This window comes from Schistocerca piceifrons, chromosome 3, assembly GCF_021461385.2.
Source record: "Schistocerca piceifrons isolate TAMUIC-IGC-003096 chromosome 3, iqSchPice1.1, whole genome shotgun sequence".
Taxonomy (NCBI): Eukaryota; Metazoa; Arthropoda; class Insecta; order Orthoptera; family Acrididae; genus Schistocerca; species Schistocerca piceifrons.
In genome coordinates, this window is record NC_060140.1 from 887,090,777 (window position 1) to 887,234,955 (window position 144,179).

A 144,179-nucleotide genomic window follows, 5' to 3' on the forward strand; every position below is an offset into this window, starting at 1 on the left:
GCCTCTGATTCAGACCCTCCACTCAGCTCTGTACCAAAGGTCCGCAGTCAGTCCTGTCGACGATGCTGCAGATGGTGAGCTCTGCTTTCATCCTGCTAGCGAGACTGACTGTCTTCACCAAATCAGATAGCCGCCAGAAGCCAGAGAGGATTTCCTCCGATCCATAGTGACACACATCATTGGTGCCGACATGAGCGACCACCTGCAGATGGGTGCACCCTGTACCCTTCATGGCATCCGGAAGGACCCTTTCCACATCTGAAAGGACTCCCCCCGGTATGCACACGGAGTGCACATTGGTTTTCTTCCCCTCTCTTGCTGCCATATCCCTAAGGGGCCCCATTACGTGCCTGACGATGGAGCTCCCAACTACCAGTAAGCCCACCCCCTGCGACCACCCATATCTTGCAGACTGAGAGGCAACCTCTGGAACAGGACAAGCAGCCATGCCCGGCCGAAGATCAGTATCAGCCTGAGACAGAGCCTGAAACCGGTCGGCCCTCCGGAATGTCTTTGGCCCCCTGCCACACCTCGAGACGACCTCCCACTCTACCACAGGTGAGGGATCAGCCTCAATGTGGGCAGTATCCCAGCCACAGTCGTAGTCCGATCGGGGGATGCGTGGGACGAGCTGTCCATCCCCGACAAACCCTCTCTGGACCCCCACAGTGATGCCCATTGGCAACAGCCTCAAGCTGTGTGACCGAAGCCAACACTGCCTGAAGCTGGGAGCGAAGGGATGCCAACTCAGCCTGCATCCGAACACAGCAGTTGCAGACCCTATCGATGCTAAAAACTGTTGTGCAAAGAACGTCTGAACTAATCTACAGTGAGCACAAACAATTCGACACAAAATTTAAACAGGTATTAAAATACAAGATATCCTAGTAAATGCAGTAATGCTGCTACTTGCGCACTGCTGACACACAGCTCGTCGGCGGAAGGAGACTACGCGATTTTACACTATTCAGGTACTAAAACGCGATGCTACGCTCTCAAATGCTATAATACGCCCGAAATTAATGAATTAAACAATGCAAGTACCAAAAGCACGCAAAGAAATTAAGAATTAAACTATGTAACAAATAAGTGAGCTAAGAGTATACGACTTGCTGCTGGCAGCTGCTTATCCAATGGCAGCAGGGAGCACACTGTGGTGTGGTGTTTCTTGTTGGGAAAATTAGGAAGACTCCACATCAAACTGCAACAGGAAGAAGAACAAGGATTTTGCTACTGCATTACAGTGCATCTCCAAACTACATACAGATACTGCAGTCCAAAGGAGATCTGCATGCTATGGGTGCATTCATGTCTGTTACCCAAACATTCTCTGTATCATCGTTATTTTGTACCATCCAACAGAGAAAAACTATGAACTATAAAAACTCGATAAGATTTTACCACGTCTCTCTCTTCCGATATGTTGGGAAACTCATACTGTCTGCATGTTGACATTGGACATATGTGGTGATCCCATTAAAAATACATTTATTGGTCCACTGGAACAAATGGCCAGTGATTGAAGTCATTTGCATACGCCAGCATAAAGTATCATAACGTGAACTGTAGGAAAAGAGGATCATTGTGATGTTATTTGATACATTGTTTTCTGTGCTGTAAGACATCCAAGCAGTATATAACTACAGCTTTGTACACCACCATACATTTTGTTTTTCCACCACGACTTCGAGGTCTGTGCCAGGTGCTAATCAACATTAACACGTTTCAATCGATTGGCTCTCACAGAAAACTGGACATCACACAATGTTAACTATGCTGCTGCTCCCACAATACACAGGATGATTAAAATAAAAGACAGAGGTGGTGTTTCTTATTGACAAAAAATGTGGAAGACCTCGCAATATATGGAATCTGAAAGAGTTTGCAACGAGTTTCCAAACAGCTGCCTGAAGATGACGACTTCTACATTTAATCTCATCTTTCACAGTGACAGGATAGCAGATGTCTCGGTGTTCTGTTTCGATTGATTCCTCATGTTGCAATCACATAAGCAGTCAGTGTTTCAGAGCTGGCCATCCCCAGAAGTTGTTGCTACCACCAAGACTCTCTCTCCACCTCAAACAAGTGATGTCAGTCAATCATTATGTGGTAATCAACAGTCTACCAGTGGATGGATAGAATGGAAAAGACACCATCGGTATGGGACAATGTACTGTTATAAGCTCCACAGTTGATAGTGTGATCAGTTTTAGCAATCTTACCAGTTTTCCTGTAATTTCAACACCAACCAATGACACAACAGCATGCCTCCCAGTTCCTTTATCATCGCCAAACGACGCCTCCACTACTTTGCGAGTACCATATACCATGCTACGTACCAACCCTATATCAGGCAGCTGGCTGCAGAATTTCATAATTACGAGACCTCGTTAACTTTGTGTTCCTTGTGGAAGTGTCAACAAGAGCGACACGAAATGACAGCACTTCATCACGTTAGCAAGTCAGGCAGAAAGTAGGACATCACCACTTTGCGCAAACTGGGTAACTAGCATCAGCAGAAGCTTAGTAAAGCAATACAGCTGAGAAGTATCACGTCGCCTTGTTACGTGAAGTAAGAAGCCGCGTCGCTAACACAAGAAGGCATCGTTACAGACCAGCCTCTTGGTATAACAAATGTGATAAGCAAACAGGGCGTGCTATGAATCGCTGATACATTCGTATTAGGAAAGCCTATGCGATCATTAAAATTGATGTAGGGTCAACACCAGCCGATATTTCACGCCCATACTCCAGAATTTGAGTTCAAAAGAGAGTTGGTCAGAAGGATCGATGGAATACAGGACGCACGTACTCGATTCCCTGACATGGTATTAATTCTGGGATAAGTCTTTTGTAGATTTCCTGCTCGTACTCAACACCACTAACAGCTGCCGGAGAGATGTCTTCCTCTTCGTAAGCACCAGTCACGAGTTCGGCGCTCCTGACGGCTTCCAACGCAGTAGGGAAGGCCTGGGGGTCTTCTGTGTCGACTTGGGCCAGGACACCAGCATTCCAGACACTTCAGCGGAGCCACGGGGCCTACCTTCATGGCAGACCACATGCCAATTGTCATTTTGGTTCAGAGAAGAGATGAGCCACAGTTGCGAGAGAGGATCGAGGACTTCCCAGGCCAGCATGTGTAAGCCACATATACATGCATCACCTTCTTCGAATGTGGAGGATGGAGATGCAGCATCCACTTCCTGAGTAGCTGCCGGCCACTCACGGCGCACCCGGACAAGCAGCAGCAGATGACCGCCACAGCATAACTAAAGGAGAGATGTATTTTCAGAAATAAATGGTTAAATGTCACTCTTCCTTTACTGCACCCAATGGCGTACACAGGTTACAACCACCTCCTCTTCCCTGAGGAACCAGCCAGTGGCGATCTGGGCGAGTCCCTCCTGACATACCATCCATCTGCCACGCCTCCCAATAGTAGCCACCTACAACTAGATTGAGAATGTAGATAGATGACTGTGCAGTATGTCCATTCATTGTTAATTCTCAAACATTTATACCAAAGTATGCCAGACAGCGTCCTAACCAATCTCTATATTTCTAGTGCTTTGCGTTTCAATACACTGATGGAAGTCACAGAGCATTCTCACATTCTTAAGATAAAGTTGAAGATTGAAAGATCTCCCCATGAGCAACCCTCCTCCCTGCAACGCTGTCACAGATTTAGCTTGCAGCTGACCAGAAGTAGGAAGGTTCTATATGTGCTACATTCCATGTCTCATGAAGGAACAGAGTGAGCCGAGTCTGTAACTACTGTTCAGCAAAGACTGTTCTGCACCAGTCTTACTCACGGTACCCATCCAAGTGCACATGATCTCTACAGACGTCGAGGAATTTAGCACCCCTATTGGTAATGGCTCTGAGCACTATGGGACTTAACATCTGTGGTCATCAGTCGCCTAGAACATAGAACTACTTAAACCTAACTAACCTAAGGACATCACATACATCCATGCCCGAGGCAGGATTCGAACCTGCGACCGTAGCAGTCCCGCGGTTCCGGACTGAGCGCCTAGAACCGCTAAACCACCGCGGCCGGCCCCTATCGGTAAACAGTAGATACGAGAGTGTTGTGATAATATAACTGTCGATTAAGAAGAAATGTGTGGTTTATGCATGATAGAGCTCCAGATGGATGGAGTTTGAAGCGTTTTACATAAATCAGCTGCACTATCAATTGTAAAGCATTGTTCTAGTGTCTGTGGTCGGTACCAAGAAGGTTTCGGTAAGAGAGAAATGATTGTAGTACATAAACACATGCTCTCCTAAGGCTAAATGGTTCTGCACTTAAACACGCTGTGATGTTAATGCCAGGTGGTTTCCAAAATATTAGTCATGGGTAGTGCAACGCTCTTAATACTGTAATGCTGGACATGTATGTCCAACATCTGACGTACAACCACCTTGCGAGCTTTCTATCCCACTCACTATGGTTACAAACTTTAAGATGATAAAACTACTTCTATCTACTCCAAAGAAAGAAGCATCGATTCTTTATGGTACATGCACAATATAGCTTTCTGTAAGTGTATAGCGCCAACTGTTCACATCCAATCACGGTTCATATATTATACTACTCTCGCATCAGCCTTACAAAATGATCGTCACCTACAGAGAGTGCCTCTTATGAGGAAACAGACAAGTGCGTAGCGACAGTGTTTGGTGTATAAAATTACATGCCACGCTGCCACTAACTCTGTAAATAGGGCTTCTAACAAGCAGATGTGTACACAGGTATTGCAGTACCTCACAAACACCTGCCACCTACTTAGAATCACCGCAGTGAAAGTAAAGACTCTATTTACGCCCAAGATGAGGCAGGGAATGGACTACGTCGCATAAATCTTCGTTTGTCTAGAGGAGGGTGCCAAAACAGGTTGTCAATCGACGGACATGTTTCATCACACATAATTTGGAAGTCCTCTGATGATTGTGGTATGGAGATATTTGTTGTGAACGATCGTAGGTAAATAGTGTTCTAAGTCACGGTGTTTTACGTAACTCCACAGATGAAAGTCACAACATGTGAGGTCTGGACACCTGGGAGGCCACCGGCTTTGAAGCTGATCTTCTGTTCCTCCTCTTCCAATCCAACGTTTTGAAATGGTGTCATTCAGGTAACGCCAGACATGCTTAGATAATTAATCTTGAGCTTAGATCCCCTTTTTCTCCTTCCTATGCCTGACACTCTTAAAAGTCTGTGACATCGCATTGTTGAAGCTGTGAATACGATAACAAGAGACCAGCTCATGTATGCATCATGTATGGCAAGTAATGAGCCACAATTTTGATATTTCTCATGCAACACTTGATGCTTTCCAGTAACTTTGGAGTTGTGTTTCTAACTTTTCTAGTTTGGAAGCAATAAGCGTTAGAAATCTGTTCCTTCTTTTTGAGTAGCCTTGTAATACTGACAGACGTTAGTTGTTTCATATGTGACTGTAACATATGATGTTTCTTTCGGGTAATTTCAATCAAAAGCCAGAATCGATGCAAAGCAATACAGTAGATAAAAAGTATGGGTCCTAGCTCACATGGCTCAGAGTCCTATTTCAGGCCAGGACTGACACAAATTACGCAGGACCCATAGTTCTTATCTAATATACTCACACTTCTAAATCAAAATTTACATATCTTCATTTAAAAAGGTCTGTTATAGTACAATTTACTTAGAAAAATTTATAAAAATGAATATTTCTTCTTATCACTTTCACTTATTACAAAACAATTATTTTTTTCACAAAAAGTGAGTGTAAGAAAATAAATTCAATATGTTCTGAAAAAAAGATGAAGGTAAGAAAAGAGAAAAAATCTATTATTTACCTAAAAATTTTTCTAATTCTATCTCCTTGAGCAACCATAAGATTTTTATGAACTGTTGTTTGTAAACGTTTCTTGAGATATGCTTATTTACAATTCTATCACATTCGCAAATAACTTTAATTTTCGGGTAATATTTTTTATGTTCTTTAAAATTCCAACAATATCCATCTTTGCGATATTTATCTTTATGAAATTCATTAATATTCTTTTTCTCTAGACAGTTACTGCACTGCTTTAGCTGTTTGGTGTTGTCTATTTAAAGATTATAAATGTAATAGGAAAAAAGAAAATTTTTAATGAATTTTCACAGAGTGAATTCCAGATCATGAGATCTGTTATTTCTATTTTTAAGTTTCTTCATTCCTTTATATTTCAGTTTCATCTGTTCTTCTTCAGCTAATTGAAAATCACAGTCAGTAATTAAAATATAATATCTATCTGGTAAAATAATCTTAAAGTCATTATTAAGTTCCACACAATTTTTTTTTACTTATCTAGTATTTAAATATTGACATCCAGTAATATTGCATAAAACATTTTTCTCTAACTCACTTAGTTTTTTTAATCTCTTTCGAGATACTTGCATTGTTGATCTTCTTGATTAGAGTTTCCATGTACACAGAAAAATTGTATTAAATTTTTTTTTATAATTTGTAATGTCCATGTAGTAATCTACCTATTTTATTTCCCAAAACATATCTTTTGTCATCATGGGGACTCAACGCTTTCTTGTTTATTTCAGCTGTATAGACTTCATGTTTTTCACTTTGTATTATATACATTTTTTGTACTTTTCTCTATTGTTAAACAAACAATTTTCTTAATATTTAAACTTATTCCATTTTTTACAATACATTTCTTAGCTCCTTTACATTTTTCTCCGTTTTATCACCAACAAATTCTTGCATTATTTTTCCACTGCATTCATCTTCCATTTTTCCTAAAACTCTCTTTTTTACTTTGGTAATACTATAAATATTATATAGTCCATATCTTGATAACACAACACAATATGTTCTCCATATTTCTTATGTTTTCCATCGGTTTTCCAAACACTGAATTATTCATTAATTTATAGAAATCTTTTTCAAAATCATTTTTGGCTTTAGTTCTCATTTCTGTATTCAAATCTACATACTTCTTCAACCTATCCAGTTGATTGAATTTTAAGACTCAATGTATTTTTGTCATTTTTATTCCAAGAGAAAGATACTCTTTAAGATTTCTATAGTGATCTACATAATTATGTTTATCATTCAGAGTAGTCAACAATTTCCTTACTTTAGTTCCTGGTATAATTTTATTTTCAGGAGCTTATGGCAAGTCTTTAAGTAAATCATGTAATTTTTTTGGTTATTTTAAATCTACTTCAGAAATGTATCCAATTTTAGCAGTGTCTTTATTTGACCTATTTCTACACAATCAAAATTATTTGGTTCATCCCATTCAAATCCACCATATCGTAAATATTAACTCATAGGATAAACACATAAATTATTTGCATCCAAATATGCTAGATAATTTTATATTGTTTTGCTATCAAAATCCTTCATGTATTTATTGTTTGCTTTAATATATCTTTTACAACACTGTGATATTCCTCCTTTTATTCCGTTGTTTAGTGATTCTCAACATTGCATCTCAAGATAAACCACGTGCAGTAAAATACCTAGTTGGATCAAGATCATATGTTTTTATAAAAGTTTTACTGAAATTTTCAAACACATCAGCCAATGACAAAAAATAAATTTTAACATACAGATCATGATATTCACCAACATTTTTGATTAACTTTTTCCCAAACTAATTTTGCATGTTTATAATCTTCATTACTTATTTCACAGTTTCTAATTTTCATTACTTATTTCACAGTCTTTGAGCTTATTGTAAAATTCTTCCTTTGTTGGTAATTGTGTTTCTCCAATTTTTTCCAAGAATCCATCTAATCAGATGGATATACACCTTTGCTGAGCACTAGATTGAATAACTCTTCTGAGAAAAACTTTTTAATACTTTTCAATTGATCCTTTTCCCAATTTTTTGGAAATTTGTGAAGTGATAAAACCATAAATTTAAATGTGTCAGTAAATTGTATTTCCAAACTTTCTATACTCTTACCAAAACTAGTACATCTATTTTCATCATTTGCTATTAAATCTATTTCTTTTTTATCATAACCAAATTGTAACATTCCCTATGCAGGTATACCACTTTGTAACATCCCCTCTGCAGAATGACACACCGTAACTTATGACATACTGGACCCCTTGGACTGTCTGGTATGGTAAGTGGTAGATTTAGAGGGGTGTGTGGCAGATCCTCTTAGTGGCTTACCTGTGTGGTGGCAGTGTAGTGAGCTTCTGCATTCTCTCGACATGTAATCTTACCTGCCCTTACCTGCAGATCACATGCTCTTACATTATTCTGCACCCTGTGGATTCTGGACTTAGCAAGTATGTAGAACTAAGGTTTTGGAGAGAAACAGCGGTGCTACTAAGTAATGCAATGCAGCTCTGATAAAAGCAGTTATATTCTAGAGACACGCTGGCCTCAAGAACCTTTGATACAATTTATTACAGGTAAGTTGCAAAATCGTAGTTTGCATGCCAGAATCCAGCCAGATAGTAGTCAGACGGATATGGCCCTCTAAGTCGGATACCGACTGCATTTGGTTGTTGTCTCAACACGGGTCTTTTAGTGCACAAGGCCAGAATCTTGTATTACCCGATGCCACGGAACTTAGCCTTTACTTACACTTGATAATCCACATAAAAATAAGCATGACCATAACCAAATGGTAATATGAAGGCAGAAAACAAAACAGAATTGAAACAGCAGGAACAAGCACAGTATCTGACTAATGGTGTTCAACAACTGTCATGTTGTTGCATGTACTAAGCTTTGTTCAATTAACTATTTGCTTCTATGCCTCAGTAATTGTCACATATTAAGATAAACATTCATTCACAGTTAAAAGAAATTCACCACCTATGTGAATGTTACTTTGTCACAGTCTTATTTCCAGATTTAGCCAAAAAGCAAAGCTTAGTTGGTAATCTTGTGGGAACGCAACTGTCGGCCATCCATACTGCCCCTTGGTCTAACCACTAGTCCTCAACAATGGCGTGCTGTGCGCACCTTTAGCCCCACTAAGCCGCTTGTGACATCAGCCACCATCTCTTCCCTTAAAACAGACACAGTTTACCTTATACTTTACCTGTTGCTTTCTGCACATATACACTTTTGAATTACACTCTTCTGCAAATTTTACTCTGGCCCTCTGCTCTAATTTAAAGTTTTTTCTAACGAACTACTTTTTTACCGTTTAGCAGCCTCTGGTCGGACCAGCCCACCTTCTCCATCCCCAAGGGCTGTCTGCCTGAGTATGCTGTATCGCATTTCTAAGCTACCACTGGCTTTTATGTGTTCTTCCACCTTCACGTTCTTGCAAGTACCTGTGATGGCCTGCCGTGCCTGACTCACATCATAACACATTGGCATGGTACTTCTGCTCTGGCCAGTCATCTGTCTGTCATCTCACTGCCTTCTAATCAGTGCTTGCTTAATTAAAAAGGCTGGAACTTTAATGTTACTGTCCATACAACAACCGAGTTTCTTTCTGAGGCCACCTCATACTCTTAGCTAATACATGAAGTTCTTAAAACTATTGCTTATCTGAAGCATGGTCATTCATGCACAGCACATTGCCACATTTCAAAGCTCTTTCACAAACAATTGGGAATCATTTCCTAATAAGTTATTTCAATAAGCTGGTACAAAACTAGGATATTCTGAGTGTAAATTACATTTATTACATAATGTATTGATAAATTTTACAGTTCAGTTATCATAATGACGAACCTTTTCATTTTTATGTGAATAACGACAGTTACACAAAATACTTTTTTCAATTTTGCATATCTTGATTGTTCTTCATAAGTTAGTGGTCTCAATACAATTTCAGAATAAATTCTTCCAATTTCTTCAATCTCTCTTTTCATACATTCAACAAATTTGTTATGACAATTTGGCCCTCTACAAAGAACAGGTTTTTTGTAATGTCCATTTATATATTTAATATAATAACAGAAACCATTTTTCTCATGTTTTTGATATTTCATTGTATATAAATTTTCTGCATTACCATGACAATTGTCCATCTTTAATAACAAACATTCAAAATCAGCATAAATAACAAATGGAACTTCTTGTGTAGGTTAATAATTTTTAAAATGAACATATGAACCTTCCTGTGACATTTTTACTTTCAATGGTTTGTTAACTAAACAGCTTGATGTCTGATTACGTAATTTTTCTTTATTAGTGAAATTGAGCAAACATGAATAACAAATAAATTTTGCCTTTTTGTCTTTAGTAATTTGACTCAAAACAAGCTTAGATAAATTTTTTATATAACAATAACTGAATTACTTTCATCCTTGAAATAAAGGAGATTTACATGCTTCTCTCTCTTACATTTCGTAGTTTTCAATGGATACAGTTGATATTTTTCATCAGATGAATAAACATTACTAGATACATTAATCCTACTTTCAGTTTTTGGAATGTCATCAACTACTATAGGAAATTCAAATTTTCACATTTCTGAAGAGGACCAAGCCCTATTCTTCATAACTCTTTCTGTATTTTTATCCATAGGATACAATGTAGATTTTATAGCCCACTGAAAACATTTTTTTATCTTTATTTTTTACATAAATACATGCTTTTTTGCTTTTTATTTTATCTGGTAATTGAGTGTAAGATGGTCCTCTCAATGGAACATATCTGTTAGTTCCTAGTTGTAAACCAATAATTCTACTTAATGGGTATCCTGATCCAAATGCTTGAAAATTACCCATTCTTGATAAAATATTGTTTACCAATCTTACATTTTTTAATTATCTCTCTGTCATTTGTGATCCTATAGGTGTGCTTCTGGAACTGAAATTCCATAATATTTCTATTTGTCTCCATTTGTTACTCACAAAAGGTCATAAAGTTATCTTCAATCTATGATGTATTCTTAGATTGTCTATAAAATTTTCATAATTTTCTGTTGCACTGCAGTTAAGAAAGGTTAGCTTCAATTGAGTTTCTATTATTTTCAAATTTTATACTTTGTAATGTGTTTGCAAATACATTATCAACTAGATAATCATGAGTTGTTCTTCTGTCTGTTAGTTTCTCAAAGAAATCAGTACAAAAAGGAAATAATGTTTCACCATTTGTTATAGTTTTTTGTTTTGCAAACACATCGGTAGAAAATGGAAATATTTCTTTCAATGGTGTAGTTTCATTATTTTGAAAAATTTCTTTATCACTTCCAATTTTATAATAAGGCAATTGTTTCCAAACTCTTCCACCTAACATTAGATGATGGCTATTAATAAGTTTAATTCGATTAGCTTTATTTAATTTACTACAACCTCGTAAATTATTTCTTGTACAATATTCACAATGTTGAACAAGCATGAATTTCTCTATTTGGTCTTCTTATTTATAGGAAATAAAATTTACTAGGTTTGTAAAAAAATAACTTTCAAAATTTTGACTATAGGGATCCTTATTTTATAGATATTTAAATATAAAGTATGAGATAACTCCTTTTTTCTTCTTTTTCCACATATTCTAAAGTAGATTTTGAGTTTTAGTGTTATGCTTATCTTGATGTGAAGGATTTATGAAGAAACAACTAAAATCTTTAATCTCTTGACAAGCTTTACATTTCTTTGTAGATGTATTGGTTTTTTGTTTTTCATCACTATTCATCGATAATAATATTTTCGAATGTTCTTCATTCAGAATTCGTTGTAAACGATTTTTATAATGATATTTAGAAATTTTTTCCACATACACAAGGATTTCGTTTACTGTTGTACTTTTTTACATGATATCCACTTACACATTATCTACACATCGTTCTGTATCCATCATTTGCACATTTTTGTGAAGTAAAATTATCAGCTGACTTATCAGTACTACAATATTCATAAAATTTGGGTTTGACACAAGATTGCTCTGGTTTGTTTTTGAACCTGCTTCATTTAAATGGAAAAAATGTTATTAGGAAAATAAATAAATAATAATAAAATTTTCTCTTAAATGGAGTCAATCTCTGCCATCGTTAGACTGTTCATTCCATTCAGCAGATCATGTAATTCTTCTTCACTTTCACTCATGATAACAATGTCATCAGCGAATTGTATCATTGATATCATTTCACCTTGAATTTTAATCCCACTCCTGAACATTTATTTTGTTTCTATCATTGCATCTTTGATGTACAGATTGAACAGAGGAAGACTGAGATGTTTATGGGTCAATTAATTAGCAAAATATGGGGGAAGTTGATGTTAATTTGGCACCTAGTATTGTGAAGGCAATGAAAAGGGAGTCATGTTTTAAAGTTGATAAGAAAACCATAAGTACTTCGATTCAGGAAATAAACAGGGAACAGATACCTGGCCCAAATGTTAAATTAATACCATTGACTGTTACTGAAGTGAAAATAGAGCCTGCACTGGAGGAGGCTGGTGATAAGAGAGTTAGAACTGCAACAATGTTCCAAAACATTGTGAAACAGTTTAGTGGCATTAGGAGTATGAATGGAGTGAGATGAGAAATAAATGGATTAAGTAATGAAATGGAAGGACTGGACACTGACATAAGTAAAATAAATCTTGGGTCTGATGTTGATCGTAAAATAACTTGACTGGGCACAGATATAAGTAATATGAACACAAAAATAAATGAACTTGGGTCTGATGTGGATAGTAAAATAAGTGGATTAGTTTCTGAAATTAATCAGTGTTTTATAACACAGTCAGAACAGTTTGCTTATAAATTGAAAAACTTTAAAGAAGAAATGCAGAAGGAAATGAATCACAGAATTTCAGGCTTGAGTGATTCTGTAAAACACGAAATATCACAGCTTAACGAAGGTGTAAAACGGAAAATTTGTCATGCAAAACAAGAATGCAAGAATGAAACTGTAACAATAAAAGGTGAACTAACTACCCATATAAGGCAGGATGCTGAATGTAATAAACAGCTAGGTGAAGAGTTAAGTGCTGACTTGACTGAAGTACAGGCCCAAGTAGGTCATGTTGAAAAACAGTTTAATGAGGGGCATAAAACTCTGGATAGTAAAATTAAGGTGGGAAGTGACAAAGGTAAACTGTTTGGAGGGTAAGTTTGTACAAGAATAACTGATGTAGAAATTAACTTGTCAGAATTTAGCACAGCAGTAAATGGTAACCTACAAGAGCATGACATTAGACCAACAAAAGTAGAACAGAGAATTATTAACAGTAGTGGTCATGTAATAATAAATAGTGTTGCAGAATCATCTGAAATTGCCTATGCTTATACATCCTCAAGGATGTGTTGCCTAGGTCATGGAGTGACAAACAGAAAAAAGGCTTTGTGGTATCTAATCTTATGGGAGAAGCTCGTGCTTGGGTAAATTTAGCTGTAGACTACTATGACAATATGGAAAGTTTTAAACAAGCTTTCTGAGAGGAGTACTGGAGAAAAAGAAAATAGATCGAAGTATTAAACAGCTTCTGGTCAGGTGAAACATGTTACCCAAAGAAGGATACTATTAAGAGATTTGTACAAAAGTGGGTAACTGTTTCGTCTTACATTACTACCAATTTAGAAACAGAACAAATTATAATGGGGTTAGAAAGCAAGTTGCCTTTGTACTGGCGAAATAAAATAATTTCTGGAACCAGAGAGGACATTAACAAGTTCATTGGTTATGTGGAAAGGACAGAGAATCTTTTGAAAGAAAAGGAAAATAATATAAATTGCAGGCCTCCTACTAGGCAAAAAAAATGCAAGTAAACCGAATAGGTGTGCAGAGAGCTAACTATCACAGATAAGAGTTCAGAGGATAGGGGGGGGGGGCTTTTCTGGATATAGAAATTACGGCAGGAACAGGAATGACATTTATCAAAATTGGCAGTCAGCTGAGAAAGTAGAGCAGCATTGGAGACAGCCGAATGAATGGAACTCTACAGCTAATGACAGAATAGGCGATAAGTAAAACTAATAATAGTCTGTAAGGGTGCTAGTGTTTCCAGACTGAAAAAACGTAACTTAAATCCCCTAGCAAAGCCCATTGTGAGCCAGCAACCAACACAACAACATAGTAGTGGTACAGGTACTATAAATCTACCTGAATAAATGAAGAAAGCGAAAATATTTATTTTTCAGGGAAACATAGTTGGATTTTGTGAAATACTAGGTGAAAATCTCGAATCTAGGGACCAGGTTAGCAAGAAACAGGAGTTATATGATGAGATTGTGGAGAAAGATCTTAGTTTAACTGTGCACTGTTATACACTCCTGGCAATTGAAATAAGAACACCGTGAATTCATTGTCCCAGGAAGGGGAAACTTTATTGACACATTCCTGGGGTCAGATACATCACATGATCACACTGACAGAACCACAGGCACATAGACACAGGCAACAGAGCATGCACAATGTCGGCACTAGTACAGTGTATATCCACCTTTCGCAGCAATGCAGGCTGCTGTTCTCCCATGAAGACGATCGTAGAGATGCTGGATGTAGTCCTGTGGAACGGCTTGCCATGCCATTTCCACCTGGCGCCTCAGTTGGACCAGCGTTCGTGCTGGACGTGCAGACCGTGTGAGACGACGCTTCATCCAGTCCCAAACATGCTCAATGGGGGACAGATCCGGAGATCTTGCTGGCCAGGGTAGTTGACTTACACCTTCTAGAGCACGTTGGGTGGCACGGGATACATGCGGACGTGCATTGTCCTGTTGGAACAGCAAGTTCCCTTGCCGGTCTAGGAATGGTAGAACGATGGGTTCGATGACGGTTTGGATGTACCGTGCACTATTCAGTGTCCCCTCGACGATCACCAGTGGTGTACGGCCAGTGTAGGAGATCGCTCCCCACACCATGATGCCGGGTGTTGGCCCTGTGTGTCTCGGTCGTATTCAGTCCTGATTGTGGCGCTCACCTACACGGCGCCAAACACGCATACGACCATCATTGGCACCAAGGCAGAAGCGACTCTCATCGCTGAAGACGACACGTCTCCATTCGTCCCTCCATTCACGCCTGTCGCGACACCACTGGAGGCGGGCTGCACGATGTTGGGGCGTGAGCGGAAGACGGCCTAACGGTGTGCGGGACCGTAGCCCAGCTTCATGGAGACGGTTGCGAATGGTCCTCGCCGATACCCCAGGAGCAACAGTGTCCCTAATTTGCTGGGAAGTGGCGGTGCGGTCCCCTACGGCACTGCGTAGGATCCTACGGTCTTGGCGTGCATCCGTGCGTCGCTGCGGTCCGGTCCCAGGTCGACGGGCACGTGCACCTTCCGCCGACCACTGGCGACAACATCGATGTACTGTGGAGACCTCACGCCCCACGTGTTGAGCAATTCGGCGGTACGTCCACCCGGCCTCCCGCATGTCCACTATACGCCCTCGCTCAAAGTCCGTCAACTGCACATACGGTTCACGTCCACGACGTCGCGGCATGCTACCAGTGTTAAAGACTGCGATGGAGCTCCGTATGCCACGGCAAACTGGCTGACACTGACGGCGGCGGTGCACAAATGCTGCGCAGCTAGCGCCATTCGACGGCCAACACCGCGGTTCCTGGTGTGTCCGCTGTGCCGTGCGTGTGATCATTGCTTGTACAGCCCTCTCGCAGTGTCCGGAGCAAGTATGATGGGTCTGACACACCGGTGTCAATGTGTTCTTTTTTCCATTTCCAGGAGTGTATTAAAGAGGATCCTATAGAGAATGTGGAGGAAAGCGCAGTATATGGGAGAAAGTGTAACAGTGGAGGAAGATATACTGGCAGATGAAGTTTTAGTTAGAATAGAAGAGATTCAGTCTGATAGTGATGGAGCAGTTTCAGATGTCAAAGAACGTGTAAATAGAGAGAGAGCTCATTGGATAGTGATGCAGCTACAGAAGTAGATGAAGCTGGGGATTATTTTGGAAATTCTAACAACATAGAAGGAAGTGTTGCAGAATCTGAGAGGATCAGCGAAGGTGAATTTTTGGTGAAATGTCTTGACTTGTCGCTAGTAGACAGAGTAATCAATGCTGCCATAATTAAAGAGGAAGAAGACCCCATAAATATGTGTATTATTTCCACAGAGGGTACGGGACTCGACAGACACGAGGTAATGCGAGATTTATTGCAACAACTAGATCCTGAAACTGTTGAAGAACCATCAGGACAACCGATAACAGAGGTTGTAGTTTTTGATGAAAAAGTTCCTTGTTTACCTGATAGTGATTGTGATATATGTACACCGTCAGAAAAACTATATAGATGCTATTCCAAATTGGAAAGAAATAGTTATTATGCCCATCTCGGAATAAACACAGTAGTAGCCACAGGTAAACGTAAGAAAGCAGTAACTTATGAGGTCATATTACCTGTAAAGATCCATGATGAGCAACTGTACCAAAATTTCCTGGTAATTTTCGTGTTAAGTTTTAAGATGGGTTCGGCTGATTTTCTGAAACAAATACGAAACGAAGGTCGATTTTCTGAATAACAAATCTATCATTATGGTAGATTGAAAGCACTTGACAGTGCCATTCACAGGAAGAAAGTGGTATCCGGAAGGTGAACAATTCGATATACCTCTACTCTGATGCAGCAAAAAGTGGATATTGTGGTGTACAATGAATATGGGGAATGGAAGGAAAATAATATACAGAAAGACAATGGGGACAGTAGTAACTAACTGTCCTCAAGGGACGAGCATTCTTTATGATGCCAGGTGCTTGTCGAACACCAGGCATCCCAAGTTTTTGGCAATAGTATTTCCTTTTCGTATTGTCAGCCTACCTCTTCATCATTCAGAATTTTTGCTGTCGTCTGTTCCTTCTTAACTATCTTGTTTTTACAGTGTACATAGTGTTTTGTAGGAGATAAGAATTAGAGACTAACCATTTTTGAATAAATTTCAGTACTAAAAAGGTATACTAACATATTAAATAACAGATAAGGAATGAGTGAGGAAAGTATGAGAAAGTTTTGTAGAATAAGATAATGTGAAATGTAAGTGTGATGAAATGTGTTTCTACCTGTTTATGTAAAAGTTTCAAAACAGAGGCAGTACTGTTATAATCATTAACGGACAAAGCCAAAAGATTTCGAACAGAGGTAAAGGTGAACAGTATGTGTGTTTCATGACAACTGCAAATTGAGGCACTTGTAGTAAATGTCCAGTAACTTTTCATTCATTATGTATTTGTATGCATTATGTTGTTGTTGTTGTGGTCTTCAGTCCAGAGACTTGTTTGATGCAGCTCTCCATGCTACTCTATCCTCTGCAAGTTTCTTCATATCCCAGTACTTACTGCAGCCTACATCCTTCTGAACCTGCTTAGAGTATTCATCTCTTGGTCTCCCTCTACGATTTTTACCCTCCACAATGCCCTCCAATATTAAATTGGTGATCCCTCGATGTCTCAGAACATGTCCTACCAACCGATCTTTCCTTCTAGTCAAGTTGTGCCACAAACATCTCTTTTCCCCAATCCTACTCAATACTTCCTCATTAGTTATGTGATCTACTCATCTAATCTTCAGCATTCATCTGTAGCACCACATTTGGAAAGTTTCTAGTCTCTTCTTGTCTAAACTATTTATCGTCCAAGCTTCACTTCCATACATGGCTACACTCCATACAAATACATTCAGAAACGACTTCCTGACATTTATATCTATACTCGATGTTAACAAATTTTTCTTTTTCAGAAACGCTTTCCTTGCCATTGCCAGCCTACATTTTATATCCTCTCTACTTCGACCATCATCAGTTATTTTGCTCCCCAAATAGCAAAACTCTTTTACTACTTTAAGTGTCTCATTTCCTAATCTAATTGCCTCAGCATCACCTTACTTAATTCGACTAAATTCCATTATCCTCGTTTTGCTTTCGTTGATGTTCACCTTGTACCCTCCTTTCAAGACACTGTCCATTCCATTCATCTGCTCTTCCAAGTCTTTTGCTGTCTCTGACAGAATTACAATGTCATCGGCGAACCTCAAAGTTTTTATTTCTTCTCCATGAATTTTAATACCTACTCCGAAGTTTTCTTTTGTTTCCTTTATTTCTTGCTCACTACACAGATTGAATAACATCGGGGAGAGGCTACAAACCTGTCTCACTCCCTTCCCAACCACTGCTTCCCTTTCATACCCCTCAACTCTTATAACTGCCATCTGCTTTCTGTACAAATTGTAAATAGTCTTTCACTCACTATATTTTACCCCTGACACGTTCAAAAATTGAAAGAGAGTATTCCAATCAACATTGTCAAAAGCTTTCTCTAAGTCTACAAATTCTAGAAACGTAGGTTTGCCTTTCCTTAATCTTTCTTCTAAGTCGTAGGGTCAGTATTGCCTCACGTGTTCGAACATTTCCAAACTGATCTCCCCCGAGGTCAGCTTCTATCAGTTTTTCCATTCGTCTGTAAAGAATTCGCGTTAGTATTTTGCAGCCGTGACTTATTAAACTGATAGTTCGGTAATTTTCACATCTGCCAACACCTGTTTTCTTTGGGATTGGAATTATTATATTCTTCTTGAAGTCTGAGGTTATTTCGCCTGTCTCATACATCTTGCTCACCAGATGGTAGAGTTTTGTCAGGACTGGCTCTCCCAAGGCCATCAATAGTTCTAATGGAATGTTGTCTACTCCCGGGGCCTTGTTTTGACTCAGGTCTTTCAGTGCTCTGTTAAACTCTTCATGCAGTATCATATCTCCCATTTCTTCTTCATCTACATCCTCTTCCATTTCCATAATATTGTCCTCAAGTACATCGCCCTTGTATAGACCCTCTATATACTCCTTCCACCTTTCTGCTTTCCCTTCTTTGCTTAGAACTGGCTTTCCATCTGAGCTCTTGATATTCATGCAAGTGGATCTCCTTTCTCAAAAGGTCTCTTTAATTTTCCTGTAGGCAGTATCTATCTTACCCCTAGTGAGATAAGCCTCTACATCCTTACATTTGTCCTCTAGCCATCCCTGCATAGCCAATTTGCACTTCTTGTCGATCTCATTTTTGAGACGTTTGTATTCCTTTTTGCCTGCTTCATTTACTCATTTTTATATTTTCTCCTTTCATCAATTAAATTCAATATTTCTTCTGTAATCCAAGGGTTTCTACTAGTCCTCGTCTTTTTACTTATTTGATCCTCTGCTGCCTTCACTCTTTCATCCCTCAAAGCTACCCATTCTTCTTCTACTGTATTCCTTTCCCCCATTACTGTCAATTGTTCCCTTATGCTCTCCCTGAAACTCTGTACAACCTCTGGTTCTTTCAGTTTATCCAGGTCCCATCTCCTTAAATTTCCATCTTTTTGCAGTTTCTACAGTTTTAGTCTACAGTTCATAACCAGTAGATTGTGGTCAGAGTCCACATCTGCCCCTGGAAATGTCCTACAATTTAAAACCTGGTTTCTAAATCTCTGTCTTACCATTATATAATCTGTTACCTTTTAGTATCTCCAGGATTCTTCCATGTATACAACCTTCTTTTATGATTCTTGAACCAAGTGTTAGCTATGATTAAGTTATGCTCTGTGCAAAATTCTACCAGGCGGCTTCCCCTTTCATTTCTTACTCCCAATCCATATTCACCTAGTATGTTTCCTTCTCTCCCTTTTCCTACTGACAAATTCCAGTCACCCATGACTATTAAATTTTCGTCTCCTTTCACTACCTGAATAATTTCTTTTATCTCATCATACATTTCATCAATTTCTTCGTCATCTGCAGAGCTAGTTGGCATATAAACTTGTACTACTGTACTAGGCGTGGGCTTCGTATCTATCTTGGCTACAATAATGCGTTCACTTTGCTGTTTGTAGTAGCTTACCCGTACTCCTATTTTTTTATTCATTATTAAACCTACACCTGCATTACCCTTATTTGATTTTGTATTTATAACCCTGTATTCACCTGACCAAAAGTCTTGTTCCTCCTTCCACCGAACTTCACTAAGTCCCACTATATCTAACTTTAACCTATCCATTTCCCTTTTTAAATTTTCTAACCTACCTGCCCGATTAAGGGATCTGACATTCCACGCTCCGATCCGTTGAACGCCAGTTTTCTTTCTCCTGATAATGACGTCCTCTTGAGTAGTCCCCGCCTGGAGGTCCGAATGGGGGACTATTTTGCGTCGGGAATATTTTATCCAAGAGGACGCCATCATCATTTAATCATACAGTAAAGCTGCATGCCCTTGGGAAAAATTACGGCTGTAGTTTCCCCTAGTTTTCAGCCGTTCGCAGTACCAGAACAGCAAGGCCATTTTGGTTAGTGTTACAAGGCTAGATCAGTCAATCATCCAGACTGTTGCCCCTGCAACTACTGAAAAGGCTGCTGCCCCTCTTCAGGAACCACCCGTTTGTCTGACCTCTTAACAGGTACCCCTCTGTCGTGGTTGCACCTATGGTACGGCTATCTGTATTGTTGAGGCACGCAAGCCTCCCCATCAACGGCAAGGTCCATGGTTCATGGGAGGATGCATTATGTAAAGCATATAAAACAGCAGGTGTTAGCCTTTATATCTAAAGATTATCTAAAAGTTATGAAATGTGTTTACTAGTATTTGAGAGTAAAGCTGGAAAAATTTATGAGAAGAAGCCAAGAACTTGCGTAGTAAAGGGAGATCATTTTTCAGCAGGAACTTGTTTGAGTGAATTTGAGTCTAAAGTGCCTTTTACAGATTGCTGTTTTGGAATTTGATTTGGGTAACCATAGCGACAGTCACAGTGCCATTTACTTTTGATTAGTAAAGGTTAGTTCACTTTTTACTGAAAAAAATTTTCTTTCTGAAGAAGAATTTATTCTGAATAATACTTTAATGGAGTAATGTTGTTATTGGATATATAAAGTCATGAAAATTCAGAATACTGTCTTTATAAATGACAAGAAACAAATAATGTCCATAATTGGAAGAAACATGCATAATATTCTTCTTTTCAGGAAGCGGATTAATGCTTCTTGGTCTTAGATGTACTGTCTTGCAGGTACGCCCACTACGGAAACTGATTTGTGCCTGACAGATGAGGGGACATTGATGTTTATAAAGTACCCAGGTGTGGAACTGATGCAAGAATAAATGTGAAAAGAAGTTCCCATGTTGTTTCATCGAAAACTAGGTGCTGAAAGTATATCTTTTTTTTGGATAGACGCTCACCACAGTGAAAAAAAATTGTGCAGGATAGGAAATAGTTCTTACTCTCTTACTATTGTCAAACGCTTTTTGTGAGAAGTTTGTGAAAATATGCACCTAGTTAAAAGAGAGACGACCTCCATAGTACCCCTACAAATTGTAGATTGCATTATGTTCTAAAAGTTTTTTTCGGAACACTCACTATAGAGCACTTTAGGAACAGCTTATGTTTGTAATAGATACACCCCAAAGTGTCTTATGTGTAAAGATGGTGTCTGGGAAATAATTTAGTAGGTTTTTCCATTACAAAGCTTCTTTTTACACTGGAAATCAGAAAGTAAAGTCTTATTGGAGCCTGAAAAAATATTTTCAGTAATAATAAATTTCGTCAAATAGACATTTATTTTGTGCAAAAGAATCAAAAATTAGAATTTTGTAGAAAACATATTTTAGTAACAATTTTTGAAAATAATTTTAATTTATAGCTATCAAGTCCAAGCTATAAAAAGTTCTATATACTACTGTAACAGAGTTAAATGTTTCATAAATTTTCTATCAAGTCCAAGCTATGAAAAGTTCTATGTACTACTGTAACAGAGTTAAATGTTTCATAAATTTTCATGTTTAATTATGCTTCTTGACATTCAGAAATGTGTAAAGAATCAGTGGGTAATTAGTTTTCGTTTGATTAGTTAAAATTAAGGTCTAGTAATAATTTTACCATTATATGAAACATGAACCTCAATAAACTGCAAATAACTATGAGTCATCATCATCTTGCATTGAAAGCATAGCTTGCCATGGAGCTGGGAGAAGGGTGGATTATGGTTCTCATGCTCACACAGCTGACACCAGCTACTGGGTTTAGCGAGCCATTGTACTTGCTTAACGCTTTGTGCAGTAAATTACACAAACTCTTTATGAATCTGAAGAAGTACTGCTAAATATTAATCGATCTTTTTCATACTTAGTGTACCAAATTCTATGGATAACAGAACCATAGTGCTCAAATTTCAAATCAATAACTTCAGTATTTTCGGAGATATAAATTTTTACCTAATCACATAATAACCATGCTGGCAATGTGAAACTGAGTATGGATTGGAATGTATTCATCTATAGTATCAATTGAATATCATATTTAACTAATTTTCTGGAATTTTCTTTAGTTTCATTCCCGCAGATTTCAGACGTAATTTTACAATACATCGGAAAATTATTATTTCATTGTACTTCCATTGACTGAATGTTCTGGAGAGACTGAAAGGGTTACTGGAGGACATATGTAGAGTTAGAATGTGATATTTTATTAATACTATGTAAATGTAAGCATGAAAAAATTGTTGTGTAATAGGCGAAGTTGTAAAATGTGGCCAAGTGAGCTTGATTCTGTAAAGGGCAGCCAAAAGGTGCGTTGAATATTAAATTTATTAGTAATTTATGTTGTGGAAAGCAATCGAATTTTGTTTTCATTAAATTTTATCCAGTTTCAGAATTACGAGATTCTGTACAAGAAGACTACAGAATGACTGACTGTGTTAATTCGCAAATAGTTATGGGTCAGTGACTGTTCAGGACGTTTGAAATATTGGGTCAAGCTAAATATCTTCTGGCTGATTTTGGATGTGAAGTTGTTACGGAGCCAGTCAGTAACGTTACACAATTAGTATTTGGATATTAAATAATGACTTGATCGCTATTTTCTGTGTTTTAAAGACGATAAACCAGCTTACAGGAAATTTTAGACATTTTTCAAAAGAGTCATGCAAGAATCCTAAACGCCCAACATTCATCTAACATTCAAATGCTATCCGTGTACTGGAGTTATGTGGCCTTTGCATGGTAGGTATTTAGTTGACTTTTCTTCAATGCTGCTTTTATCAGCTAAACCAATATATACCATCGCAGAGTGAAGGGTCAGACAACCTGAAAGCTATCCAGGTAGGTGGACTGATTGTTTAAAAGATAGTGAGAGAGTAACCCACCACGCCGCAACACTTCATTCAGTCAATGTGCGACCTATCCCAAATTCATCATTTTTGTTAGCTGTTCCTCATCACAGCTCCAGATTTATGGTTTTCCATTGAATTGTGGCTTTTACACGTTTCACGGTGCAGCCATCTGCAATAAGAAGAAACATTAACATACTTGTAACCTGAATTAACAGTCCACAGTATGCATCAAACAACCTGTAGTGCACACAATATTCACTGTACACTCACATCACTCGTGTGGCAATCTGCACACTGTACATACATGATTAAAAGTTCCTAAACATCAGTGCACAACAAGGAAATTCATTACCATATTTCTGTTCAGATTTATAGTCCATGATATGCACTACAATGTCCATGCTTTCTACAATACAAACCGTGCACTTACATCATTCACACAGTTTGGGTATCTGTACACTGTAGTTTTATAAGATTAATGTGTCAAGTAGCAATTCTGACTAAGCAGTGTGACACATATTCTGCCATACACACCAAAATCACAAGACTTATCACTGTTCAGACAATTATTTTACGTCAGCAGCATAATGACAATGGCCTTCTTGCTTTAGCTCCTGACTCTTCGTTGACGCTTTTCTGTGTTAAAATATCGATATGTTTCTCCACTGATCAACACATATCGCTCAGCACTACACTCAGTAGCACCCCGTTTGCATGTGTCTCCCAAAACCGGATTTTGTAAACCGTTTTCCCAATGCGACTTCTGGATGGTCATGTAAACACTTCAAAATCGTTTTTGGAAATCCGCTTCTAGTTGCCAGTTTTCCAATTCCGCAATCGATTTTCACTCCTATGTTAACGCATAAGCGTTTTTCAAACATGCTTGGGTGGTCAAGTTAGGTCTTGTTCTCAAATTATTCAGCTAACATGGATGGAGTAACTTATTGTGCAGTGAAGGAGAAGCAGAAATATTAGACTGAGCATGAAGCTGTCTACCTCTAACAATCAAGCGACAAGAAATAGCGACTGTGGTGACTAAATCGGAAACTGGACAGCTGTTCTCCAGACGCCATATTTAAGTATACTACGAAATCAGCTTCAGGCTATAACATGTAAACACAACAGCGAAAAAAGCTTCCATAATTCTACTGGAAAATGTGCGGCATGTAAATGTAGTATATGACGATTTACATTTTCATTCAGAATCACAATTTTATATTATTCTGTTCACACAAATGCATTTAAACAACATGCTAATAAACATGAGAACACACAGCATCAAAATAAATTAAAAAAAGAATTACATTCATGGCAACAGCAAGAAAGAATCAGAAATATAGTTGAACAAAGAAATTTACAAAACTCGTCCTGAAATAACTATTTCAGTGTATCATGCAAATAAAGCAGAAAAAAAGAACAAGGAAAAAGAAAGCACAGGAAAAGGAAAAAGGTCGATATCATTATGTAGTGTTATCTTCACAAGGTTCATTGAAGAGGCTCATAATCCATATAAGGTACCCTGGAATCTGGTAAATGAGCACAGGAAGAAGCCTACCTCCACGTTAAATTTCTGTGGTCCTGATATCTTCAATTAGTACTTCGTTAGGATAGTGAAAATACTGGAAATCAAAGCCTGACTCAGGCTTAAATGCTGCAGCTCATATAAAAATTGTAAACTGTTGCATTATTAAAAACTGGTAAGACGTACACTCTAAGTATATTGCAAAAATACTGAATCCCTATAAGCATCCAAAGACTGCAGATATCTGCAGCATGTGCTCTACAATCCTGAAGAAAATTATTCCAGAGTTTGTTCAACCACTAGCCAAAGTAATCAACAAATGTTTCTCCATCAGCGTGTTTCCACAGTTCCTGAAACTGGCATGGATAGCACCAATCTAAAAAGTGGGAGACCCATATAGAGTGTTCAGCTTTAGACCAATTTCTGTTTTAGCTAAAGCTATGGATTTTGTCATTAAATAACAGGTACTAAGTTACTCTGAAGTCAGTAGCCTCTTCTAGAACACAGAATGGTATCTGCAAAAGAAAGGCAATGGTTGCAACCGCACTGGAATGTAATGCACGACAATTTGTTTCTCCCCTGGTATTGTAGCTGGAATGTTGAAATTTCACGACGATATAGCTTGAAGTGTGCGCTGCAGACGGTATTTTGTTTTCTTGTGCAGCTCTAGCGAGAAAAGCCTGAACTTCGAAACAAACATGGCACACATGCTACTGTCGTCAACTTGAGAAGGGCAGTGACGTGTAGTTCAATATTTATGGTCCAACCAAGTGAAATTCACAGACATGCATGATGAGTATGGGGATGAATGTATGGACAGTAGTGCGTCTCCAGGAAGTGTGCATTCTTCCAAAAGACCCATGTGAATCTTAGTGATTTGCCATACTCTGGGCAGGTGGTAACAGTTGCAACCCCACAGAATGTTGGAGTCATTGTGGCAGCAATTTTGAAGGACCAGTGTGTGCAACTGCGAACTTTATCCAAGTTTCTTTATCCAAGTAGTTCAACATTTCCTATGGTGTGGTTTACAATATTGTTCATGACATGTCGAAATTCCTTATAGTTAGTGCTCACTGTGTGCCTTAGAACCTGACAGACAACCACAAGGGTCAGGGAATGATGAGTAACTTGGATCACTTAATGCATCATGCTGCAGAAGGGCATGATTTTCGAAAAAGGAGTTGTCACTGGTGATGAGTCGTGGGCACACTCAAAACCAAGCAGGCCTCTGTGGAATGGAAACACACTGGTTCCCCAGTGCAAAAAACAATTCAAAGTACCCAATCTTCCAGGAAAGTGTTGTGTCAGTGCCTTGGGATACACATGGTGTGTTATTGGTGGACAATACTCAACGCATGACCACTGCAAATGCTACAGTCTACTTTAAAACTTTGGTTAAGTTATGTCGTTCCCTCCCTGCCAAACATCACAACATTGATGCTGATCATGTCAAAATTCTTCACCAGAATTCTCATCCCCATGTTGCTGCTCCTGTTCATGAAAAAATCGTCCAGTTTGGGCGATGCTTTGCGACAGACACAGAAGTGAAATCATCAGTTCGCAGATAGCTATATTCTAACGAGACTCCTACGAACAGGGCATTTTGAAACTGGTACAACGATGGGAGAAATGTCTTGAGAACATTGGTGGTTATGTAGAAAAATAGGTAAGCCATGCAAGTTCAGTTGTGTTTTATTGTTTTATTTTGTGTCCTATTAAATATTTTCATAATAAAATTATTGTGTGTTACTTTCCAGTCTTTTCTTCTACAAAGATAAGGTAGGGGTGTGGACAGAGAAAGTGTGGCACTGAAACCTTGTGTCCTCAGGAAGTCATTTGACTGCCTCTTGCACAAGATACTTCTCAGTAATATAATGCGTTATGTCATTGGAGGTGTTATTCTGGTAACCCATCAGTCTTATCCTGAAAACCGAAAGTTGGCAGTGTCATTCCAATGAGCAATCCCCCAAGAACAAAAATTGGAGCATGCTACATCAGGGATCTGTCATAAGACCTCTCCTATTCTTTATTTATGTCAGTGATAAAGGTTGTAGCATTCACAGCTTACAGGTTGCTGATGACATCACCCTTTTTACCAAAGGAAGAGCTGCTGCACAACCCTACTAGCAACAGACAAGTTCTCTGAAACCATTAAAGAGTGGTTCATCAAAAACAAAATAAAGACGAATGAAGAAAAAATACATTATCTGACATGCTGCCTCAGCAAAGTTCGATGCCAGGATAATATAGAGGCTATCAAACTGCTGTGATTCATGATCGACAGCAAACTATCAGTCAACGAGTTCACATTATACTTGTGCCCCAAGCTCTCCTTGTGTGGAGACCAAAGGGTGTATTAATTGACCAGTTCCTTGTAACAGTGTATTATGCAATATTTCATAGCCACATTAATTATGGACTACTGTAATGGAGACACTCTGCAGGTCGCAAGAATCTGTTAATGCTACAAAGAAAAACTCTCAGGATCATCATCTCAAGCAAAAGACTGGAGCCCTGTGAGTCTATACTGACCCAGTTTGGAATAATGACAATTTTCAGCTAGTATGTGATTTTATGTCCTATCACTGTAAAAGAAAAGCAAGGGGATTTCAGCACAAGGCAAGAAATATATAATTATACCAAGCTGATGACTGTCTGCAAGACAACATAGTTTTCCAACGGTTGTTTCGACTGCCTCAAGAAATGCAAGTCTGGTACCAGGGTTGTCCAAAAGGGCTTGAAACAGCAACCATTATACCCTACTGGAGAAATTGTCAATAGTGACTAATGCGACTGGACAAAATAAAAATTGTGTTTTCATTTGTTGTATGTCATGTGATTAGGGCCTCCCATCGAGTAGACTGTTTGCCAGGTGGAAGTTTTTCAATTTGACGCCACTTCGGCGATTAGTGCGTCGATGGGGATGAAATGATGATGATTAGGACAACACATCACCCAGTCCCAGAGTGGAGAAAATCGCCGACCCAGTTGGGAATCATATATATATATATATTGCATGCAGTTTGTGTTATAGAATGAGGACACAAACTGCATGCAACAAGTATATATATATATATATATATATATATATATATATATATATATATATATATATATATATATATATATCCTTGTTGTGTCCTCATCCTATAACACAGACTGCATGCAATTAATAACTGGGTTCTTTATTCATAAACAAGGAGCTATGTAACTTAAGTTTTCATGTGCTGTAGTACAAGATCTCTTCTGTATAGTCCACGTTGGCTCAATGCTGTTGAAGTAGAAATCCTCTATGTTCACTATAAGGTTGCTGTGTGTTGCGTGTCTCTGTGCTAGACGCTAAGTCTGCAGCTCTGTCTGGGCGACATGCTGGAACTCTCACAGCATACAGACTCGAACTAACTGACGTAATAGGCTCGAAATAACTGACTACACTGGCCCTCCAGTCCGCAGTGGCGATCCTAAGCGCTGGCAGCTGAGAGGGCGTTGGCGGCTTGTTTCCAGCGAGTCTTGTCGTTAGTCTCTATCGATACTCTCGTATCCTCTACGCCGCATGGTGTGCTGGCGCCAGCATACAACAACACAATATGAAAAACTGTAAACAACTTACATGTAGAATGATATTTTCACTCTGCAGCGGAGTGTACACTGATATGAAACTTCCTGACAGATTAAAACTTACATGCAATACGGTAAACAATGGAACCTTGATGCATTCTGATCAGTCGTAACTCGTAAGTGGTGCAGATCCAGCAACAAACTAGTAGCTAGTTAGTTGGTTACATGTACCATAGATCATTTCAACAATTCATTTATAGAAATTACGTGGAATGAACCAGTTTACAAGATATGTATACATGATTATTATTAATGTTAACGAAGGTATCATTTTTAGTCCTGCTTATAAGCTACACTTAAAACCTTTTTTTGCAGGTGACTAGTTTCTAGAGATTAATTCATAGAATAGAAGGAGTTTTCGAGCAGAAATGATTTAGGTTTAAATTTAAAATTTGCTTTGCTACCTGTCAGACATTTTATGTTACTGGTACTGAGCAAGTGATCAGAGACTTCTGTTGATATTTATTGGAATCCTTTCTGAGCCACTGATAGCTTTAATGATGAGCAGTAAAGGTCATTTTTCCCTGTAGTGTTCCAGGTATGGATCTCACAGCTCTTCTGGAATCATAATGGATTAATTATGACGAACTTCACTAGCGAATATATGTATTATGAAAGCACAGTTAAAATGTCTAGACGCTTGCAGAAGCACCTACATCACGTCCGAAGATGAACACCACATTTTATTCTCACTTCTTGCTTGTATGCCACCAATACATTCTTTCTCTAAGTGATCAGTTAGCACATAGAAGTATTCCACTAGTTGTTATTGAGCGAAAATATAATAAACATGTCGAGATATTAATTCATTTGTGTCCAAGATTAGCAATTATACAAAGAGTAAAAGTAGCTGAACTTAATTGTTTGAGAAGTTCACATTTTCATCAATATGTTATAATAAACCAAGATTTTAAACAACTTCTTCAAAAAATGGCTCTGAGCACTATGGGACTTAACATCTATGGTCATCAGTCCCCTAGAACTTAGAACTACTTAAACCTAACTAACCTAAGGACAGCACACAACACCCAGCCATCACGAGGCAGAGAAGATCCCTGACCCCGCCTGTAATCGAACCCGGGAACCCAGGCGTGGGAAGCCAGAACGCTACCGCACGACCACGAGATGTGGGCCAACTTCTTCAGATTATGGGAACTTACGATATGCTTCATTCTCTGCTATGCTTGCACATATTTTTGGATATGTAGTATCTGACTGATGTTTTTGAATATTTATATAATTTAGTAGTACTTTGAGAAAGCTTTGCCTTGCTCAAAGTTAGCTGAGTACATCCCATAATTCTGCACTCTACTGGGCTATTCTCTGAAAATTAATCTTTCTGTAAATGTCACTAAAAATATAAATTACTACTCTGGTTTTAGTTCAGTTTTATAAAATTCATTAGAGATGCCATTTATATTTGATTAACTGACCAACTTACATTAGTTGCGTTTATGACATGGCACAGCATCTGTATTTAAAAAAAAAGTTTAATCTATTCTTTTACTTTCGCAAATATCTCATATTTCCATGAATTTTCAAATCTTTTTCGTTTATAAAAAGGTATAGCCTAATTTGGATATGTGTTAAATCTTACAAGTAGAAACTTGTTCCCCACTAATTTGGTTCATCAAATGTTCTGAATGCTTCTAGAACAATATTTAATAGATATATCCACTGTAATTGGCGCTAAAGGTTTTACTTGTAGTCTCAGTTTTCACTAAACAACACTTTTTGTCATGAAGCTGGTAGAACAATGAGACACTGCATATTAAGTCTTTGTGTGAATACTGTAATATAGTAGATATGAAAATGCTTGTGAGTTACTGTTTTTTAGCTCTGTGAAGTGGGAATAGAAAGTGGTTACATTAAACTGTCATGAAATACTTCAGTCATTTTTGAATTAAAACCCACAACCAAACCTATTTCCATTAAGGTTATCAATACTGATCTACAACTGGATACTGATGCCAACTTCAAGTTAAGTAATATACAAATTGTTATAATGTTCTGCACTTAGGAGTATTATACAAGTACTGTGACATGTGTGATTTACACTAAAATGCAAGAACATTGAGACTTTAATAAGCATCAATAATAGCTCATTAGCTCAATAATAGCTGATTAGGTAGTACTGATGCTTATTAAGGCACATCCAAAAATTTGTAGCATTTTATCCTATTAACTGACTCCCACTCTATGTGCTACATCAGTTGTCAATATGATCTTATTTCTTGTAGAGACATGAATATAGTTTTTTTTTTAATTATGGAGAGTTCATTTTCTGAGAGCCACATAATAGCACTTCTAAAAATTTAATTTACAGTTTCTTCTGTTGTTTGATCTCTGATGGGATTTATTATGACACTAGTATCAATTTTGCTTGTTAAATGTTAAGTTCACACTTACTCCCTTCATGGTTTGTACTCAGTCACTAAAATTTTCTACCTTTCCAACATTGTTTGAATTTCACAACACAACTTTTTGCAGTCTGTTTGTTATGTATGATTCAGGCCATCATTGTGTAAAGCCATCATTTCCACGAAACTTTAGCTTTTCTACGACAGTAACATGATCTATATGATCAAACGCCTTGGAAAGATCGCAAAATACTAACTGGTGATAGTTAATCATTTAAAGTTTGTACTGTTTGATGAGTGAATGTATAACTAGCATTCTCAGTCTAGGAACGCTTCGGGAATCCAAGCTATCGTATGCTAAGTAAATTGTTTCTACTTAAGTATGAGGCTACTCTTGAGTACATTATTTTTTTAATATTTTGGAAAGGGATGCCAGTAAGGAAATTAAGCAATAATTATTTAAGTAATTTTGTCCCCTTTCTTAAAAAGCGGTTTAACAATTACATATTTCAAACCATCTGAAAAACTTTCCCATGCTAGTGATAATGGAGTAAGTGTTTACAGGTAATTGTAACAGCCACACTTAAATACCTATCCGAATGTTAAGAACATTTTGCTGCCTTACAAAGCATTTAGTCACTTCCAGTTCATGTTTTACTCAGTCGCTAACTTTTTTTCACGATAACAAACAAATAATTCCGAGCCCGTACTGTGGAGCGAATGAGAGCAGGCTCACCTAGTGGAAGCTGATGAAACTCTTGGCAAAGGTGAAGGAAGATGTATGAGGCTACTGAGTTAAACGACTTTAAAAGTTTCTAACTGTCAGGCCAGGTCGAATGACAGCGAGCCAGCAGGATGTTTCTGTATATCCGTTGGCTAATCGGGATAGTGGTGGGGAATGCTTATGCAAATTTTCGGTGTCTGTGAAAGATTGGCTTAAGGAAGTGCAAGTTTTCATTTCCTGTGGAAGCCGTCCAGTGTACATTTCAAAGATTTTTGTAAAAGCAGAGGTGATATTACAGGCGGGAGATATGGTTTCGGGAGTGAGGTTAGGAGGTATTCTATGGAGTTAAATTTTCGTAAATAGACAAACAGTATGACTGATATTGTGAATTTTACTTTTCATTCCGCCTTCATAAAAAGGCAATTTCGTTCTAGAACATTATTAAGATATTTACGGCCTTTATTGTGAAATAAAATGTCATGCAAAGTAGACCCCACACATGTAAATAGTGAACAGACATTTACTTTGAAACGAAGAATTAATTACTTGGAGTCGTGTCACTGTGGATCGTTTCATGAGTCACTTCCAGTTTATTCCGTTAAAAACACCAAGCGCTGGATGTGACGGAATCACCATTATTAAAAGTGACCATAAAGAGTTGTTCGCCTTGTGGCAGGGGAAGGAGTTGGTGTTGTATGATGTCAGTGCGATTGATAGTAAGGACACTACCGCAGAAGTAAGTACACACGATGGGGTTAATTTTTCGTGTATTTTCAAGATTCCATTTCCGGGTAATAATTTGGGTATTCTAACACCATGCTAGACTTACAACGTGGTTGGAAAACACCCTAAAAAGCTGTCAACTAAAGGATCCAGTACCTAACAACGCTGCTGTGTATAAGTAAATTTGTATTTCCAACAGTAAACTCTCACTGAGTGTGTTGGGGAAACCTATATATTTTCCTCAGACTCTCCTTTATACTCCTACCAAGCCACAATTCTCCAAGTCCAGCATACAAAGTCTTCTCTGCAGTATTATCTGTACTGACGTGAGCCTTTTTGATATATCACAACAGCAAATTGCAATATGTTCAAATCTTGACCAACAGTCTGTGCCACAACTATGAGCAGTAGGCATTTTAGATAACTTGCATCATATGAAAACACCTGTTTTTGAGGAACATTCCTTCGAAATTGGACCTTTAATTATATACCTTAAGAACGGTTTCCATTTTGGATGCTACTAGGGCATGTGGTGTGACAGTTTCTAAAAAAATTGAGTGCTTAGAAGTATTTCCTAGCAGAAAAAGTGACGTTCCTCATGCTGGTGACTATTTAACCTAGAATTCTCATAGGATTACTTTTCTTAGTCCAGCGAAATTATATTACTTATATTTTCATGTGGACATCACTGGGAAATAATCACCTCACTAGTGCTCCCATATGTTCATCTGTCTCACAGGAAAGCCGTTTAGGAAGTCTTCATCGTAGTAAACATGTCTCACCTAATCAATTATTTGCCTTGGCCATTCAATCAGCCTGTTATGTATACTATTTTCAATCCATTTTCCTGCTTTACAGAGTATCAATCAATGTGGACTGTCTTAATCAGATTTGTGTAACTAAAGTGTGATTGTTGGTAACAGTTACCATGTTACAGCAACACCTGGTGTGTAAGATGATAGCCACAATGCTAGCATTTTCTTATTGTGCGCACACGTGAATAGAGGCTTTTGTGTAAACAGTAATTTGTTTGAAGAGAGAAATAGACAGTATTAGGGGCAAATATTACTAATGAAAAATTGTGTACACCAATTTTTATAATTGCTACTGTTTGAAGCTATATTTTCTGTGTTGACTGTACCAGAAAATGATAGAAAAATATGTAACAAATTGACTAATTATTGACATTGGTTTCATTGTAACCCTGTTGTATATTTTCTGTAATACCCCCTTTTTTATAACTTCAATGGAGGGAATTCTCACTGTGGACTTTCACCATGGTATTTCCAGGTACTAACTTTAAAGAGTGACATTGTAAATGTGTTTCAACTGCATGGCAGTGTGTGCTGTCTAGGGAGTGATGCCTCATTATACAAGCTGTGCAAGACACACGGATCCAGCAGTCAGAAAAGGTACGTCAAAGAAACAAATAATCTTTTTTACTTCCATCATACTTCTGTATTAAGAGAAATATGACTGTAGCTGAGGTAATAATAAGTTGGACTGCTGTGAGCTTCGTTAAGAGAGATTTGGAAAAGTGTTACTTAGCAAGTATGCTAACGAAAACTTCAAGATACCTGACAAAAAAGTGATAAAGTACAATACATTGTGGAAACTTAGGTTTCTTTATTTGCAGTTGAAGCGAAGAAGCTATATGACCTTGTAGATATGTGATTCATTTTAATAACTTGTTGGTAATGGCCTGATCAAGAACTGCTCATTTTTACAATTCTGTTTAAACACACACATTTACCATATTAGCTCAGAAAATGTATGAAAGGATTGATAAATAATAGCTGAATAACTGGGTTATGAACATGCTGTGATTGGATGGTATGCTGATAAATGTTGTGATTGGATGGTATGCTGGTAAATGAAATTTGAGAACAAGCTGAGTAAAATTCTAGGCCAAGAATCAGTATTCTTTCGTAAGTGTTGTAGGGAGGTAACTGTTTACTCTAAATTTATTTTTGTTCCAAGTGAAAAAAATAAGAGTTTGAGATATAAGACTTAAGGTAAAATTATGAAAAGGATAGTTGCTACTCACCATATAGTAGAGATGCTTGGTATTGGATAGGCACAACAAAAAGACTGTCAAACAAGTAAGCTTTCGGCTGAAAAGGCCTTAATCGGAATTGGACAACATACACGAACACACCCATGCAAGCACAACTCACGCACACGTGTCCACTGTCTCTGGCTCCCGAGGCCAGATTACAAGCAGAAGCACATGGGAGAAGCAAATTGGATTGTGGGTGGAAGGAGGAGGCTGTGGCGGGCAGGGGGAGGGATTGCAGGATAGGGGTGGGGACCAGAATATGCAATGGGAAGCCTGGGTGAGGTATCAGAGGAAACCCACAGAAACTTGGCAAGAAATTGTGCTTTAACAAACTAATAAGTGACTCCATAATGGACTTCAGTTCTCCTTTAGACAGACTCTCTACTCTCACATTCAAATACGCAAACCAAAGGTATTACATTGTTTTCAGTGCCTATACACCCATAAATGAAGACAACTGAAGAAACCTGAAAAAAATTAGACATGTTCTAGGACCAACTGGAGAAATAACTAGTAGTTACTTGCCAGGGTCTCTAATGGTTGTAAATGGAGAGGTGGGAGGTGAGAACCCAAAATCCCAGTATGTAGAAGCCTAGGGTAAAATTTTTCTTTCATCAGACAGTATTTTTGTTTATTTGCAAGGCTGTGCCAAGCAATAGCTGATATCTCAAGTTCCCAGTTTCTAATGTGCCATTGATGTTCTGCACAGTTGTCGTAAAGGGAATGGATGGACTGACAGATGTAGTTCGCTTCTACACTCGGAGGGGATATTATAAATCCCAAGCACACTGTGACTGAAACTGTCCATAATTGGGCACAGTATCTTCCTGTGTTATTGGATGGTTGGAAAATAGGTCTTATTCTTCGTCTTCCCAGGACCCTGCCTATTTTGCTAGATGCAGCACCACAAAAAGGAATGAGCACAATCAGTTGGTTGTCACGTGATTGTTCAATATTTTCATGTTTCCATTTCTTAGAGAGAACCAACCTTATTATTTATATCACATATGTCAAAGCCATTCTTTCAGAATAACTACTTCAGTCTCTTAATCACAGAATCCAAGTGATCCTCTAGAGGAAAAAAAATAAAAAAAAAAAAAAAAAAACCAGATCAGACTATAGCATGGGGAGCATTCATTGCATTTTTGCATTTGACAAAAATATTGGGTCTATTGAGGTCAAAATTGAACATGGTGGTGAAGTTATGTGGTTGTGTGTAACAGGTCTAGGTGAAGCCAAGTTAATTGTGGATGTTTTTACCGGGCACCTGGGGGCAACTTTACACTACCAAGTATAGACTGGGATGTCTGTGGGCCCATTGCAGATGATACAGACTAACAGTCATGTGAAGTACTTTTGAACACATTTTCTGGAAACTGTCTTGAGCAGCAAGTTTTACCATGTAACTACAAATAGGCTGATCTTATCAACAACTGGTATTAGCGATCATGTCATTATAGCAGCTGTGCTTACAAAAGTTAACAAATCAGTTAAAAAGGCTAGGGGAGTGTTTCTGCTAGAAAGAGCAGATAAGCAGTTGTCGGCATCTCACTTTTCTTGGTCCAGAAGAGAAAGCGCAAATGACAACAGGCAAAGGTTAGTAGTGATTTGTGCACCTGTGAAAAGATCTATGGGCGAAGCATACAGCTGCTACCACCGTCATACCTTAGCAAAAGATTTGGCAGAGAGCCTGAGAAAATTCTGCTCCTATGTAAAATCACTAAGTGGGTCAAAGGCTTTCATCCAGTCATATGTTGATGAGTCTGGTGTGACAGTTGAGGATAGCAAAATGAAGGCCGAGGTTTTAAATTTCACATTCAAGAAATTATTCATGCCTGAGAATTGTACAAACATACCATCGTTTGAGCACCAAATGGGCTCCTGTGTATACAACAAGCAGTAAGCATCCCTGGCATAGAGAAACAATGGGGGGAGTTGAAAACAAATGAGTCACCAGGTCCGGATGGAATCCCAATCCAGTTTTTCAAAGAGTAACCTGCGGCAATGAACGTTACCTAGCTTACATTTATCGCAAATCTCTCACCCAGCAGAAAATCCCAAGCAACTGGAAAAAAAAGTGTGTGTGACTCCTGTATATAAGAAGGGCAAAAGAACGGACCCACAAAATTACAGACCAGTGTCCCCAATGTCGCTTTGCTGCAAATCCTTGAATATATTGTCGGCCTAAATATAATAAATTTTCTTGAGAACAAGAAGCTTAAGCCCATGAATCAGCATGGTTTTAGAAAGCATCGCTCGTGCGAAACTCAGCTTGCCCTTTCCTCACATGATATACTGTGAACTATGGATGAAGGGCAACAGGCAGATTCCATATTTCTAGATTTCTGGAAAATGTTTGATACATTGCCCCATTGCAGGCTGTTAAAGAAGGTACAGACATATGGAATAAGTTCACAGATATGTTAGTGGCTCGAAGACTTCTTAAATGATAGAACCCAGTATGTTGTCCTCAACGGCGAGAGTTCGTCAGAGACAAGGGTACAGTCAGGAGTGCCCCAGGGAAAAGTGTGAAGGACTGCTGTTATTCTCTATATACATAAATGATATGACAGAGAGAGTGGGCAGCAATCTGTGGTTGTTTGCTGTGGTGTAGGGGAAGGTGTCATTGTTGAGTGACTGCAGGAGGGTAAAAGATGAACTAGACAAGATTTCTAGATGGGTGACGAAAGGCAGCTAGCTCTAAAGGTAGAAAAATATAAATCAAGGCAGATGAGTAGAAGAAAACAAATCCATAATGTTCGGGTACGGCATTAGTAGTGTCCTGCTTGACAGTCACATTGTTTAAATGTCTGGGTGTAACATTGCAAAGGGAAATGAAATGAATGAGCAGGAATTATAGTAGCAAAGGCGACTTTGGTTTATTGCGACAGTTCTAGGAAAATGTGGTTCACCTGTAAAAGAGACCGCGTATAGAACACTAGTGTGCTCTGTTCTTGAGTTCTGCATGAATGTTTGGTATTTCCACCAGGTCAGATTAAACGAAGACATCAAAGCAACTCAGAGTCAGGCTGCTAGGTTTGTTACTGGTTGGTTTGAACAATGTGCAAGTGTTACGGAGATGCTTAAGTGGGAATCTCTGGAAGTGAGGCGACATTCTTTTTGAGGAACACTATTGAGAAAATGTAGAGAACCGGCATTTGAAACTGAATGCAGAATGATTCTGCTGCCTCCTGCATACATTGCCCATAAAGACCATGAAGATAAGATACAGGAAATTAGAGCTGATGCGGAGGCATATAGACAGCAAATTTTCCCCGTTCTATTTGTGAGTAGAACAGGAAAGGAAGTGACTAGTAGTGGTATGGGTACCCTCTGCCGCATGCTGTACAGCAGACTGCGGAGTGTTGATGTAGAAAGCTGTAGCTCTATATATCAATGTATTTAAAATGGCTCTCTTCTGGAGTGGATTGTGAAAACTGAGTACTGGGCTATAAATCAGTGTGCAGCATCTGCTTGCAGTACGCAGAGTGGCAGAGCTCTGACTTGTTGTACCAAAGCGTAAAAAAAATTACGGTATTCCTTCTCTTTCTGGTTGGACATTGAACCTGATGTTTGGGTGTATGTTCTTCATGTGCTCAAGGAATTGTTCTTCATGTGCTCAAGGAGCTGCTCAAAAGCTTAGATGCCATGACCAGATTATGAAAATTGTTAACAAAACAATAAAATTAAGATGGACAAAATGGAGCCAAACTTAATGCTTTTTCCTCGAAATATTCTATAAAGAAGTGTACTGCCACTGGAGACACTGGGAGAACCCAGAACCATTTTGGACATCTTTTCATAAAATTTTCCACCATATAAGAAGTAGCTGGTTGTGATAGCATGCCAAACCTCTGTATGTCAAGGGAAATTGAACTGCCTGAGTTTCATCACAGTGATAAATGTTTTACAAGAAATGTAATGAACAAATTTAGCTATCAATTTTTTTAGTTTGTGTCTGCTGATATTTACTTTGATGCCTTGTTCACGTAGGATTTTCATGGTAAAATAATTCAGATGAATAGGAGTTTTACAATTGATTATTTCCACATTTACATCTATATCTTCAAATCGTAAGTAGAATCTTGATCCCTTTACATGACAAGTATTTCAACAGCTAATTTTATTTCTGGTGTTCAGAAAACAGAATTTAATATTGCACTATTCAGTACTTAAGAACACTGTGTGTGTTATGAAAAGTATGCAGAATGGATACATTGTACATAAAATATTCACATATACATTACTTTTATGTGGTTCGTAGTGGTGTAGGTGGATGCTGGTTCACCAGTTGCTAAACAGAGTGAAGTGCAATAGAAAGCTAGAGATTCGGCATCTATTATTTTTCTTTTGTTTCAATGTGTGTCATTGACATTCCAATGCTTTCTTTTTCTGCAACTGCTAAGCAGAGCCTCTGCTTCTACCTTTCTTGTGATTCTATCTGTCTGTGAGTTTTGCAATTTGAATTTAATTTCCAAAAAATTGTAATTTATGTAAGTGCGTTCAATTTCTTTCTCTTTCAGCTATGAAAGAGGAGATGAAGATTTGTTTGAATCAGGAGACTCTGCTGATGAAGATGTCAGAGTATCACAATTTTATTTTGATCCCATCCTTGCCCTAAATAATGTAGCGAATATCTCCCCTCTAAGTGAAGGATTTGTTGTGGTACGAGAGACTTTCGGCAAGTTCTTCATTGAAGTGTTCAGTGTCGCAAAATGTTTCACAAAGACAGAGAGACTTCATTCAAAGGAAATATCTTATATACCTCCAAAGGTATGTACATTCACATTTCAAACTGAAAAATACAATATTGTTTGTTCTGTAGTGTTATATACTTATTTTTCATGTTTGAATAATGGATATTCACAGATTCTGAAAAAAAATGAATGCATACTGGCGGCAGTGAAGCAGAAAAGAATGGCTCGCGATTTGATGGGTATTCTTATTGGGGACATGGCAATACTAGATATAGAAATTATTTTTATTGCTTTTAAAAGTGGACAAGTCTTTTATGTCCCAAACACCAAGACATCTCAGCTTCCAAAACTGCTATACTCTTCAGTTCATCCAGTTATAGATGTAATGTTTCTGCAAGGTAAGACTGTACATACGGCAAATGGCCCAGGGATACAATTTAACTTAGTAATCACACAGATGATGTCCAGATAGTCACTTCTGTGAGTGTCCTATTTTCTTGTGCTCCTTTCTATTAATAATTTTTTCAATTTTCATTTAGGAATTATTAGAGCATGTCATTGATACCTTTCAACAAGAAAAATATTTATTTTGTTAGAGAAATAACTGTTTTTGTGAGCAGAAATAGGAAGAAAAGACCAGCAAGCAGAAATGAGATTAAGCTGGTAGTAATTCACTACACTCCAAACTTTCAGATTACAACACTCTTCTTCAGAAAAAGATCAGAAATGAAGGAAAATAAGAAAAGAACAGTGATAATTAACTTGCACTAATTTCGTTGAGTTCCATAGTTTGAAAGCATCACATTTTATGTGTGTATAGATTTAATCAAAAATATAAACATAGACCTAACTTACTTTAGAGTAGAGATGAAACAGATGTGTGGCAAGCATCCAGTATCTGGCACAATTGTACTATGTGGTTGGATAATGGATAAGAGATCAGTAACCTGTAGGTACCACTGTTCAATAAATTATGAAAATTTCATAAACCTGACTTTTATTTAGTTCTCTAAACACAGATAAAAACACAATCCCTTCCAACCAAAAGTACTCTCTACTCCATCTTCAGGCCACAACTGGCCTACCAGGACCATCCGACCGCCGTGTCATCCTCTGAGGAGGTTGTGGATAGGAGAGGCGTGGGGTCAGCACACCGCTCTCCCGGTCGTTATGATGGTATTCTTGACCGAAGCCGCTACTATTCAGTTGAGTAGCTCCTCACTTGGCATCACGAGGCTGAGTGCACCCCGAAAAATGGCAACAACACGTGGTGGCTGGATGGTCACCCATCCAAGTGCCAGCCACGCCCAACAGTGCTTAACTTCGGTGATCTCACGGGAACCGTGTATCCACTGCGGCAAGGCTGGCGCCCTTCCAGCCAAAACATTATATATTATTCATTTTAACAAAAAATAAATAATTTAGAAATACTGAACTAGATGCAAATTATGGTGAATGAACTCCCAATTTCTCTGCAGTAAGAGGTAGTAACTTGTCTTTACAAACAAGGTCATCTTCAGAGAAAAGTCGTTCACTATATACACTAGTCAAGACACTGAAACATAAATTCTGGCAAACTTGGTGAAATTCAGGCACTGTGCTGCATTAGCTGATCCTCCCCCCCCCCCCCCCCCCCCCCCCTCCCAAATATGAGGGTCATAATTCCCAAATATAAGGGTCATAATTGCAATTGATTTGAACAGTATTTAAATAAAAGTCAGTCTTACTTGCAGTCACATTTGTTTTTTGACCATCACACATTTATTATATTCATTTGTCACCATCTTAAAGCAATTCGAAAACATGACATGGACATTGCAATTCACAGTTGATTGTCTCATCTGCTTTACTTCTTTTAGTAGACACTGGAGATGAACTGCTACAAGTAGTAAATTTTTCACAGTATTCCAGTAGGATCTTCTGTTGAGCCCTTTCAGCTTAAACAATCACCAAATAGTCTTGTATTTTCTTGAAACTTGGGTCTAGAAAAGTTGCAGTCAGTGAATTTGGATCTTCGTTTAAGGAGCTGAAACAACTTTCTAATTCAGCCTTCAATGAGGCTCTCAGATGTGATAAGTCAGGGGTTCTTCGTGCTGTCTCACCTGTACCAAGATACTTATTTAATAGTGCAACATGTGGATTACTACAGATATGCAGTGGAGATCAGAACATATTTTTGTTGCTTTTTCAAAGGACATCAGATGCTTAACACACTGCTCTCTCAAACATCACTGATGAGACAGACTGTTATGTTTATCACAGTAGCTTCATACAATTTGGCCTGTTTTTGTGACTTCTTCACCACATAAAAAGCAGAAATCCACTTCATGCTGATAGCTTGCATCAACTGATGCTCTGATATATTTAGCACCTTTTGAATTGCCAACAGCAGTTCTTGAAAAAAGCTTGAATGATTGAAGTACATTACAAAACATCCGTGAGCAGCAATCATTCCTGCTACATCTATGACTCAGATATAATCCTCTGAAACAAACGAGTGAAACATATAGCACAATCGCACTCAGCTACTGAAATGCCTTTCATCTTAATAGTCCCATTGTTACGAACGAGTTAATGTATTTTGCATTGGTCAGTCTCACAGCTATCTGCAATAGTATTATGCTCCCTTGCTACGTCTTCTCCAGTGTGAACACCTAGAAAAGGCTTCATAGCAAGAACTCCGCTTTCCACTTGGAATTCAGAAGATAACCAACGAGATGAGAAACTCGGGAAGCCGGCATTGTTATGCAAACAGGTCCATATGTCAGAAAGTTACAGAAACTATGAGAACACCAGAAATGATTCTTTGATTTTTTATGTTGTTGATGTCAGGAACAATTTTTTGGGAAATGTATATACAGCTTGAAATTCTGAAGGTAGCAGGGGTAAAATACAGGGAGCAAACGGCTATTTATAACTTGTACAGAAACCAGACAGCAGTTGCAAAAGTCAAGGTGTATTAAAGGGAAGTAGTGGTTGTGAAGGGAGTGAAACAGGGTTGCAGCCTATCCTCGATGTTATTCAGTCTGAATGAGGACTGTTTAAATATTCCATAACTTTGTCCACAAAATTTTTCCATTCTTACCTTTTACTTATTGTGCATGGTCTCCTTTGAAATACTCTCCTTCACAATTGATACACCACTCCCAACGCCATTTCCACTTCCGTCAGCAGTCTTGGTACACCTTTTTCTCGACTGTGTGAAGTGCTGTCTGTGAAATTTTCTTTTATCTCATCTATTGTTGCAAATCTTCATCCTTTCAATGGGGTTTTCAACTTTGGAAATAAAAAAATGACCTCTGGGGCTAGGTCTGGAGGATGAGGCAGCACAGTGATTGTGTTTTTTGTGCAATAGTCATGCACCAACATGGCAACAGGGATAAATGTGCAGGTGCATTACTGTGATGCAAGATGTATGAATTGTCTCACCACATTTCAGCTGTTTCCTTCTCACATTTTCTCACAGGCATCACAACACATCCTGATATTACCATTTAACGATTTTTCCCCATGGCACAAATTCATAATGAACCAATCCTTAAAAGTCTTAGAAAACTATCAGTATGGCTTTGACATTTGACTGACCTGATGACCTTTTTTTGATCTTGAAGAACCTTTCCTGACCATTGTGGAGCTTCAACCTTGGTCTCAACATCGTAAATGTAGATGCACGTCTCATCATGAGTTATGATTCTCGTAAGGAACATCTTATTCTTATTTGTGCGAAGATCTTTCTGGTCTTGGCTCATGAGCCGTGGGATGAACTTGGCAGCAGCACAGAGAATTCACGATGCTGTGTCAGTGCATTCCAAGATGCTGTGTCAGGCTTTCATGACATGATCCATCTGTAATGTTACATTCTTCTGCAATCATTCAGACAGTCAGTCTTCAATTGGCACACAATTTCATTGATGTCTGACAAGAGCAGTCTCAGCAGACAGCGAAAGGTGTCCTGAATGAAGGTCATCTTTAACTTCCATCTGGCCATTTTTAAACCATGTGAACCATTTGTAACACTGAATATGGCTTAAGCACTCATCACCATAGGCTTCTTACATCATTTGCTGTCTCTCTGTAAAGGGTTTCTTGAGTTTCACGCATAATTTAAAGCAGACACATTTCTCCTCTAACTCTGCCATCTCAAAATTTGCAAACTGTGTGAAACAATGTTCTACTCAAAACAGCACTGAACAATAAGCAACAGACATACAATGATGAAACTTCCGGCAGTTACACATTAAACACAGGCACGTGCAGGGATGCCAACTGCATTTCACTCCAACAAACCATTGGCGCAAAATTATGAATGTTCCAGAATTTTTTGAACAGACCTCGTGTGTTGAACAAGCAGTAAAGGAAACAAAAGAAAAATTTGGCATAAGAATTAAAGTTCAAGGGAGGAAAATAAAAACTCAAAGGTTTGTCAATGACATAATTCTATCAGAGACAGCAAAGGACTTGGAAGAGCAGTTGAACAGAACGGACAGTGTCTTAAAGGAGGATATAAGATGAACATCAACAAAAGCAAAACAGAGATAACATAATGTAACTGAATTAAATAAGGTGATGCTGAGGGCATTAGATAGGGAAATGAAACATTAATAGTAGTAGATGAGTTTTGCCAATTGAACAGCAAAATAACTGATGGTGGCAGAAATAGAGAGGATATAAAATGTATACTGGTGATGGCACGAAAAGCAATTTTGAAGAAATTACATGGAAGTGAAACATGTACAATAAACAGTTTTGACAAGAAGAGAATAAAAGCTACAGAAGAATAATGAAGATTAGATGGGTAGATCAGGTAAATGAGGAGGTATTGAATAGAATTGATGGTAATAGAAATTTGTGTTACAACCTGACTGGAAGAAGGGATCTGTTGATACGACATTCTGAGACCTCAGGGGATCACCAATTTAGTGCTGGAGGAAGTGCGGCAGTAAAAATTGTACTAGGGGACAAAGACATGAATGCAGTTAACAGATTCAGAAGGATGTAAGTTATAGTAGTTACACGGAGATGAAGAGGCTTGCTCAGGATAGAGTAGCATTGAGAGCTGCATCAAACCAGTCTTTGAAGTAAAAACAACATATACAACTTTGGATCGTATAGTGTGGTAGACCTTGTTCAGGCAATCTTTTAAATCCAGTCCTTTTTATGACAGATAATTGCTCATTGTACCTTTATTAACTGCTCAGAATTTATCTGGTTGTTTCATTTTCAAATGATTTTTCATAGTTGAAGTACCTGTTAGATAAAAAAATATTTTGTTGAGTTCAAGGTATGGTACATATTTTTATTCATTTAAATTATGTTTTAAAAGTACAGTTCAAAAAATCATTGCGCACTCCAAAAAGTTCTGTTAAACTGAGTATTCAGTAAATAGCTACCTGCCTAATGATATTAACCATCGAATCCATGGACAAACACCTTCTTTATCAGTGTAATAGAATAAAAGATAAGCTAAGGCTTTGGTACATACTTGCTTTTTTTTTCTTCTTCGCCACAAGAAATCTGAACTCGGAACGACAAATAAACAGGAAACTTATTATTGTCACTATTTATATAAGAATATCCCCAAACGACATTTTTCCTCATTTGTGTTGCTGATTAAAAAATTATTTCCAGTGGTAATGTCAAATAACAACAGAGGAAAATGATCATAATTTGCAACAAATCAAATAATCAAGTCAATCGATCAGTGTGTCATTTGCTTGCTTCACTCGTGAACGACAATTCCTGAATTTAACCAAATCCATACGTTCGTCTGCACCTGATCTCCAAGAAATCACTCAGACCTAAATACCTAAATGTTAAGCTCCTGGTTAATGTTCAGCTAAATATCCACTTAATTCAGCTTATAGAATGGCCAGACATCTGCTGTGTGGCCAAACAGGTATCCATTTCACCCCCACTGTAGAGTCACCTTTGATATCCAAAACAGTTCATATTTGTCTAGGACAGGTGCATATAAATTTTGATTGGTAGTTAATAGAATTTTATGTCAGTACACACAAAGAAACTGTTTTTACAATATGTAAATGTACATGCAAACAAATTATTCCAATTACAGAAAAAGTGGATGATTGATTCAAATGAAAGAGCTTCACAAACTGAGCAAGTCAATAATTCATTGGTATACATCTGACCCTTACGCAAGCAGTTATTTGGCTTGTCATTGATTAATAGAGCTGTTGGATGCCCTCTTGAGGGGCATCTCCAGACACGCCTTCACTGGTCATCAGGACTCATTTCAAAGCAGGACTCATCACTGTGGACAATCCTACTCCAGTCAACGAGATTCCAGGCTGAAGACATGCCTGGAGACACCCCGGACATTGGTCGCCTGCTACATGGTCTGACACCCAGGAGTTAAGGTCAAGGATGTCATTTAATTTCATAGCAGGACCCCTTTGGTTGTCATTCACGGTGCCCTTACAGTGCAGCAGTATGTCAATAATATTCTATGCTTCATTTTGTTGCCCTTCATGGCAAGCAATCTAGGACTTACGTTTCAGCAAGATAATGACCACCCACACAAGGGAAACTTTCTACTGCTAGTTGTCGTGCTTGCCAAACCCTACCTTGGCCAGCAAGGTTGCCAGATCTCTGCCCAGTTGAGAACATTTTGAGCATTGTGAACAGGGTCCTCCAAATAACTTGGAATTTGGTGATCTAACATGCCAATTGGACAGAATCTGGCATGATAACCCTCAGGAGGACATTCAAGAACTCTTTCAGTCAATGCCAAGCTCAATAACTGCTTGCATTAGGGCTAGAGGTGAGCTAGTGCATTATTGATTTGCACAGTTTGTGAAGTTCTTTCTCTTGAATAAATCATCCAGTTTTTCTGAGGTTGTAATCATTTCCATCCCACTTGGATAACTCCTTTGTGGTGCATTTCCATTTATTTTATTTATTTATTTATTTAAGAGAAGAAAAAAGAACAGTGTACACCAGGTCTGTCTCATAAGTGTCATTGATGCATTTCTCTGGTGTTTAAGCTGATATTAGCAATTCCATTTTTGCAATGTGTAGATCAAGCCAACCCATTCAAATATTGCATATCACAAATTTCACGTTACGACCAGGGTCGAAGGAACCTGTCGGGACATTAGAGATTTTTGCTGAACAGCTTAAAAGTTATACCATACAGGGCTGTATTTAGATTGTGGCTAGAAGGTTCATTTTAGTGGATGTACATGCATGTTTCATGAAACCTACAGCTGCATGCATGAAGTGAGAAAAGTTTTCCTCTTTTTCTCAAGCTTGCTTTGCTTATAAAACTATTTTTCCATTCACCGTTAATGTCGCTTTTCTTTCCTTTCATTTTCACTTGCCCTCTGTATTTCTTTTCTGTTTCTGTGTGTTTGTTTTCTTTTTTCTATTAAAAAAAAAGCCCCTATTGGTGGTTTATCAACCATCTGTAACCTCTCTTGATAGTACTAATCTGATTACAGTATCTGGTCTGTTAGTTCATTGTTACTTCGTAATTTTTCTCTGTACCCTGCATGTCGCATGTGCACCCGTGTGTGTGTGTGTGTGTTTTGCTCCTTTTTCTTCATCATTATGAGAGAATTGTAGAGAATTTTAGTGTCTCCCTACTGTAGTGTATTCTTAATTCTTTGTGTATGTTAGCTTTGCTTCAGTTAGTTGTTCCTTTTCCAGCAGATGATAAATAGATAATATTCCTTTTTCACAAGTATTTGCAGCATTCATTTTCTGCTTTTAATTTTGAGTAGAAAGTATTTAGTCTGCTTATAATAAATCAGAATATTATTGTTGTACCCTTAAAATAAATGTTTGTGTATAAAAGACATTATAAATGAAGATATGCTATAGTGTGTTCTTTCAACAGTTTCCAGAGGACACACATTCTTGAGACTGTATAGTGCTGTGAAAATGATGTTAGACGGCAAGCTTTACGAGATGTAGAATGTTATCTTGTAGTATATGAATTCTGTCAACTGCACAAACCCGTCTATTTTTCCATTTTAAGCTATTTATTACCAGTGCAGGTAACTGATATTTTGTGTTCCTTATTTTGAAATTAAATATTTTTTGATAAATGAAAATTACAGAAGTAGCTGATCGAAGCATGATGTCGCTACTCGGGTACAGAGCGCCACGGGTTTTGAATCTGCGCCAGACGGCATGGACCTCAATTACCACCAAAGGTCTCTCCAACCGTCGCGCCGTAAGCCACGGCTGTGTGCGCGCTCCTGGCCCGCGTATAATGTGCGGGCGCCATGGTGGAGCACGTAATCCCAGTGCCAATAGTGGTGTACTCTATCATACATTTAAGCGCCTGCCTCTCGCTCAGCAGGCAGTCTGATATTCGCGTTAGTCTATCGACATCTCACCTACAGTCAGCGTGTTTACATTACTTTGTTTCCCTGTACGAGTGGACAGTGTGGATTCATGAGGTTTCTCTTGTGACCCCGTTGCGTGTTGTTGTTCGTTAGGGCTTGCTCGGTCGTCTGTCGTTGTTCATGTCCATCCTTCCCTGTTCGTTTTGTTTGTTCGCGGGCTGCTCCCTTTTGGTCCCGCCATGCTTTCGTTCTCGGCAACCTAGCGACAGTTCCAGTCGCGGTTACAACAGCTGCACAGTCATAGCTTTTGAGCTACCACTCTTTTTCCTTTATGCTCCTCTCCACACACACACACACACACACACACACACACACACACACACACACACACACACACACACAGGAACTGCTTTTTGCTTCTTCTACTTTACCTAGTTTGCATCATATGTGTTTCGTTCTGTTTCAAACAAAGTTAGAAAACATAACACCATCTGAGTACATATAGAAGAGCACTACTGCTTAAAAGGTTGCCAGCAAAGATATTGAAGCAAATAATAAGATGTGAAGAGAAATAACTAAGAAACAGTTACAAATGAAACTTGACATGAAATGAAAGAGATGAGAAAAATAAAAATAAAGAACCATCTTAAAGCATACATAGCAGCCTAAAGTTTGTTCTCGCTATATTTTTAAATCCAAATGAGAAACAGTCAGTGAAATATGAAACACTCATTCTAGTCCAAAAACAGAGTCCAACTCAAGAAAGCACAGTATCATTGCCCTCGAAGTGTTATCCCAAGGTTCACAAATCAAATATTGGAATAGAGCAAAAGAAACATACACTGATCAGCCAGAACTGTATGACCACCGACCTACTATTGATATAATCGCATCCAAGTGATACCAATGTCACCTGCCGAGGAATGACTGCTAGGCAGACACGTGCACAGTGCATGTATTATCAGTAAGCATGCTATCTGTGTGTAGAATGGGAAAGGCACACAATCTATCAGAATTTGATTGAAGGCAGATTATGATGGCCCGGAGGCTTGGCACAAGCATTTCAGAAATTGCATGACATGTTGGGTGTTCAAGGAGTGCTGCAGTGTCTTCAACATGTGACAAAACCAAGGCAAAACCATGTCCAGACACTGTAGGGTTGCATTGGCCAACCCTTGTTACTGGTGTTGGGCATTGTAGGCTAAGCGGACGGGTAAAACAGGACAGGTGGCGAACTGTAGCAGAGTAACATCAGATTGTAATGCTGGGTAGTGTACACGTCTGTCTGAACACACAGTGCACTGAACACTCGTAACAATAGGGCTCTGCAGCTGATGACCCATGCATGTGCCACTGTTCACACCATGATGTTGGCAACTGTGACTGAAACGGGCATGTTACCATCAGCGCTGGACATTGGCACAGTGGCAGAGCATTGGCTGGTCTGATAAATCCTGATATCTTCTTCTTCATGCTATTTGGAGGGGTGTGAATCCTTTGTCTTCCAGGGGTGCAGCTCCTTGACACCTGTACTGCAGGACAGAAAAAAGCTGGCGGTGGCTCCATTATGCTCGGAGAAACATTTACATGGATATCAACATGTTCAGTGGGGCTCTCGCAAGGCATTGTGAGGAGTATCATATATAGGTTGCATATCACATACATCCCTTCATGACAACCATGTTTCTCAATAGCAGTGGCATTTTTCAACAAGATAATGTGCTATGTCACACGGCCAGGAGTGTGATGTAGTGATTCGAGGAACTCAACGGCGATTTCCAATTGATGTGCTGTCCCCCCAGCTCACCCTGTCTGAACCTGATCAAACACATCTGGGATGTGACCAAATGTGGTGTCAGAGCTCATAGCCCCCCCCTCCATGGAATTATCTGACATGTGTGTAGATGTGATGCCACCTTCCTCCAGCGACCTACTAAGGTCTCATTGCTTCCATGTCTCTATGCGTCACCACTGTTGTTCGTGCCAAAGGTGGGCATACTGGCTATTAGATGTTCTGGTTGATCAGTGTACACATGCATTGCTACGTTTTCCTAGCTGGTATCATTTACCTGATGCTGCAGTGATAATAATTCTATGAGTAAAGTTAATGATTCTCTGTGTAGCTCAGTGTTTTCAGCAACAAGAACAAGACTGAAAATGTTGCCGAACTTCCGGTGTCCTCCTGCCCTGGTCCCAGCACTGTGACAATATAATCTGCAAGGGAAGGAGGATATTGATAGCTCAGAAAGATTTTCAGTCTTCTTCTTGTCCCTTTAGGTTACTGAGCTATACGGTGAGTGGTTACCTATTGCTTGCATTATTTGTGTTTTTATAGATGATTTATCAACCTGAAAGATACTATAATAAGTTCCTAATAGTCACTGTTCCTCACATGAACGAACTGAAAATCAGTCCAGAAACCCTCACACATGGATTTCCAATTGCATCTCTCAACAGAATGAATAGTTAGAAGCTTGTGGCTGATTTTTTACTAATTATCTCATTGCTACTAACTTAACATTTTTATAACAACACGTAAGCCACAGTACCTCATGTCCAGTTGACATGACACCTTTACCCATCATTGGTACAAGACAAACTGTCTAAAGTGGCCCCATGCCTAACTCAAAAAAATAACACTTTGCCATCAGCGGACAATGCTTCCACACTATATGGAAACAGCAGAAGTTACCAGTAAATGTATGAGTTTACACTCAAAAAGATATAAGATGTTGATGCCAACATCCTCATATGTGCCATGACACATTGCCCCCCATCACCAGCGTGGAAGACGATGTTACACGTAAAAAGGTAGGTGTGTCAGATTAAATTGCTCATGATTATTTCTGTCTGATAAATCTCTCCAATGCAGAGAGAAAGGAGGGTCCAAGAGAGAGAACTCATATGCAACCAACAGCATGTCATAAAATGTGTTCATATTTTGCTTGCAGTTCATAGAATGTATGTTGATACAGTGAACTGTGACGGGGATCTATGTACAAATTTCATGACTGTTCTCAAATGGTACAAGTCATATTTATTTATGAAGGTATAGTCAACAAAATTTCTCTCACAGTTCTGTAGCTCAAAGAATAGCTTGCTGTAATTCTACAATTAATATCAAGTACGGCAGTGGTTTGTAGGACCATGCCTAATGTCTTAACCATGTATTGACAGTTGACAGTACCAGCAGGGAGGAGTGGGGGGGGGGGGGGGGGGGGGGGTCTTGGTGGTTAAGACATCGAATGTGTATTTGTAATTCAAATTTCTATCTACCGACTGGGTTAATAATTTTATGTTGTTTTGATAAGTTGCCTTGATGATATTAACTAACCTCTATCCTTTTTTCTTGTCAGCACTTTAATCTGTAATATATACTTCTATATGCCTATACAGTAAGTTATTTCATTATTGTTTATTTATTTATGGCATACAACTCTTTATTGATTGTACTTCGTAAAGGTAAGGAATGTAGATGCAGTTTCTGTCCCATAACATTGAAATAAAACATTTCTGATGGATACAAGAAAGTATTTGAAAGTAAAAAAAGTGATAGTGAGCATTTAAGTTTGCACGAAGTAGAGTTGTTGCTTGTATTCCCTTGATTAAATTGTCATAAAAATCTTGGCATTTTCTTACATTTAAATAACCAAATAAAAATTACTTTAAAATTCAACTTCCTCGTAGCAATTATTATTACTTTTAAACTTGATAAGTATCATTATCTATGTCTAATAATGAAATTAATGAGGACATTAAGTAAGTGTTTAGTATCCAACAGGTGGTACGCACATGAAATTGGTCATAGCTCTGGAACCAGGCCTTCTTGTAGAAGTACGAAGCAATGAGAAACACATGGGGCAGCTAGAATATGTTACTTCCTGTCTCCCTGGCACTATTCGTGTATCGTGTGGTGTTGGCAGTCATGTTTTGGCTGGAGATGGGAGTCATCTATGGTGTTGGCAACCAGAAGCTTGCAAAACATCATATAATGATAGTCGTGGTGCTGGCAGTGGCCCTCAAATCAGAGAACTTGCAGTGAGAGGAGTGACTCACGTATGCTGCCTCCACACCAGTGGTGATGCTCTTGTCATAACTGTGAGTATATGTTTGGTATTGGCATCATTAAATGTACTTTCTATTGTTAAGCAAAGCATTCTGCCAGTCAGTGGATTTCTATCTGGAAAGTTGCAAATAATGAATCATCCACAAAGTAATGAGCACATCATCTTGTGGAATATAAAAATAATGGGCAATCCATAAAATTTGTTTGATAACTTTGGAACAACTGGACACCTTTCAAACATACTTACAACTCGCATTCAAACATTTAATGATGAATGCCTTTCTCTATACCTCTGTTCTATTTGCTAACTACCAAGTGACCAAATGAGTCAATGAATGGAGCTTTTACTGCATCCATCATTTCAAAATTGAATGCTCTGCACTAAATATTCCATTTGGAAAAGAGGTAATAGTTGCTCAGTAGCAGTTTTTTGGGGCGAGAAGGGTGTTTGAAAATGTCATGGAACTTTCTTTTTACATCCCATAGCTGTGGACTCTAACCATAAATTATTGATTATAATTGCAGAAGAGAGCAAATTAATGAGGTGAGAACTGTATAAATGGAAAGAATCAGAGATTGTTGTTGAGTTTCAAAGTGTGGTATTAAGCAACAATTGACTAAAAAGCAAAGGAAAGGAGTACAATGGAAGATGAATGGGTAGCTTTGGAGAATGAAATAATGAAGGTAATACAGAATCAACCAGGTTCAAAGGCAGTACACAGTAGAAATCCTTGGATAACACCTGATATATTGAATTTATCTGACAAAAAGAGAAAATATAAAAATGAAGCAGCACAAGAAGTGCAAAATGGTAAAGGCACAAGAAGTGCAAAATGATGAAGCAGGATTGACTAGATGACAAATACAAGGCTGAGGAAGCATTCATAACTAGGAAGAAGAAAGATGCCACCCATGGGGAAAATTAAAGAGTTGTTGGAGACAATGGGAGCATCTGTATGAATATTAAGAGTTCAGGTAACAAGCCAATAGTGAGCAAAACAGATAAAACTGACAGGAGGAGGGAATGTATAGTGTGTCTTCTCCAGGAAAGCACACTTCAAGATAATATTATAGCAAGAGAAGATGAAGATAGGATACTGTGAGAAGAATTCAACAGAGCACTGAAGGACCAAAGTCAAGACTGCCCCCCCCCCCCCCCTCCCCCAGAATGCATGACACTCCCTTGGAATTACTGATATCTTATGGAGAGCTGGCCATGACTGAATTATTTCACCTAGTATGTAAGACATATGAGACAAGTAAAATACTCTGACTTCAAGAAGAATGTAATAATTTTTGTTCAAAACAAATCACGTGCCGACAGTTGTGGATATCACCAAACCATCAGATTAATAAGTTGTGGGTGCAAAATACTGACACCAATGAAAAACTGGGCAAAGTTAATGCTGGGGAAGAAATATAGGAACATACATGGCAATAATGACCCTTTGATTTATCTTAGAAGATAATTTGAAAAAAGGCAAACCTATCTTAATAACATTAGTAGATTGAGACACCTTGTGACAGTGTTCACTGGAGTGCACACTTTGAAATTCTCTTTGAAATTCTGAGGGCAGCAGAAATAAAATAGAGAGAGTGAAATGTTATTTATAACTTGTATGAAAACCAGATTGCAGTGATGAGAGCCAGGAAACACAAAAAGGAAATAGTGGTTGAGAAAGGAGTCAGACAGCATGGTAGCCTACCCCTATGTTAATCAACCTTTACATTGAGCAAGCAGTAAAGGAAACCAAGGAGATATTTGGAAAAGGAATTTCAGTTCAGGGAGAAGAAATAAAAACCTTGAAGTCTGTCGACTACATTGTAACCCTGTCAGAGGCTGCAGAAGACCTGGAACAGCATTTAAACTGAATGGACAGTGTCTTGAAAGGTGGACATAAAATCATTAGGAACTAGAGCAAAATAAGAATAATGGAATGTAGTAGAATTAAATCAGAGTTCTGCTGTTTTTGCAGCAAAATAACTGATGGTAGCCAAAGTTGAAGAAATGTAAAATGCATACTGGCAACAGCAATAAAAGCTCATCTGAAAAAGAGAAATTCTTTAACACTGAATATAAATCTAAATGTTAGGAATTCTTTTCTGTTTGTATTTTTATGGTATGTACTTTTATATGGATATGAAACATGGATGATATAAAGTACACACAAGAAGAGAATAGGAACACTTGAATGTGGTGCTATACAATAATGCTGAATAGTAGATAGGTACATTGAGGTCAGTTCTAGTATCCAGTTCCACTCTTCGGCTTTGAGCAATGACATCATATCTAAGGCAAAGATGCTACACAGAGGTAAGCTTTGAAAGCAACTCATCATGTTCGGAAACAAAGTAGCATACAATAAAATTACAATCAGAAGTCATCTGATTAATTACTTGTCCACAAATTATATTGAAAAGAATTTAAGGTAAAAAAATAAAAACCTGAACATAAAAAGAGAAGTATACATGTCTGAAATAAATCATCATAATAATAAATGTGAGTAAGAAAAGTACAGAGAACCTCTACATCCAGTATAGTATATCACATGGTGAAGTCGTAATATTGCGAAATAGCGTTAATTTTTTATAATAACTGTTGAATCTAAAGGGGCTACCATGGGAAAGTGGGGACTTTTAACTGGAGAGAAACTAAAATGTAGCACAGCAATGGGAAAATTAAATAAATAATAACACATATGAAACATAAAAAGAACAGTAGCATGAAATGTGAGAAAACTGATACTGGAATCCTAAAAGAAAAGCCACTACACAAGAAATGGAAATTCACAGAAAGTAACAAGTACTGGAATCGGTAATTAGATTTAAGCTATATAGGTCAGTTCTAGTTACCGATTCCAACCATTCCATTGTTATATTATTTATAGTGTTTTTCAGAAAGAGATTTTCACTCTGCAGCAGAGTGTGCGCTGATATGAAACTTCCTGGCAGATTAAAACAGTGTGCTGGACCGAGACTGTAAATCGAGACCTTTGCCTTGCACGGGCAAGTGCTCTACTGACTGAGCTACCGAAGCACGACACACACCCCATTCTCCTCACAGCTTTACTTCTGCCAGTATCTCGTCTCCTACCATCCAAACTTTACAGAAGCTCTCCTGCAAACCCTGCAGACCTAGCACTCCTGAAAGAAAGGATATTGTGGAGACATGGCTTAGCCACAGCCTGGGAGATGTTTCCAGAATGAGATTTTCGGTCTGCAGTGGAGTGTGCGCTGATATGAAACTTCCTGGCAGAATGCTAGTTCTGTAAGGTTAGCAGGAGAGCTTCTGTAAAGTTTGGAAGGTAGGAGACGAGATACTGGCAGAAGTAAAGCTGTGAGGAGGACGGGGCGTGAGTCGTGCTTGGGTAGCTCAGTCATTAGAGCACTTGCCCGCAAAAGGCAAAGGTCCCAAGTTCGAGTCTCGGTCCGGCACACAGTTTTAATCTGCCAGGAAGTTTCTTATCAGTGCACACTCCGCTGCAGAGTGAAAATCTCATTCTGGAAACATCCCCCAGGCTGTGGCTAAGCCAGGTCTCCGCAATATCCTTTCTTTCAGGAGTGATAGTTCTGCAAGGTTAGCAGGAGAGCTTCTGTAAAGTTTGGAAGATAGGAGACGAGATACTGGCAGAAGTAAAGCTGTGAGGAGGATGGGTCGTGAGTCGTGCTTGGGTAGCTCAGTCGGTAGAGCACTTGCCCGCAAAAGGCAAAGGTTCTGATTTAGAGTCTCGGTCTGGCACTCAGTTTTAATTTGCCAGGAAGTTTTATAATGTTTTCTTTTTCCAAAAGGTGTGGGCACTGAAATGTAATAGGAATTCTTCTTTTGTAACTCTAAACTACTGCAAAAAGGTAACAAATATTGGAATCAGTTACTATAATTTACCTATATAGATTAATTCCGGTTAATGATTCCACTGTCCGTTATTTAGGCCATTTTTGCAACAAATGTGTGCACAATAGTGTTATAAGATTTCTACATTTGGTATCACTGTCTTCACTACTGTGAAAAAGAAAGGATCTTGGAATCAATACATACAATATTTGTTGTTTTTTGCAGTAGTTCAGACACCAATAAGAACTCTAGAAATCCTACTAAAACTGACTTCACACACTTACTGCAAACATGTCCAAAATTTTGAACCATTGAGTGCTTGGAATCAGTAACTAGAACTGACCTGATGTATAGGTCTAGTTACTGACTCCAACAATTTATGCTTCATTATTTAGAACATTTTTCAGCAGGTGTGCACACTGTTATGGGATAGGATTTCTGCATTTGTAATTCCTCTCTAAACTACTGCAAAAAAATGATAAATATTGGAATCAGTAAGTAGAATTAAGCTATATAAGACGTCAATTCTAGTTATCGCTTATTTACATCATTTTTTGCAGAAAGTGTGTGCTCTGAAATACAGTAGGTTTCCTGCACTTGTAATTGCTGTCTGAAATACTGTTAAAAGTAACTAGTATTGGAATTGGTAACTAGAATTTATTTATATAGGTCAAGTCTATTTATCAATTGCAATATTTGTTCTTTTTGTGAATTTTCATTGTTCATGTATCGTCTTATTTTAGGATATTTGCGTCTGATTCTCCACATTTCATGCTACTGTTTCATGTGCATTATTGTTTATTTTATTTTCCCATTGTTGTGTTACTTTCTAGTTTCTCCCTACCGAAAACACCCACTTTCCCGAGGTAACCCCATTAGATTCAATAACTGTTGTTATAAATTAGCATTGTTGTATAATATTAACATTTCACCATGTGCTGTCCTTTAATGGCCTTTAAAGAGTTTCTGTGCTTTTCTTACTCATAAATTATGACAATATTTTGTTTCACACACAAATAGATATATTTCTCTTTTGTTTTGTTCTTGTTTATTTCTGGTATCTGTAATTTATTTCGATGTAATTTGTGGCTAAGTAAAAAATCACATGAACTGTAATTGTGATTTTATCATATATTTATATCATCAGCTGCTTTCAAAGATTGCCTCTATGTAGCGACCTTGCCTCTTGTATGACATCATTGGTCAAACCCAGTGAGTGGAATCAGAGAGTAGAATTTATCCAGCAGATGGAATAACTATTGAAGTTGTGCTGAATTGAATGTTGTTGTGGTCTTCAGTCCGAAGACTGGTTTGATGCAGCTCTCAATGCTGCTCTGTCCTGCACAAATCTCTCTATCTCTGAATAACTACTCCGACCTACATCCTTTTGAATCTGCTTACTGTATTCATCTCTTGATCTCCCTCTATGATTTTTACCTCCCACACCTCACTCCAACACTAATTTGGTGATCCCTTGATGTCTCAGCATGTATCCTGTCAACGTATCCCTTCTTCTAGTCAAGTTGTGCCACAAATTTCTTTTCTCCCCAGTTCTACTCAGTATCTCCTCATTAGTTACATGATCTACCCAACTAATCTTCAGAATTCTTCCGTAGCAACATATTTCAAAAGCTTCTTTTCTCTTCTTATCTAAACTATTTTTCATCCATGTTTCACTTCCATATGAACACTTTCAGAGAAGACCTCCGAGCAGGCTGTTCGGGTAAAAGCATTTCAGGGTATCACCATCTACAATGTTTACCTCTCTCCCGAGGGTGATGGGTCTCAGAACATTGTCTGCATTGATTCCACAGCTCACCCCACCTTTCCAGATCTTGGGTGATTTCAATGCCCTTGACACTTTTAGGGTAGAACCACAATCACTGGCCATGGTAAAGGCCTCGAAAGCTTTCTGGCATAACTTGACTTTTGCCTCTCGAATAATAGTACCCCCACAAACTACATTATGGCGCATGGAACTTTCACAGGCACTAATCTTTCCATCTGCATCCCCTGTCTTCTCCCATCCATCCACTGGGGGGGGTCCTTGATAATCTGTATGGTAATGACCAGTTCCCGATCTTTCTGTCTCTCCCTCAGCGTCACTCCCGTGGACACCTGCCCATATTGACAGGGGTGCTTTCACCTGTGCTGTCGCCCTCGGCTCCCTGCCTTATGGAGATATAAATGAGTGAGACAGTCCAGATTACAACTACAGCCATTCTTTCGACATCTGATTTCATGATCTCCTATTTTTTGGGCCTGCCCCAACGAAAGGCAGTACATTGATGGTCATCAGAAATTGCAGAGGCCATTAAAGATTGTAGGCTAGCTCTCTAGTGACATAAGCAGCACCCATCGATGGAGCACCTTATTGTCTTTAAACGCCTCTGTGCCAACGGAAACAAGAATTCTCAGACCACGCACCTCCCCTTCATAGATTTTTGGCAAAGATCAGACATCTCTACAGATACCAGACATCTACAGGTGTATCTGGTAATACCTTCAAAAGCACTGTCTACATTGACCCAGAGTCTGTCGCCAAACATTTTGCTGCTGAAACCTCTGCCACCTGGAACCATATAATGCTCCATTCAGCGAGTGGGAATTTGTCAGTGTCATAGCTCCCTGGCCTGGTACAGCCCTAGTGCTGGACCACATTCATAGCCAAGTGATCAAGCATCTACCTTGCCATCTTTAACCACATCTGGAGTGAGGACGAGTTTCCATCACAATGGCAAGAAAGCATCATCATCCCAGTACTGAAACTGGGCAAGCACCCTCTAGAGATGGGCAGTTATCCTCCAGTTTGTCTCACCAATGTTCTCAGTAAGTTGCTTGAATGCATGGTGAGCAGGTGGATGTTTTGGCTTCTTGAATCTTGAGGACTTCTGCCTCCATCTCAGGGTGGTTTTCACCAAGCCCATTCCACTACTGATAATCTGGTTTACCTGGAGTCTGCCATCTGAACAGCTTTTGCCTGACGTCGACATCTTATAGCTGTCTTCTTAGATCTGTGTGAGGCTTATGACACAGTATGGCAACGCCACATCCTTGCTACCTTACATGAATGGAGTCTCCAGGGTCTACTCCCAATTTTTATCCAGAACTTCCTGTCACACCATAGTTTCAGGGTTCAAGTTGGTACTTCCCACAGAACCCCCATATCCAATAGCATGAGGTTTCACAGGCCTCTGTACTGTATGTCCCTCTCTTTGTAATAGCCATCAATGATCTAACAGCAGCTGTGGAGACCTCAGTATCAACCTCCTTGTATGCTGACAATTTTTGCCTCTACTATTGCTCCTCTAGTGTGGGTGTCACTGAGTGTCAACTGCAAGGCTCCACATGAAAGGTGCAGGCATGGCCCCCACCCATGGCTTTCAGGTTCTGGTCACCACGTCATGCACTTCTGCGGATGTTGTACCATTCACCCACAACCAGAACTTTACCTTGACGACCACCTACTCAATGTGGTGGTGACTTATTGCTTTTTAGGACTGATCTTTGATTTCCAGTTGATGTGGATTCCTCATGTTCACCAGTTTAAGTGAAAGTGCTGGCTGCATCTTAAAACACTTCATTTCTTGAGTAACACCCTTCTGCCACTTTACAAGGCCCTGATACAATCCTGTCTTGATTATGGAAGTCTGGCATAGGTTCAGCATCACCCTCAGCATTGCAGACACTGGATCCGATACACCACTGCAGGGTCCGACTTGCAACAGGAGTCTTTCAAACTAGCCGTGTGAACAGCTTACTCATGGAGGCTGGGGTCTATCATTGCGGATTGGGCACTAACAACAGCTTGTCAATTAAACTACCCATGTTCACAGCTCCACTAAGCATCCTAACTACTGCCTTCTCTTTCCAAACACAGAAATCCATCTCCCACAATGGCGGCCCAGATCAGGAATTACGATTGCAGTACACATCCAGTCCCTCCCCTTTAAACTCTAATTGCTTCTTTTTCTGCCTCTCCTCTCAGCCCACTCATGTGCACACCCCTGGTGTATCTCTCGGTCACAGTTTCATCTTGACATATCACAAGGCCTGAAAATCTCATTTCCTCCCAAGGCCCTCATCCACCAATTTTTCTCCATCCTTTGTGTGGTCTGAAGCTGATGGCATGATGGTTACTGGTTGCAAGGGCTTTGCTTATACTCACACAACATACTGAATTTCACTCCTTGCTGGATGGCAGTAGTGTTTTCACTGCGGAGTTGGTAGCTATCTCTCAGACTCTTGAACATATCCGTTCCTACACCAGTGAGTCCTTTCTCATTTGCAGCAACTTCTTGAGCAGTTTGCAAGCTCTCAACCAGTATTACCATCACCATCCTTTGGTCATTGCTATCTAGGATTTTCTGTACATCCTTGTATGCCGTGGATGCTCGGTGACCCTTGTCTGGACTCCGGGCCACGTCGGAATCCCAGGGAATGAACTCGCTGATAGCCTGGCTAAACTGGCTTCCAGTAAACCGACTCTGCAAGCCTCTCGCAAAGATTCTACCATTCTTTGCCGGCTCCACATCAGCCATACTTGGCTGACTTTTGGTCATCTCCTCCATTGTGAGAACCCTCACTGCTGTTATGGTTTCTGTTTGATGGTGGTCCACATTGTGCTGAACTGTTCCGACCTAGCCGCCCTGCAGTGGACTCTTAATCTCCCTGACTCGTGACTGCTGGTTTCAGGAGACAATGCCTCAGCAGTTGAAGCAGTTTTACGTTTTATTTGTGAGGGGCCTTTTACCTTTCTCTGTAAGGAAGGGCCACTTAACCTTGTTGGCCCATTGAGGGGTGGCGGAAAATACTGTTGTCTCCTCTGCCCGGACTGGGCTGTGGCTGTCTGGGCATGGTGGTCAAGCTTGGTTCTCACCCTACCTGCTCTTTTACTCTTCTTCCCCTCCCTCGCTTGGTCTGTTAAGACTTGTTTATCTTTTGTCTCTCTGTGTTGCTGTTCTTTCATAGGCAGTTTCTGAGTGAGGTACCTTTGGTAAGTGGTGGGACTGGGGGCTGTACGTCCCCTCATTGCACTTTGCTTTTGGCGGCTTCCGGCTGCTCCATACATGGGGCATCATGCCTGTCTTTCATCCTCTGATCTCTTTCTTCTTTTTGTCCCTTGCCTTTGTTGACCTTTCGTAGATCTTGGGAATTCAGTAGGCTCTTTCTTATTTATAGTCAATGTCTGTTCAAAGAAAAATGAACTGATGACCTAGTTAGTAGTTTGATCCTTTTAATCATTCAAGCAACCAACCAACCAAGACTTTGTAACACTTAAATCTATATTCGATGTTAACAAACTTCTCTTACTCAGAATCGAATAGAAGAAAAAATAATAATTTTTGGATTAGTGTAACTAAAGGAAGGGACTGGTTATGGGACACATTCCGATGCATCAAAGAGTAGTCAATTTGATAATGGAAGTAAATGTGAGGACTAAAAATAGTAAAGGGAGACAAAGGCCCAAATACAGTAAATAGGTTCATGTGGGTTTAGGTTGCAGTAGTTAGGCAGATAATTACACACAGAACAGACTAGTGTAGAGGACTGCATCAAATCAGTCTTCAGTCTGATACAACAACAGATAATTTCCAGTTTTTTTATGTTCTCTGGACCATTTCGCCAATGGCAGTTTTATCCAGAACTCTGTTCAGTTTTTGTCACGGAGCATTCAGTGTTCTACATGTACATATGTAGTCTGCAAATCTACATGTACATCTATAGTCTGCAAAGCACAGTGCAATGTATATGTGGTACCAGTATTAGACATTCCCTATCCAAGGCCATTCATGCATTGAGCAAAAGAATGTTACTGTCTGTATATCTCCTCATGCATCCTAATCTCTCTTATAATCATGATCCCTGTGTGGGATATATGACAAATTCTCTGCTGTTTTATGGCCCATCTGTGAACATGCAATGTGCCAACAGTTATTTTTTTAACCTAAATAATTGGTAACAATATTGTGAAATTTCTGAAAAACTATCATCAAATTGTTCAAAGTGAAGTGTGTGTCCAATAATTTTTTTTTCTTTTAATCATAGGATCAGAAAGGTTTGACCATATACAAAATTTAACCTTCCACCATCAAATATTATGCAGTTTCCTAATACATGTTTCATTTAGTACAGTATTAGGACAGGATCATATTATTTGACCATCAACTTGAACAAATAAAAATGCTTTCCTTCATGATAAGAATTGTGTTCTCAATAATAGTGCTTGGTGGGGCTTTGTCACAAATTTTCAAGGCATGGAAGAAACATAGATGTTCACGCTGTATTGGCACCTGGCATAATCCGAGGTAGAATGTGGCAAATGTTGTAACAGGGTAATGGTTGTGGGACAGCTATTTGAAACATTAATCACTTTCTGGATGACTCATAGATTTAAATTTACATGCCGTACTGCATACTGGATTTTGCTCCTTGTCCAGTCACATGTAAAGCAGGTGAAGACTTTGGTTCAGTAGTAGAATACTGGGGAGGTGCAATCAGTCTGCAAAATAGGTTGCAACACACTTGCACGGCCCATCCTAGAATATTGTTCATGGGACCCAAATAGGACTAACGGGGGATATTCAACATGTACAAAAAAGAATAGCACAAATGGTCAGAGATTTGTTTGTCCCTTGGGAGCGTGTCACAGAGGTGCCAACAAAACTGAAACTAACTGATTTGGCAGACACTTGAAGGTAGACACAAACTATTGTGAGAAAGTTTAATTATAAAGTGTCACGAACCAGCTTTAAATGTTCAATCTAAGAATGGTTGGTTGCTTTGTAGGGTAAAAAAAAACCAAAATGTAGGAATGTACTACAATTCTCTACAGATCGCAAGGACAAATTTACACTAATTAGAGCACACACTGAGGCATTTAAACTGTTATTCTCCCTGCATTCCACATGCAGATGGAACAGGAAGAAGCTGTAATAATTGGTACAATGGGAAGTTCCCACAGTCACAGGGATTTTCAGAGTATTGATTTAGATCCAGCTGTTGAGGAAGCAATCATACACTTGCATAATTTAATTATTACTGGTTTTTTCCTCTTAAGCTTAAGATGAAAAAACCAGTAATAATTAATTTATAATACCTACTGTGGAAGACAGCCACACTAACAAAAACGTATTACTTACTTATGTGTTCATGGAAATGTTACATGCATTGTTCACTCACGGAATGCATATTAAAGACTAGAAGCTATGGGTAGATTGCATTTTGACTGTGCCCAAGAAGATGATAAGTGTAGTAAAGCCGTTAAAGCTTTGGTTTGCACCAATTATAGCAACTGACCTCTCTCTCATAAGTTCTTAGTTTTCTGTTGTTGATTTCAGTTCTTCCATTAATGCCCATTGTTGTAAACTGTTATAAAATCCCTGTCACTGAAAGCTCTGTAAATCATGTGATAGTTACAACTCTCTGATTTTCACTCTTTCTTACACAGTTATGTGCATCAGTAACACCTCCTTTTTTTGTTCTGCAGTTTCTTGTTCCATAATGTTAGAAATTTAAAATATGGCTCATTGAGTTTGAACCTTGATCCACAGTAGTTATGAATATTGTGAATATTTCCGTGCTTCCAGCAACCATTAATTAAATATTAACATATTTTATTACTTTATTGTAATTGGTAGTTATACAGTGCAATAGTAGAAATGTCATTGAATATACCTGCTGCTCCCAGCCGTGTATGCACACTGTTTGATAGTTATAGAATACCAATGACAGATGTATGTGCCATCTTCTGGCAGTGTGCCATTGCCATAAGTTCTTTGTAACAATTCCTTCTGCTGAATTGGCAGAATTTGCCATCACATATATTTTGATGATCAAAAGGATAAAAACTGTATGTTATACATTGTCACAACGTTGTGTTGTTGTTGTGGTCTTCAGTCCTGAGACTGGTTTGATGCAGCTCTCCATGCTACTCTATCCTGTGCAAGCTTTTTCATCTCCCAGTACCTACTGCAACCTACATCCTTCTGAATCTGCTTAGTGTATTCATCTCTTGGTCTCCCTCTACGATTTTTACATGCCTCAGAACATGTCCTACCAACCGATCCCTTCTTCTGGTCAAGTTGTGCCACAAACTTCTCTTCTCCCCAATCCTATTCAATACTTCCTCATTAGTTATGTGATCTACCCATCTAATCTTCAGCATTCTTCTGTAGCACCACATTTCGAAAGCTGCTATTCTCTTCTTGTCCAAACTATTTATCGTCCATGTTTCACTTCCATACATGGCTACACTCCATACAAATACTTTCAGAAACGACTTCCTGACACTTAAATCTATACTCGATGTTAACAAATTTCTCTTCTTCAGAAACGCTTTCCTTGCCATTGCCAGCCTACATTTTATATCCTCTCTACTTCGACCATCATCAGTTATTTTGCTCCCCAAATAGCAAAACTCCTTTACTACTTTAAGTGCCTCATTTCCTAATCTAATTCCTTCAGCATCACCTGACTTAATTAGACTACATTCCATTATCCTTGTTTTGCTTTTGTTGATGTTCATCATAAATCCTCCTTTCAAGACACTGTTCATTCCATTCAACTGCTCTTCCAAGTCCTTTGCTGTCTCTGACAGAATTACAATGTCATCGGCGAACCTCAAAGTTTTTATTTCTTCTCCATGAATTTTAATACCTACTCCGAATTTTTCTTTTGTTTCCTTTACTGCTTGCTCAATATACAGATTGAACAACATCGGGGAGAGGCTACAACCCTGTCTTACTCCCTTCCCAACCACTGCTTCCCTTTCATGTCCCTCGACTCTTATAACTGCCATCTGGTTTCTGTACAAATTGTAAATAGCCTTTCGTTCCCTGTATTTTACCCCTGCCACCTTTAGAATTTGAAAGAGAATATTCCAGTCAACATTGTCAAAAGCTTTCTCTAAGTCTACAAATGCTAGAAACGTAGGTTTGCCTTTCCTTAATCTTTCTTCTAAGATAAGTCGTAAGGTCAGTATTGCCTCACGTGTTCCAGTGTTTCTACGGAATCCAAACTGATCTTCCCCGAGGTTGGCTTCTACTAGTTTTTCCATTCGTCTGTAAAGAATTCCTGTTAGTATTTTGCAGCTGTGACTTATTAAGCCGATAGTTCGGTAATTTTCACATCTGTCAACACCTGCTTTCTTTGGGATTGGAATTATTATATTCTTCATGAAGTCTGAGGGTATTTCGCCTGTTTCATACATCTTGCTCACCAGATGGTAGAGTTTTGTCAGGACTGGCTCTCCCACGGCCGTCAGTAGTTCCAATGGAATATTGTCTACTCCGGGGGCCTTGTTTCGACTCAGGTCTTTCAGTGCTCTGTCAAACTCTTCACGCAGTATCATATCTCCCATTTCATCTTCATCTACATCCTCTTCCATTTCCATAATATTGTCCTCAAGTACATCGCCCTTGTATAGACCCTCTATATACTCCTTCCACCTTTCTGCTTTCCCTTCTTTGCTTAGAACTGGGTTTCCATCTGAGCTCTTGATATTCGTACAAGTCGTTCTATTATCTCCAAAGGTCTCTTTAATTTTCCTGTAGGCGGTATCTATCTTACCCCTAGTGAGATAGGCCTCTACATCCTTACATTTGTCCTCTAGCCATCCCTGCTTAGCCATTTTGCACTTCCTGTCGATCTCATTTTTGAGACGTTTGTATTCCTTTTTGCCTGTTTCACTTACTGCATTTTTATATTTTCTCCTTTCATCAATTAAATTCAATATTTCTTCTGTTACCCAAGGATTTCTACTAGCCCTCGTCTTTTTACCTGCTTGATCCTCTGCTGCCTTCACTACTTCATCCCTCAAAGCTACCCATTCTTCTTCTACTGTATTTATTTCCCCCATTCCTGTCAATTGCTCCCTTATGCTCTCCCTGAATCTCTGTACAACCTCTGGTTCTTTTAGTTTATCCAGGTCCCATCTCCTTAAATTCCCACCTTTTTGCAGTTTCTTCAGTTTTAATCTACAGGTCATAACCAATAGATTGTGGTCAGAGTCCACATCTGCCCCTGGAAATGTCTTACAATTTAAAACCTGGTTCCTAAATCTCTGTCTTACCATTATATAATCTATCTGATACCTTTTAGTATCTCCAGGGTTCTTCCATGTATACAACCTTCTTTCATGATTCTTAAACCAAGTGTTAGTTATGATTATGTTGTGCTCTGTGCAAAATTCGACCAGGCGGCTTCCTCTTTCATTTCTGTCCCCCAATCCATATTCACCTACTATGTTTCCTTCTCTCCCTTTTCCTACACTCGAATTCCAGTCACCCATGACTATTAAATTTTCGTCTCCCTTCACAATCTGAATAATTTCTTTTATTTCATCATACATTTCTTCAATTTCTTCGTCATCTGCAGGGCTAGTTGGCATATAAACTTGTACTACTGTAGTAGGCGTGGGCTTCGTATCTATCTTGGCCACAATAATGCGTTCACTATGCTGTTTGTAGTAGCTTACCTGCATTCCTATTTTCCTATTCATTATTAAACCTACTCCTGCATTACCCCTATTTGATTTTGTGTTTATAACCCTGTAGTCACCTGACCAGAAGTCTTGTTCCTCCTGCCACCGAACTTCACTAATTCCCACTATATCTAACTTCAACCTATCCATTTCCCTTTTTAAATTTTCTAACCTACCTGCCCGATTAAGGGATATTCTGTAAAATGAGCCTGGAGCCAACCACTCACATATAGCAGACCGATGCATGGAACACAGAGATATGTATCGGGAAACAGGATTCAGGCCAGCTCACAGTGAAACTCACAGTGGTGACGGGAGTGTGCATTTGAGTGTCTGTGTAGTCATGTGTGTGAATGTGTGTACTAAAGAGCAAGAACTCAAAATCTAATGTGAATGCTGTTTGCTGTTATGTGTCTTTGTGCTCCAGACATTGATCCACTATAGGTGAACAGTTGCCACTCCCTTATTTCACATACTGCCCACCCAGGAATTTCCATTATTGTAACTTGTTTTCTGTTTAGTCACTGCATTTAACTAAAAAAGATGTATTGAAGATCTGATGATGTGCTTATAGAACTCTTTTAACAGGTTACTTTAAAATACAATTATGCAGTAATACATATATAAACAAACCAAAAACCATCACTCACAGGTAGCACTGGAGTCATTGGGAAAAAAAAAGGTTTGATAGTTTTGTTTTGATATTTATACAGGGTGAGTCAAAAAGGACTTTGGGGTGATAAAGAAATTTATTGAAATAACTTACAAAATCCATAGATGTATTATGTTATAGCAGACAACCTCAAATTTCACAAAAAAGTGTCAAGTGTCATTTTGGTCCAGTGTGACTACCGTTTGTGAGGCCACAAATATCCCACCGGTAATCAGTTTCTTCTCACAATCATTGCCAGCAAATTGGGCGTAACTTGTGCAATGGCAGTGTAGATTCGATTTTTGAGGTCAGATAAAGTGTAGGCCTGCTTCGATGTTCATTAGCATATTCGGTGTGAAATTTATGCTGAACAGTCGTCCATTTTAACTGTGCACTATGCTGGCGCTCCCGACAGCGGAACAGGGTACTGTTGCACTATGTGAATCAAACCTAAAGTTGTTTGCTACAAAATGACACATCTACTGATTCTGTAAGTTATCTCAATATACCTCTATGTCATTCCAAAGTTTTTAAAGAACTTTCAGACTCACCTCTACTAATATACACTGATCAGCCAGAACATCATGAACACCTAACAGCTGGTACATCCACCTTTGGCACAGATAAGTGGTGACGCATAGTGGCATTGAAGCAATGAGGCCATGATAGGTCGCTGAAGGGAGTTCGCACCACGTATGCACAAACAAGTAATCCAATTTCTTTAAATTCTGGGGAGGAGGGCGATGAGCTCTGATGCCACATTCAATGACATCAAAGATGTGTTCTGTTGGGTTCAGATCTGGCAAGTTGGAGGCCAGCACATCAATTGGAACTCACCACAGTATTCCTCAAATCATTACATCACACTCCTGGCCTTGTGGCATCATGCATTATCATGTTGAAAAATGCCACTGCCATCAGGAAACATAATCATCATGAGGGGATGTATGTGGTCAACAGTCAGTGTATGATACTCTTTGGCCCTCATGGTGCCTTGCATGAGTTTCACTGGACTCATGGATTCCCAAACGAATGTACCCCATATCATAATGGAGCTGCCACCAGCTTGTCTCCATCGTGAAGTACAGGTGTGAAGGGGCTGTTTCCCTGGAAAATGATGGATTTGCGCCCTCCCATTGGCATGATGAAAAAGGTAGCAGGATTCATCAGACCATGCAGTACTCTGCCACTGCCGATGGTAATGTGCCCTTTCAGTCATAGTGGCTGATGATGTGGTGTGAACAGGAGTGTTCATTGCACTTTGTGTTCACACACACTTGTACTCTTCCCAGCATTAAAATCTGATGCTAGCTCCACCACAGTTCGCCACCTGTGCTGTTTTACCAGTCTGCCCAGTCTACAACGTCCAACATCTGTAGCGAGAGGTGGCCACCCAACTGTATAACAACTGGACATGGTTTCACCATGTGTTGAAGACACTCACCACAGCTCTTCTCGAACACCTGGCAATTGAGCAGTTTCCAAAATGCTTGGGCCGAGTCTCCAGGCCATCATAATCTGCCCTCTGTCAAACTCAGATAGATCACGCACCTTCCCCATTCTACTCAAGGACAGCATGCTCACATGCACCATGTGTATGCCTGACTAGTAGTCATTCTTTGCCAGGTGATGCTGCTATCGTCCGGATGGATTTATATCGATAGTAGGTTGGTGGTTATAATGTCCTGGCTGATGAGTATACTCTATTGACTTTTCATCAAGGAGAGCTTATGTGCAAATCAAGTCTGTTGTTTGGAGTAAAGTACAAATTAAGCTAACATTTTGTTGTTTCTGAGAGCAAGATTGAAATTTGGTGTTAGTTTTTTTGTTTGTTATAACAGAGAATTTGAGATATTACTATATACTTGCTATTGACTTTGTTTTCAGATTCATGGCACCATTTACAAACTTTTCCCAAATGTTATAAACGAAAGTATTCAGTCAGATAATGGCTCTGGTTTACAAACAGATTCATCGTTCTTCTTGAAGCACCAGCTACAGTTACTAGAGGAAGCAGAGAAAAAAATTTTGTGTGAAGATGAACTGATTGCGGCAGTTGGCCTGACAATGCGCTCTGAACTCCTCAAAAACTGCTTCACAATGAATGTTAATGTCTGGGATGTCACAGCAAAAAATGCTTTTGTATTTTTGCAGGAGATGAAAACAAATCTACACAACCTTGAACATGGTGTAAAGTACATCCTTGACATCTGCTTGAAAAACTCCTCAGACAGGGAATTCTCTTCCTTGATATGGTACTTACTTATAGTTATTAAATCTGAAAATGAGACAGTTAACAAAGTCATTCACTTTACAGATGTGTTCAAAAAAGGATGTGATATAAATACAGTGATTTGTAGTGATATTGAGAATCCAGTGCATCAGATTACAGTTACAAGTACACTTGTTTGTAAAATGCCCCCTGCATATTCATCAGAAGATGCTGTACTCCCATCATTGTTTCTGCCTGTTGACAGTATTGTATTAAATGTTGGATATTTCCTCACTCCAGTGTTGTCTCTAAGTGAAGGAATTCAAAATATTGCCTCATTGTCATCCGGCAGTCTCTACAAGAATGTATTACCAAAGATTAAGGGAAATTATATAGAATGCTCACAGAATTGTGAGGTACCTCCAATTGAAAAAGAATACATATGTAAAATCAAACTACCAACTGGCATCAGTGGAGACCTCTTATGGCAGAGCATTTTTAAAAGGAGTTGGCACAGATGTAATGCTGATGTCCATGCATGGGTGAGTCACATATTTGTGGTCAATATGGTTTAGTATGTGCTATTCAGATCATGAGAACTTTTTTTTTTTTGCTATTACTTTCACAAAGAAAGTATGATGTGTATTTATTTATTGGTGGAGAAAATGACAGGTACAATTTAGCTTTATCAAGAGTTTATTAGAAATTTTTAGTGATCTTCCAGCAGTTCTCCTAAGTGAGGTCAGGAAATACATGTGAGAGCTTTTTTTTCCCTTCACTTCCTTACTGATAGGCACTGTTGCCTGAATAAGTGATCTAGGCACAGTGTTCAAATAGTAATGTTGTATCTTTTTGCCAAATACTGTTGATATCTTTAATTTTATATGTAAAATAAATAGTTTTTCCTGTGGCATTGTGCCCTGTCAGTGATGAAAACGCCTTAGTAGCAGTGGAGTTGAACTCTGCATGAATGCCAAAGAATAACTCTTTTATTTCATAACATGTTTTTATGTATTTGCTACAAAATGTCTCACATACTGCCATTACAACCAAAAAAATTTCTAAGAAAAATATATTTCATTTTTGGCTTTTCACTTGTTTGACCATCATTTCATAATTTATCTGACAATAGCTAGATCCCTGGACAAGTCTTTAGAGGCAAGTTTCATTTTCTTTGTGTGAAACAAGTGATGTTACCGTTTATTACAGCTTTCAAAACCCTAGAAGTGAACTCTTCATGAATCAACAAAATAAACAAAGGTGTCAAATTGTAAGGTAAAATCCGAAATCAAGTCCATTAACAAGATTAGGTTTATCAACAAGAACTAATACTTTACACTAATAGCAAGTTATGAGTGCACACAAAGTACATGTGCTGCAAAAGAAAGTGCTCCTATTTATATATAACAAAGTTTTATAAAAATTACAATATTCCATAAACACATTGAATAAATTAGAATACAAAGCAATAAATAATTGCAGGAATCAAACCAGAGCCCCACACATCAGCATCTAGTGATTATAACTACTACACTGTGGTGGACAGCACACAGTATGTCAAATTTTGGACAACATACATTATGTGGAATTGCTCCCCCTCCTTGCAAAACAGTAACCCACTGTTGCAAAATGGACTATTGATATCTGGATTTAGTCAGTCCTTCAGTGGCAGTAGCGGATCCTCCTGTTCTGATGGTGTTGTCACATTCTCATTGTTTCTGTAGTGCCCAAAATTAGTTACTTTCATCAAAGCAACATGGTCATGGGGGCAGATCTTAATGTCCCTTGTATTGGCAGCATGTCAATCTATGGTGGGTTGATTTGAGGGAGGGGACCAAACAGCGAGGTCATCAGTCCCATTGGATGAGGGAAGGATGGGAAAGGAAATTGGCTGTGCCCTTTGAAAAGAATCATCCCAGCATTTTCCTGAAGCAATTTAGGGAAATCATGGAAAACTTAAACCAGGATGGCCGGGTGCATGTTTGAACTGTCATCCTCGTGAATCTGAGTACAGTGTGCTAACCACTGTGCCACCTCGCTTGGTGCTGATCTATGCCTCAGGACTGTGATAGGGTTTCATGTGAAGTTATCCTTTGTGTTGGGTGGCAATATGTTTCGTATAATCATCCTCAACATTGCTAATTGGAAATGAAAACAAAGTATCAATTGTTGTTTCGTCCTCTTAATAATGGCTAAGGAAAACCAGCATGAAACCTGTAGTGTCTTATTTTGAACCGTATGTAAATGGTCATATATTCATATATAAACTGTTCTGACAAAAAGTGAGACACCAGTGCTACAAATAAGTCCAGTGCTATGTATTAAGCTCATATATTAAAGTCTGAAATCAAAAACAGTTCACAAAGTATTGCCAACGGCCTTGCCACAGTGGTGACACCAGTACCCGTCAGATCACCGAAGTTAAGCGCTGTCGGGCTGGGCTAGCACTTGGATGGGTGACCATCCGGTCTGCTGAGCACTGTTGGCAAGTGGGGTGCACTCAGCCCTTGTGGGGCAAACTGAAGAGCTACTTGATAGAGAAATAGCGGCTCCGGTCTCAGAAACTGACATGCGGCCAGGAGAGCGGTGTGCTGACTACGTGCCCCTCCATATCCGCTTCCAGTGACGCCTTGCGCTGAGGATGACACGGCGGCCGGTCGGTACTGTTAGGCCTTCATGGCCTGTTCAGGAGGAGTTTAGTTTTTTTGCAAAGTATTACACAGTGTCAAAAATTTTTGTAACGAATAGGAAGAGCTATCCAAAAGATAAAGTTTGGATCAGTGATACTCATAATTCCGATGACCCTCTTCTGTTTCATAAAGGCTATTTACTTTTGACTGCTTTCCCCAGTATATAAGTGAATGGAAATGTAGCTTTTGTTATTTCCAAATCACAGATAGATGCAATTAAGCAAATGGGAAATGCTGTGGAATTCAGTCTTTTACATGGGTGAAGGATGTGAATGGGCTATATGCCAATTTCTTTTAAAGCGAGGTTGGGTTACTGTTAATATGTAATTCCAGGAATTAGTAATCATATTAAAATGCTACTGGAGGCCATTTACCTGTAAATGGTAGGTGTTTGATATCTTGTGGACAATGTTGCATCATGAAATTACTTCAGATTTTTCGAAAATCAGTGATCATTCATTACATGTGGTCCTCTCTTAATTGATAATGTAGCCAGTGCATACTTATTCCCATTTGTCGACTTGGGAAGTCTCCCCAAGAGGTCAATCCAATCTAGTGAAATGGAGTAACTATAGGAGGAATTTATACCAGACGTTCTGTGGACAACTGAGGCATATGCTTCCATCTTTGGCATTTCTTGCAGTGGCTTACGTAGTGCCTGACAGATGGGCAGAGACCTAGCAAATGATACGTGCTTCTGGTTCTATCAAAGGTCTACACATATTCCAGATGACTTCATATCAGAGTGTTGTGAAAATAATTCAGTATGTCTGGCTGGAAATTAGTTGCGATGACGAGTAATCATTTCCACCTGATTGAACCATAATTCCTTTTATACAGTAGTCCACATATTAATCTGAATTATCCTTTGACAGCTTATTCGTTCTCTTAGGCCACAATTGTTTCTTGGAGCTTTGTTTTATTCAGCAGCAATATTTGTTAGAGCAGTAATGACTGTGCTATCTCCAGCACTGTAATCTAATTTCAATCCAATAGACTCCACGAAAAACAGTCGCCACCCTTGTGTCTGCATCAATTCTCGTATACTACCAGGACACATTCCTGAAATTTAAATTCTCATGTTGCCACTTATCCTGATGGAGTCTTCAGACTTGTCAGACAGCAAAATAATGGTAGTCAGTCACAACAGTGAATGATCTGTCATCAAAATACCATCAGGTGCCCTGGCTCAGTGGATTTGCACTACATCACCTACCTCTTAATCACCAAGTAACAGTGTGGAGTTCCATTTCAGCTTTCTTGCCCAAAAGTGCCAAGAATGATTTCAGCACCTTCTCAAGAATACAAAAATATCTCTTTTTTGTATTCAGATTGCTTTTCGCATGGTCTTAGTTGAGGCAGGGCAATCTCGCATGTCCAAGATACCTCTTGTCTCCTTCAAACTGTCACATATAATCCAGAATCAAGATCAAGCACCATCAAGAACGGACACTTTATGTTGAAAATACGTGTATTGAGCACAGATAAAATACAAGTGGAGATGAAATGCCTGGTTCAGCATAAAGTGCTTTTATTGATACATACATAAAATATTGTAATAACTCCCAGTATTCCATAAATAAGTCCCAGAACCTTATAGAAATTATGAATCTTAAACAATAAATAGATGCAAGAGGTGAGAATCAAATTGGTGATTGTACATCACCATCCTGTGACTATAAACATTACACCATAGTAATGACAGACAGCCCACAATGATCTGCACATCCTGCTATGTATTAAATTTTGCTAATTGCTTAGGTATGTCATTCATATATGATTCCATGCTTTGAAAGATGAATCAAACTTGGTATTCTGTATAGATGTACCAAGTTAGGGTACCCCATAATTAAGGTACTGGACTTGAGTGTGGGAGCAGTGAGTTATAAATCTTTATCCGGCCATCTACATTTTAGGTTTTGCATGGTTTCTTCAATCAGTTAAGGTGAATACAGGATGATTCCTTTGAAGATATTTCTGATTTCCTTCACCATTCTTCTCTAGGCCAAGCTTGTGCTCTATAATGATGATGTAAACAGCTTGTAAACCATGATCTTCCTATGTTAATATTAAGCTGATGAAGCATACAACAAAATGTGTATTTTCATTGACACTGTGCAAATGTTGAATAATATGACAAGTAGTAAATTCACAAAGTTATAGAAAATGCTGGACAGCTCTTAGTTTCAGGAGCATGTAAAAATAGAACACAACATTCCTAATTTTTGTAAGGATAGATTCATTCTTAATGGAATAAAGACGAATTTATATGTAATATTTCTGGCTAATAATCTTGTGACTACATTTACTATGATGATGCCCTTTGTCTTTTCCGTTCTGTACATGTCTATGGCTGTATGATTTAGTTTGTATTGTACAATGGAAAATTCAGGATGAGTTGTTACAATGTTATGGAAATGAAAGTTGCCACCTACCATGTAGCGGAGATGCTGAGTCACAGATAGGCACAAGATGCAAGAGCCTGCATTTGTGTGTGTGTGTGTGTGTGTGTGTGTGTGTGTGTGTGTGTGTGTGTGTGGGTGGGTGGGTGGGTGGGTGCGCGCGCGCGTGCGTGCGTGCGTGCGTGCACCTCATCTATTTTCGACAAAGGGCCTTGATGGCCAAAAGCTTATTTTGTGACAGACTTTTTGTTGTGCGTATCTGTGGGTCAGTATCTCCACCATAAGGCGAGTGGCAACTTTCCTTTTTATAATATTACTAGTTTGTATCATTATTTATATCAGGCTTTCTTACAAGATGTGATCAAAAAGTAATGGGAATTTTTGTTGTTCTTAAGGAATCTTCATTTGTCCTTCATCATCAACTTTTTCCCCTTCAAAGTAATCCCCCTCAGATACAATACAATTGTGCCAGCACTTTTTCCAATCTCGAAAGCACTTCTGGAACTCACTTTTCATTGTGGTGCTCAGCTCATTCAGCAATTCTGTTTTTGTCCAATCAATGGTGGCAAAACGACATCCTTTCATGGTTCTCTTCAGTCTCAAGAACAGAAAGAAGTCTTAGGCGGCTATGTGTGGCGAATATGGTAGCATCATGATTAAATTTCCCTAAGTGGTTTTGCCACAGTTCGGGTTGTTTTTTAGATTGCTTCACTCTAACAGCACATAACTTCCAGCTGGTATTCCTTATTGATCCTGTGACCATAAGGCAGGAACTCATGATGCACTATACCATTGTAATCAAAGAAAACAGTAAGAAAAACCCTTCACTTACGATAGAACTTGTTGAATTTTTTTCAGGCTTGGTTCTTCAGGCAGTTTTCATTGGGACAATCGGGCCTTGCTTTTGAGATCATACTCATGTTTTGTTATCTGTTATAACCTTCCTTAGAAGTTCTAGATCACTGTCAATTTCATTCAGCATTCTTTAGCAATGTCTACACGACGTTGCTTTTGGTTGAAATTCAACAATTTTCAAACAAACTTTGGTGATACACATTTCATGCCCAAAATTTTCAAAAAATTTCCTTGGCATGAGCCGAAAGATATGCCACACCACCAGCAACCTCTCTGATAGTGATTTTCCAAAAGCATTTTCTTTACTTCTTCCACTTTGTCATCAGTAATTGATGTGCTAGGGCGTCCAGGGTGATCGTCATCTTCAATGTCTTCTTGACGCTCTTTGAAACATCTATACCATTTGTAAACTCTTGTCTTACTCATAGCAGATTCACCAAAAGCAACAGCCAGCATTTATTGCGAAACTAAAAATTCGCTGAGCACTTGAAAATGCATATGACCTTTTCGATGTCAACAATAAACTAAATATTCGAAACAGTTGAAAATGCAAATATATATCAGGAAAATGTGTACCAACCACATAAAAAAACTGAAAATACCTGCGAAATTAAAGAAATTTCCATTACTTTTTGGCCACACCTCGGATATGTTAATTGTTTCCACTCTTCATTATCATTAAACTAACTTATTAGTTATATGCTACATCCGTCTATTCTGGTGCTGTGTGTCCAGCCAATGTTGGGTTGGGACTGATGTGATCCAATTTTATGGATCACATTTCATGGATAACAATACCTTTATATAGTCTATTATTATGATGTGGTCACCAATCCCAAAGGCATTTTAAAGTTAACCCCTTCTGTCTGTGTCTAACGTATATCATACAGTCAAATGCAACATTGTTTTTCAAGGTGTCTGTGCATCCTATAACCAAGGCAAAAACTGGAAACCAGCCTGATGTTTACTATGTCATCGTCCGTTTAGGACACATCGCTCACAGCAGAGTGTAGATGGTCAGTTCAGCACTGCAATCACATGTTGGTCTATGTCCTGCAGTTACTGGATTGCCTTAGGGGGCATGTTGAGAAACTTAAGGTTTGCAGTAATTTAATGTGTTCTTTCAGAAATCTCTCTCATTCTTTTGCTTCAAGACACAGTTGAAGTTGATTAGTTATTATGTCCCAATAGACATATAGACATCTCAAACACTATCTTAAATTACAGTTTTGTTTTTCTTTCATGGTAGAAGTGAAGAGTCGGACTTGAACACACCGAAAATGGATAGATACTGTCCTTAAAAGATACCATTTTCACTAGAACTCGTTGGTCTTAGGGCATTCTTATAGACTAAAGCCAGTAATAGAATTAAAAATAAAAATGCATTGCAATTTGGAATGCTTTTTATTAAAATATAAAATTCATTTTAATGATTTCAAATTTGAAATGGAGGTTTATCTTCCATGTACTCTGCCTTTTCCGACTGTTAACGATCCTAGATGTATTTCAAGTCACTTGGAAAGTCATTCAAGAGGAGCAAAATTGAGGGCTTTTGCATAATCATTATGACAGACTTACAGACTTGTCTTCTTAATGTGAAGTTGCATCAAGAAGGTAGACTTAATCAAAAGCTGATTCTTACTTTCCGGAGGATCTCTGACACAAATCTTATGTCCTCTGCGTGTAATTTTTGTCTAATGCTGTCACATTCACAAGCAGTTACTATGCAATGGAAAATCATTTTGTGGTCCATTAGTTGCACATTTTGTCACCAATATGTGTTTGAGCAACAAGTAAATCTGGGCTGGAATAACAACAGTATGAGAAGAATAGTGTGCTGCTTACCACATAGTGGGGATGTTGAGTGACAGACAGATACATTGAAAAGAGACTGCCACATGCCTCTTTTCTACCCCCCTCCCCCCCCCCCCCATCCCCCCAATAAAGATTACCACTCACCTCAGAAGCAGTCTGACCTTAGTGCCAAGAGATGACATTGGCCATCTTTGTATGTTATACTTGTGTGTGTGTGTGTGTGTGTGTGTGTGTGTGTGTGTGAGAGAGAGAGAGAGAGAGAGAGAGAGAGAGAGAGAGAGAGAGAGAGAGAGAGAGAGGACTAGGAAAATTTATCTAGCAGATTCTTCTTTTTCTTCTTCTTGTATGCATTTTCTTCCTCAGTGATAATAACTTATAATTGAACATAGAACCCAGTTAATCCTTTCCACAACATATGCTACTACCCCTAACAGCACTTATTATGTCAAAAATAATGCTTATTACACCAAGAATACACTGATGGTAAAAAGAATTGCAACGCCAAAGGAGGAGTTGTGCAACATAAACTAAAGTTGGTAGGCATGTTTCTACATCTGAAAGATGATGTCTAGGCAAATTTCGCACCAGTCGGATAATAGTGGCACTAGTAGCACCACTATGAGGATGTAAATCACGTTTGCTTGAAATACATGCTGTAATGGTCCATAAGCATTAGTTACCATTCAGATAGGATGTAGTGAGTAGATGTTAGTCAAAATGCCTTTAATGTGACAAAGACGCCATTATCAACACATCACTGAGTTTGAATGAGGTAGTGTAATAAGGCTATGAGGAGCTGGTTCCTTCTGCGATATTGCAGAAAGACTTGGCGAGAATGTAGTCACTGTACACTATTGCTGTTAGCGGTGGTCACAGAAATGTACAATCACAAGGAGACTGGGCTCCTGATGACCATATGGCACTACCAAGAGGGAAGACCATTGAGCTTGGCATGTGGCTCTGGCACATTGTACTGCATCTGTAGCAGCAATTTGAGCAGCAGTTGGCAACACAGTGACACTAAGAACTGTTAGAAATTGGTTACTTCGAGGACAGCTCCGAGGCAGATGCCAGTAGCGTGCATTCCACTGACTCCAAACCACCATCATTTGTAACTTAAGTACTTTCCCGCAAAAAATTCATTGGAGGGCAGGGTGGAGGTCTATTGTGTTTTCTGATGAAAGCTGGCTATGCTTTGGTGCCAGCGACTGCCATGTATTGATTAAAAGGCGGCCAGTTGAGGTCCTGCAACCAACCTGTCTGTGTGCTAGATACTGGACCTACACCAGGAGTTATGATCTGGGGTGTGTTTCATATGGCAGGAGGAGCAATGTGACTGCAAAATTGTAAGTCAATCTGGCGACTCAACCTGTTGTGCTGCCATTCATAAACAGCGTTTTGGGGTGTTTTTTCCAACAGGATAACGATTGTCGACATACCACTATTGTAACCCAGCATGCTCTACAGAGTGCTGACATATTGCCTTGGCCTGCTTGATCACCAGATCAGTCTCCAACCAAGCAAATATGGGACATCATCAGATGACAACTCCAGCATCATCCATAAACAGCGTTAACCATCCTTGCATTGACAGACGCAAGTGCAACAGGCATGGAACTCCGTGCCCAAACTGGTACCTGGCACTTGCACAACACAATGCATGCACATTTGCATGCTTGCATTCAACATTCAGGCAGTTATTAATGTACCAGCATATTACATTTGCAATGGCTTATCCTGCCCTTACATTAACCTTTGATCTTGCAATATCAATCATCAAAATATGTTACCTAGACAAATGTGTTCACAAAATTTCATTACTTACATGAATTACTTTTTGTTGTTGTGGTGTGGTCCCCCCCCCCCCCCCCCCTCCTGTTGGTGCAGATGTTAATTTCACCCAATACATGCTACATTCTCATGTTCCTACGCATCAGTAATCATTCACGGTCATACTTCATCTCGTTGCTTTCCGATGGCCTTCTTGTTAGGTCTCTGGAATGAGCATGTGATGGGAGCCTTTCCTCATTCTATTTTCTGGATTTTCTCTGTCTGACTCACCTTGATAAATCTTTAGTGCTGACTATTTCATTGGGTGGTTTTGATTTCAATCTGTTTGACATACTTTGTGTGATTCTTCAGTTTGTCATGGTGCTTTTGTTGATCAAATAGTCCACAGGTGTACTGCAAGTTCATAGTGTCCAACAGGCACAATATTTCGGTGATCAGATGTGTCGCCATCATCAGGTGCATTGCCAATTCGTCAATGCACCTAATAGTAGCCACTTGTCTGATTGCCGAAATATTGTGCCCCCAGCAGTATACCCATGGACTGTTCGATTGACGTACTGGGTTAGGTCTCTTCCTTGTCATAAATGTCTTTGACATGCAGAGAAGAAGTCCTGAGTATCAATATGAACGTTAAATACTTGGTAGAGGACACCTACAATTTTACTTGTACTTCTCACAGAATCTGATCTGTAGTTACAAGTGAAACATTCAAATATAATTTCTCATCTGTTGCTACAGATTTTGTGATTGATCTAATACATTTAGTGTGAAACTGCATTAGTGATATGTAGATAGCTGTTAAAATCTTTTAGTTTCTTATTGAAAACAATTTGACAATACTCTTTTATAGCACAGACACTAACTTTTCTTTTATCCCCTTGTGGCTGGGTAATTTACTCATTTTATATTTGGTGTAATAATTCCATATAAGTGAATAGTTGTCTAACTTACCATGATATCCACTTACTGAAAAGAAGACATGTCAAGTTGCAGACAGGCACAATCAAAATTTATGTTAAAGTCTAATAATTTCAATATGGAAGATATTCTGTTCATTCAAATAAAATTCCAAGTTAGTTAAAGTTAGAGCTTATTAGTTGTAAGTAATTGCCTTTCCAGGTGAATCACATTGTCAATCTGAATCAATGATCAATTATGATTTGATATTCCCTTACCTTGTCTTCTCAGGTAGTTTTAGAAACATTAAGTGCAGTAATAGTCCGTGTGTGGACATAGTGCTAATCCTGACTGAATATTGGAAGAATGAATGTGATATATACAGTTTTATCTTAATGTAGTTCCAGACCAGCAAGGACAGACTTCGTGTGGATCAGATGGTTTGGGTCAGAGTGGGGCAGAATTTATGTAAGCTCGTTGTTAATGCAGGCATCACTGCTGTAGAACTACACTCTAAAGATCCTCTGACTCTCCATGCCTTCAAACAGTTTATAACTGAAGAGATGCTCACTGCTGGCAGACATTCTCGGGAGGTGAAGATTCCAATATCAGTTGTAGATGTTGCACAGGTGAGAAGTTTCTTCAGCTGCAAGATCACTTGCAGTACTGTATGAAATTTATGTTTTATAGATCACTGTTTAGTACCTAATGAAAATTACTTAAAATACTTGCTATACATCCTGGATTATTATGAACTTAATGCAATACACGAAAGTTCAAACTTTTTTCTCTTATTTGAACTAGCTCTTAATAAACAAATAACATAGGTACAAAGGTAAGCTCAAAATAAAACAGTAAAAAATAAGAAATAGCAAATTGTTTGAGAGAAAAGGTGTATTGAAAAAAGTCAGAAGTAACAGTGGAATATAACAGCTACGATTCACATTGAAATTGTGATGAGATGCAAGCAATTGACAGAGAAGGAAGCCACAGACTGTTCAGAGGACAAGAGACCATTATCTCTGTACATCAGAGCTGGCAATGTGTCAGGAAGTTCCGTGCACAACCCAAGTGACAAAGAAAGCATTTAGTTGTCTTTTACAACATTCCACAGCATGTTCGGTTATGAGTTATTTGATGTTGGACAATTTGTTTGGCTTAGTTCACTCACACTGTGAGGGAATAAGAGATGCAGGTGATACGTAAGTTGCGTACCTTTTAGAGTAGCTCATCTGTATGTTTTACCAGTAGTGAAATAAGTGATGATTTGGAACAGAGATCTCCATAATATCTTTGTTTCTTCAGAGGAAGAGATTCTACTAGCCTTTACAAGGACTTGTGATTGGGTGGTGGTGCAAGTTTCCAGCCAAGATCATTTTTATTTACCTTCTTACAACTTTTTGCACTTCCTAGGCATTACACAGCAGAGAACATTAAAGATTTTGTATGTAGATTACAGAGCTCAGTCATACCCTCCTCTAATATACCGAGTGAACCAAAATTTGAACACGCGGATGCCACAGTGCAATTCCTTACGTACTAAAAGTTGAGATTTGTTTGTAACAAAATTTCATCCCATACACATTTTCAGTAGAAAATGAACAGCAGAGAAAGGAAATTTTGCATCTCTGTAATCAGATGTCTTCTCCATTGAGCACTGAGTAGCTGAGCTGCCCATTTAGTGCTATTGCAACCCATCTGCTGGGGTCACATTGTGATTAGGAGGTCAAATGTAGAGTGAGGGTGAGTGGTCCATTGCACATCTGGAGGTGTCAGTGGTGCAGTGGTATCTGTAATAGCAATATTTATTTTGCACCGTGTACAAAGGGATAAGTGTCTTCAAAGCTATAGTCAGTAGCTGGGTGCAAGGGCACATGCCACAAAGCAGTGCCAACACCTTATCGGTGAGTCATGACATCGCCGCCACATGTCAGTGCCATGGCCGCGTGCAGTGCTGCTTGCAGTGGTAATGGGGGGAGGAAGGCATTGCTCGCCCAGATGTTCCACAGTGACCTCCTATGGCTCCCACCTCAGCACTCTCGAAGACAGCCTATCGTGCACTGAGGTGGATCAGGTGGAGACCACCGACTGTGATTCAGAATGTCAATTGTTGTGAAGGCAAGGCCCTGGTCAACTACTGTGAGTTAACTTAGACTGCAGGAAATGCTGAAGAGGCAGCCAGAGACATGCCTTGCCTGATCAATGCACAGATGACAATAATAATTCTGGGTTGCCAAGCTCAGTTCTTTCCTATTTACATCTGATTTTGTAGTGGTACTTGGGCAATGAAGTTACATAGTGTTACCTCACAGTGCTTTGTTAAGTAACACAGCAGTGCTTGAGTTTCCGTCTGTCCCATCCTGTGGTCTGTTTAACTGATGGTATGCCTTGTTGACATACCGATTGTCACATCAGCCCAGCACTAACCTACTCTGTTCTGTGCTCACCCCCAAGCCTCTACAGTAAAATAATTCTGTTGCACTACACTCCTTCCCTGTTTCAAAAAATTCATCCTGAATTTTGCCTCTTGTTTATTCTCTATACTAATCTTCTGCTTATTCTCTATACTAATCTTCTGCTTATTCTCTATACTAATCTCATAAATCTAATTACATAATTGTACATGGTGCAAAAGTTTGTTGCTCATGGGAGCTGACTTATTGTTTCACAATTCTTTTTTATCATCCTGAAAGTTTTGGCTTGCTGAGTCTTTTTTACAGCTATTTTCCGTTATCCTTATTTCCCTTTCACAAAAGATTTTTTTTTAATAGTTCCCTTATTCTACATTTCTCAGTTTATGGTAGTTAACCGCTCAACAAATAACTGATGTGTCGATAAGTCTAGAGAATGGATACTTCTCTGTCTGAGAAAAAAGTACAGTACACAAATTGCTATCAGTGTTTCATCCATCTTCAGCAACTGTATTTTTCATAATAATCAGCAATTAGTTAAAAGAAATTTTAATTCTTTAAGAAGTTTCATGCACTTAGTGTCCTCCTTCAGGTCAAAACTACCATATTATTTGCGAGTGTCACCAATAAGATGCATGCAGTGTATTGCTATGGTCATGTGGTTCATAGTGCCTGTACAAAAATGGTTATTAACTGATTAGCTCCAGTTCTGGCGTGATGTCTGTACTTGTTTAGCTTCTTTATACCATTTTTCTGCAGGCACTATGAACCACATGACCACAGCAATATGCACACGCATCTTATTGTTGACACTCATAAATAATGTGACAGTTATAACCTTCTGAAGATGGGCTCTAAAGTGCCTGAAACCGGTAAATGAAATAAAATTTCTTATTTGCAACTTGCTGATTTTCTCTATATAAATTGTTGTCAGTAACACAGAAAGATTAGTGGTTGTAATGCTTATGGTTACCATGTGTTGGCATTGGATCTCCTGGTATACTTGAATATGTTGCAACATTTGTCCCATGGAAATTTTACCCTGCTGAGATGCCATCAGTGTGTCTAGGTAATGTATGACAACAGGATTCAGTGTGTGGAAAATATAAGTTAGATTTTGCATTGGCAGTACTTCAAACAATTTCTCTGGCCAGTATAATGCAGAGGGAGTGAATTAGTGTACGGTCGTACCTGTGAGTGTAGCTAGTAGGTAGAAGGCTGTCCCAAGTATCTCACAAGCATCATCTACCATGTGACAAACTTCACCATTGCCTGAGGTTTTCCTTCGCTATAAGCAGTTCATAATTACAGTTTCTGGTTCAGAGACTGAGTATAACCAATGTGCTTCTACCTTTTGAAAATGAGACACAAGTGTCAATATTTCATTCCGACATTCTGTTGCCTTAGTTATCCCCAGGAACAGTTGCATCTCACAAGTCTGCACATCAGACTGCACTTCTCAGGTTGGGCAAATGCTGATATTCTCCTTCAATCGCTCATGTAGGTCACTCAGTCACATACGAGTGTGAGCTTCTCCATGCTCAGAAATAATTAACACCTGTTGCGTTCTTACTTGAACCCATTTTCCCATCACTGTCCATCTTACTGGATAAGCATGAACCATGTAACTTCGATATCATGCATTCATCCCCACCGCTGGTAGTTGGGCTGACACATAACTTTTGCTCTATCCATATTTACTTGTACATTTGCTGCATGATAAAATACTGCTAAGTTTTTCTCTGATGCCTCTGCTATGTGTCACAGCTCTGTAGGAAATTCTTTTACTGCTTGTTGCGGTTGTTGTGGTGTCAGTAATATCGAACTCAGTTGTCTGTTTAGCACATGATAGACTGCTCCTGTAATGACCCCGCCTCAATTCTTGCATAATTGAACCAATCTGCTAATTCTCAGAAGAGTCTGGCTACAGCTAGTTTTCTGTACATTAAGCTCAGTCATTTTTGTATTTCTCCCTGATCACTGTTCACTGTTTTCAATGTATCCCAAGTGTATTGGGCTAATACTGTGGTTACCTCGTTCTCCATCTTCATGGTGTTAAGAAGGCCTTTGTTGCTCTACATTTGACAGTTGTGTCATACGCCATCCTACTATACCTTTGGTAGTATCTGGCACATTTGCACATGCCTAAGTGTGTTCTTCATTATCTTCATTATCATCTGCTGTTTTTAAGATTTTTCATCTTTTGTCCAATCACCCTCTTTTTCTGCAAGCTAATGTCCATGGTACAGTGCCAGTGATTTGCATCAGTTGAGCTCTCAGTTTGCCGCATGACAGCCTCAGTTCGTGATATTCACCCTGCTCCACGGTGAGGATTTTGTTACCCTGCAGTTCCTTATGTAACTGCATGAATACTTTCTGCAGTCTGCGAACTTCGTTTCTTTTCTGCCATACCCCAATGGTGACCCTCGATGTCCATTGGCGACTCATTAGCAAACACATCATGTTGTTGGGTATATAACACACCTGCCTCCAACGAGTGAATGTGAACTGTATGCACTGCTCCTCCCTTGATTCCATGCTGCATCAGGATTACCACAACTCATCCAGTTGTTCCTGGTGATTCGTAGCCCTCCTTTGAAAAAACGTATATACACTAAAACAACTAAGAAACAACACATAACTACTATAGAACTATAACAGCCCACAGTACAATTTCACAATGAATTTGACAAGTATAGAATAACTCATAGACATAACATAACTAAATCTGAATACTACTGTGTTTCAATGATCTCAGTGGCCTGATAAGAACCCAACCTAATTCTTAGTCAAAAATTTTTTCATCTTTCCCTTACGCATGTTTTGATTGGTGACCAACAGCCATTGACCTACTCAATACTACAGTAACTTTCCAGAATGGTATGTGGACCATCCCCGTAGCTCCAACACTTTTCCATTGGCTCACTTAAATTTGTGCAATACCTCCCTTATTCTCTTAGCCAATTTCTTAGTTGATTCACAGTTTGGTTGTAATTTAGGAATCGTGACATCAAATGAGGATGGCATTTTTCTACCCTACACCACCTCAAAAGGTGAGGGACTTGCACCGGTGTGCACTTTAGAGTTATGCGCACAAACTGCATGTTACAAATATTTATCCCGGTCTATATGACTGCTGTTAACATAATAACTCAACATTTTAAAGACTGTCCTATGCTCTCACTTTGTTCTGCCTTAGTATATGGATGGAATGGGCTTGTTTGAATTTACGGATACAAAGTATGTGTCATAACTGTTCCATCGAACTTGACACAAAATTTGTATCCTGATCCGTAACTAAGGTGTCAGGTTAAGTATACAGTTGTTTCCTAATACTGGTGCTGTATTAACTGCATTAACCTGCAGGATTAGTAAATGGAACCATTGCTAAGAATCTTGAAAAATGACCAATGATTGTGAGTACGTATTTACTCCCAGCCAGAAGCCAACTGAAAGGTTTCAAAGTATAGGGCCAATCATTTGAAAAGGTTTAACCACCTGTGGTAGTCTTTGTAAAGAGATTATCTTATGAATAAGAACATCTATTTGTGCACAAATCACACAGTTCTTTACATGTTGCTTGAAGTCACATTTCCTTGTTTGCCACCAGAATTTCTCCACTATATGTCTGTTGCACATCCTCCATGACCTGACAACACACAGTCATGGGCTTGCCACAGCACTTTGTCCTTAAATGCTGCCAAAACCACTATGCACGTTCCTCATTTCATCATTCTGCAGAGTAAGCCCTCATGCGTCTTGAACTGCAATTGTGATCTGAATGCCTGAAGTCTTTGTAGGCTACTTGTGCTATCTGCCACCCTGTTAACTTTTGCCTTTTGCCTTTAGCACAGCAACTTTCCTACGTAGCATTTCTGCATTTGTGTGCTTCTGACCTCGCTTGTTGACCACCTTGTAATCAAACTTGGTGAGATTACATACCCATTATTCTATTCGAAAGGTCTTCCAGTCCCAACAACCATTGAACTGCGGTCTGTGATGACATCAAACTTCTTTCCATATAAATAGCAACAGAACTACACTACTCTAAATATAGCTACCAACATCTCCTTTTCCATAGTGGAATAGCTATACTCTGCTTTGTTCAGTTGCCCTGATGCATATGCCACTGAATGACCAACCATTCCCATTATGGTGTCACAGGAGGGGATAAATTCCTTCTCAAAATCAGGAAAGAGTAGTGCCAGATCGGAAATTAAAGCTGGTTTCAATGCCTCAAATGCTGCTGATCACTGCAATTTCATGCCCTTCCTTAACAACCAATTCAAGAGTTCTGCAATCTGCTCAAAATTCTTAACGAATTTGCAGTAAGAATTGCATGGCAGTATTTGCTTTGTTATTTGTGATGCTGCAAAGTTCCAGACTGCCTCTGTTAGATGAAGATTGGTTTGAACACCTTTCCCAATAATTACATGCCCAAGGTAATTTACCTGCATGTGTGAAAAATGGCACTTGTTTATGCTAAGTGTCAGCTGAGCAGATCACAGCCTGCTGAAAATGTCTTCCAAATGTTTCACATGCTCTGGCGCTTCCTTAAAGAATATGCAGTAATTTCGTCTGAATATGCCATGCAAGTTTTCAACTTTAACTTGTGTAGAACTGCACATAATAACATTTGGAATGTGGCTGGCATGTTTTTCAGCCCAAACTGCATCTTTTAATACTGGTAACAAACCCATGGAATCATGAAATTGGTCTTCGGTCTATTCTCTGGGACTGTCTCCGACTGGTGATACCTGCTTCTCAGATCCATTGTAAATTACTGTCACTGTTCTACATTGTCTAAATGAAATCATTAACTTTTTTTAAACAAAACTATACTTTTTTCCTACCTCAAAGCAGCAAATTTTCACAAGATAAATTTTGTGGTGTAATGCTTTTGTATATCTGACAATAAATTTGACAGAATAATTTAATTGGATAGATAAAAAACAGATCACACACATAAAAGAAGGTTGCAATTAGACATAAATTAGGAAGTTTTATATCATTTTTGCAGCCATTTGAATGGTGTACTCCATAGAAGTTTACTCCAATTTTCATGGAAACTTGCTTCACTGTGTTAGAGACACACACTCATGCTTGAGCATTAGACTTTAAAAAGGTTCTACTGTACTTCAGTCAACGCCAACAGAGGTTTCCATCGAAAGTGGTGTATTATTTACCTTTGGTGTGCTAGTTTCCACTGAAAGTGGAGTAAATTTGTAGTGGTGCACCATTCAAATGGCTGCAACCATGTAAAACTCTCCATATTCAATGTTTCTTTTGCTCAGTAACTTCTTGACACATTTACAGAAGAGTTATATCACCGAATTTGTCTTGTATAGATCTCATAGACCGATGCAGAAAAATACCAACAGTAAAGAAATGGTACCCATATCTTTGTAGTCAGTGGAGTTGTGAAAATGTGTTAAAAACGAAACTCTGGCCGAACAGGCCATGAAATCCCAACGGTACTGACCGTCTGCCGTGTAATCCTCAGCCCACAGGCACGACTGGATACGGATATGGAGTGAAAATGTGTTGGTCTATGTTTTAAAAGGCCATGGTTACCATTTGACAATTTCCTTTTAATTGAGTCACTTTAAAATTTGTGGTGTTAAGTCTGGTATGTACTGAGTGGCATTCAATCATTAGTAGAATGTGTACTATAAGTCAATACCTGATTAATTGTGCAAAAATAGTTTGACATTAATGCTTTTACAATGGATAGCCTTGTACGAATATGCCATTGACAAGTAACTGTTATGGTTTCAGAGCATCAGGATGAATCTGGACATTGAAAGAGCTCAGCCAACAGCAGACAACTTAGAAGTACTCAGAAAACAATGGAGAACCTCTGTCACAGAAAAATTACCATCTTAGCCAATTATCCAGAAGTGCTACAATAGACAACGTAATTAAAATTAGTTTGTTAACTGTGAATCTAAGATATTAAACAGTGAGTTACGTTCAAACAGATTTTTTATTCACAGCACAACCTCTGAACTTACCTATCACACATTAATTTTCTTTTTTTCAAAGTGATTAATGTGTGCTGCATTTTACACTTCCATTACATTCTTCACTGTCCTAGTTTTCCTTGTAACTTCAAAATAAGCAGATTGAAAGCTAGCTATTAGGTTTTATATAATAACAAAGAGATAGAATGACTGGCCAGTACTTCCTGAAACCTTCAGAAGGGAGAATCCAAAGTACAAAAGACGGTTTTAACTTACAGAATTTTTAGTGTGTTCCTCTGGGAGCAAAGAGGGATAGGAGCAGGTCACTCATATCCTTGAGAAAGGTTACCAAAAGACAAGAAAATTCAAGCAAAGATTTTCCTTGATACAATTAAAAACGATTTGAATTTTTCATTTTGTGCAATCGTCATGGTTCAATCACTACCTTCATATATTTTATTATTCTGAAATGAAGCAAGCATCTAAATAATCATGAATAATACATTTTCCGAATGGGTTTAGCTACACAATAGTTGCACATGGCTCATGGATTCACTATCAGTGGAATTTTGTTCCACAGTGACGCAATGCAGCAGCAGCATGAGGATATGGTTAATTCAAGCCACAAATGAACTGGCAACAACATGGCGTGCTCTCTGTGAGATGATTCAAGAACTTAGTTGGCAGTCAGCCACATTCCCGAAAAAGATTCGTATAGAGGTCTGGAAGAGACCATGGTGGTAAATGATGGGCTGCTGTCCATCTCTGGTGCATTTACTACATGCTCTATACTGTGATATTCCTGTGATTGTATTTATTTTCAACTAACCTCCAGATGAATGTGCAACCACAGGTGTGGAAAATAGTTTATTAAAAATATTTAAATTCAAAATGCAAATACTTGGTTGCTTTTTCTCTTTCAATTGTAAATACAAAACGGTTTTAAGCAAAATTATTTAAATGCAGAATATGGTTTTTTTTTTTTTTCAAAATACCTTTATTATTTCACCAAAGGGAAATAGTCATTCACAAATATTGTAGTGTGGGCACTATCACTGGCTACAGAAGAATCAGAGTCCTCAATAAAGATAAAATAAGATTTAACCTGTTCTTTTTCAGCAAAATTTTGCAAGTTCTTCCCATCTTTGTCTTCATCATCTTTCATCTTATGCACTTCTGCAATAAACAGTTCTTTAAGGTATTCTCTGCTAGCCTTTGATACCCATTTCCTTCAACAAAAAAAAGGGGGGGGATAAGATATGGGTACTAATATGCCATTCTTTGCTTTTGGTTCCTCAGATTTATAGTTTCTCTCAAAATTCTTAGTAAGACTTCCTTTAATAACCTCTATCAGCACGCCACAATACATAGGGTTCCCCATTTGCAAACTGCTTAGCATTCTATGCATTCTTGTTAGTTCTGGCAGAAGGCATCCATAGCAGGTATCTTAGTCAGCAGTAAGTTTTGAACAGCTTATGTATTTGTTAAGAAATTGTATTTCAATTTCTCTAAAAGCTGCTAATGAGAGTTTCCTTAAAGTTTCACTCAGTGTACCCTTGACTGAGATCTTGAATAGAATTATAGTATGAATTACATTGTACTGGACATCAATAAGTAGGCGATTTTCTTTTTTATTCCAAATAGGTTTCACAATCTTTGAGATACCTGGAACACAGATTCCAAAATGTTTTAAATTTTGACATAGCTGCATCATAAGTTTTTTGTATGAATCACTTCATGCTGTTAAATATAATGTGTGTGGTGTCCCTCTCATGATTAGACAGTTACAATCAACAACAACATTATCATGCACTACTTCAATATTTTGACTATGAGCTGAATCTTTTTCTCTTGCTTCTGTATTCAAATCTTTTCTGTATATTTTAAAAGCTTTGACCAAATTTGATCCATTGTCAGCATTAGTTTTCACGAATTTTGTCAGCTTTAAATCTAACTCAGAATGAATGTCCACAATCTGTTTGGCTACTGTGTTCCCTTAAACCTCCTGCAAGCCAAGAGTTAATTTTTTTTCACACATTTCACAATCAATCCAATGAGCTGTTATACCCATATAGCTTGACTTGGATAATCACTGAGTATCAGCGGTGGTGCATACAAAATGATTTTTCAAAGTTCCTTTTGTGTTCTTAGCATATTCTGTATATTGTTCTGCAGTTTCTTTTATTACTTGTTTCCTGGCACATAATTTTTTGTGGGACAGATAACTCCTGTATACCTACAATAAGTGCATTGAAGGATTCATTTTCTGCAGCTGATATACATGACATGGTATCACTTAGAAAACAACCAACATGGCCAAACTGTTATCTGTGCTTACAATGTACTGTTGGATGAACATTGCTAGTACACAGTAGTATCAAAAGAAAGACTGTCGCTGTTACCTTTACTCATAAAAAGAAAAAGCAGTTTTTCAAGTACTTCACAGATGTAAACACTGTTTACAAAGGGCATAGGTATAGCTGACACTGTCGCAGTGAATGAACTCTCTTAGTGTTGCCTGTAAGTAACCTCATAATCACACAAAGATGCAATACTGACTTCCCTTTCTTTCGTGATCACAAGGCATTATTAGATGATACTGATACGTTTTTCATTAAGCAAACAATAGCAGTACACATATAATGTGTAATCAAGTCTTAGTGCCTTTTCTAATAATTAGGATCATGGTTATATTCACTTGACAGGGATACCTTTGGCGCTTACTGCGCCATCTGTATTCGTCATTTTTTTTAAACAAAAGTGACTCATTAAATGAATGAAAACTGAAAAGTATAAAATAAAAAATTCAAGAGAAGCATTTTGCATTCTACAAATACAGAATATTTCTACTTAAATATTTCAAATAAAATAGAAAATGCTTTTTGAAAATAAATATTTTAAATGCAAAATAAAAATAGATATTTTGCTATTGATTTAAATTTCAAATACATGTATTTCACATAACACACATCTCTGCTTGCAATGACTTATCTCTGCACTGTCATGAGTACAACACCCACTTGTGGACTCTGGTGCACAAATCAACTGTTCAGAGCTCCCAATACACTGTATGACAGGAAACTGCAACCCTCAAGACAGCTGTAATCCCCTGTAGAAACTAGTCTCAGAACTGGTATCAAAGCATTTAAGTAACTCTTTGTGGCAAATTCAAAGCTACTGGTACTGCATTTGTAGTAACTGCTCACCTTTTCCCTTTTTGTTTATCACGTTTTCTGAATATGCTGAACAGGTTCTAATACTACTGGGATTCTGTCAAAAATAATGTGGGTGTCTGAATTCTCCATTCTAAAATTGACTGCAGTATCTTAGTATAAACATCCCTTTACTATATTACCATAATAGCAAGTTGGTGTTATGCTTTTACATGATTTATGAGTGTGACGGTGTAACTAATGGATTTTAAGCAATTGGACTACTGTTTTATCTCCAAAATAAAACATTACTTAAGGGGAGTTGGAATGCCCTATCTCGCCAATGTTAAATTTGCTAACTTTGTGTACCTTTTTCTTTGGAACTATTATCTTCAGAACTTTGAAATTCTGGCAGAGGTTTTCAGCATATATTGTGAGCCCACTGAACTAGAACCAATGTTTTCTTTTTGTTGGTATAGTATTTATGAATTTTTTACCATTAAGCCATTTTTTATTGGAAAAAGTATAACATAAACTTCCCTAGTTCAGAGAATAAGCCAGTTCTTGTCATGATTCTAGTTCAGTGGCCTCTTTGAACTGTTTTGCAGCATTTCTGAAAATTTGAATGTTGTTGGTTGAGTGGTTTATGAGATAAAGGTACATGTAACACTAAAAATGTCAAATGCCAGAAAATGCGATTAAAGTAATTTATTATGAAAATTCACAAATACCTTTTATTCTATTATCAAAAGTGTCCAGCAGAGTAATCAGGGTCATCTTCTAGTTCTTCTTCTTCACCTAGAAGCTTTCTTCTCCTTGCTGCCCTTGCTTTTTTTGTATTAAATTCAGCTGCATACTGAGCCTTCCTTACTCGCACGCTGTCCAGAAGCTGAAGACCTCTGATGGTGTTGATACCAGGAGCAATGCCGAGCCTTGCCATGACCTTTAGCCTACCCATATGACCATCATTGAATGAAATAACAGCATCACTGACTCCCCATTTCAATGTTTTTATCCCAACAAATACATTCTTAGGTACACGAGTCCAAATGAGGTTGTTGAACGACTCGTTTTGATTCTGGGTACAACCATGAAGACATTTTCGCAGAAGATCAGGATGCCCCAAGTCTCTATATATTGGTTTAATTACTTCCATAACAGCCAATGGAATATAATTTTTATGGTGATAAGGATCCCCAGTAGCTTGAGATTTTCTATAATTGCACCATGACTGAGGACCATCTGGACAAGCAAAATGTTGAGGATTATCATCAGTTGATGATCGATGTAAATATGTGGCCCATACAGCTTGTCTCATTTCCTGCAAATTATTTGCATTATTTCTTATTGCCATACCATAGTATTGTTGTAATTCATTTATAATTTTATCTGACAGGCGACCTCTAATGGTTTTACCATCTGACAAAATTTTGTCCTTCAGATTCTGTTTCAGTTTCCTTAGACGAGTGCCCATTCGTTTCTGAACATGACCGACACATTCTAGTTTAGTTATTGTCTTATTGACATATGGCATGGATTCTGTAACACTTTTGTATGCCTTGGAGTCCCCATCTCCAAGGAATTTTGTGTAAAATACTCCCCGTTCTTTTTCTGATCTGCTAAACATTTTCACAGCAGCGGCAGCCTCCATGCCTCCACTCGTACCTTCATAATTCTTGCTACATATGTGAGCTGCTTCTATCTTACCAGATGCACAATGGTAACAATGTTTAGTGAGCACTTCATAGTCCAAAACTTTACCGCTGTCCACACTAGTAACAGTAGCAACAGCATTTTTGGATGTGTGACCCCTTTTCTGCCAGGTTCCATCAAAAGCAACAGGGATATCTGGGTTTCCTTCATTTATATATTTTGCTTCACTGGCAGCAGCTTTCATTGATAAATCTGCTACAGACTGAACAGCATCTCCTATCACTTCAGTGTAATTGTCAATTTTAGCAGGTGGAGGTGGAAGATTCATTATGGCACAAAATGTTTGAGCAGCAGTATGTCCTTTACCAATTGCTCTCATTGCATACATTAGCCTGATATTACTCTCAAACAAATTGCTACTGCATGTTTTAGAGCTCCAAAAACAGGTCTCATTTTCACAACTGGCACAAACTATAGCAATTTTGCAGGAAAGTCCTATAGATTTTGTTATGTTCATATCAAAAGAACCTCCACAAAGATTACAACACAAACATTTCTTCATAAACTCAGTAAAAACAGGAAAGTCGACTAAAACATATTGTTCATTAGAAGCTTCATCTGTAATTTCACTTGCACAGTTTGATAACTTCTTTTTTGATGCACTGGTGGGCGTGTCTCCTTCACACATCTCAGCTGTACAAACGTCAGAACTTTCACCAGCATCAACAGGTGCTGAAGCAGAATCACTTGAACAAACGTTATTTGTAAATGTATTACCGCGAAACTTTCGCTTTTTAAATAATGATGCACTCCTAGGCATCGTAGAAACTACGCACTCACCACTGAAAGTCAAAACAAGACAGATAACAAACTCCAAATGAGCGACAAACTAAACTCGAGGCTCAAAACAAACACTCACAGATCAAAAACTGAACAATAAACACAGCTAGTCGTAAAAACAATGGTACCTATGGAAGGATCAAAGATTCTACAACTGAAGAGTGAAATCCACAGCCTTCTATATGTAATGTTTTCGGAAATGCGAAGATTTAAATGTGTACAAATCACAAGATGGGTAACTTTGCTGGGCGCACATGTAATTTTGAAAAATTAAATAAAAATACTTCCAATTGGAATTTCTTAACAAATTTTGCACCATTTTAAGCAGAAAATTTCAAATTAAGTTATAAGGTTAAAAACTGAAAATGTGAATTTTTTCCATTTTCCGGCATTCCAACTCCCCTTAATATTTTATACAAGAAAGTATAGATTCCAAAGCAGTATATGAACAGGCATTAGTTTAAAAGTAGTAGTTATTTGTAGCCAGGCAAAAACACCAAATATCCTATTTGGACTAATAATTTAGAAATAAGTGTTAATAATTTTAAAATTCAGAGATTCATTAGATAAAATGGTACCTTCTAGCATTTATCTCACATGTGGACAGATTCGCAAAATCGGTTACTATAACAGCTTCTATGTAACTCTCTACAATGTGATAGTAACAGACTAACAAACCTTTCCCCTCACAATAGCATTTGGTGACTGAACTGTCTTTGAAAGAATATCTCTGTTGCAATATCTGTTCAAGCAATGAGCAAACTTCCTTCTGGAATGAAATTTTCATTCTGCAGTGGAGTGTGCAGTGATATGAAACTTCCTGGCAGATTAAAACTGTGTGCCAAGCCAAGACTCAAACATGGGACCTTTGCCTTTTGTGGGCAAGTGCTGTACCATATGAGCTACACAAGCATAACTCACAACCCATCCTCACAAGTTTAATTCCACCAGTGCCTTGTCTCCTACCTTCCAAACTTCACGGAAGCTCTCCTACAGACCTTGCAGAACTAGCACTCCTGGAAGAAAGGATATTGCAGAGACATGGCTTAGCCACTGCCTGGAGAATGTTTCCAGAATGAAATTTTCGCTCTGCAGTGGAGTGTGCATTGATATGAAATATCCTGGCAGATGGTACACACTTGCCCATGAAAGTCAAAGGTCCTGAGTTCAAGCCTCGGTCTGGCACACAATCTTAATCTGCCAGGAAGTTTCATATCAGCACACACACACACCACTGCAGAGTGAAAATTTCATTCTGGAAACATCCAATAGACTGTGGCTAAGCCATGTCTCTGCAATATCCGTTCTTCCAAGTGTGCTGGTTCTGGATGGTCTGTAGGAGAGCTTTCGTGAAGTTTGGAAGGTAGGAGACGAGGTACTGGTGGAATTAAACCTGTGAGGAAGGGTCGTGAGTCATGCTTGGGTAGCTCAGATGGTAGAGCACCTGCCCACGAAAGGCAAAGGTACTGAATTCAATTCTTGGTCTGGCACACAGCTGTAATCTGCCACAAAGTTTTGAACTTACTTCTAGAGAATGGGGACCTTTCAGTATAACAACAATTCAGCCCCATATCAATCACTGGTACAAGAATTGCTTTGAAAGAATGGAATAGAATGCTAATTATTTACTTCAACAAGCAAATTTTTAGTTCAGTTTAAGCATTCTAAAAGTGTAGTCTTTCTTTAACTGTACTAGTGATTTTACTCATATTTTTAGCTGTTCAGTTATTATTAAAAAGGCTAAACTTTTTATAATTATATGTAACCATATTGCAGCTAGCTTGGAACAGGCAAAGATTAAATTCCACTAATGTATTAGATCACAGCAAAGGAAATACTTATTCATGCACTAAAACAGTACACTGCCTTGAGGTGCTGGTGCACCGAGCTGCAGGGGTGGTGGCCATGACCAGTATTGTGCTAGTGCAGTTCAGCATACAAACTGCTCTAATATAATTTTTCATTCCATATCCAAATATCACAGATCACTGCATAAACATTCCACACCACAATTAGCTGACTGTGTGTCTGTTCAAGGCTTATTTCCAGTAAAATTTCAGATAATTTAGCCTCAGTTCTACTCTAAGGTGTTGATAATCTAACGGCTACTGTCAGACTGCTTGTCAGTCCTCACTTGGAGTGCTTGCTGCCTGCCCTTTATGCCTTTTACTCTGGCATGCTAACCACCTCCAATACACAGAGGGACTTCCATCTAGCTGTTCCTTCTGTAAAAATACATTTCTGCTTATCAATCCCTACAAATGAATCAATAATAAACATTTTTTTCTGCACAAACTTCACGTAAAAAATAATATTTACTACAAATGGTGAATATAATAATAATGATTATTATTATTATTAGTAGTAGTAGTGAAAAAATTTATACATTGATGAACAATCGATAATAATACAGCAGTAGTTACAATAATGGCACATGTGTCCCGTGTTTCAGTGATTTGTTCTGCCAAGGATTTCATCAGTGAAATATCCGCCGGCCGGTGTGGCCGAGCGGTTCTAGGCACTTCAGTCCGGAACCGCACGACCGCTATGGTCGCAGGTTCGAATCCTGCCTCGGACATGGATGTGTGTGATGTCCTTAGGTTAGTTAGGTTTAAGTAGTTCTAAGTTCTAGGGGACTGATGACCTCAGATGTTAAGTCCCATAGTACTCAGAGCCATTTGAACCATTTTTGAAATATCCAACAACGTGCAACCATTGTCTTGAATATATATGTTCCTGTGTTACAGTACAAATACAATAATTAAACAATTTTTGTAACATTTAATATTTCACATCAACTTTTGTGACAAAAGTCATAATCCATTAAAATTTACATATTCTGTATTCAATAAAGATTCACTTTGCAAATATTATTTAAATTTATGTATATGAAGAGTTTTTGTTTTTGAGTGGTGTATTTGTGTTTCTACATACATTCCATAACATGCTCAAAAGACAACATAACAATTAAACCGTTATCATTAAAGATACTATTCTTATACTGCACCAGGAAACAAACCTGGGACCTCCGTGTGGCAACCATCTACATTGACCACTCAGCTATGGAGGTGGACAGACAGATTTTCAGGTCAACAGTATTTCTCATACCTGAATGTTGTTCAGACTTTGGATAAGTAAGATAATAAGTTTGAAGAGTTCTTGGATTTTAAAATGTCTTTTGTACACATAGCCTATCTGAAGTTTGAAATTTTGTGATTTATTTCACTAGTTTTCTAATGTATTTTCACCAAGATAATATCTCCTGATTTAAATTGTGTGGTCTTTATATTTTTATTATCATGCCATTTGATCCTAGCTTCTACTTGTTTACTCATTCATTCTCGTAACAATTCCTTTTTTGTCAATTTCAAGTTCTATATTTGGTAGAAAATCAAACATTTCTTCCGATAAACTTTTAGACTTTATTCCTAACAAAATTTCTTCAAGTGTAAATCCGGTGAATTCATTAGAGAATTCATGATGTTCTAAAAATCCCTATAAATTTACCACACGTCTGATGATTATGGTGGCAATGTATACTGTACAATATTCCTAATACAGCATTCAGCAGGATTGTTCACCAGATGGTATATGGAAATATGAACCATTTGCACATCGTTCTTTTACACCCCTTCTCTCTACAATTTTGATATGAATTGGAGCCCATTTTCTGATAAAATGAAATTTAGTTTCCTCATTCTTGAAAAGTATTCAATCGTTTTACGAAATACTAATATAGCTGGGGCATTTCTTAGAGGATATATTTTGACAACGGTACCACACTGCATGTAAAGTGTCCTGACATTTGGGTAAAGAACCATTACAGTCAATGGCTACTCACTCTCCAAAGTATAGTTCGGTTTTATGCTTTCGAGGTTCTCCCACAGGAAATATTGGTCAACCATTAGGTCATTTGATGAATTGTTCATTCCTAATTTGTTTTTGTCTGTTTTTCGATCACTGTGTCTTGTGCAACTTTTATTTATTATTTTATATTTACTGCTTTGATGATGGTTTATTTCTCTTTGGATTGGTGTCGACTTTGGGTAATTTTGTCAGGCTAACTCTTGATGTCAATTTTGACTTCATACTTCGGATAAGCCTATTATGCATACACAGTAGTTTTCAGCCACATCTTCTTGCCTTCCTACCCTTGGTTCTTTCACATTTTTATTTCATTAACCAGGAATACTTCATTCACAATGCTAATAACAGTGTCAACAATTTTCATACCTTTTGCAACATTCCTTATTTTGTTAATAATAATTTCATGTTTATAAGCTGCTTAATACGTCATCAGTCATTAGCAGCTTGCGTGCTTTGCAGTTTATTTTCTGTTACTCTGCACCTCCCATCCTTCGTATTGGGTGGCATCGTGTTATGAAAGCCCTTACCTTTGTTCTTGTACCTCTTTAAGTTCATCACCACTTTCCTCTTTGCATCCTCTCCTTTGCCTTGCTTTAAAATCATATACGGTTATTGATTTGTTCTAGCCAATAATGTACTCTTGGCAATTAATTTGGCTCAGTGGTAAAGTCCTAGACTACGGATCAAAAGATCTTGGGTCAATCCTAGGATTTTTTCTGTCACTTTTCATTTCTTTCACCTGTGTCATGTTTGTTGATGTAAAAAATGCCAAGTTGCACTGTGGTTCAGAATCCACGTTCAACCTTAGGTCCCCCTAAAACTGGCTGGGAAAGTTAGTTGAAAGGTCGGAAAAAGACAACGGCATACCTCCTCCGATAGGACCATGCCTAGTAAAGCACTGTGATGTTCAAAACAATCTTTGGGTTGATGAATACTTTACTATTATAATCTCCTTTACTGATTTCAGATAAACCACTGTTATGGTACATTATCTCACTGATTATTTTCAGACATTTGTTCATGATTAGCCTACATCTGGTTTCTGCAAAGTGAGTTCTTTGCTTGCTCCAGTGATGTCAGCCCCCTTCCTCACTGCCAGGGCTACTTTGCTCTCACATAACCCGTAATCATGCACAGGGGGATAGCTGTTGTGGTGGCACACTTCTGATCACTTTTTATTACGCACACCTAGCACAATGACTCTATAGCCTTTTGATGCTTCCTTGTTATGATTTTTATTATGGTAATTTCTGCTTCAGTATAACTGTGCTTCTTATACCTGGCCAAGAAAGTCATACCACATTTGTTGGAGCTGCAATGCATGCAGCCTTTAATTTCCTCTTTACATTCCTAATCATTACCAGGACTAAGTCACGTCTCATGCCTGCAAAATTGTATCTACAGTACCACACTGACCACGTCTGTGCATCATATGGACCCTGTTCATTGTTACTTTGTTCGTTCTAGTTATTATACTGAAAGAAACCAGGATTTCCACATGTTCCAGGGACGTAGCAAAACTTGTGGTTGCTGCCTACATATCTCTTGGAATCTTTTTGGAACTTCCCACAGTTCCTAGACATTTTCGATTCTTAGGGCCTAATTAAATAGTGTACTAGTTTCAGAACAAATTATCACAGAGTACTGGTCAGTAAAATTAAACCATTTGGCATTTAAACAAAACAACAAAATACTACTTCAACAGGAAAGAGTGGTGGACTGGGCTGGCTTATACACAGGCTGGAACTTATTCTGTGCACTGATTGCTAAGGAATATGCTTAACAAACTCACAGGACACAATTATTTTAATACCACATGCATTAACACACTGCCTCAATGAGAGCAATCTTCAAAATTTATTTAATGTACGGAAATACAGTTTTTCTTTAAAATTTCTCAATCCTTCAAAAGGAACAAATGAAGTTAAAGCTAACCCATTAATAAAAACTATCTAATCCAGAGAACAAAATTCAGTTCAATTTTAATGTCTCCCCACTTATCCAAAAGGCAACACATTAAAATGGATCTTAGTACTTCTGCACTAAGCATTTTGAGTCAGCAAAATATTTTTGATGAAGGTTTCATCAGATGTAAAGCATAAGTAAGTATCACAGAATAACAAAGAATATCTGAGGGCATGCCCTCTTGTGTCAAACCAATTCAGTAGCAAACAAACACAATCCAGCAAACAAATTCATCACAAGTCACAAAATAGGGGCATTCATCAAATAAATACCACCAGTAACTACTCAGACTTAGAAAATTGTAACATGAAATTACTTCTGTGTGCACACCACTTTTGCGTACCACAGTCACTTTTAAAGGGGAAATGTGGTACTTTTTGGCAGAGGATGCCTTGTAAGTGATCTCTACATGACTCCTGTAAAACAAATACAGCTGGAGCCAGATTCCATATCCAAAGTACAGAGGCATTTAGAGGCCTTCCCCAAATTAAGAGCACAGGAACAATTCTTAACAAAATTGTTCATACCTGATTGTGTTTCAAGACTTTGTTCCAAAACTTCATCATTGCTCATTTCTCCTGCATCCACTACATATTCAGGTTCTCATTTTATTTCTGTTGTGTTCTCTGTGTCTGAAGCATGGATTACATAGTAATTACTGGCCACATAAGTTTCTTGCAGTGCATAGGCAGCAGATGCATTCTCTGTCTCGTACAATTCACTCACTGTTATCTACTTCCTGTAATGGCTGATGACGAATGTCAACACACAGTAACCCAAGTTCCACACATCGGCAACCTGTAAACATGTCGAGTTTTGTGCCTACGAACTACGATTTGTGGACAGCATTGGTTTTATGTTATCATTTGAAGAAAACTGCTGCAGAATCGCATCAAATGCTTGTCACAGTTTTCGGCGAACATGCTGAAGTGGTTCAAAAAATTCAAAAGTGGTGATTTTGACGTGAGACACAATGAGCACGGGAAACTACCAAAAATGTTCAAAGACAACAAATTGCAAGCCTTACTGGTTGAAGATGTTACTCAAACTCGATAGGAACTCACAGAACAACTGAATGTGACACAGAAAGCTGTTTCTCTTCAGTTGAAAGCTATGGGAAAGGTGCAGAAAGAGGGAAAAAGGTTCCGCATGAATGAATGAAAGACAGCAAGGAAATCGAAAGACCTCTTGTGAAACGCTGCTCACCAGTTTCAAAAGATTGTCGTTTCTCCATTGAATAGTGACAGATGATGAAAAATGGATATATTCTGTGAATCCTAAGCATCATAAATCATGGGTGAATCTGGGCACATCATCAACATCCACTGCAAGACCAAATCGCTTTGGAAAGAAGACAATGCTCTGTGTTTGGTGAGATCAGAAAGGTGTCATCTATTATGAGCTGCTAAAACCTGGTGAAACCTTTAACACTGATCACTACCAACAGCAAATGATCGATTTAAATAGAGCATTACAAGAAAAACGACCAGAATATGGAAAAAGGCAAAACAAAGTCATATTACTCCATGATAATGCCCCATCACACACACCAAAATGGGCCAGGGAAACAATTGAGGCATTCTTTTGGGAAATACTAGGGCATGTGGCTTATTCTCCAGACTTGGCTCCATCCAATTATCATCTATTTCCATCACTGGGACACGTTCTCACTGAATAATGCCCCAATTCATATGAAAATGGCTCGCTGACTGGTTTGCTTCAAAAGAAGAACTGTTTTTTTGGTATGGAATTTATAGCCAGCTGGAGAAGCGGGGGAAATGTATAAATAACAATGGAGATTGTCTTGAATAAAGTATTGTTTATCAGTTTCAAATAACAGGCGTGTAATTATTGCAACCAAATTCCAGTTTCATACTTCTACGCCTGGTCCTGCTGCTGTTCTCATGTCCATTATAATACAGTTATTTGGCCACAGACTACAATTTATTTTCTTTGTATTTTATAATGTTACTACAAATTCATGCCACTAGATGCTTAGTAACTACAGAGTCCTGTAATGCAGGCACCACATATAACAGCCCTTTACTATTTTGCTATAATAGCAAGTTTGTTCCTTTTTACAGGACCATGATTCTGTAAGTGATGGATTTTAAGAAACTGAGCTATTGGTTTCATCTCCAAAACACAACATTATTTTATACATGAGAGTATAGACTACAAAGCAGTATTTGAACAGGGTTTTGTTTAGCAACGGTAATTATTTTTAGCCAGGTAAAAATATGGTCATCGGTCATGATGGAACATAAAATTTTGAAATAAGTGTTAATAATTTTAAAATTCAGAGATTCATTTGATAAAGATGTCTCACATGCACACAGATTTGTAAAATCAGCCACTATCACCAGCTTCTATACAACTCTCTAGAATGAGATATTAACAGACTAGCAAACCTCCCTCACAATAACATTTCCTAACTGAACTGTCTAGCTTTGAAATAATATCTTCCTTGCAGTATCTATTCAAGCAAACAGCAAACCTACTTCTACAATATTGCTTGGATCATTCTCAAAGCAGAAATGCAAAACACAATATTCCTCTTCCGTATCACTTATTTAAGAATGGCTTCAAAATAAATGGAATAGGATGCTGGTTATTTTCTTCAGCAAGCAAATTTCCAATTAAAATTACGCAGTCCAAGAAGTGCAGTCTTTCTTCAACTTTACTAGTTGTCTTACTCATATTTTTAGTGCTTCAGTTATTATTAAAAAGTGAAACAGTTTTTTTTATATTTGTGGTGTCTGTTCCTTCATACATGTCCGAAAGAACAGATACTATTTTTGATATTGCAGGCACAATGAATCAAGACACAAGGGAATTAAAGACATTAGGTGCTAGAGGGCTTTGATTTCCAGTCCAGATTGTATACCAGTCAGGTTCCTCTCAGAGTATACTGATACAATAGCTCCATATTTAGCAATTATATACAACTACTCGCTCACAGAAAGATCCGTACCTAAAGACTGTAAAATTGCTCAAGTCACACCAATACCCAAAAAGGGAAGTAGGAGTAATCCGTCAAATTACAGGCCCATATCACTAACGTCGATTTGCAGTAGGATTTTGGAACATATATTGTATTCGAACATTATTGACACTTAGTCAGCATGGATTCAGAAAATATCATTCTTGCAAAACACAACTAGCTCTTTATACTCATGAAGTAATGAGCGCTAACGACAGGGTACGTCAAATTGATTTCATATTTTTAGATTTCCAGAAAGCTTTCGACACCGTTCCTCACAAGCATCTTCTAACCAAACTGCATGCCTGTGGAATAGCGCCTCAGTTGTGCGACTGGATTTGTGATTTCCTGTCAGAAGGGCCATAGTTCATAGTAATAGATGGAAAGTCATCAAGTAAAAAGTAAATAATATCTGGCATTCCACTAGGAAGTGTTATAGGCCCTCTATTGTTCCTGATCTATATTAACGACATAGGAGACAATCTCAGTAGCCGTTTTAGATTGTTTGCAGATGATGCTGTCATTTACCATCTTGTAAAGTCATCAGATGACCAAAACAAATTGTAAAATGATTTAGATTAGATATCTGTATAGTGTGAAAAGCGCCAATTGACCCTGAATAAAGAAAAGTGTGAAGTTATTCACAAGAGTACTAAAAGATATCTGCTAAATTTTGATTACGCGATAAGACACACAAATCTGAAGGCTATAAATTCAACTAAATACTTAGGGATTACAATCACAAATACCCTAAATTGGAATGATCACATAGGTACTGTTGTGGGTAGAGCCAACCAAAGACTATGATTCACTGGCAGAACACCTAGAAGGTGTAACAGGTCTACTAAAGAGACTGCTTACACCACGCTTGTCTGTCCTATTCTGGAGTATTGCTGTGCGGTGTGGGATCCGCATCAGATGGGACTGACAGATGATATCGAAAAAGTACAAAGAAGGGCAGCTCATTTTGTATCGTGAAATAGGGGAGGTAGTACCACAGACATGATACGTGAATTGCAGTGGCAATCATTAAAACAAAGGTGTTTTTCTTTGCAACGGGATCTTCTCATGCAATTCCTATCACTAGTTTTCTCCTCCGATTGCGAAAACATTGTGTCGGCACCCACCTACATAGGGAGAAATGATCATCATGATAAAATGAGAGAAATCAGGGCTCGCACAGAAAAATTATGTGCTCGTTTTAGCCATGCACCATTTGAGAGACAGCTTGAAGGTGGTTCATTGAATCCTCTCCCAGGCACTTTATTGTGAATAGCAGAGTAATCAAGTAGATGTAGATGTAGTTGTAGATGTAAAACAATGGGGAAAATTGAAAATTGTTGCTGGACCGGGATTCAAAGCTGGAACTCTTGCATACTAGACAGATGCACTAACCACTACACCATCCAGACACAGTGGACATCACAACTGCATGGTCTGCCCTAGCTCGCCTCCTATCAGACCCAAATTCTCAACTTATCCACACACTACTGATGTAGTGCCCTTGCCCATTATCCTCATTACTCGTGGCTTTATACTGATTCCTGTAAGAGTTCAAGCTTGGTGTGCATCTGCACTGAAGGGATCACTAGCCATCCTCACCTGTCCAGGCGCCACATATACAATTAAGGCGAAGATAGCCAGTGATCCCTTTAGTGCAGATGCACAGCAAGCTCAAACTCTAACAGAAATCGGCTACATGCCACGGGTAATAAGGATAATGGGCAAACCACTACATCAGTAGTGTGTGATGAAGTTGAGAATTTGGGTCTGACGGGAGATGTAGTAGGATAGTTCATTCAGTTGCAATGATCACTGTGTCTGGATGGTGTCATGGTCAGTGCCTCTGCCTAGCAAGCAGGAGGTCCCGGGTTTGAATCACAGTCCAAGACACATTTTCAACTTTCCCCGTTGATTTAAATCAGTGCTCACTGGCAACTAATGTCTTTAATTCCTTTATGAGAGCTTACGTGACTAAGGTTAAGTCTTGGAACACATGAAAATTGAATCCCACAAATGTATCATTCACAGCAAAGGAAATGCTGATTAATGCACTTCTGCAAATCTAATGAGATGATAAATTTCCTGGAGGTTATGATGCATTTAGTAGTGGCAGGAAAGTTTAGACTAGTATTTTGCCAACACAACTTATCATACAAATTATTCTAATGTAAGTCTTATTCCACATCCAAACCCCACAGCATAATGTATAAACATTCTACTATGCAGTAAGTTGGCTAAATGGCTATCCAAGGCTTAAGATGATAACAGTCTAAAGGCTACCAATTGACTGCTTGACCATTCCTATCTTGGTATGCCTCTATATACCCTTATTCCTTGTACTTGGGCGTCTAACCACATCCTATACACAGTTACTTCCCTCTAGGTTTTCATTCCCTAACAATACATTTCTACCTGTTGATCTCTATGAATCAATTTGTCATCAACATTTTTGATACATAAACCACACATTAAAAATATTTGTCATTACATTTATTTCTGAAATCATTACATTTTGTGCAGGAGCATTTAATGGCTAATTGTGTCATAAGCTACTGTTAGATCAGAAAATGCTATCCCATTGACTATTCTTGTTTGAAAGCTGTCTCTAGTATGCTGGATTGCATTCAACACCTGTGCTGTACAGTCCTTACCTTGTGTAAATTGAGGGGTGGTGTTAAGATGGATTGAGCTGCTTCTAAGAGTCAATCACAGCTATTTCATTCAAAGATCTTGCAGAGATGACATATAAGAGAGATGGGTTTGTGGCTCCGTGGGTTGTCAACTTGTTTGCCTGTCCGTTTTCAGAATGGCAACTACAGTAGACTTCCTCCAACTATGGGATCTGGTGTTTACCGAGACAATTACTGAAGAAACACAGGAGCCAGTCATATATTTTGGACCAAACGTTTTATTTGTTCTACTCACCATCTAAAACCAGCAACTTTACTAACTGATACTGTCCTCTCTCTTGACTTCTGTGATTTATGGTATTGAACAGCTAGAGCTCTTTCCTCACTCCGTGGGTCTTTCTTAAAAGTTTAAGGTACTTCTTTAGTTGTTGCCTTGCACCCAGAGTAAGTCCTTGTATCTGACTGGTTCTGCAACCTTGAGGAATAGTCATCCATGGGCATTTCTGTTCTATTTAAAAAAACTGATCAAAGGACTAAGGTTCAGGGAATAGATCAGTTAACTTCTGAACCAATTTATTCCAATCAGTGTTTCTGAAGTTATGACAGAATGAACTACCTGGGGTCTTACTGCTGACATTACTTGGCATATTACTGGTTGATGCTGGGTGCATGGGATTAGTGTGCATTCAGATTTTGCACATTGTTCACCAGTGTTATGGTCAATGTAAAAAAGGTCAGGTCTGTAGCCACACTTCCATCTGCTGCGATTGAATGATGTGAGTCATTTGTTGTCATTAATTACTGTTAGGTGAAAACACTTTCATCATTTTCATTATCATTATAATACCCCCATACAGCATACAATGACTCCTGAAATCTCCAATTATATACTTCATCTTTCCTTTATAAATGTTCTCCAGCTCACCAAAATCAAATTTGGAGGTCTGTACGAGGGCGATTCCAATAAAAACCTTAAAAATGCTATAATATTTGTAATTGTAACAGTGAACAAAAATCTTACATCAATTTTTTATGTCGTCTCCCTGATATTGAATGCACGTATTCCACTGCTTCAGAAGTGCTTAGATATCATGATAAAAGAATTATTTTGGTCATGTCTGTAGCCAGTCATGCACCACAGTTTTCACCTCTTTGTCACCTCTGAAATACCTGCCTCCCATTGCTTCTTCTCTGCCTCCCATCGCTTCTTCTGCCTCCCATCGCTTCTTTGGGTGCACCAAACCAATGAAAGTCACTAGGAGTGAGGTCTGGTGAATGATACCAGACACTAAAATTTAATTTTCTGAATAGTCTCAACTGTCTTACGTGCTGTATGCAGTCAGGCATAGTCATGCCGTAGCAATACTCCTGAAATCAGAAGTCCTTCTCATTTACTCCTGATTGCTGGGCGAAGTTGATTATTCAGCGTCTCTGAATAAGAAGTACAGGTTACTGTCACCCCTCCCCCCCCCCCCTCCAGTCATGTGATAATTCAAAATTACTCCATTTGCATCCCAGAAGAGAATGAGCAAGACTTTTCCAGCAGACGGTTGAGTGCAGAATTTTTTTGGTTTTGATGATGGGCTGTGGCACTATCCCTTGCTTGACTGTTTCATTTCTAATTGGTGATAGTGGACCCAAGTCACATTACCTGATACAATTTTTTTTCCAGAAATGCATCACCTTTGACATGGAAATGATGCAAAAGTTCCTCAAAGGCATCGAAACTATGGTCTTTCAATTCTGTAATCAACTGACATGATACCTATCTTGCAGGCACCTTATTAAAGTGCCGTACATAGTGAACAACATTCTGTGCTGAACCCAAACTAATCTTCAGACTTGCGGCTATTTTGTTCTGAGTTATGTATCTGTTCTCCTTTACAAGCTCCACCACTAACAAACATCCTCATTCGTGACTGAGCCTGCCCTGGTCTTGGGGTACCCTCAACAGACGTTACACCACTTTTAAACTTTCTACACCATTCACACACTTGCCGCAACACATAAATTGTTGTACTGCACTGCCATTCTGCGATGAATTTTGATTGATTTGACACTTCCATTATGTAAAAAAGGCATTACAGATTGCTGCTCAGTCGCAGTGCACATTGAAAGCAAAGTGGCCGTCTTGTAGTGGATGCTGCTACCTTCTCCTGCGTTGTAGCGTCACTCTGCACCTCTTGGTCACTTTCTGAACCTCAGGAAACACTACTGCCACCTACCAGCTCCATTACACAACCTTTCGAAATTTTATGGAACTTTTAAGGTTTCCATGTGAAACACCCTCTTATACAGGGGAAATAACATACCGTATTTACTCGAATCTAAGCCGCACTTTTTTTCCGGTTTTTGTAATCCAAAAAACCGCTTGCGGCTTAGAATCGAGTGCAAAGCATGCGGGAATTCTGAAAAATGTTGGTAGGTGCCGCCACAACGAACTTCTGCCGTCGAATATATGTAGCGCTACACAGGCATGGTTTGTAGGCACAAAGATAAATACTGGCGCCAAACCTCTGCGTCAGTAAATAAATTAAAAAAAAAAGGTGGAAGACGAGCTTTTTTTTCCGCCCCGAGTTTCGACCACTGCATTTTCATACATTATCCAACGAAGTAAATACAAACTCCGTATTGTTCATCTTCGAATGTAGCAGAATTTCAATGTACTAAGAAAATCCGACTGGCAAGACTGTTTGGGATGTTTGTCAATATGGCCAACTCTACGTTCTGAAATTTTTCCTACCTGTGACAAGAGATGGTTGCTAATAGGAACTTTTATGAATTGTGAATCACATGCAGTATTCTCTTCACCATAAGAATAATACAAATATAAACATTTTGCCATCTTTTCTTTCGTGTTTGCTGCTATCTCATTTAAATCCTGCCTGCCTAATAAACTACGAAACTAGAGTGAGACAACAGCAAACGCGGAAGAATATATGTATCGTGTCATGTTTATTATATTCGTATCAAGTGATACAGTCAGAAATGAAGCACGGCAACTGACTTGATTTTCAAATCTAATTCTAATTTCTGTGTAGAATTTGATGTACTAAAGAAGCGGCCGCAAAGATTTTCAAACGGAGAAACATTTTCGCCTAACTCTCGTTCAGAACATGTTCTATCATACGCAGTCTATTATTTGGTTCTTGTTGATCATTATCAAAGAAAGCAGCAGTGTAAGTAACAACAAATAGCAGTCTCTTGCCATTGTTTCGCTAATGAGACGATTCCTCTCTCTTTTTTTATTGTTAGCGGCAGTAGCGCGCACAAAAGCAAGCCATGCCGCGAGCGGCGACAGTCCGTAAATACGCACTATCAGAATGCGACAAACAATGCATGACACAGTACAGTAATGCATTTTCAGCCTAGAGCGACGTAAACACCTATAACAAAGAAAACGGCACTTATCAGATCGAAGCAAAATAAGCAACAGATTCAAACCAGATGAAGCACGTGAAAAAGGAAGGGTACCCGTATAAATACGGACGGAGTGCCTGACGCATAGCAATGGCTACCTGGTAAAGGTTAACTGCTAAGCTCCAACCAAACTACTGTAGCTGTATCGTCATTCATTAGACCTAAATTGTGTCTCATATTACAATGGACCAACTTTGATTCGATTTGGAGGTGCGGCCTAAAACTTTTCTCTCCCCTTGAATTTCGAGTCTCAAATTTCAGGTGCGGCTTAGATTCGGGAATTTTTTTTCCCTTGATTTCGAGTCTCATTTTTCAGGTGCGGCTTAGATTCGAGTAAATACGGTAATCGCCAAGTTCCACAGTGATAATGTTTAAGTTGCTTCTTTCACCAACATCAGCATGTATGATCTTAATATTTGGTTCTGCAAACAATGAATTGTAGTACTGTCAATGGGGCCTTTCAGCAAAGAGGGGGTATCTTGCATATACACATCATCACATTTCTGATCGATGCATAGCTGTTTCAGCAAATTTGTTTCAGCTGGTGGTAAGCTTTCTATGTCGGCAGAAATTATTGTCATCTCTGGCCCTAAAAGGGCTGAAGTTGAGTGGGAAGATTATCTTTTATTTCAAAGAATGCCTATTTATTGAAAGAATCAGCTGGTAATTTTACTGTATTTTTATTATCCTCAAGGGACTTCCGACTATGAGTAAATATGCACTCTTCTAGGAGGCTCATTTCATCTCCCCCCACATTTCATAGTTGGCTGTAAGCCAATGATAAAAGTTTCGTAACCAGTAACATACTTAATAATGACATTAGCAATAAATACTGTGGATCAATAAGTGGAGCACACAGATATGTACCAGAAAGCAGCATTCACACTAGCTTTCGAACACTACTCATTTTCTAACAATACTACACACATAAACACACAGCCACCCAAATGCATTCTCCCAAGGCCATGGCAAGACTCATTAGACACTCAATTATTAAAACAGTTGCCTGAGTTGGAGATGGGGAGGATTACGGAAGAATGCGAGGAGGTGATAGTAGGAAAGAGGCAGATCTTTAGACAAATGACTCGGCAGGTGCACAAGACTAAAAGTGTACAGAGAGTGCAACCAAAAAAAAAACATGTAGGAAGAGGAGGAGAAAAGAGGAGGGCAGGAAAAGGTGACAGTCAAGTATGAGAAAGGGAGAGAGGGGAGATGGGTTGAAAAAGGGAGGAGATACACAGGGAGAAGCCCACACGGCTGGGGGGGGGGGAGTGGGAGTGGAGGCTGAATGAACTGTGGTGGGAGGTGATGGATCCTGCACCTGAGCCAACCACATGAGAACAACTCATGGTGTGCAAGATTGGGAGTGGGATTGAAACAGGCATGGACGAGGATATTCTGTGGCTTAGGTGGGTGGTGAGACACTACTTTGGGGGATGTGGGTAAGATCTTGGGTACTTTATCCCTCATATCAGGATACAAAAAGTTGTAGGCAAAGTTCTAGTGGAGGGTGTGGTTAAGCTTATCAAGGCCAGGGTGATTACTGGGTAATCAGAGGAGTACCGATCAGTGGCTGATTAACAGGTTTACTGGTGTCAGGGGAGCAGATAGCACAGAAGACTTGTTTGTGGATGAGCTGGATAGCATATTGTCTGTCAATAAAGGTTCTTGTACAGTTATTGTTCTAATTCAACAACTCCTACTTTCCATTGCAGATGTGATGTCCACAAATGGGGATGCTGTAAGGAAACAACTTTTTGACATGGAATGGGTGACAGTTGTCAAAGTGGAGGTACTGTTGGTTGTTGGTGTGCTTGATAGGGACAGACATATTTATGGAGCTGTCTGAGAGGTAGAGGTCAATATCTAGAAACATGGTTTGATGGAAAAAGACCACGTGAAGTAATTTGGGAAAGGTGTTGAGGTTATGCCGTGAGTCCAGATCACGAAAATGTTATCAGTGAATCTGAAGTAGATAAGATGTTTTAGGTGTTGACTGGATATGAAGGGCTGCTCCAGATGGCCCATAAATAAGTTGGCGTAGTGTGGGGTGGATTTATTTGTAGATCTGGCTTTTGAAAGTGAAATAATTGTGGGTCATATTGTGGTTGGCTAGAACTATTACAAAAGAGGTGATGGGTATGGATTTTTTATTTAATTTGCATGTCAAGTTCCGTAGGACAAAATTGAGGAGCAAATCTCCAAGGTCATGGAATGTGTGAGTGCATGAAATTATAACATAAAAGTAATAACAGATAAAAATAAAATGTTTATGAACCCGAAAAAAGTCAAGCCACAAGTTTAAGTAAACGCAGTAACAATGCAACAAGAATCAGCTTGATTTTTCAAGGAACAGCTCGACATAGTAGAAGGAATGACCCACGAGGAAACTCTTCAGTTTTGATTTGAAAGCGCATTGATTACTGCTAGAATTTTTGAATTCTTGTGGTGGCTTATTGAAAATGGATGCAGCAGTATACTGCACACTTTTCTGTACAAGAGTTAAGGAAGTCCTATCCAAACGCAGGTTTGATTTCTGCCGAGTATTAACTGAGTGAAAGCTACCTATTCCTGGGATAAGCTGATATTGTTAACAAGAAATGACAGTAAGGAAAATATATATTGAGAAGCCAATGTCAAAATAACCAGACTCATGGACTTATACAACTTATTGCCCGAATTGCCCATTTCTGAGCCAAAAATATCCTTTTAGAATGGGAAGAGTTACCCCAAAATACAATACCATACGACATAAGCAAATGAAAATAAGCAAAGTAGACTAATTTTCGTGTCGAATGATCACTTACTTCAGAGACTGTTTGAATAGTAAAAATGCAGCATTAAGTCTTTGACCAAGATCCTGAATGTGGGCTTTCCATGATGGTTTACTATCTATCTGAACACCTAGAAATTTGAACTGTTCAGTTTCATGAATCATATGCCCATTCTGTGAAATTTAAACATCAGGTTTTGTTGAATTGTGTGTTAGAAACCGTAAAAACTGCGTCTAACTGTGATTTAGCATTAGTTTATTTTCTACAAGCAATTAACTTACATCATGAACTGCACTGTTTGAAACCCAGCCAATGTTGCACATCCTTTACTACCAAGCTAGCGTCATCAGCAAACAGAAATATTGCAGAGTTACCTGTAATACTAGAGGACATATAATTTTTATAAATAAGGATCTGGAGTGGCCCCAACACTGATCCCTGTGGCAACCCCCCATTTGACCGTACCCCACTCAGAACTCACATTAGTCATTCTCAACACTGTGAATAATGACCAGTTGCTGTCTGTTGCTAAAGTAAGAGGTGAACAAACTGTGAGCTATTCCTCGTATTCTACAATGGTCCAACTTCTGGAGCATTATTTTGTGATTAACACAATCAAACGCCTTAGTTAAATCAAAAAATATGCCTAGCATTTGAAACCTTTGTTTAACCCATCCAGTACCTCACAGAGAAAAGAGAATATAGCATTTTCAGTTGTTAAATGACTTCTAAAGCCAAATTGTACATTTGGTAGCAAATTATATGATATAAATTGATCAATTTTATACAGCCTTTTCAATAACTTTAGCAAACACTGATGGCATAGAAATAGGTCAAAAAATTGTCTACATTATCCCTTTTTAGATCTACATCTACATACATACTCCGCAATCCACCATACGGTGCGTGGCGGAGGGTACCTCGTACCACAACTAGCATCTTCACATCTTCTCTCCCTATTCCACTCCCAAACAGAACGAGGGAAAAATGACTGCCTATATGCCTCTGTACGAGCCCTAATCTCTCTTTCTTACCTTTGTGGTCTTTCCGCAAAATGTAAGTTGGCGGCAGTAAAATTGTACTGTAGTCAGCCTCAAATGCTGGTTCTCTAAATTTCCTCAGTAGCGATTCACGAAAAGAACGCCTCCTTTCCTCTAGAGACTCCCATCCGAGTTCCTGAAGCATTTCTGTAACACTTGTGTGATGATCAAACCTACCAGTAACAAATCTAACAGCCCGCCTCTGAATTGCTTCTATGTCCTCCCTCAATCCGACCTGATAGGGATCCCAAACGCTCGAGCAGTACTCAAGAATAGATCGTATTAGTGTTTTATAAGCGGTCTCCTTTACAGATGAACCACATCTTCCCAATATTCTACCAATGAACCAAAGACGACTACCCGCCTTCCCCACAACTGCCATTACATGCTTGTCCCACTTCATATCACTCTGCCATGTTATGCCCAGATATTTAATCGACGTGACTGTGTCAAGTGCTACACTACTAAAAGAGTATTCAAACATTAAAGGATTCTTTTTCCTATTCATCTGCATTAATTTACATTTATCTACATTTAGAGTTAGCTGCCATTCTTTACACCAATCACAAATCCTGTCCAAGTCATCTTGTATCGTCCTACAGTCACTCAACGACGACACCTTCCCGTACACCACAGCATCATCAGCAAACAGCCGCACATTGATATCCATCCATCGAAGAGATCATTTATATAGATAGAAAACAACAGCGGACCTACCACACTTCCCTGGGGCACTCCAGATGATACGCTCACCTCCGATGAACACTCACCATTGAGGACAACGTACTGGGTTCTATTACTTAAGAAGTCTTCGAGCCACTCACATACTTGGGAACCTATCCCATATGCTCATACCTTAGTTAGGAGTCTGCATTGGGGCACCGAATCAAACGCTTTCCAGAAGTCAAGGAATGTGGCATCTGTCAGATACCCTTCATCCATGGTTCGCAAGATATGTGAAAAAAGGGCAAGTTGCGTTTCACAGGAGCGATGCTTTCTAAAGCTGTGCTGATGCATGGACAGCAACTTCTCTGTCTCAAGGAAATTATAAAGTGGCTTTACTACTGAGTACTTTAATCGTTCAGGAAATTGACCATTCCTAAAGGAAAAATTACAAACATGGTTAATTACAGGGCTAACATGTGCAGAATAGTACCTCAATATTCTCCTAGGCACTCCATCATATCCAAGAAGGTCTTCAATGATTTAATTATTGACTCACTCTCCCCCTTGTCTGAATCACAGAGGAGTATTTCAGACATCAATCTCGGAAAGGCATTTGCCAAGAGAGTTATATGATTCCCTGTAGAAACTAAATTTTTATTTAATTCATGAGCAATGCTCAGAAAATGATTGTTAAATACTGTACATATATCTGATTTATCGGTAACAGAAATATTTTTACTATGAACTGCCTTTATATTGTGGACCTTAGGCTGCTGACCAGACACTTCCTTCACTTGGCTATTCAATTTGCGTACCACATACTCTTTGCCTTCCTAATAACATTTTCAAGCACCTTACAGTACTGTTTGTAATGGGCTACTGTAGCTTGATTGTGACTACTTCTAACACTCTGATATAATTCCCACTTTGTTCTAAGATATCCTTATCCCACTAGTCAGCTACCCAGGCTGTCTTTTACTATTAGTATCCCATTTAGAATGTTCTAATGGAAAGCAACTCTCAAAGAGCAAGAGAAATGTGTTAAGGAAAGCATTATATTTGTCATCAATATTATCGGCACTATAAACATCCTGCCACTCTTGTTCCTTGACGAGGTTTAAAAAACTCTCTGCTCTGTTGGATTAACTTCCTTACATACTTTGTACCTATATGTGACATTTGTTTGAGTACAAAAGCCTTTTAGTGTTAAAATTTGTGCATCATGGTCTGGAAGGCCATTCACCCTTTTATTAACAGAATGTCCATCTAGTGCATGTGGTTGGCCCAGGTGCAAGAACTGACCCATGCACCCACCCACCATCTCCTACTGCAGTCCAGTCAGAGGCATTTCTTATCCAATAAAAGGCAGGGTAAGTGTGAAAGCAACCATGTTATTTACCAGCTATGCTGCAATTAGTGTGCAGCATTCTATGTGGGTATGACAAGTAACCAACTGTCAACTCGCATGAATGGTCACCGCCAAACTGTGGCAAACCACAAATTTGACTATACAGTTGCCAAACATACTGCACACCACAATACAAATAACTTCAACAGTTGCTTCACTATGAGACCAATGAGTACTCCCTTCCTGCACAAGTTTCTCTGAACTATACAGATGAGAATTGTTTCTCCAACACATCCTGCAATCTCAAAATCCACCTGGCCTAAACTTTCATTAACCTGTACCCACTGCCTCGCCTTTTCTCTACTCTCTTTTATCACACCACCCCTTCTCTGCCCAAATCATGCATTGCTTCCTCCCACCACTCTTTTATCTACCCTCCGCCACTCTTTCTCTCTCCCTCCCCCTTTTTCAACCCCTCACCTTTCTCTCTCCCCTTTCTTTCTCCAATCCACTATAGGTGAGTGGTAGTCTTTCCCCTGTTTTATGTACTGTTTCATCCAGGGATTTCTAGTATTGTTATACATTAGCCTAAAAACATACTAGCAGAGAGTGTTTCCTATTATGTAAATTTTAGGAATGTCAGTTTTGTGCATTTAGATAATTTTATTTGTGAGTAATCAATCCAATTTTACACCAAATAATTTTTAGTAGTGGGAGGACAATTTTATCTATATTAAGGAAGAAAAGTACAGTTATAATGTGTACAGTTGACAACAAGATGGACTTCTTTTGGACAATACACATGCCAATTCATTCCAAAGTTGCCATGCTCAAGGAAGCAGTTCCCTGTTTCATGGCCAGTGGAAAAACAGGGGGAAGGGGACTGTAACAACAGTCAGAGAGGTGCAGTAAAGTAGTGTTTTCCTGCCTATCAGAGGATCAACTATATAATTTTTGAGGAATAGTATAATGACTGATAGTGGAGCAGACTTTACTTTTCAAATGAAAAAGTCTTCTCTTCAGTTATCAACACTGCTATGCATATGAAAAATCAATCAAATGACTGAATCAAGGTTTTAGATTTTTGTATTATAGGCCCAAAATATTCATTGTAACAGTTAAATATTTTCCCTTTAATATGATACACTTGTTTGATCCTACATTTACTGTTGTTGTTGTTGTTGTTGTGGTCTTCAGTCCGAAAACTGGTTTGATGCAGCTCTCCAGCTACTCTATCCTGGGCAACCCTCTCCATCTCCAAGTGCACACTACATCCTTCTAAATCTGCTTGCTGTATTCATCTCTTGGTCTCCCTCTACAATTTTACCCTCTACACTTTCCTCCAATACTAAATTGGTGATGCCTTGATGTTTCAGAATGAGTCCAATCAACCGACCCTTTCTTCTAGTCAGGTTGTGCCACAAACTTTTCACTCAATGCTGTGTTGTTACTCTTGCATTTTTTTTTCACTGTGAGGACAATTTCAATGACAACACTCTTAAGCAAAACTATTTCTACATGCTATAGTGCCATAATCAAACGAATAAAATGTATATTTATTGTTTAACATTCACTATTCTTGGTAAAAGAAAGATGGGGGAGAGGAGGGGAGAGGGAGAGAGGGGGGGGGGGGGAGAGAGAGAGAGAGAGAGAGAGAGAGAGAGAGAGAGAGAGAGAGAGAGAGAGAGAGAGAGAGAGGGGGGGGGGGATACTAATTTTACATGATGAATGAGGCTTTTGGTGTCTAGTGTGTGTAAGATGGAAAATAACAAATTAATTACAACAGCTGCTGCTGAGGAAAGGCACTCACACAACCCACTTACACTTACTTTATGGTGTAGGTACCTGAACATTATCCATAGTTGTTGTTTAGCCCCAGATTCTTGGTTTCCCACCTCAGTTAGATGTGCTGAATACAATTCACTTACAATGTGACACCGAGTTACTTTGTTTTGATCAGAAAATAGTTCCATGCAGTTTGCTGCAAGCGTTTATCCAATACAGCAAATTAAATATTTTACACACAATTATGGCAATGATAATGAATTCTTACATCATAAGATTCAATATCTCACTGGGGTTGTCGTCGGAATCTCCTTCGTTTGAGGCTACTGTTAACGACACAGATGCATAATCTGATTCATTATGTGAACAGTCAACAGGGTAAAATATGTGTGAGTTATGAGTAGCGTAATATTTCTTTGTGACAGATCCAAAGGTACAAATTGTGAAATTGGACACTTTTTTGTATCTGCCTTTTTTAAAAAAATATGTTGTCTAATTTTTGGGTACAAAATTCAACATCTTTCTAGAAAACTAGTACAACATTGTGATACATCCTTCTTTTTAAAAATTGCATATATCAGAAATAATACGAGGCAGTGGCTGGATCATTAGGGGAATTAGAACTTCTTGCTTGAAAAAGAGAACTGCACCAAATCTGCAAGAAAAATATCGCAGCAGATTGTACACTTGCTACAAACATACAGAAAATTTTTACAGTAGGTCATAACAGGGATGAAGAGAAAAGAAAGCACAATAATAGTCTGTAAAAAGTTGTTTGAGTAAAGTAAAAGTTATGTGGGACATCATAAGAAAGGAAATGGGAAAAAATAAAAAAACAATGATAATATTATGTTCTTACATGACAATAAAAAGATTGTAAAATGCAAACTTTCACAGCCAGAAATGTCACAATTAATAAAATATTCCCATCTATTATGCCTTAGCCAAATGGATTTCACATTAAAACCCAATGTTTCTCTCATCTGCAGGGGGCATTTTCAATGGGGATCGTAGCTTCTTTAAGTGCCCACTTCACACCCTGGCTTACTACTTACTGTAGCTAAATTCCGTTTACACAGGAGATGTGTAAATGGAATTTTGCTGCAGTCAGTAGTGAGACAGGGTGTGAATTGGACACTCAAAGAAGCTACGATCTCCCTTCAAAATGTCCTCTGCAGATAGAGACACAACATTGGGTTTTAATGTGGAATCCATTTGACCACAGCATCATAGCCCAGAATATTTTATTAATTGCGAATAAAAAGATTACAGAGCCTTGTGAAACAGCAAATATACTTAACAGATACTGCACCAGAATAGCTAAAAATGTAACGTAAAACTATTTCAGTGGACATAAGGTACACAGCTGTAAATTATGATTGTTTGTGGATCTTGTTAGGAGGGATGCAATAGTCACAGATACTTCTGATCTAAAAACAACATATTTAGCAGGAACTGACAGCATAACCAACAGGATCTTACAGCTCTCCCTCCACAATATAATTGATCCCCTCCCTCACATATGTAACTGCTCATTACAGCCAGCCATTGTTCCTGATGAGTTAAAAACATTCATATATATTCTTATATTCAAAGCTGGGGACAAAGTGGTCAACTTTTGCCCTATTATGATAATCTCCCACTTTTCAAAATTATTGGCAAAAAATACTATACATTATGTTAACAAAGGTTATAAACAAAAAAGAAGTGTTCGCCAACTCTTAAAATGTTTCTGAAGCAAGAAATCAACTGTGACAGCAATCTATGGTATCACAATCACTGTTTTAAAAACCATTGATGAATAACAGCAAATTGCAGGTACAGTTTTAGATTTAACCAAAGCTTTCAACATGGTAAACTGCAGAACTCTTCTAAACATGGTTAAAACTGTGGCATTAATGGATTCTCAAATGAATTGATTCATTCATTTCTTAAGGAACGAAAACAAAAAGTGTGCATCAGACACATAGGTGAAAAAAGTATGAACAGTCTAAGAATACCTGTCAGATGAACACCCAGTCACCTACAGTGTATCTCAAGAGTCCACAACAGGACCTCTTCTTTTCCTGATTATTATCAATTATATGCATGTACACGTCGATTCACACCAAAATTTTCTCTTTGATATTGACATCATTGGTATAAGCGAGCAGAACAAAGATATCCAACCATATAAATTAAAATCCCTGGCAGATTAAAACTGTGCACCAGAACGAGACTCAAACTCGGGACCTCTGCCTTTCGTGGCAAGGTCTCAAGTTCAAGTCTTGATCTGGCACACAGTCCTAATCTGCCAGGAAGTTTCATATCAGCACACATTCTGCAACGGAGTGAAAATTTCATTCTGAAAACTAAGAAAATGGTCAAAAATAAATCAGCATATAATAAACAACAGAAAGACAGTAGCATTAAATTTCCATAATTGTCAAAACAACATCTTCTATTATGTACATTACCATCAACCAACAATCTATAGTGAACAAAGAGGCAACAAAATTTCTTGGGACTTGGATATAAAGTGGCCTAAAACAGGAAACAACTTATTGAACACATTAATGCCAAGCTGAGTACAGGCTGTTTGCTTTCAAGGGCTCTCAAAGAATATACAAACACACAGTCACTGAGTGTACCTTCTACACATATTTTAATGCACATTTGCAATATGTACTCAAATTCTCATGAACCATGGACCACCCCCACGAACCATGGACCTTGTCGTTGGTGGGGAGGCTTGCGTGCCTCAGCGATACACACGGCCGTACCGTAGGTGCAACCACAACAGAGGGGTATCTGTTGAGAGGCCAGACAAACGTGTGGTTCCTGAAGAGGAGCAGCAGCCTTTTCAGTAGTTGCAGGGGCAACAGTCTGGATGATTGACCGATCTGGCCTCGCAACACTAACCAAAACGGCCTTGCTGTGCTGGTACTGCGAACGGCTGAAAGCAAGGGGAAACTACAACCGTAATTTTTCCCGAGGGCATGCAGCTTTACTGTATGGTTAAATGATGATGGCGTCCTCTTGGGTAAAATATTCTGGAGGTAAAATAGTCCCCCATTCGGATCTCCGGGCGGGGACTACTCAAGAGGACGTCGTTATCAGAAGAAAGAAAACTGGCATTCTACGGGTCGGAGCGTGGAATGTCAGATCCCTTAATCGGGCAGGTAGGTTAGAAAATTTAAAAAGCAAAATGGATAGGAGATATAGTGGGAATGGATAGGTTAAAGTTAGATATAGTGGGACTTAGTGAAGTTCGGTGGCAGGAGGAACAAGACTTTTAGTCAGGTGAATACAGGGTTATAAATACAAAATCAAATAGGGGTAATGCAGGAGAAGGTTTAATAATGAATAAAAAAATAGGAGTGCAGGTAAGCTACTACCAACAGCATAGTGAACGCATTATTGTGGCCAAGATAGACACGAAGCCCATGCCTACTATAGTAGTACAAGTTTATATGCCAACTAGCTCTGCAGGTGATGAAGAAATTGATGAAATGTATGATGAGATAAAAGAAATTATTCAGGTAGTGAAGGGAGACGAAAATTTAATAGTAATGTGTGACTGGAATTCAAGAGTAGGAAGAGGGAGAGAAGGAAACATAGTGGGTGAATATGGATTGGGGGAAAGAAATGAAAGAGGAAGCCGTCTGGTAGAATTTTGCACAGAGCATAACTTAATCATAGCTAACACTTGGTTCAAGAATCATAAAAGAAGGTTGTATATATGGAAGAATCCTGGAGATACTAAAAGGTAACAGATTATATAATGGTAAGACAGAGATTTAGAAACCAGGTTTTAAATTGTAAGCCATTTCCAGGGGCAGATGTGGACTCTGACCACAATCTGTTGGTTATGAACTCTAGATTAAAACTGAAGAAACTGCAAAAAGGTGGTAATTTAAGGAGATGGAACCTGGATAAACTGACTAAACCAGAGGTTGTACAGAGTTTCAGGGAGAGCATAAGGGAACAATTGACAGGAATGGGGGAAAGAAATACAGTAGAAGAAGAGTGGGTAGCTCTGAGGGATGAAGTAGTGAAGGCAGCAGAGGACAAAGTAGGTAAAAAGACGAGGGCTAGTAGCAATCCTTGGGTAACAGAAGAAATATTGAATTTAACTGATGAAAGGAGAAAATATAAAAACGCAGTAAATGAAGCAGGCAAAAGGGAATACAAACGTCTCAAAAATGAGATCGACAGGAAGTGCAAAATGGCTAAGCAGGGATGGCTAGAGGACAAATGAAAGGATGTAGAGGCTTATCTCACTAGGGGTAAGATAGATACTGCCTACAGGAAAATTAAAGAGACCTTTGGAGAAAAGAGCTCAGATGGAAATCCAGTTCTAAGCAAAGAAGGGAAAGCAGAAAGGTGGAAGGAGTATATAGAGGGTCTATACAAGGGTGATGTACTTGAGGACAATATTATGGAAATGGAGGAGGATGTAGATGAAAATGAAATGGGAGATACGATACTGGGTGAAGAGTTTGACAGAGCACTGAAAGACCTGAGTCGAAACAAGGCACCGGGAGTAGACAACATTCCATTGGAACTACTGACAGCCATGGGAGAGCCAGTCCTGACAGAACTCTACCATCTGGTGAGCAAGATGTATGAGACAGGCGAAATACCCTCAGACTTCAAGAAGAATATAATAATTCCAATCCCAAAGAAAACAGGTGTTGACAGATGTGAAAATTACCGAACTATCAGTTTAATAAGTCACAGCTGCAAAATACCAATGCAAATTCTTTACAGACGGATGGAAAAACTGGTAGAAGCCAACCTCGGCGAAGATCAGTTTGGATTCTGCAGAAATGTTGGAACACGTGAGGCAATACTGACCCTACGACTTATCTTAGAAAATAGATTAAGGAAAGGCAAACCTACATTTCTAGCACTTGTAGGCTTAGAGAAAGCTTTTGACAATGTTGACTGGAATACTCTCTTTCAAATTCTAAAGGTGGCAGGGGTAAAATACAGGGAGCAAAAGGCTATTTACAATTTGTACAGAAACCAGATTGCAGTTATAAGAGTCGAGGGGCATGAAAGGGAAGCAGCGGTTGGGAAGGGAGTGAGACATGGTTTAGCCTGTCCCCGATGTTATTCAATCTGTATATTGAGCAAGCAATAAAGGAAACAAAAGAAAAATTCAGAGTAAGTATTAAAGTCCATGGAGAAGAAATATAAACTTTGAGGTTCGCCGATGATATTGTAATTCTGTCAGAGACAACAAAGGACTTGGAAGAGCAGTTGAACAGAATGGACAGTGTCTTGAAACGAGGATATAAGATGAGCATCAACAAAAGCAAAACGAGGATAATGGAATGTAGTTGAATTAAGTTGGGTGATGCTGAGGGAATTAGATTAGGAAATGAGACACTTAAAGTAGTAAAAGAGTTTTGCTATTTGGGGAGCAAAATAACTGATGATGGTCGAAGTAGAGAGGATATAAAATGTAGACTGGCAATGGCAAGGAAAGCATTTCTGAAGAAGAGAAATTTGTTAACATCTAGTATAGATTTAAGTGTCAGGAAGTCGTTTCTGAAAGTTTTTGTATGGAGTGTAGCCATGTGTGGAAGTGAAACATGGACGATAAATAGTTTGGACAAGAAGAGAATAGGAGCTTTCGAAATGTGGTGCTACAGAAGAATGCTGAAGATTAGATGGGTAGATCACATAACTAATGAGGAGGTATTGAATAGAATTGGGGAGAAGAGGAGTTTGTGGCACAACTTGACAAGAAGAAGGGACCGGTTGGTAGGACATGTTCTGAGGCATCAAGGGATCACAAATTTAGCACTGAAGGGCAGCGTGGAGGGTAAAAATCGTAGAGGGAGACCAAGAGATGAATAAACCAAGCAGATTCAGAATGATGATTCAGATTCAGATTCAAAAAACCATGCTGATAGTTTTCTTGGACTTTTGTACCACAGGGCCAAACTGTTAATCAGTGATACTAGCAAGATGTGTTGCGATGCCTGTGAGAAAATATGATAAGGAAGTACTGGGAGATGATGCAGCTTGCACAGGATACAGTAGCATGGAGAGCTGCATCAAACCAGTCTCAGGACTGAAGACAACAACAGCAACAACATTCTGGAGAAATTCTGACAGCTTTGGGGACTTACAGAACCCAAAGCGGGGCCATTAGGATTATTAGAGGGACCAGAGCTAGAGTGTCAGGTAAACTTAAAATAACACTGAAAGTGCTGTCGCTGCCACATATTTATTCTTGACACACTTATGTATATTAAAGAAATGTATTCGAAAACAATGGCAGAATGTAAAAAATTATGACTTACATGACCACACCACTAGACAAAAAGGTAATCTGCATGTACTACCAGGCAATACATGCTTGTATCAGAAAAGTACATGATATATGGTAATAAAACTACTCAACAAGTTGCTGAGATATATAAAATGTACTGCTAAATATTAACATTTCTGAACGATATGATAGAGAATATCTAGTTTACAACGGCTGCTATTCAGTGAGTGAACTTCAGTATATGAGGTCTGTTCAAAAAATTCTGGAACATTCATAATTTCGTGCCAATGTTGCTTTGGAGCGAAATGTGGTAGGCATCCCTGCACATGCCTGCGTTTAATGTGTAACTGACGGAAGTTTCATTGTCTGCATTAAAGTTTGCATGAAAGTCAGGGAAACCTTTACAGAGACACACTAAATAATTCAAGAAGCCAACGGTGATGAGAGCTTAAGCCATACTCAGTGTTATGAATGGTTTATGTAGTTTAAATACGGCCAGATGGAAGTTAAAGATGACCCTCATTCAATACACTCTTCGATGTCTACTGCCGATGCTCATGTCTGGAACGTCAACGAAATTATGCATACCAATCAAAGAATGACATAAAAGAGATTCCAGAAGAATGTAACATTTCAGTTGGATCACGTCACAAAATCCTGACACAGCATCTTGGAATGCATGGTGTTTCTGCCAAGTTCATCCCATGGCTTGTGAGTTAAGACCAGAAAGACCTTCACCTCACAATCTGCAAAGAGGTTTTGGATCACACATATGAGAATGAGATATTCCTTAAGGGAATCAAAACTGATGATGAGATGCTGGTCTACGTTTATGATGCTGAGACCAAGGTTCAACCGTCACAAGAAGTCAGGAAGGGTATTCCAACACCAGAAATAGTTCATCAGGTCAGGTCAAATGTCAAAACCATGCTGATAGTTTTCTTGGACTTTTGTACCACAGGGCCAAACTGTTAATCAGTGGTACTAGCAAGATGTGTTGCGATGCCTGTGAGAAAATATGATAAGGAAACAGTCTGAAATGCGGCGAGAAAATGCATGGCCCTTGCATCACGATAACACACTGCACATTCACTCCTGTTGGTGCATGACTATTGCACAAAAAATGAAATCGCTGTGCTGCCTCATCCTCCATACTCTCCAGATCTGGCCCCTGCGGACTCTTTTTTATTCCAAAGTTGAAAACTCTGTTGAAAGGATGAAGATTTGCAATGATAGACGAGATCTAGAAAATTCTCAGGTGGCACTTTGCACCATCCATCAAGAGACATATCAAGACTGCTTCAGGAAGTGGAAACGCCATTGGAAGTGATGTGACAATAGTGGTAAAGAGTATTTTGAAGAAGACCATGCACACTAAGTATAAGGTAAACATATAAAAATTTTGTGGACAGAGTTCCGGAATTTTTTGAACAGACCTCTTTTGTAATTTGTATCTATCGTAATTTATAGCATGTAAGCCAACATGTAGTCTTGATTATTGTTCTTTGTAATGACTAGAGTTAAAACCAGTATCATTTTGTTCACTGTACTACATATCATCAAAGGACTAAATAGATAAACTGATTAATGTGTGTGACAGAATAATTTGTTAAATGGCTTCCTTGACCAGTGTACTCCCACTACCATATTTTGATAGCCCTGAAATGCTATTTTGTATGGGCCAAGACTCCATGTAACCAGTTGTTTAATATATTATTGCTTCATGATGTTTAGCAGTCACATTTTCTTTAATCAACACAGTCTTCTGTCATAAGCTTATCATGATATGTGTCCAATCCATTTGTAGTTTTGGATAACTTTTTTGTGGGAGATCATGTATGTTATTGCCCTTGGTCAACCAATGGCAAGTGCACATTAGATTGAGGAAAACTCTCGAGCATGAGGTGTTCGGAGAACAGCCAACCAAAAACTGCTGCGAAAATAATTTCAGAGTTCTGCTCATCATAAATTAAAACATTTGTGACTGCCCCCATGTACTTACACCATACAGAGCCTGCCTCCATAACTGACTGGTCAGCGCAGATGGCTGCCGTGCAGAAGACCCAGGTTCAATTCCCAGTACTGCTAACGAATTTTACTTGGTGAGTGGACTGGTACAGGGCGCTATCAGTCTTGTGACGCCACATGAGGAGCTACTTGATTGAGAAGTAACAGCTCTTAAGATCTGGAAAGTCGGCAAAACAGCCAGAAGAGCAGTGTGCTGACCACATACCTCTCCCTACTGTATCAGCATGACACCAAGTGACAGACGATGACACAGCGGCCTGTCGACACACCTTGGGCCTTCAGGGCATGGATGAGAAGCTAAGCTTGTGTTATAGCATACAGATGAAATGTGGTTTGTTACACTACACAATATTTATCAGCTTACACAGCAATATCAGCATACACAGCAAAGGACACAGAAGACTATTCTTCCTGTACGAAGTGCCACAGCCTACACTTCAAATTACCAGACTTAACAACAATTATGGAAAGGATAGATTGCTACCCACCGTACAGGTGACATGTTGAGGTGCAGACAGGCACAACAAAAATACTGTTACACATTAAGCTTTCAGCCAAAGCCTTCATCAGAAAACAAGAAGCACATATGCATTCACACAAGGAAGAACACCTCACCCAAGCTTCAATGTGTGAATGTGAGCATGTTTTTTCTTTTCTGGTACAGGCTTTTGCTGGAAGCTTAATGTGTAATAGCATTTTCACTGTGCAGATCTGCAATTCATCTTTATGGTGAGTAGCAATCTAACCTTTCCATAATTGTTGATATACCAACCTGTACTTCCTATTGTTTAATTATCTGACTTAGAAGTCTGTGGACAGCAGAATTTGCATGATTCATTACCAATCATCCAGCATGAACAAAAAATGAAATTAAGTAAATAAAGTTTTTACACAGCAAAGGTTAGCACTAATAGTATTGCGTAGAACAGATAATACCCCATCAGTCACAGACTTTCTCAAATATTTTATACACTTTTTCTCAAAAAAACATTTACTCTAAAATTTAAAAAAATGGTTACAAATGAACTGAAATTTCTGCACATATAAAAATAATTTCCTTATGACCTTGCTCCCTTACCTAGAATTCAGAGTTCTGTACTATGTGGCAAGGATCTTTAATACCCTGCCAGGAGACAAAGCAATAAACTGCATCTCTTCAAATTAAAGATATAACTTCTTGTTGTTATCTTCAGTCCAAAAACTGTTTGATGCAGCCCTTCATGCTACTCTATCCTGCACAAACCTCTTCGTCTCTGAATAACTACTGCAACCCACATCCTTCTCAATTTGCTTACTTTATCCATCTCTTGGTCTCCCTCTACAATTTATACCCCCATACTTACTTCCAACATTAAATTGGTGATCCCTTGGTGTCTCTGAATGTGTCCTATCAACCGATCCCTTCTTTTGGTAAAGTTGTGCCACAAATTTGTAATCTTCCCAGTTCTATTCAGTACCTCTTTATTAGGTATGTGATCGACCCATCTTATCTTCAGCATTCTTCTGTAGCACAACATTTCAAAAGCTTCTATTCTCTTTTTGTTTAAACTGTTTATCATCCATGTTTCACATCTGTATAAGGCTACACTCCAGATATATATAGACATCTTTACACTTAAATCTATATTCGATGTTAACAAATGTCTCTTCGTCACGAATGCTTTTCCTGCATTTGCTAGTCTACATTTTATATTCTCCCTACGTCAGCCACCATCAGTTATTTTACTGCCAAAGAGCAAAACTCATCTACTGCTTTAGGTGTTTTGTTTCCTAGTCTAACTCCCTTAGTATCACCTGATTTAAGCCAACCACATTCCATTATACTCGTTTTGCTTTTGGTGGTGTTCATCTACTCCTTTCAAGACACTGTCCATTCCGTCCAACTGCTCTTCCTAATCCTTTGCTGTCTGACAGCATTACAATGACATCAGCAAACCTCATAGGTTTTATTTCTTCTCCCTCTACTATAATTCCTACTCCAAATTTTTCTTTGGGCACCTTTACTTCTTGCTCAGTGTACAGATTGAATTACACTGAGGTTAGGCTACAACCCTGTCTCACTCCTCAACCACTGCTTCTCTTTCATGCCCTGCCATCTGGTTTCTACACAAGATGTAAACAGCTTTTTTCTCCCTGTATTTTACCCCGGCTACCTTCAGAATTTCAAAGAGAGTATTCTAGTCTGCACTGTCAAAAGCTTTCTCTAAGTCTACAAATGCTACAAACGAAATTTGCCTTTCCTTAACCTATATTCTAAAGCAAGTTGTAGGGACAGTATTGCCTCATGTCTTCCTTCTTTCCTCCAGGTAAGATTCTAACAGTTTATTCCATTCTTCTGTAAAGAATTTGTGTTAGTATTTTGCAACCACAACTTATTAAACTGACAGTTCAGTTAATACTCACCTCTACCAGCACCTGCTTTCTTTGGAATTGGAATTACTGCATTCTTCTTGAAGTCTAATGGTATTTCGTCTTTCTCATACATCCTGCACACCAGATGGAAGAGTTTTGTCATGGCTGGCTCTCCAAAGGCTACCAGTTATCAGTAATTCTAACGGAATATCATCTAACCCTGGGGCCCTGTTTCGACTTACGTCTTTAAGTGTTCCGTCAAATTCTTCTCACAGTATCATATTTGCCATCTCATCTCCATGTACATCCACTTCCCTTCCTGCCTTCAAGTTCATCTCCCTTGTATAGATCCTCTATATACTCCTTCCATTTTTCAGCTTTCCCTTCTTTGCTTAAGACTGGTATTCTATCTGAGCTCTTGATATTCTTACACCTGCTTCTGTTTTCCTCACAGGCCTCTTTAATTTTCCTGTAGGTGGTATCTTTCCCCTAGTGAAACATGTTTTTAGATCCTCACATTTGTCCTCTAGCCATTCCTGCTTAGCCACTTTACACTTCCTGCCAATCTCATTTTTCAAATGTTTGTATTCCCATTTTAAATTTTTTAACCTACCTGCCTGATAAGGATGGTCCACGCTCCAATCCATAGAACGAGGGACTATTTTACCTCTGGAACATATTACCCAAGATAACACTATCATTATTTATTTAAAAACAAAGATGATGTAACTTACCAAACGAAAGCGTTGGTATGTTGATAGACACACAAACGAACACAAACACACACACAAAATTCAAGCTTTCGCAACCCACGGCTGCTTCACCAGGAAAGAGGGAAGGAGAGGGAAAGACGAAAGGATGTGGGTTTTAAGGGAGAGGGTAAGGAGTCATTCCAATCCCGGGAGCAGAAAGACTTACCTTAGGGGGAAAAAGGGACAGGTCTACACTCGCGCGCACACACACACATATCCATCTGCACATATACAGACACAAGCAGACATTTGTAGATTACAGTAAAAAGGAGAAGGTGAATACAAAGTGAAACTACTTGCAAAAACAGAAAGAGAAAGTAAGATGACAGAAAAGATTTCGAAATGCAACGGTGACAGTAACAAACTTAATTGTTGGGTTCAAATTAATAATATGAATATAATAGAGGGAAACATTCCACGTGGGAAAAATATATCTAAAAACAAAGATGATGTAACTTACCAAACGGAAGCGTTGGTATGTTGATAGACACACAAACAAACACAAACACAAAATTAAAGCTTTCGCAACCCACGGCTGCCTCTCCCTTAAAACCCACACCCTTTCGTCTTTCCCTCTCCTTCCCTCTTTCCTGATGAAGCAGCCGTGGGTTGCGAAAGCTTGAATTTTGTGTTTGTTTGTGTGTCTATCAACATACCAATGCTTTCGTTTGGTAAGTTACATCATCTTTGTTTTTAGATATATTTTTCCCACGTGGAATGTTTCCCTCTATTATATTCACTATCATTGTTTAACCATACACTAGAGCTGCATGCCTGTTGGAAGAATTATGGCTGTAGTTTCCTCTTACTTTCAGACATCCACAACACCAGCACAGCTAGACTGTTTTGGTTGATGTTACAAGGCCAGATCAGTCAATCATCCAGACTGTTGCCCTTGCAACTCCTGAAAAGGCTGTTGCCCACTTCAGGAACCACATCTTTGTCTGGCATCTCTACAGATGTGTGCTTCGCTGTGGTTGCACCTACAGTATGGCTATATGTATTGCTGAGGCATGCAGGCCATCCCACCAATGGCATGGTCCATGGTTCATGGGGGGGATATACGTTATTCGCCACTCCAAAAAATTATCTTGATTTAAGGACTGAGAACATATGCCACTAATACGACAGGTATCCAAGTTCATTTTAACTAAGTCCCTATTCTTATAGCACATAAATAACTCTGCAGATATCCAGCATACTACAGTAAATATCTACATAAAGCTATATCATTACTAAGCCCATCTGCTGGGCAATGGGTCTTCTATTCTGTGTAATATTTTGCGGAAACTCTGTGATTTGTTTTCACATATATGCATACGTAAATTGTTAGTCTTTCAGTGTCATTGTAGTGTCTTATTTTGTTCTCAATTCATGTATTGGATGGTGACATGCCTTATCCTCCATTCTTTCCTCTCTCACAATTCTCTTCAGTTCGCAAAATGTTTCTTTCTTTAGATCTAGTGTTATTTGTTCATACATTTTTTTCTTCTGTCATTTTCACTGTGAATGGATACCATCTATAAAGATACCCAATCCATCGGCCCTTCCACTCCCTGACAAGTTTTCTTTTCCTGTGGTGTTGAATATTTCAGTACTAGTCATTATTTAGGACTCCTCTCCAACACCTTATCTCTACGCCACAATTCGGTGTAATCATGTAAATGTTAAGCGATTATTAGAAAATAAACACAGCTACTTTGTATAGCTGGAAAATCACTTCATTTCTTATCAGTCCACCTAATTTTCAGCATCTTATATTACCGCATCTCAGCTTCCTCCAAATTCCACAATTCACTTGCACACAGTGCTGTGCTTCAGATGAACATTCCCAGTAATTTCTTCAAATCACGGGCAATGTTTGATACTACTACCTTCTTTTTGCCTTCACGTCGTCCTTGTTTCCTCAATCATACAGTATTTTGTTTCCAAAGCAGCAAAATTCCTCCACTTTGTCTACTTTGCAGTCACCAGTTTTAATGTTGATTTTATCACTAATCTCATTTCTACTAATGATCATCACTTGGGTCTTTCTTTAGTTTATTCTTAGTTCATATTCTGTGGTCAGTAAACTGATCATTTCATTCAGTATGCCCTGTAATTACTTCTTGCTTCCACTGAAGATAGTAATGGCATCATCTGCAAATCTTATTGATATTCTTTCACCCTGAATTTTAATCTGACTCCTGAACCTACTCTTTATTTCCATAACTACTTCTTCAATACATAGATAAAAGAGTAGGGAAGAAAGGCCACATCCTTGTCTTATACCCTTTTTAATCTGAGCACTTCGTTCTTGGTGTCCCATTTTTATTGTTCCCTTTTGGTTCTTACCCATATTATCTATTACCTTGTAAGGCATCCAGATTTTACGGACATTACATGAGCTTGATCCATAGTGACAGTACGATACAGTATAAGAACCTCAGAAAATAATAATTATATTGCATCAACAAAAAGCAATTGAAGTAATCTCAAGTACTGAAAACTATCAAAACAATATTTACCAATATATGGACAGGGGCATGAATAAATAAGTCGAAGTGAAACGCATTTTGGAGACGAATCGAGCAGGTGGTTAATGGCACCAGAAAGCCCCACTTAACAAGAGAACAGCAAGCTTCACCGCAGGAAGAGATAAGGCCAGAACAATACATTATTCCTTTTAACGTTAAGTATGGCCGGGACTGACAGTAAGCAGCTGGACGGCTTTAACAGGGATAAGCTGCGACCCGTCAAGAAAATTAAAATTCACTCCTAAGGAGACAGCGATTGGCCGAAGCCATACTGAGCGACACAGGCGCGACACGGTGAGGAGATCCCCATTACATAAAAGCATTTTGAGAACTAAAGTTTCTAGATATCTCTCTCATCTCGCAGCAGACCACACGAGTATGTGGAAAATAGCGAGGGCATTGAGATCTTTGCTTTCTGCGAAATGCGGAAGATATGCTTCACGTATTGTGCTGACAGATAGCAAAGAGGTAGTTAATTACTCCTGCGGGAATTTTTGCGGACAAAGAAATTGTGCACATCGCTCCCACCCTTTGAGTGTGTGCAACAGCCATTATTTCAACTAGGGAAAAATTAATGTTCTATGGAACGCAGGAAAGTTGAGACGGAGTGAATTCAGTCATGGCCTGAGTAGGGAATTAGCGTTTCAGATCCAGCATGGAGACAAAGCCGTTGCAGATGCCGCTTAGTGAAGTACCATCATGCATTAGGCCACAGTAAATATTGAGTTGAGATTTTGCTCACTCCAACTTGTGTACGCTTTGACCCAAAACTTTCATTTTCATTAATTCATACAGTATAGTTGAGTGACAACAGCATTTCTAATAACTTTGTTACGAACTGCATGTGATATTAACTGCCTTACAGGGACATATTTATATAGAATGTCTGTTTAACACCCTGGGCTTGAGAAGACAGTTCAAATGTGGAGAATGCTTTTTCTAGATCGACAAATCCCATGACAGTGTCTTGATTATTCTCAAATCTTCCTTCCATTATCAAGCGCAACGTCAGAACAATCTCTCTGGTGCCTTTAAGTTTACTAAAGCGAAACTGATCATCCTTTAGTTCAGGCATTCCAAGGCATCTAAAGCACGTATGTGTTATGCCCTTATCAAACAAAGGTAATGCAGAGAATATTGAGAACTACTGTCTGCATTTTCAAAAGTAACTGGATCCATAATGAAAGATAGACTAATGAGTTATATGAATGAATATAACCTTTTTAATGAAGCACAGATGGATTTCCAAAGTGGGAGTACAATATCAGCTATTAAACAGTTATTAGGGGTACTTGAAGCTCTTGACAAGAAAAAGTGTGTTAGTTATATTCTTAGACTATTATTTTAATACTGTTGACCATAAAAAAACAACTAAAGAGGCCCAGAAGCACTAGGTGTAAGAAGACCAGCGAACAGTCCCTTCCAGTCTTACAGGGTGCAAAATATACGAAGTTCACATTTCTGCTGGTGATAATTTTTTAGTTAAACAGTTTTCAGACATGAAACTACAAACATACATGTTCATCAGGATCCTCCTATCGTGATTTATGAAGAGTATTTGCTGTTACCCACTTCTCAGGGGAATTGTTTTTATTGGTGTTGGTTTGCTGTGCTCTAGTGTGATTCAATTCTGAATAGTTCAAAGTTAACTCCTTCTGACTTATCTTCCTATTTGTAACAGATCTTATTCCAGTTAAACCATTTACTGCTGCTGCAGACTTCACCCCACATAAATCTTTATTTTCTTTTCACTTTCTCGGGGATCCCGACAATAAGACAGCCTTTACATTTCTCTTTTCAGATTTTCTATCTACCCTAACACACCCTTTCATAATTTATTCCATCTTTTTCTCATGGTTACCTCCCCCTTGGCAGTCTCTCCCAGGTACACAAATGGAGGACTAACCTGGAATTTTATGGTAACTGAAAGATCTAATGACACACATCCTGTGGATACCCATTGTGTTTTGAGGGTGATGGGTCATGGAGGCACTTGGCAAGAGTGAGATAGTTGATAAAATATTTTAAAAGAGTGCTTAAAAGGTGAAAAATTATTTCAGCAAAAAGATTCAGCACAAATTGTTTCATATTTGATAATCCTCAACCAAGAAGAACAATTAATATCATAATAAACCTTTATTTTTTGATCCTTGATGGGGTATGAGACAGGCGAAATACCCTCAGACTTCAAGAAGAATATAATAATTCCAATCCCAAAGAAAACAGGTGTTGACAGATGTGAAAATTACCGAACTAACAGTTTAATAAGTCACAGCTGCAAAATACTAACGCGAATTCTTTACAGGCGAATGGAAAAACTGGTAGAAGCGGACCTCGGGGAAGATCAGTTTGGATTCCGTAGAAATGTTGGAACACGTGAGGCAATACTAACCTTACGACTTATCTTAGAAGAAAGATTAAGAAAAGGCAAACCTACGTTTCTAGCATTTGTAGACTTGGAGAAAGCTTTTGACAATGTTGACTGGAATACTCTCTTTCAAATTCTAAAGGTGGCAGGGGTAAAATACAGGGAGCGAAAGGCTATTTACAATTTGTACAGAAACCAGATGGCAGTTATAAAGAGTCGAGGGGCATGAAAGGGAAGCAGTGGTTGGGAAAGGAGTAAGACAGGGTTGTAGCCTGTCCCCGATGTTATTCAATTTGTATATTGAGCAAGCAGTAAAGGAAACAAAAGAAAAATTCGGAGTAGGTATTAAAATTCATGGAGAAGAAGTAAAAACTTTGAGGTTTGCCGATGACATTGTAATTCTGACAAAGACAGCAAAGGACTTGGAAGAGCAGTTGAATGGAATGGACAGTGTCTTGAAAGGAGGATATAAGATGAACATCAACAAAAGCAAAACAAGGATACTGGAATGTAGTCAAATTAAATCGGGTGATGCTGAGGGAATTAGATTAGACAGCAAAGGACTTGGAAGAGCAGTTGAATGGAATGGATAGTGTGTTGAAAGGAGGGTATAAGATGACCATCAACAAAAGCAAAACAAGGATAATGGAATGTAGTCGAATTACGTCGGGTGATGCTGAGGGAATTAGATTAGGAAATGAGACACTTAAAGTAGTAAAGGAATTTTGCTATTTGGGGAGTAAAATAACTGATGATGGTCGAAGTGGAGAGGATATAAAGTGTAGACTGGCAATGGCAAGGAAATCGTTTCTGAAGAAGAGAAATTTGTTAACATCGAGTATAGATGTAAGTGTCAGGGAGTCGTTTCCGAAAATATTTGTATGGAGTGTAGGCATGTACGGAAGTGAAACATAGACGATAACTAGTTTGGACAAGAAGAGAATAGAAGCTTTCGAAATGTGGTGCTACAGAAGAATGCTGAAGATAAGGTGGGTAGATCACGTAACTAATGAGGAGGTATTGAATAGGATTGGGGAGAAGAGAAGTTTGTGGCACAACTTGACTAGAAGAAGGGATCGGTTGGTAGGACATGTTTTGAGGCATCAAGGGATCACAAATTTAGCATTGGAGGGTAGAAATCGTAGAGGGAGACCAAGAGATGAATACACTAAGCAGATTCAGAAGGATGTAGTTTGCAGTAGGTACTGGGAGATGAAGAAGCTTGCGCAGGATAGAGTAGCATGGAGAGCTGCATCAAACCAGTCTCAGGACTGAAGACCACAACAACATGGGGTATGGCCACTTCCTTCTCTCATACAAATTCATTGATCTACACAGGTACACTGGTAATTCAAAATTGGTAAATCTTAATTTACATTTTGTCTGTGATCACATTTTTACGACTAATAACATTCTACACTTCAGTAATGCTAAAAGATGGAAAAAATATTTTTGGGTTACAGTTTTTTTGTAACAACAAATAAAGTATCTAATCATGATATATTTTCTTTTCTCAATATTTTTCTAAATGGTTTCCACCTCCCTTTCTTTCACTCAAGATTTGCACATCCTCTAGTGTATCCTGGGCCAATTTTGATGCCTGTATATCAAAACATTGTTTTGTTGAATGTGAGTGGTTAAAAATTGCCTGAAAATCTTTTGTCTCGAAATTAATACAGTAAGAACACACATTGAAAAATCCACTCACTCTAGTTCTCAACCTGTGTATCTTCAAGCCAGTCACTACAGAATTTGTATTTACCTATCTCAGAACGTTTATTTTCAAAACTGAACTGAGTATCACAGCAGCAGCTTTATGGCTACAGCAAAATTAGAACAAAAAAATTAGAATCAGTTGTAACAGAGAAATATCTGACATGCGAATAGGCCTGCAAATTATATAAAACACCAAAAAGAATCAAAATGGGACTATCTATCTCAAATTCCAGGAGTCCTTGGGTTAGATTTTTCTACTGTCATCACTACAACAAGCTAAATTTGAACCACCATGATTACAGAAACTTGTGAACAAAAGTAAATAGGGCCTAACTTATTTTCTTCCTTTAAAAAAAACCTCACCCTGCATCTTTAATGCATTTGCTTCCATTGTCTTCTGCATCCTCATGCTGTTGATCATTGCTGATTCTTCCACCTACCCTCATCCTGTTCCTCCACCCTCTTAACAAAGCTGTCAAGAGAATGTGTGCAGCCTTTCCAGGATGTCTTGGGCCACCATTGTTCATGATTCTTAATCAGAATTTAAGCTGTGGCTGAGATTGAGCCTGGGACCCAAGAAAGAATACTACCTGTAGACTACTTTCTATATTAGGACATGAAGTCGCCATTCATTGATAATTTCACCATGTTCCAAAGATCCTATGTCAGATACTTTCATCCCTTTCAACACCACAGCAATTCCCCATACATATGCAGAGATTGCAGAGTAGATAATTTGGCACAAATAAACGTATCTTTGAAAACTGACTTTAGGGTAGTGAGATGGATGATATGTGTGTGAGGGCACTAAACAGCAGGTTCATCAGTGCCCTGAGTTGTCACAATGTCCAGATCTTTGTCAGTAAGAACCACAAAGTCCAACTGCTAACTTGCAAGAACATTTGGTACCATTATGCCACCCTGGGATTAGCAGTGAATTACATAATTTAGTTCTATGCAGTTCAAATTTTAAAGATGCTACATGACAGTTTCATGTAGCCATATTTGGCTGCTGACTTTTATCAGTTTCTACCAAACAAGTTCTTTAGTGCATCAAACCAGGCATTCATTCTATTTTACTTCCCCTACTAATAAATCCTCAACTACCAAGATATATCAAACGTTAATTGACATTCTCTGTAATTACTCTAATTCTACCGACATTTTCAAGTGATGTTGGCTTGAAAGATTTGGAACAAGTCATGTAACAGTGCTGTACTCTGCTTCTTGGTTGGTTTAAACATCACACTGGTTTTACTGGGTGTGGTAGTATTTTAACTGATACTTACCATACTCCGGCCTTAGAATAGACTTACCTTGAAGAGACCTACAGTTTAATGTGAGATGCAAATAACATGTGGTCATAGCAATAATTTGTTTAACATAAAACAATTTGAACATAATATTTGGTCTCCGCTGCCAAGAAATGTAGAAAATTTCAGATGTTGAAAGTGGAACAGGTATTAAATTTAAAAGAAAATGTGAAATCTTGATCACAAAGAATGCCTTCTCACAACAACACATCTCACTGGCTGACATTATTGTGCCAATTATACCTCTACACTAAGCCACCACTGAAAAGTGGAATTGTGTAATGTAATATGTCTTAATATTTGTTTTACTAAGAGTACACACAGCAGATATGTATATTGAACTTTAATGACAAATGCACAAGAACTCATTCTGTGACACTTTGTTAAGAATTTGCAAATTCTCGAGGTCATAAATTTTTCCCAAATTGTAATAAAGTGTTTTTCATTTATAGTCTAGGCCCAATTCCACTATTTATGACAAAACAGCCATTCAAACATTTTTTATGTTAACGTAAAGGAACTGTCAGGGCATTTGTATCACTTTAGAAGTTGCAAAGACAGTTCAAAACGGAGTGCAACTGGAAACCTGCATTGTAACATTCTAGAAATTTGCTTACTCACTATCAGCAAACGCTTGCTACTAATTCCAACACACGATACAAATTTAAAATTGAATACTCAAATTACATTTTTTTTTTTTAATCTAATTTTCTTTGTACCTCAATGTGTTAAATGTAGATGAATTTTACGTATTTGAAATATTTACGTGTGGAAGCTGAAATTGTCAATCCCTCCTGCAAACTTCTTCCACTGCCAAGGAATTAATTCAATTTCCATGTTACCAACAATGCGCTGCTGAAATGGCAGCGGCTTTTTTTACTTTCTATCTACCGACGTCGAACCAAACATTTTTAGGACCATAAAATGAACAAAACCAATGCGTTCTTAAGAGCTCTTTTAATGCGCCGCTCCACCGAATTTGCGTTCTTCCTACGAACCAAGCTTACACAGAAACGTCAATTGCCGCTGTCTACTTTATGATTTTTTTTTTAAATTTTGTTACCACAAATACAAGTAAAAGCCACAACTTTTGTACTTTCAATTTAATTTGAAGTGTTCTCTACATCTAAACTAAATGAAGTACGATAAAATCATTCTCTGTTGGGGGGAGGGGGGGAATCAGCTATATTGGTGCAAACTAACATTGAATATTTAAAGCTTTCAATTGAAATCTGCAATCTTTACACTTAACAAACCAGATAGCACAATGCCGATGGAGGGGGAAAAAAAATGAGAACACTCGCAACAACTTTTTTCTACTTATTTTAATCAAACAAAGTCTTAACTTCAAACTTTGCACAATATATACACACAGATACCTTTGACTGTGAATCATTTCAAAGTGCAGGCTTAAACTTACGTGGTTTAGGACGTCAAACGGGAAAAACAGATAACATTCAACATACAAAGTAAACACCAGTAAAAAGAACTGCGTGCATCTGCAGTGTCACATCTACAACTGTTTTACACATGAAATTACAGGAAGAAAACTTTATGATTTCAGATTAGCGGTTTACTTAACTGCTTTAACGAATTACTAATTGCTGACCAATTTGCATTAAAAGATTCTGCAGACTATGAAATAACAATTATCATAAGTAACGTATGCAAACTTTCATTACATGACTACCATATATAAAAGTAGTAGAAAGCTGCTAAGCGTTACACAAATTTTAGGACAAGGAAAATTAATGCAGTCAAGCACTGACTCAAAACTGTTCGTTTATATTAATTATGACAGGAATGCTCTTACTGTAGCTGAAACTGGCTTCCGACATACAGCACAGGAGGAAAGGGATGGTGCACACTTAACACAAGCAACAATGTGTCCGCATGGCAGAAAAAGTACTCCCATCTCTTCCTGGAAGCAAATTTTACAAATACGAGGGTCGTCTATCTCCCTCTCAGTATTTAAAACTGGCTGCTGCTGTTCAGACGATGCCGCACTTGCTGCCTCCGGATTGACAACTTTGACAGCTTCCTGAAGATTTGGAGGAAGTTTAATATTAGTTGCCTCCTTCGCAGTGATTATTGCGTCTTTGTTTTGGCAGATATTATCCACGAAGTCTTTGCCCTTCACAAGTATCACAAATAAACACTTAGAAAACCACAAAGCATGTTCAACCCACGGATCGTCCGCTTCTTCCCAATCCTTTAGGCCTCCGCCACAATGGAAACACACTGTTTGGTCTCCTTTACCCGTGTAAAAGAATCCAGCTTCGCTGAGTTTGTCCGGTCGCTGCTTAATAGCCAACGGCCAGCCATCGAACGACGCTAACCTCGCCTCCTGGGTGCTGTATTTAGGCCAAACTGGTCCCGTGTTTGTGTGGATGCCCAGCTTATCCAGGGTCGGCGCACTTTCAGTTGAACTGCATGATGGAGTCGGTTCTGGAGATGAATTTGGACGAATTTCTGTTCCGTACAGACCACAAGTGTCGTACGAAATGGTTCGAGGCACGGCATTTTGCTCCGTAGTCGACCCGTTAACTGTCCTGTTCCTTATGAATGGACATAATGGCGCCCACCGTTCATGTTCAACGATGGGTTCGTCACCTTCTTCCCATTCACCAATCTCCACACCGCAATATATACACTGCACAACGTCCCTGTATTTATAAACGAAGCCAGCAGACGCTAGCTCCCTTTTTTCAATAAAAGGCACGGGCCAGTTTGCGAACGTTTTCAGCCTCTCAGATTCCAAACTGTACCTATTTCGATCCGTTGTCGTATTTGCTGCAGCCGTCAGTGGAGCTTGATGTGTAGCCGGTGGTTTGACGTTGTTGGGGGGAGGCGGCCCGCTTCTTTCTTCTTGAGGAATTACTCTGACAACATCAGGAGCCATTAAACTGCCACAACGCACCACGCACTGAGCATACAACTTCCGCACTCACACACGGCTCTCGAAGCACTAGCAGCGGTTGCCAACACGGCCGAGCCAAAGCTCTGCTGCGGAAGATATACGTCCTAAGTTCCCCCACCAGTCTCGTTCCCCTCTGCTTTACAGCGCTCACTGCCCCACCAAACCGACTCCCTGCTTCTGCGCAGGAGCGTTGGACTGGAGAGATTGATTGCCGAACTCATCAAATCAAGAGTACGACGTGTCACAAACGACAAGAAAACTATACAAAATACACTGCATAATTAAGTTAATGACAATAACAGTAAATAATTACATAATAGAGCAATTACAAGATAAAAGCACTACATAATTAAATGAATGGCAAGCACAACAAATAATTGGCTGGCTGGTTCAAATGGCTCTGAGCACTATGCGACTTAAATTCTAAGGTCATCAGTCGCCTAGAACTTAGAACTACTTAAACTTAACTAACGTAAGGACATCACACACATCCATGCCCTAGGCAGGATTCGAACCTGCGACCACAGCGGTCGCTCGGCTCCAAACTGTAGCGCCTAGAACCGCACGGCCACCCCGGCCGGCAACAAATAATTAAACAGATATATGAGAATAGGCACACGAGACAGTAATAAAATAGTTACACGACCCAACATATTTATATAATTACAAAATAAAGTCTGTAGTTTATAGTTAATTCTCACGATAAATGTGGATCATCTGTCACTCATTAAAGAAATCATTACCATTTTTCTTTCTGATACAAGTATGAATGAACGCATTGCGTAATAGCGCTGGTGTCACTAAGTATTCCGATGATAAGTGGCTTATTATCTTCCACAAACTAAGACGCGAAGGACAATTACGAGATAACAGAGAACAAAGTAAAATTTACAAAAATCCTAGTTTTACCCTGTTTATGTTAAAGTGAATTGTCGAGTAAAGTGTTAAAAACTCTTCTTTCCATTACGTCAGGTAATTTACAGAAAACAATATGCCTAGGTAAATAAATATGATCAACGGCTGCTGTCATTTCCTTCAAAGCTCAAAGAACTTTTGTACGGAAATAAATCAGATACCGGTGTACGGGTACAGGTGTATTCAACAACCTACCAGCGCACTTTCCTAAGCATTGTGGTCCATGTATCATCTTGCACGACAACTCGTAATGACGTGAAACAGGTCACTTTATATCACATGTAGTAAATATGACTACATGCTGACCATTTACAACATTTTTTTTTTAATGTTCAGATGTTAGTAAATCCTACCCATCTCCTTTTACACATTACAATAACAGGAATCCTACGGAATAGAAGGAACTGTCAAGGAGAAACGTTTACAGTCCGTTTTCAGAATTTACTTTGCTGTTTGTCATACATTTTGTATCACTGGGTAAGTTATCAAAAATGTCATATAGATGATGTGGCGGCGTTTAAGGCTGAGTCAAAGAACTTTTTTTGGGCAACTCCTACTCCATTGAAGAGTAGCCTGTCTTCACACATTTAATATTTTAGATAAGTTTAAAATTAGCCCAAGTACTGTAACACAGCAGTCTTTAGTAACGTTATGCCATTTCACTGTATTGCTCTTATTGTTAAATTAAGTAAAATGTACGTCTCTGACTTCCTTGCATACCTCAGAGGCCACTCTCCGTGGGATTAAAGGAATATGACTAATATCATGTGATCTAAATATCCAGAGTGCAAAAAGTTATATAAAATGGAACAGTGACTGAGTTCGTAATCCCATACGCACTCGATGTTACTCTGGAATAAATATTTTATAGGAGTGGCCTGAATGAACAAAAGGAACATTGCTGCTGGTAAACCTTTCGGGATGTGAGGTCGTGGTCCAAGAAACTCTTCTGTTCCTGACATTTCGTCCAGGGCTGCGCCGGAGATCTTCAGAGGCGCTCCTCTGCTGAATCTTGCCAACTGACTGGTCGGACGTTTACCGGCAGCTATGTCATCCGATCGTGAAAGCCTTCAATCTATGATCAAAAGGAACATTGTTATTTATTATGGAGTACTTGAAAAACGTACAATCTTTGACTGGCTTTCAATTAAGCACAACAGCGGCAGACTGATTACCAAGAACTTAAACAAAATGGTTCAAATGGCTCTGAGCACTATGGGACTCAACTTCTGAGGTCATCAGTCCCCTAGAACATAGAACTACTTAAACCTAACTAACCTAAGGACATCACACACACCCATGTCCGAGGCAGGATTCGAACCTGCGACCGTAGCGGTCTCGCGGCTCCAGACTGTAGCGCCTAGAACCGCACGGCCACTTCGGCCGGCCCTAGAACTTAAACAGTGCCAAAATATCAGTCTTTTCGTAATTACTCGTCCTGTGAGATGAAATGAGTCAAGATCCCAGAATCTTTTAGTAGAGACTAGGTGGTAACCGCACTGGAAGAAATTCTTCCTCAGAGTAATTTTGGCACAAAATAGTAATAGATAGGTACTTCAAATGGTTCAAATGGCTCTGAGCACTATGGGACTTAATATCTGAGGTCGTCAGTCCCCTAGAACTTAGAACTATTTAAACCTAACTAATCTAAGGACATCACACACATCCATGCCCGAGGCAGGATTCGAACCTGCGACCGTAGCGGTCACGCGGTTACGGTCGGATAGTCAAGTATTTACAGAAAAATCAAATGGCTCTTAGCACTGTGGGACTTAACTGCTGAGGTCATCAGTTCCCTAGAACTTAGAACTACTTTAACCTAACTAACCTTAGGTCATCACACACATCCATGCCCGAGGCAGGATTCGAACCTGCGACCGTAAAAGCAGCGTGGTTACGGCCGGCGATAGGTACTTCTTCACCTCCATTCTACGGAAAGGAAGATGATGGGAAGGAAAATTGACGAGAAATAACTGATACGTTGCGCCCATTATGCGGAGAAAATACACGGAATACTAGTGTAACATTAATTATATAGTGCTCACACTTTTGATTCTGTGTTCGTACTTTTTTTTTTTTTTTTAAGGTAGGGACGGACTTGGTCTCATGTCATTTGGTTTTAATTGGAGTTTAAAAATTGCTATTTTGATGTATTGTCGCTGTTTTTGTTTTAATTTTATGATTTCGAACTGGATGAGGTGTATTTTGTGTCTTTGATAATATCTGCCCGTAGTTCAGCACAGGACAAATATCTATTCTACCATTTCCCTATCAAATAATAGTAAGCCGGAACTACTTACACGTCAAGTAGACTTCTTCGCGAGTGGAGGTAAGTGATCTAATTATTGTGAACTGTCATCGGCAAAACTTAGTGGGTGCCACACAGACGTGGCGTGACTGACATCCTCTGTGGTTCATCTCTCTACGTCCTACCCATCCACTCAGCTGGGGTCACATAAAACGTTGCGGCAGGTTAGTAATAAATAAGTTCCCTGCCTTCGTGCAAGATTAGGTGCGAGCGTTAGTCTGATCTGACCAAGGCTCACATGAAGAATCTGTTACGTATACCCGCAAGTAGCGTGCAAGTTTATCCGTTCCGACCGGATGGCTTTGGTAAGAAGGGCTATGTGTCGTTTCCCACGCTTTATCAACCGCAAGCAACTCTTCCCGTTTGTGTTTTTCTCATAACGAAATCAAAGTAATAGTGGCATCGCGTTTGGTTGTAGGTCGTTTATACCGCTGATAAAAAAGATTTAAAGTACGAAAAGCTAAGGAGTTGATACAATTATTAATATCATGAACTTGCATTAGGGATAACTGCGATCAGTTCCTGGTAGTTCTCTCCATATTCAAATTGTCCGTGATTTTTTTTGAAGCAATTAAAAAGAGTGGTTAGACGGGTTCTTCAACACCCTTGTCTGCCAGACAGTGATCTTATCTCCTGTCTCTAACTATCTCGCTCTCCACGGTTACATGGCTTCCGTATTTCGACTTTACGTCTACATCTATACTCTGAAAACCACCGTAAGTGAAGCAGAGGGTTCCACATGCACTGAACGCGTAAAAGACGATGGAGATCTGAAAAACGTTATGCTGGGTTGCATTCGGTGTACTCCGCGTCAAAATAAACTGTGGCTAAACAGCCTGAGTGCGGATTGCCTTACCAGCAAACACAGAAACACTAATGGGTCAGAACAATATCGAAATTAACCACGTGACAGCACGTCAGCTACAAGAAAGTCACATAAATCACTGAAAAATCAGATACTGAAGATATTAAATCTATACAAACCAGGGTAAGTCAAATATTATCCGCAAAGTAGTTATAAAATTTTATTGTAATCAAATAGGAAACTTACAAGAACAACGTTTCTCGAGATAGTCTCCTTGCGTTTCAACGCACTTGGTCCATCGTTGCACAAGCTTCCTGATGCCCTTATAAACGAAGGTTCTCGGTTGAGCTGCGGGCCAGGAATGCACCGCTTCTTTCACTGCTTCGTCCGAGGCCCCTTAATGCCTGTTTGAGTGGACCAAACAAGTCGTAGTCAGAAGGAGCAAGATCGGGACAATATCGAGAATGATCCAGTACTTCAAACTTGAGTTTCTGGAGCGTTTCAGCAGTGTGAGAAGTTACGCGAGGGCATTGTAGTACAACAACACACCTTTTGACAGCAATCCTCGGCGTTTACTTGGAACTGCAGGCTTTAGCCTGGCAGCAAGCATCTCACTGTAACGTATACTGTTTATTGTGCCCCTTTCCCCATAATGTTCCAGTACTGGACCTTGTGCGTCCCAAAAAACCGTGAGCATCAGTTTTCCTGCGGACGGTTGGGTCTTGAACTTTTTCTTGCACGGCGATTTCGGATGTTTCTATTCCATGCTCTGCCGTTTACTCCACGGCTCGTAATGATGAATCCATGTTTCGTCATCAGTAATGATCCTGTCTAAGAAGTTGTTCACTTCGTTACCATAGCGATCCAAATGTTTTTTGCAGATGTCCAAACGAATTTGTTTATGCAACTGTATGAGTTGTTTTGGGGCCCATCTTGCACAAACGTAATGGAACCCAAGTCTGTTGTGTTCGTAGGCAGAACCGTGACTAATTTGCAGACGATGTGCCACTTCGCCAATAATTAATCGTCTGTCTGAGACAACCATTTTACGTGAACGCTCAATGGTTTCTTCATTTGTGGTGGTAAACGGTCGTCCGGCTCCTTGGGTCTAGCTACCACTATCTATGATTAATGTATGACGACATTAGTCAAAGCCGACGGGTTGTATCCCCTGCTTCACTAGACCCGGCTCCTTCATCGTACGTATCACTTGTACGACCAAAAAATGGTTCAAATGGCTCTGAGCACTATGGGACTGAACTGCTGAGGTCATCAGTCCCCTAGAACTTAGAACTACTTAAATCTAACTAACCTAAGGACAACACACACATCCATGCCCGAGGCAGGATTCGAACCTGCGACCGTAGCGGTCGCACGGCTCCAGACTGTAGCGCCTAGAACCGCTCGGTCACACCGGCCGGCCTTGCACGACCATTTCGAAATTTTTCAATCCATTCGTAGACACACCGTTGTGGCAAAGCACTGTTCCCGTACTGTACCGAAAGTCTTCGATTAATTTCTTCCCCTGATACGCCTTCCGACCACAAAAGAACGGATCACTGAGCGTTGTTCTTCTTTGGTGCAAATACACAGCGGAGCAGCCATGATTAATAGCACGGCAGCGATAACGAAACTAACCTGGCAGCTTGAAAATGGGAAAGATGTAAGAACAAATAAACAAAGATTGCGTGATCAATGTAAAACGACAGGACTATCAAAATAAACAAAAATATAACTATATTGCGGATAATAGTTGACTTACCCTCTTACATAAAATAACTGTATACATGAAATTTTATTCTTCTACATAAATTTAAAAAGTTTGATTGACAAACAGGGCTGACTGTTGAAATTTGTCACGCACGTGAGCATGTTTGAGGCTACATTTTAATCATTTGTTACAATCTCTCTTCTCTTTCTCTCTCTCTCTCTCTCTCTCTCTCTAGCTCTAGTTTTAAAAACGTTTCATTCGTTTTTTATTCACTAAAGAGCATAAGTTCGATATAAGCTGAATTTGTTGGCTTTAATTATAAATGTTCAAGTAATGTTATAATGTGGACCTTAATTTGCGCCTGCAAATGGCTACATTTTTAAGCAAAAAGTCAATAAAAGTAAAAAGATACTGTATTTCACAACCAGGCCTAAAACTTTTTACCCTGCCCGTGTAATCGTATCTTACCTTTCATTGATATACGAAATACCTTTCACAAAAAAGGAAAACACTAAGTTCAACACCATTCCCATGTCTCCATTCAGAAACATCGATCTCAGAGGCGAGCTTTGTTTAACGCGGGCATTTTGTTTAAGTATTTGTAATCTTCCTACATCCTTTTTTTTCAGACTGAATGAAATCACTGTGATTTTATAAATATATCTAAATGTAGGATTCGTCTAATCGTGTCATGAGCAGTTGAAAACCAGTTCTGCGGGGGACTTTTTCGCGTAACCACCGTCCGACACCGATACATGAATTATTGTATGTGTAGGTTCTCTTGAATTTAATTTTATTGATCTCTTTGCCAACACAAGTATTTAAAACTTGCAAGTCCACCTTTCCACAATTTTATACGTAATTTAGAACAAAAAAATGTAATTGACATAGACAATAACAATTAACCGCAACGACTAAAAACATTGGGCATTTTATGTTAACAAGGTAGTCTCTAAATAATCAAAATAAACGCATACAGACCGAAACTGATCGA

At 38.8% G+C, this 144,179-nt stretch overlaps 2 protein-coding genes across 4 annotated transcripts; one reads left to right on the forward strand and one right to left on the reverse strand.

Annotated features, from left to right (window-relative positions):
• The first annotated feature begins 31,493 nt into the window (after positions 1–31,493).
• LOC124789438 lies at positions 31,494–87,102 on the forward strand. Of its 3 annotated transcripts, XM_047256784.1 has the most exons (8): positions 31,496–31,963; positions 33,241–33,362; positions 38,533–38,782; positions 38,879–39,104; positions 50,800–51,116; positions 67,939–68,805; positions 79,115–79,342; positions 86,903–87,102. In XM_047256784.1, the coding sequence occupies exons 1-8, from the start codon at positions 31,802–31,804 to the stop codon at positions 87,008–87,010; spliced, it is 2,280 nt and encodes a 759-aa protein (XP_047112740.1). In that variant the 5' UTR covers positions 31,496–31,801; the 3' UTR covers positions 87,011–87,102. The 3 variants fall into 3 exon arrangements, with proteins under 3 accessions (XP_047112741.1, XP_047112742.1, XP_047112740.1); XM_047256785.1 differs by lacking the exon at positions 79,115–79,342 and having other exon boundaries at positions 31,494–31,963; XM_047256786.1 differs by lacking the exon at positions 33,241–33,362 and having other exon boundaries at positions 31,495–31,963.
• A 48,731-nt stretch (positions 87,103–135,833) lies between these two features.
• LOC124788030 (death-associated inhibitor of apoptosis 1-like) lies at positions 135,834–137,536 on the reverse strand. The gene has a single exon (XM_047255092.1). It carries the CDS (start codon positions 137,426–137,428, stop codon positions 136,319–136,321), a length of 1,110 nt encoding a protein of 369 aa, XP_047111048.1. The 5' UTR covers positions 137,429–137,536; the 3' UTR covers positions 135,834–136,318.
• Between the last annotated feature and the right edge of the window lie 6,643 nt (positions 137,537–144,179).

Bases quoted from the DNA above. Each gene is read 5' to 3' on its own strand.
- LOC124789438 (XM_047256784.1), top strand. From the start codon at position 31,802: ATGAGTCACTTCCAGTTTATTCCGTTAAAAACACCAAGCGCTGGATGT. The intron at 39,105-50,799 runs GTAAGACTGTAC...AGTATCCAACAG, and splicing joins AGATGTAATGTTTCTGCAAG to GTGGTACGCACATGAAATTG. The intron at 68,806-79,114 runs GTGAGTCACATA...ATCTTAATGTAG, and splicing joins ATGCTGATGTCCATGCATGG to TTCCAGACCAGCAAGGACAG.
- LOC124788030 (XM_047255092.1), bottom strand. From the start codon at position 137,428: ATGGCTCCTGATGTTGTCAGAGTAATTCCTCAAGAAGAAAGAAGCGGG.